At 33.4% G+C, this 144179-nt stretch overlaps 1 protein-coding gene across 3 annotated transcripts; it reads right to left on the reverse strand.

The window, feature by feature from the left end:
• Nucleotides 1-27881: 27881 nt before the first annotated feature.
• Nucleotides 27882-119881, reverse strand: PCDH17 (protocadherin 17). 3 transcript variants are annotated; one of them, XM_016146187.2, is made up of 5 exons: nt 114825-119881; nt 84897-84955; nt 84591-84760; nt 47251-47334; nt 27882-32638 (listed from the first exon to the last, which is right to left on the reverse strand). In XM_016146187.2, exons 1-5 carry the CDS (start codon nt 117399-117401, stop codon nt 31956-31958), a joined length of 3573 nt encoding a protein of 1190 aa, XP_016001673.2. In that variant the 5' UTR covers nt 117402-119881; the 3' UTR covers nt 27882-31955. The 3 variants fall into 3 exon arrangements, with proteins under 3 accessions (XP_016001673.2, XP_016001672.2, XP_016001674.2); XM_016146186.2 differs by having other exon boundaries at nt 84591-84763; XM_016146188.2 differs by lacking the exon at nt 47251-47334 and having other exon boundaries at nt 84591-84763.
• Between the last annotated feature and the right edge of the window lie 24298 nt (nt 119882-144179).

Raw genomic sequence — 144179 nt, forward strand, 5'->3', positions numbered from 1 at the left:
ATCGTATTTATTATAAACAATTTCTAGCACTTCTGCTTAAGGAAACTAATAATATGCAAAGTGTATGTTAAGTCCTCGTCACATGAATACACATACACACAGACATACTGACACACACACCACACATAAGAGTTTATATGTGTATTTTTTATGTCTAGGACAGTATGCACACCACAGCCTTTTTCTCTTGGCAATTGGGACTTTTTAACAATAAAATTGGCCATAGACTCAAACCAAAGATAGCAAGAGCTAAGTACAGCAAAATATAAAGAACAAGAATACGGTGTTCTTTCCCCTAACGTCCTTCTGTTTTTCAATAATACACTCACATGTGAATCTTCCAAAATCCTTCCCACAGAAGGCCAACCATATTTTAAACGACTGCAACTATACCCATGATTTCCTTTACGCAAGAAAGTAAACAAATTGATGACTTCACCTCCTCTATTCTCGTTGGCAATTTTATCACTTGCTGCTCACTTAGCTATAAAAAACTATATTTGAATGGCTGTCTATAGTTTAGCAGAGATTATAACACAGACCTATACAACCTACTGATCATTAATATTATAAAATATAACTACATTTCAAAAGAGCAGAATCATGTCATTATCTTCTTTCCTTTCTTTTCACTTTGGCTCTGCTCCTGAGAGGTCAGAGATCCATGTGATCAAAGAGACAAGGTCTTGCTTCTCTACTTCCTTTGTTTCTCTCTTGGGATTCTTTCCTGTACTCTACTACACCTTTGCTCTAAATATTTCTCTACTCTGTTTTCTACTTGGCCATGAATATTTAACGTCTATGTATGCAGCTTTAACATTATTTAAATCAGACAGGCTACTATATTTCCCTCATGCATGGGTATGAGTGTGTACAAGAAAAAGTGACTGACGAGTATCTCCTTAGTAAGGTTATATGGGAGATAATTCAAGAACATTTGAAGATAGTGTTTGGAAATATCTGTATTCTTTCTTCTATGTGAGGTTTTCTGTTTAACATACGGATAATATTAAGTATGAGTTTTCTATTAGCTAAATTAATAATAAAATCAAAATTAATATAAAACCAAAAAAAATGCAATGAGTGCTAATCATTGCTAAAAAATCTTAAATTTCTAATACAAATTCCAGTGGTTTTTATCACATTATAAGTCCAATATTTCCTGACTGAAAAATGACCCTATGTCATTGACCCATTACCTGTACCTAGGAGGAAGAGGCCATAAATCAAAACTTTATCTTCCACACATTCTGGAAATGTCTGTTTGCTCTTCCTACAAGTTCTCAGCCAAATTCCTAGTAAAATATTTCTATACAATTTATACCATAATTTCAATCAATCATATAAGAGGTGACAGTAGTGTTATTTCAAATAGTGATACCACTGTATGTAAAGATGAGAGTAAATATATAAAGATCAGCGTGTATTTGGATAAGTATTTCTGGTACAATTAATGGTACCGACCCCTTTTTTTAAACTAGATTTAAAAAATTCAATTCTAGATTTTTTCCCTTCCTATTCTATTACTCTATGCAGCCAATTCTCTGCACTGACCTGGGCTAGATACCCTTTGAAAACTGGGAGGGTCAAGGGGAATATTAAAGACTAGAATTTAAATAGGACTTCAGAGAAATGGCGTCCCTCTAATTAACACTGAATCTCACGCCTGCATTTCTCCTGGCCCTTTATACCAGTTTTCATTCCTTGAATGTTGATGCATTGTCTATTCTGTCACCACCATTCTGCCATATTGATTATAAGTTTCAATCCCTTTCTTTTCCACATTCCTGCTATTGACATTTCTTGCTGTGACCCACGTTAAGCTTCCTACTGCCTATATCTTCTGCCACAGGTCCCTTCTCTCCCTTACATACCCATGCCAGTCATCTGTTCTGATTCAAGATGGGCCGAAAGGAATATTTGGGAATGACTACAAAAAGCAGTGGGAACAGTACTGTGATTATCCTGCTTATAGTTGTGATGTACAGTCATAATGTTCGTTTTGCTAAGGTTTTGATTTTGTTCATGTTACAACTTCTTTACCAAATGTTATGATTGGTTAAAAGCAATAGGGAAGAAGTGAGACCATTAGGATGAATCCTATATGACAGTTTTCTGATTTCAAATTTGAATTATTTTATAAATAAATATTTAACAATAGTCACTGAAATAATACCTAGAATGTCAGTTGAGTGGTTCATTGTACATTGATGTTTTGGAACTTTATCCACTGTTTGATATAGATGAGCCTAAAACAGCCTCTAGCTAGAAATAAATTAAGTGTGAAAAATTGCATTCGTAAACTGAAAAAAAAGTGAATATTCTTTGTTCTTTATTTGTAGGGAAACACTGTTAACAATGTATACTAAAGATTTACCCTCTGCCTTAATTTTCTTTTCAACATGATCTTTTAGCCTCAGTTGTATAGGGTGGTAATTTTTACTAAGGTTATTCAACTGTTACAATGTGCAACCTGGGGGCTTGTTTTTCTTTCAACGATTTTAACAACTCTAGGCAATAGAATTACCTTTACCATCTCCTCACTAGTTTGAAACTTAAAAAAAAAAAAAGGCTTTAAGCTATAATGGTAAAATCTGGTAAAGAATTCAATGCAAAAAGCCAAATGAGTTATAATATGTGCCGAAATATAATATTCTTTGAGCCAATGTAACTCAAGCAGACTATAATAACCTGTTGGGGTTAGAAAAGTTCATGCCCAAAAACGGATGATTTCCCTAGAGCCAATCAAAATGATGGAAACATTGGTGCAAAATCACAGCTGAGCAGGTTTAGTCCTCTCTTCACTAGCTACAGATGGCACGTAATTTAGGAATGCCCATTTGGTGAAATTTACCAGTTCCTCTAGAGATCACACATATGGGTTTGCATTTAAAAAGCAATTGCACCACGAACAGCTTTTTAAACAACAGATGTAAGTATTGACAGTAAAAGGATGCCCAAAAAGCAAAGTATGTCCACACAAGAGAAAAGAGAGCTTATGCTATACTTTATAGCACTTTATGTGGCCTTTTAACTTAAAAAAAAAAAAAAAGACAAAATAATTATGAAATCAATGCATACAATGTTTGCTAATGCATAAATTAGATATGAGAGTCTGTCTTTGCACTGTTTCTTTCCGGTCTTTTACTCCTTTTTTTTCCCACCTTTATCCATTACAATCACATGCTTCAATCCCCAAAGACTACAAAAGTACCTTAAGAGGAGTTTGAGATCTGAAAGTTGATCTGAGCTCTCTGCTTTTCACAGCACTGTTTTTGTTGTTTTGTTTTGTTGTTTGTTTGTTTATGAGAAGTTTACATTGGCTCTGTGAAAATCACATCCTCATTTAAAAATCAAACGAACCTATGTAAGCGTACACCAAGGGGAATATTCCTGTTTGCAGATGTGTGCACCAGTTAGCAAAGGATGTTAGTTATAAGTTGTGAGGTTTCCAATTGCCTGTCCTTTATTGCTTCCTTTAAAGAAGGAAATTAATTGTGTGAAATTGCCTTGCTAGTAAAGTGATTCCAGATTGCAATGGCGGCATTGACCTAATCTAGCAGTAAAACAGGCAATCACATCCTCAGTGAACACTTGTAGAAATATTTGATTTCAAGAGTGTGCCGGACCTAAGTTTCCCTGGAGAAACATGCACATAATTTCTATTCTCGTATTCAAAGGTAGTTCTGTTATGGATTTCTCCTGTATGGTGCAAGCTCTCCTTGTTTTTTATTGAAGGATAAGCCTTTGTCCCTCACAATGCAATCCCATATGGAAGGAAGCTATAATTACAAGGTTAGGTTTGGACATCAGGCTTTTGACACTGATTGTTTCTTGATTGAATAAAATACGATGTTACTTTTTCTCATTCTCTGATGCAATAATGCACTGGAATACTAATAGCTATGCAAGTGATGACATTAACAGGAAGATTTCATTTTTCTGGCTGCTTATGACTAGCATCAGGTGAAAAATTGTAGGAGATTGGATTGCTTTTGTTTGAAGGTGAGAAGATGGGCAATTGGTACTATCCCAAGAAGCAATGGAAAATGAAATCGCTTGTACAAAGGGATGAACAGATTCAGATTAGCACTCAAATATTTATGACACCATTAAACGGGTGTAGTGAGGATGCAGAATATGGAATGCCCATAAAATACATATTCAAATAAGAGAACCATTGTTATCAGGCATCTTCCTCCACATTCAGCTTTATTTTTGTACTGAATATTTACAAAGAAACTACAACATTGCTCAAGCTGTATTAAATTTGCGTATTAAATTAATTCAAGTGTTTTCTTATTTCACAGAACAGACTATTTTAGATACAAATGCTTCTATATATTGCATATATAACCATAAATACAATTGATTATTATATTCCCACAGTGTGCTAACTGCTACTGTGCTATTAGATAAAGAGCTCTGATTTTCAGAAATTTATGATTTGAGAAAACAAAGAATCTAAGTAAAACTTTAGCTTTAGATGCAAAATTATCATTGTTTTCATTAGAGGTGGAATAATTTATGGGTAATTTCCTGCATACAAACATGTGCACTAAAGCTAGTTTTGAATGAAGAGGATGTCTACAGAGAGGCAGACAATCTGATGGTTCCAAGCATGCAGGAGACTCCAAAGGTAAAACACAGAAACTAATTGTGTCAGTAATTGGAGAGGAAGGATGGTGGTGAGTGCAGCTAAGGAAGAGTGGTTCCCTTGTGCTCTGCATGCTGGAAGGGGCTTTGCAGGATATTCGAAGATCTGATTTTTCCTGTACTTTGATTAGTCTGGGCGCTTTCCATTGCTTAGAGGCGGGCTGTCAAAGCACACCCTAAAGTGAATACAAATGTGTTTATACTTTAGACTTTAAAAGTGGCACTTCAGGTATAGGAAAGATATAGGTTTCAAAAGTTTCCTTTCAGGTTTAGGAAAATACTAGGAAGTAGGTGGAACGAATATTTGCTACCAAACCCCTTTTCTCTACACTGCCTTCTGCAGACCTCCCTACACAAACGATACACATACAAGCCATTTGAAAATTATTTCAAATAAAGAGAATTGTTGGGGAAAGTAAAATCATGTAGGTAGGTACTGGGGAGTGTCCCTGAGAAAAAGACTTCATTACCCACCCATCACGGAGAAGGGGCCACCATGGTCCAGGAGAGTAGAGTATAAGAGAAGGCAGGTACAGGGCAGCCTCGTGGAATCTCTCTGCTTCTTGATGGCCAACAAGGAGAACCTTCTATTCTATGTCTGAATGTAGCCTCAACTAGCAGACTATGTTCTTTCGGCTGAGATAAGGAAACCATGAGGTGTTCCAAACATCTGCACCTCCAGGTCACATCAATATCCCAGAACCCAGATGATTCCCTAGAAAGAAGTTGGGGAGCTGTGATCAAATTTATCCTGAAACAACTAGGAACACTCTCAATCAATTGAATTTATCCTGAATTGGTGACATTAGGTTTTTCATTACTAGATAAAATATTTCATTAAAAATTTTACCTTAGTTAGAGAAAAAAAATGTTAGATTTTTACACATATACTTGTTATGTAAATTAATCAATAAATAGCATCTTGGAAAATAGTCATGATTCCTGGTTAAGAATTAGTTGTGGAGATAAATTGGTGTATGTAAATCATAATGGTATAGAAGTAGATTTGTGACCTCTCCAGTCTTCACTAACCATCTGTTTTCCAAATGTTCACGTAAGTAGTGGTCTGTTTCACACACGTGGCTTCCTGGAAGTTCCTCAAAGATGCCTATATCCTGATATAAAGAACCCTTGAAGATAGAAGAGGGACAGAAAAGGATTACAGAGAGGCTAAAGCGGAATCATCTTGAGGAAAAAGGGCCCTGGCTTCTACGAAACAATGTATCATCAATACTCAGTCTGACATATGATAGATAATCAATATTGAATTATTGAGTGATGCTAAAATATGATCACTATAAATTCCAAATACAGTGAGAGTACCCCTGGGTTTTATAGATATAGGTTTATATGTTTTATTAGGCTGAGTCACTGCTTCGCTTTCTTAATGTGGCACCATTTATTGAGCTGACTGTCTGTTCGGGCATTGTACTAAGTGCTTTACACTAATTATTTAAGCTCTGACATAGGTATTACTATCTTTATTTTTCAGGCAGTGGATTTCCAGAAGTCATATAGTTAAAATTTGAACAGAAATCTGACTCAAAGGTCATATTCAACATTAGCTATACTGTTCCTTTAGAATGCTGTAAGCTTATGGTGTAGTCAGATTCTTAGATAGTATATGTACACACATATATATGCATTTCTATAGAGAGATAGATGATAGATAGATACATACATAAATAAACACATAAATTTGCTTCATTTTTATGACACAGAATACATTGATTACTTTGAAGATGAGATTATCCGGAATGAGATGTGTATTTCAATTATTACCTGAGCCATATTAATCTTGCTTTATTCAATTTGAGTACAGTGTTGACTAACACTTCAATTAGTTCCAGTTTGCTTGATTTCACACCCCATAAAAATTAATGCTGGTTATGTCTACACAGGCAAAGTGGAGATAAAGTGATAATTGCAATATCATAAGTAGCAACCCCACATTCTGTTACTGTAGAAAGGTAACCTGAGAATCCTGGCTCACATTGGCTTTCTACATACAGGACATAATATTAAAAGACAGAAAAATGTTAATTGATCATTAGAACACCTTATTTTGCATCTTACTGATCTCAGAAAAAGAAAGAATGAAGTAGAAGAGTATTTCTGACCCTACTTCACAACTAATAGTAAAGTAACATGACTCTAAATCTCAATTTCAAATGCAAAATAAATAGGTGGGGAGAAATAGAATTTGGGGAAGGCTCCCCTGACCTGTGTAACCCTGTTTCACTCCTGCTACTCCATTAAGCAACATGGCCGCTGATTCCTCCAGTTACTTTAAAGATGTCCTTCAAGGTCCTCAGGCCTCTGAGGTGGGACAACTTGGCTTTTTGATTGCAGTGCCCACACTCCCCTGTGTCTGTACCCAACATAGTAATCATTCGCCTTAGAAAGTCACAAAATGGTACCGGTCACCACAGCTCTCTAGCTTGAGTCCAGGAGGCTTGGTTGTGCAGTCCTTGAATTCCGTTACTTTATTCTCCAGTTTTGGCCATTAAAGCAGGGAATGCGATTGGAATCTGGTCCACACTCCAAAAGTTGCCATCTTATCATTTCTCCTTTCGTTTGCCTGTTAGTTTAAACTGGGTATCATAAAGCAAAACATATATTGCCTCTCTTTCAACAGAAGCGGTGATATAGTACCACGAGAATGACTACCCCATGCTCACTGGGCACATCCAATGGTGATTTTGCCTTCACTGTATGTATATCTTTGAGTGAATTATAGAAGCTCTGAACTTCAGTTTTGCTCATCGACACAATTAAAGTAATAAAAATACATAACTGTATAGGAATATTGTGAAGAATAGCTAAATAATGAAAAGCATTTATAACAGCGCCCAATATAGAGTAAGCCTTTGCTTAGCATTTGCTTTTTTATATTATGTCATAATATTAGAGAAAGAGAAGTTCCAGGGCAGAGATTATAGACAGCTGGAGGGTTGTGAGGACAAACATTTTATATTATAAAATTACTAAGCTTTCCATGCATACATATTTTTCTGTTCTTTCTATTTCCACTTTGAATGTTATAAAAGTTGATTAAAAAATACCAATTATTTCCTGGAAAGTGTTAACGCCTAACATTTATTTTTTAAAGAACTACTTTAGTGGCATAAATACACCTCCTACATATTCTTCCAAATCCCTTCAAAACTATATTTTTATGAAAAGTGAAAAATATAAGTATTTTGTTAAATAATAAACTATTTTTAATAACCAGGTTTTTTTTTTTTTTTTTATTCAACTCACTGTTTCTCTAAAATCCATTTGTAAAGCACAAATTACAGACCTTTTTGTCTTTGAAGTTCCCAAGGTTACTGGTTTCTATAAAGGAGAAATTTTCCTTATTCATTAAATAAATACAAGAAGAGCTTTCATAGCACACGAGAATCCAGGTACTAAGGGACTCTGGCTCACGGCTTGCCTGCATTGTTTCTTCGCCCTCACTTCTCCTCTATAGCTTTCGAAACTGTCTATTCTTTTTCCTTCCATGTCGAATTAAACAGTTTTTGAAACAGAGAAAATTTTAAATAATAGTGTATTAAACAGCCATTTCTCTAGGGTCAGTAGTTAACATTTAATCTGATTTCCTTAATATCAATTTACCTATCTTGAAACTTTAAAAGAGAAACTGTAGACACCTTAATGTTTAACCCTAAATACACACTAAATCCAAAACATAATGATATTGCATTTGATTATGTTCTTTCTGACCTATTTTTGACAGAACAGTCTCACTAACTTTTTTTCTTTTTAAAGCAGGATGTTGAGCTTTAAACAGACCACATCAGTTATCTTTAATAGGCCATATGCTGGACTTGTCTGAAATTTTTTTATGACTTTATTGAATCTATTCTTCTATCTCTGGAATTTTGTGTAAAGTGAATGTTAGTTCTGAGATCTTGATTAAATTCAAATAAAAAGTTTTGTTAAGAATCTATCATATGTATTCTGGGTCCTTTATATATTATATATCAGGAGGCATGTGATGTTAGGTTGTCTCACTCTTAGTTGATGCTAAGTTTAATCACTCAGTTAAGGATATGAGCACGAAAGCTCTTTTGAGAATTTTTCCCCCCTTTTCAAGTAACAAGTATCTATGGAATGACATTTTTAATTGTATTCTTTAATAATCCTTGCTTGAATAAGTTATTTCATTGTACAGGGTAAGATAATTTTATTCAATTCTATAAATTCTTTTCTATTTGCTGATAATTTTCTGTAAATAAATGTTTCGCTGATAACTGGGGGTTTACACGAATTTACTCATTTAAAAATAAAAAAGTAAGGAGTATATATTTAATTATTTTACTTTAATTACTAATTTTCAAAATTAGTGTAACAGTTAAAACTCCAATGGTGAGTATTTTTATTTTTTATTTTATATTATATTATTGATAATATGTTATATATATGTTATATTGTATTTATATTATATTTATATTTTATATGTTTTTATTTTATTATTTATATTATTTAGTTTTTGTGTGTTGGAGTTTAAGATTACATAAATTCTTATAATCGTAGTTCTAAGGTAGGTCAAATTTGTGATCTTTGTATATCTATTATGTATTCTTTCATCCTGTCTCCAGTTTTGATGACCACAGAGACAACCATGACATCAAAATGCACTTGTTGCTTTGCTTTTATGAGCTTATATGAAGCAAGTAGAGTAGAACATTGTCTGAAAAAGAAGTTGTTAACTTTTTCCTAATATGTTTTCAGTCATTTGCTCCATACTAATGGCTTTGTACTTTTAAAACGAAAATTTCCTGAATCCCTATGTCACCTCCACAATCAGCTCTCCTACATTATTTATTTGCTAAAGTTATCATCACGACCTTTCTAGTTATTGAAATGTCTATTAAATTTAGTTGTTTTCAGGTTCAAGTTCGTAAAATAGATGTTTATTGAGCCTCCATTATGTCCAAGACACACTGTTGTAGGTACTTGAGATATAACAGTAAAGAAAAGAAAACAAAACATAGGTCCTTTGCCTTTAGAAAGCATAGATTCTAGTAATGAGATTAGTCACTAAAGACAAGTGTTTTAGTAAACTGTCACTGAGAATAAGCCTCAGTGACAAGGTAAGAATGAAGCCAAGACTTTAAATAAGCAAAGGGCTTAAAGGAGTTGATGCCCAGAGGAAAGAGTCCAGTGCACCTGAAAATGGTAAGGGAGCAGAAGAGAAGTGTGTAAAACAACAGAAGTGGAGAGCAAACCCATCTTGTAAACTCTTGTAAGGTTTTTGGCTTTTTCTCTGAGTAACATGGGGAGTTATATGCAGGTTATGATTTCAAAGCATCACTTTGGGGTTGAGTTGAAAACAATCACTTAAAGGAGCAAACCTAGAATCAGGAAGACATGTTAGGAGATTATAAAGTAACTTGGGCCTGTGACAATGTGATTTGAACTAGGGTGTTTTAGTGGAGGCCAGGTGAAATGGAAGGTTTATTCATACTTTAAAACTGGTTGCCTGACAGATCGAATGAGTTTGAAAGAAAGGAGAACATTCAAGAAAGCCTCTGTGTTAGGACCCGAGCCACTGAAAAAATAGAGTTGGCATCAAATCAGATGCAGGAGGTTGCAAATGGATCCCTTTGTTTTGTTTTGTGTTGTGTCGTTTTAATTGTAGAGATCAGAGTTTGATTTCTGGATATGTCTAGTTTAAGATATCAATTGCACATTGAAAGTGAAGCTGTCGAGGAAGGAATCAGATATGTGGCACCGGAATTCAGAAGAGAAGTCTAGGTTAGAGATATAAATTCGGGAGTCATCTGTACATTGATTAACCAGTTTCAGCGTGTCCTAGAATCCGAGTAAAGAAATACATCTATAAGATAGGAGTGATCGACTTCCTGAAATGCTGCTCATGCTCATGCAAATGACCACTGTATTCAACAACCTGAAAGTCATACGTGGGTCAACAACCTTGACAAGAGAAATGACAATTCATGGGAATGAGAGAAGGAAGCAAAAGCTTGCTTGGATTGGACCTCAGAGAGAATGGGAGAAGATTTGGAGACAGTATAGACAATTCGTTTTAGGACTTTCATTGTAAATGGGAATATCAACAGCAACCGAATACAGCAGTAGCTGGTGGGAAAAATGAAAGCAAGTAAAATTGTGTGTGTGTGTGTGTGTGTGTGTGTGTGTGTGTGTGTTCATAAAAAACACATTGGTTTGCAAATTGCAATGCTCAACAGAGAGCCAATCACTGATGATTCAGAAGAGGGTGACAAAAATTGCCTGGAGTGAAGTCCTGAGAAGATGAAAATTGGTGCAGAAATGGAGGAACTGGCTTGTGTGGTGACATTGGAGCAGGCAAAGTGTGTGCGTATACATTCTATTTTCTCTTTTGATTGCTCTAATTTTCTCATTCAAGTAGGAAGCAACATCACGAGGTTGGGGGATGTGCTCTGATATCTGTAGAGGTCATTATAATTTCCCATCAGGGCAGTTGCCTCACCAATTCATTTTATGTTATTCTGTTACGCATAGGTTTCAGATGAGCAGTTTCAAAAATCTTTCATGATCATCTTTGGTTTAATGTACAAACTTAGAATGAAATATTCAAGGTCATCTAAATCTTGTACATTTTAAATATCAACCTTCCTGTTCATTCTTCCACATTCCATATTCCAATTATATGGGTATATATCCCAATACCTAAATAATCTTTAAAATACAAACCTAAAACTTTCATCTTATTACTCATTTAATTTCATGAAGGTCTAGTTCAAATGGCGCATCCTTCAAAACAGGAAGTTGTTCTTCAGGCCTTTGGGTAGAATTTATCCAGACAAAGGTAGCATATATCTGAAGGCATATATTTCAAAACTGAGCCTTGGTTAGAATTCTATGTGGATGGATATCTAAGCTTTAGCTTTTTTATCCATTAAAAAAGAGATAATGATAATAATGTATATCAAAGTATTTGTTTAAAAATGTGTTAATTGGAACAAAGTATGTGTTTCTTCACCTTCCTTATACTTCCATAGTCAGTTATTATATATTGAAGATAGCCTTATATTAGTCAGTTTTTTATTTTATACAGAATATAGCATATTTCCTTAAAGTTCAATAAATATTTTACATTTTAAAATAATTAGAATAGTAAAGGTATGTCTTAATAATCAGCACTATCATTTAAAAAAATAATATGAACATGCACTATTATAAACATTATGTCATAAACATTATCACTCTTATCTTCACAATAACCTAATAAGGTAGGCATAATCATACAAAAAAATGAGAAAATGTAACTCAGATAATTTAAATAAATTGCTCAAGTTCATCCAGTTTGCAAGAGTTTGAAGTGGATTGGCACATATTACTCTCAGATTTCAAAGCCTTAATAAATGATCTCTAATTATATCTTTTATATTTGAATTAGAGAAATCTTTTGGATGACAATAAAGGAAAATAAGTGAGCACTTTAGGACATATTATATAATGAATCTCAAATGTATTCATTCTACTTCTTTGCTTCTAGCCCGAGTGATGAGCCTAGTGAAAGAAATGTATATAGATATTCACATTCCTCAAAAAGCATTAATAATGCAAACAATATTTTTTACCTAATTCTACATAAGAAAAACAAAATTTTTAAATGTATATGGCAAAGAAAGAACAAGGCAGCATCTAAAAGTCTTTCTCGCAAATGTGATCCAGAAGCACCAAGCCAACAATAACAAAGGTTATAATTTTGATAGCATACAAATATTTGGTAGAAACCCTCACTCAGTGTAACACAATAACTAGTTTGGTATAAATATTTTTTCCTGAAATGTTCCCTTCGGGACAACCAGATCTGTTGTTCAAACACTGCCACCCACATCCATATGTATTGTCTTCCCTGCCAATGTTTTTTAGTTAGTTTTTACTTTGTTTTGTTGTTTTCTTTTGGCCACCATGTAGACCTAAACAGCCCATGTATATGTATGCGCGCGCGCGCACAGACACACACACACATCATGATATATATATATATATATATATATATATATATATATATATAGTTATATGGCATAACTTCAGAAAAAAGACTTTCAATCAAAATATAATTGGGGAATGTTTGCCATGCTCAGGGCATTTAAATTCATTACTAGTTACCAAGTTCCTTAGCAAAATAAAGTAAGACCTTGTAGAATCTAGATAATTAATACAAATAACACATTTGTAAAACATGCCAAATTATCACTTCTTTTTGAAAGAAATCACTTATTTCCTTGGAAAAATATCTCTTCTTGGAATAACTCTTTTACTCTAGTTTTAGCACATTGTTTGGCAGTTTATTAAAACCTCAAGTGGGAGTCATACAGATTAGTTTAAATACCTTATTTTGCTTTAACACTCGATTTCTGTTAAAACAGAAGAGATTGTTATACTCATTCATCATCATTTGTGAGACTGCCGTATGCCAGAAAATAGTCAACATTACTGGAGTATATAGTAATTAAGAGTAATGGTAAATTATATTTTAAGGGCTCATCGAGGTAAGAATGAGACACTTCAATGCCACTTCTTGCTTCCTTGTTAGGAACTTTGCCAAAATGGAGAAATTTAAAGATTCGTTAAGCGGTGCCTTATCTCATTGACCTTCCTTCATTTGGAAGATTATTATCATTCCACCTAAACTCCTTCACATGTTGTGGAGGTTCCCTGGATGGCACCGCTTTGCTTTTTTCAACTGAATTGTAGTTAAAGGCATAAACTGCACTTATATTCATGTAAATTCAATTGCTAAAGCTGGATCATGTATTACATTATGTTTGTTTCTATGACACGTTCTATCACGTCTCACGATGGAATGGTTACATTCTGCAGGAAATATCATAAGAGACAGGATAATAAAAATGAAAAGAATCTGGACTAAAATAACTTCAGAATAATAAAATGACTGGGATAAAAAAAAATCGTTTTTTAACCGTTTCTCTCATCTGGGACTCATATTTTCTCTGGGATATGTAGATACAGTAGTTCCCCATTATCAGCAGTTTCACTTCCGTGGTTTCAGTGACCCATGGTCAACTGCAGTCTGACCATAGTAAATGAAAAATTCCAGAAATAAACAACCAGTAAGTTTTAAATTCGGGGCCATTTCAAGTGGCATGATGAAATCCCACGCCATCCCTGCTCTGCCCTGCCCTGCCCAAGATGTAAATCACCCCTTCGTCCTGAACACCCACTAACCACTTAGTAGCCCCCTCACTTATCAGATCGGCTGTCATGGTATCACCATGTTCGCATTCCATTAATCCTCATTCTATTTAATAATATCCATTTACCTTACTTCCTTTCATCACGTAGGCATTTTACCGTCTTACGTCATCACAAGAAGAAGGGTGAGGATAGTACAATAAGGTATTTTGAGAGAGGTCGAGCACAGTCACATAACTTTTACTATAGTACAGCATCATAATTTTTCTATTTTATTATTAGTTATTATTAATCTCATAATGTGGCTAATTTAAAATATAGGAAAAAAACAGTATATATGGGGTTTGGTACTATCTGTAGTTTTAAACATCCATTGATAGTGGGTGGGGGTCTTGGAACATATTCGCCATGGGTAAGAGTGGACTGAATATTCTTAAGTATCAGAATATTTTATATGAAAACTTCAAAGTGTAGGTTTTCATTTTTTTAAATCATCATAGAAAAATTCAGTTATTAAATTCGTATCTATATATATACTATATTCATTGTAGTAGGCCAAATAGTAATGAAGAGAGATAAAATTAATATCTAAATAAAGTCTTTGTTTAAAAGACATCAGGGTATGTGTATTAATTCACGTTTACAACAGGTCAAAAGAGAGAAGTGGTAGATTTGTGTCCTCATGAGACGCAGAGTAGTTTAGCAATGCTGAACGCGAAACCACCTCCAGTCAGTTCCTCAATGGAGCATTGTGCTAGATTTGTATTCGTGTTTCAAGTGGCAATTTAGTTTCAACAAAACACAATCATTCATTACCTTAATTTACTTGTAGTTAATTAGAATTTTATTAGGTTTATATTTCTGTGCATATAATTTATAAATTTATTTTTTATTTAAGTATTATTAATATATGGAATTCATATCTAGTCTTGTATTTATTTTTATACATCATCAACTGACATACTAATACAAATAACATGTTAATATCTGAAAACTGTTAGATGTTTTCCTTTAAAGAAGAAGTGCTCCAAAGAAATATTGCAAAATCTTCCATACTTGCCAAGAAATCATTCAACGGGCTGATTTTTATGAGGCAATCAATCATCATAGTATAGAGTTTCTATTAATATAATTTTTCTAAACAAGTCACAATCTTTCAGTTATTCTGGTTTGTATATTTCTGAATTCTGTTCTTTCCACCAGTTTCTTCATCCTTCCATTCCTACACCGACTTCTGTTTTAACATAGCCAGGTAGTTACTTCCTGTGACTACTCCTATGATGAAGATGCTTGAGCTTACATACGCCTTAGACAAAAAATTAATTAAGCTTACATCTCCCAACATGATCTTCAACTGTTCTAAACCCAAACTACCATTAAACAAACTGGCCCTCAGCTCTGACAATAGTATGTTTACTATTTATATTAGTTAGTGATGTCTGGAAAATATATCCAGTAGTAGATAAATGGATGGTTTGAATGAAGATAGATAGCTATTATATGGAATTAACACATAAAATTAAACATCATACTCCTTTGTATAGAATTTAAAATAAAAATGTTATGAAAACAACATAATCGTAGAGAGCCAATAATTATTTTATTCTCCCCATAATTATTTTACCCTTTAAAGAACATTACATATGAAAATTACTTTAAAATTTTTCTTTATTTTTATATCGCTGCTTTGCTGATGTTCTTAATACGCGCACAGTCTACTTACTGAGAGATGGAGCACTGATTGTACCATCTACACTCCCAACTGATCTTCCAAAAGTAGATTCATTAAGTTTTCAAGTACTTAGCTTTAAGTTGTGAACTGCATTTCAAATGTAGTTATTATTTCTTGAGATCTCCTAACTGAAAGAGTAATGAGAATTAAACAGGCATAGTTTCCTGAGAAACTAAAATAGGATAAAGAAAAACATCAAAAGAATCTAACTTTTAATGAAAGGTAGTGTACGAACTTTGTTGTAAATGACCCTTCCATGGTCAAAGTGTTCAGTAGCGTCTATCAGTGGATGTTTAAAAGTGCCGTAACATACAAAGTCTGATATTGTCAGGTAGGGTGTGAAATTCTGATTTTACTTTGTATTACAACCTCCCCCTTTCTCCCCTGAGTATTCAGTAATGCCGAAATATTGTTTGGTTGGCAGAAATGAGAGCCTTGTAAGAATTAAAGGAGAATACCTTGGGGAATGCTGGTTTTCTTTGGTAATTTTTTTTTTTTTTTAAATCAGAACTGGCTTTACAGGCACATACACATGGAGACATTTATTTTTTAAGGTAACTTGGTCTTAAAAGAAGTCAAAAGGACTACTTACTTATTGAGTAGAAGTCTTCCTAGAAATATGTTTATCTCTTAAATTTAAATTATATTTTATATTTTCAGAAGAATATTTTTTATACTCAATGTACTTTTGAAAAATACTTGTGAAAGAACATAGTTGTATTACATTTTATATTTGGTTTAAAGAATCTTCATTTAACTACCTTTTCATTGTTATTTAAAATGAGTCACATGAATGGCTCCAATGTAAACTATTAATGTGATTTTTTTCTGGTAAGATCTTAAAAGTTCAGGTTTGTCAAAACAAAAATTTCTCATAGAAATTCTGTTCTTTCTAGATAAGACTACAAAAATATTTTACTTTCCTTTGGAAAAAAAAGAAACACAGTGGAACGGGTGTTAGGTTTTAGGATTGGCAGGGGGAATCAGAAATCAAGTTACTTTTCCTGAATTAGACACTAACTTTTGAAAAACATAACGCTAACTTTACCTATGGAAATTTAACTGAATCCTATACTGTTAATTTGTATAGGCATTCAAACTTCTTTAATTAGCTTTGAGAGAAAAGGAAAGTAAACACGTGTGTGCGTGTGTGTGCGTGTGCGTGTGTGTGTGTGTGTGTGTGCATGTGAATTTTCTCACCCTTAGCATATTTTCTATTTATTTAAAAATAATCTTATTGACCTCTAAGAAAACTTACAAAGCTTTTCCTTTGGAGCTAGTTTTTAAAATAATTCAAAATAAAGAATGATTTATTTTTGTCTTATTGAATTGTCTCTTTATTTTTACCCTCACCCCTTTTAATTCTAAGCAAGTCTTTTCAAGTTGTTCTCACACTCGCCACCTCAACCTTTTGTGACCATCTTGTAATTTCCAGGTGCTCGGTTTCATGGGCTGCCTATGCTACACAACGATGAAATCACGTATAATCAAATGTTTAATGAAATACTTTAAGTAGAACACAATTATAGATGATTTAGAACATAATCTGAGGAAAGGTCAATTCATTATTTTAAATCAGAAATAGTTACAGCGGTGATACATATTTTTCTGAAATTCCATTAAAATGATATTCTCTTCTGCCTGTTGATTTTGCTTTGAAAAGAAAAATCCATGGTTTTAACAACTATCTGAGTTACATAACAAGACTCAATTACACCAGGTGGTATTGACTGATGTATTTAATAATGGAATAAAGATGCCAACCATGACAGAATTGGTTAGTTTGATATGAGGGCAAAATGCCATTTCTTCTACAATGTTGGCTAATAAAAAAATATTGCTTACAATGTGATGAGACCTGTCAAGCAAATTTATAGTATGCAAAATTCATAAGCTTTCAAGTATTTCTTTAGAGTTTGGCAGAGCAGGCACCCTGTAGTGTGTTCTCTGTATAAGAAACAAACAGATTGAATGGAGGGCAAGCTGGCTAGTAAGTAGTCTACGTTACAATTGATTAATTAGAAATATTTCATGTTCTGTATCCATCTTTTATCTAGAATGTTCTTCTTTGGAGAGTTCTATATTTCACATTCAATTTTTATGTTCACTTGCAAGTTTCTCTGGTCCCACAATTCAAAGAGAGTCTGTTGAAGGGGAAATTAGAGCCTGTGATTCAGAATTCAGTGAGTCTAGTCCCTGCAAAAACTTGGCAGAGGATAGAATCAGTTCTTGGGATGCCAAATTTAGTGGCCCTGGGCCAGATGCTAATTCTGAATGCATGGCACACATCACTTTGTGTCTCGATTAAGCTATGTCTGTGAAGCCCATGCAAGCCCAGGAACAGATTTTATACAACACATGTATTAGCTTTCAGCACATCATAGATTTAATTCTGGCTTTAAACATGTAACAGAAATTATTTCCTTACATTACAAATTCCACCTTTTTGAAAAAAATATGTAAGAAATATTAATTGATGTTTTTGTTCATGATTTATTATTTGAATTTTAATAATATCAATATTTTGGTAATTTCTTATAAAGGCATATTCGAGAAAAAAGTAGTAATCTTGCATAACGGTAAAAATATAATAAATAGTATGAGATTATTTCCCCCTCCACTTCTTGCTTCTCTGGTGTATATTAGATAGAAACGTATTCATAAAATTAAATTAATTCATTAAGCTAATTCGAAAGCCTTAGAAAAGACTAACAAAAATCATGGAGCAAAGAAAAATAAATGTCAATGTATAAGACTGGATTTAAAAGTTTTATTTGTCAATACTTTCGCCTTATTTGAATCATACCGCTGTTCAATCACCTGCGCCCCTTACCAGAGAGTGTTTCTCTTGGTTTTCTACATTGGAAAGCTAAAGCTTTCAGTGAATGTAAGCCTGCGGAAACATGAGGTCCTTTTGGCATTGTTCTTGTATGAAGTAATTTGTAAAAAAAATATATATATATATTTTAATGTAAAAAAAATTAAGTTACTAATATAGATTTTAAAAAAGGGGAGTTGGAGCCACTGAGTGATAGAGAGGATTGATGTGCTGTCTTAATGTTCTGACCTTGAGCTGTGCCAACTTGCTTTGTTTTCAGTCCAGATTAAAAAGACTAGGATAAAGCAGATACAGCTGGCTGGGTGAGTTACATTAAAACATAATATTCTTGCAAATCTGTTGTCTGAGAGCCATATACAATAGTCTCCTATCTATACTAATAATTTTTTTAAAAAAATCAACCCATGTATGAGAAACACTGACCTTTTGTTCAGAGAAAAAAGTCCATTAGTTACATGATTGATTTTGTGCTTAATTTTTTTTCTCTCTCTACAGCATTTTATCTCCTCTCTGTGTTCCTTTTTAGTGTGTTTTATGCAATTCTGAGTATTTAGTCACCATTGGATACTTAAAAGAGAAAGGAGAGGAAAAGGCAAGGACCAAATTAGAATTTTTTTGAATTGTTGGCTCTCATTCCAGCCAATCTTCTTCTGAGTTGGAGATAATGTTGCTTTTTCTTTTTTTAATTAAAGAGGAAAAACAAGGGTTCAGTGTAAATTATATCATTATTTTACAGCACACTTGCGTTGGCCTAAGGGAAACACAAATTGAAACAGAAGAAAGTTTCGAAGCAGAGCACAAAAAAATCTTGTTTTCATTCAAAACTGGTTTGACTTTGAGTGGATCTGATCTAAATGGTGGGTGCCATGGTCATATATAACAGAGATGAGATTGGGGTGTCCTGACATCTCTTAATTTATTTATTCTACCAGTGTAATGCTAGCCACCTCCTGTTTTTATTATACCAATTTAATGCCAGCCATTTCCTGTTTTCATTAGACCATTGTGATGCTAGCCTCCTACTGTTCTCATTAGTGCAGGACTGTGTAATGGCAGCCACCTCATGTTTTCATTATAGCAGAGCTGTATGGTGCCAGCTGCCACTTGTTTAACTTTACTGAGAAGCATTTGACCATGGACTACATAGTTCTACAAGCTAGTGGCAAAACAAGGCAAAGGCGTCCAGGGCTCTGGTGAAATAGTGGTTAAGTCTTTAAGGGACTTCTTAGCTATTGAACATGAAAGGAATACAGTTGCTGGTTGACAGCTGGGAAATGACAATAAACAGAATAAATACTTGAAGAACTGTTTAGTTATTTTTGTTGTCTTGTTGTGTATTATTTTAGAATAATTTGTCTGACAAAGACCTTCAACAGGATATTGAAATTATGTATTGTGGTTATGTGTGAATAGATTTACTTTACTGAGAAGAGTCCATTTGCATAATGGATAGCATTCCTTGAGAGTTTGCCTTGTGCCCAAAATATTTCTAAGTTTTTTATGTATTATCTCATTTATTCCTTACAATTATCTTAGGAGTTAATTATTCTTATTTACATTTTAAAGGTGGAGAAACTGATGTATATAGTAGTTACATAATGCGGGGCTGGCGAATTTCCTCTGTAAAGGGTCAGGTAGTAAATATTTTTGCTCCATGGGCCATATAGTTTTGTCCTAATTACTCAGGTTTCCTGTTGTACTGGAATACAGCCACAAACAACACGTAAATGAATTAGTGTGGCTGGCTTCCAGTAAAACTTTATTTATAAAAGTTGGCTAGGCATTAGCTAGAGCCCAAAGGCTGTTGTTTGCCCGCTCCTGATATAAGGTCACACAGCGAGAGGGTAGTAGGTGAGAGTTGTGGCTTTAATTACACTGTCGTTCAGCTGTACAGCCTATGACTTAAATACCATCCTCTTCCTCTCTGTAACTTTGTAACCGGAAACACACCCAGTTTCGTTCATTTGGGAACCTTTATCGTACTCTAATTAAAATCTTCAAAGAGTTAAAAACAAGTTTGCTGAATTATGTACTTTTAAAATGTTTTTGTTTTATTATTTATATTTTCATGGTTTTGTCCCCAATGCTTATATTTATGAACCACCTAAAAATTCTTTTCAATAATAACATAAATATAAAATTGATTATGGAAAGTAAAAGAAAACTTTCCTACGGATAAAACAAATGAACTTTCAAATATATTTTAACCCACATTTTTTTTCTTTATGTAAAAATGTTATGGAATATATTTTTTTTAATCCAGCACTTTGTCACTCTCAGATTGCTGTATTATTAACTTTACTGAATAGGGTAATTGACAGATGTGTATAAGTTTGTTGAAATGATTAAAAGCTGTTGAGAATTGTAACCTGTCAGTGTTCCCTGGGAAACAAAGTCCCATCCATCTGTTAGGGGACTCTCTAAATGACTGTAATGAGTCACCTTTAAAATGGCAGCTGTCACCCTAGGATTTGAACCTTGAAGCACGAAAAAAATGCATTATATATAATGATGCACGTGCTTCAATGAAAAGGAAAAATATATCCCCGAATTTCATGCTCTTGATCACAGAAGGAGGTCAGAAAGAAATGCTTTGTTATATTAGGCTGTGATCTACGGTCTGCACTCCTGCCTGAGGCCAATAAAAGTCAGGCAAGCAGGAGTGATGTTGAAGTTTGGGAAGAAATCCTACCTCTGCATGTACTTCTCACTTGTCTTTAAGATTCCTTAAAATGAATATACCCTCACAATGAACTTAGTTTGGCTCAGCGTCACCTGCGAAAGTTACTTTTATTGAACTGCGGCAGTAAAGACAGAAAGAGAGAGAAGGTTGGAACGGAAAACCCGGGCACTAGTCGTGACAGTAGGAAGCGTCAGGGTTTTTCATATGCTCCCTGGGCTGCTGGGTTCTGTGTGGCCAAGTGAGGATTGCAAGATGAGAAGTTTCTTATATTCATTCTCTTCTTTAACTGTTTCTCTTTTCTCTCTCAGTTTTGGTGTTTTATCTAAAATAGGGCAGGTGGAGTCATAACATTTGCTGTGAAATAAAATGCAAATTCCACTATGCAAATAGACCATTAGAAAGTAAATTAGCTTGAACAGTAGTGGCATTTCAGCAATTATACTGCTTTTTTAATATAGAAAGATTCCAGCATGGCGAGAACCCAGCAAGTCTGTGTATGTGCTGGGAAGGTGACTGAGTCTCTGCCGGAAGGCCAAGCTCAAGGCCACGGCTGTGGTTTTCTCTTCCACCTCTCGAATGCTTTTCAATGTCCCTGGTCTGTTGCAACACTGTAGTGTACAATGACTATACCTTTAACACACTTAATACATATTTGGCCAAGTTATACCAATACGATCTCAAATGTAGATTGGCTATGGTAATTACTATTTATATTAATTAGCCTGTCAATGTTCAGACTTTCAACTTTGCCACTGGAGTTCCTGTCACCCTTTTAACACATTACCGTTATTATTTTTAAACCAGAGTCATTTCGAGTTCAAATTCATAAAATGTGCATTGGAACCGCCCACCTTGTATTACAGATGGGTAAAACAGAATATGTGTCAAGAGAAATAAAACTTTTAAGAAACCATTTGCACTCACCTTCCCCTCACCTCATTTAGAAAGTCAATTTGACATTTTTTGGCATTCCACATATTACTCTGAAAGAATTAAAATCAGTACTTATGGTAGGAAGAAGTCTAAGAGACCAGCAGAGACATTCATTCTACAGCATCCAGGCATATTTATGGTCACCTAGCTTCTGCTTGAATATTGCCATTCTTTGATCTGTCATTTCCCCACCATCACCACCTTTTCCATTTCTGGCCCCAACAAATCCTCAATGACATGTAGAGACCGATTCATTTCCATGTTCAAGACAGGTGACTTGAGGTTGGAGGATGAGTTGATCACGCCAATTTATCCTAAGGCAAAAGTAGACTAGATACTTGAGATAGTCCTAGAAGCAGGCTCTTTTCCATCCCCACTTTACAGCTGGGGAATTTTGTTTTAACTTCCCTTCTCAGGGAATCAGCTCTCGACTGTTTCTGGAAGAGGGAGGTAAACAGCCATCCCAAGCAACACTTTTCTCTTTCATTCCATGGAGATTCTCCCAACATACATTTTATTAGAACTGATTATAGTCTGATATACTCTCAGCTGCAAGAAGACTCTGGCCCTGACAACCTCCAGAGCAGAATATACCCATAGGAAGCTGGAGATATGTCCTCATGCTAAATAACCTAGTAGAATTTCTGGCTCTCCTCTCTGAGCTCTGGAGGAAAACACGGCAACCCATTTAGTACTCAGTGCTCATTCTTTAAGGTCAAAGTTGGTCATGCCTCTTTTCCTAACTATACTTTTCTCTCTAAGGCAGAATTTCTCAACGTGGGCATTATTGACATTTTTGACAGGCTACATCTTTTTTTATTTTAATTTATGGAGATGAAATAGGGGCTATACTGTGCATTGCAGGATGTTTGGTAGCTACTATATATGCCAGTGGCAACCCACTCCCCCACCTCTTGACAATGGAAACTGTCTCTAGATACTGTCAAACATCTCTGGGGGAAAAGTCGCCCCCCATTGGGAACCACTAATTTAAGGTTGTTATCGCTATTTTAATGTCTTAATAATCAATAATTATAAGCTCCTCAACTGACATGTATAGAACACTATGGAAGCATTAAGATAGGACATCTATACCAGCCAAGAGGATCCTGGAACAGTGAACACGGACAAAAAAAAAATAAATGTTAGGAATAGAATTATTCTGTGCAACAGAATTCACACAGCACATACCGGGAGATGTTTGGAGAATCTGGGAATGTTAAAATGCCACTTTTCCAGGGATGAAAATCAGCCATGCTCTTGATCTCCGCTTTTTTACCTCTGTTTCTCTTTGCCTCCCAAAGCTTCAAATACGATTACAGATTTCAAAGGAAGAATTATTTCTGGGAAGTTGGAAACATACACATAAATACTTTGCTGAGGGCTCGAAGCTGAGAATTGCAAGATTCAGCAGAGTTGGCATTGCCTCTAGATAGTTGGACCCGCCCCAAGAACAAGGTGCTATTAGGCAGCATCTTATAAAGAATGGCTCACCAGACAGCAGCAAGCTGTTCTAGTGTTATTTTCCTGAATTCACATTCAACTTGTCAAGCCTCTCCCAGAGCTTTCCCAGCTACCGAGCCTAATTCAGGTGTCCTCGACTCTCTTTTTCTTTGGAATAGACAGACACTCGTGTGACATCTCAGCTTACCATTCAGTGCAATTCCCAGCTGAACCTAACCCACCTTTCCAAACCTTTCTAACTATCTAATCAAAAACTATGACTTTATTTAAATGCTTTTGCATGCACTACTTCTCTTCTTCCAGAATCCATTTCTATACACTTCTGATGCCAAAATCTTGTCCCACCTTAAATGCCCAATTCAAATGCTGTCTTCTCCAAGAAGCCGTTCTGATTTCCTCCGCCACCTCTCATTTTCTCAGCTGAAAGGACTTTCCGTCTGTCTCTGTCTCTGTCTCTCCCTCCTTTACCCTCTGCTCTTTGCACTTCTCACAGTACCAAGTACAAACTTGGTACTGTATTTGCATAAATATCTTCATTTCCTAGTATATTTAAAACTCTTTAGGGATAGAAACTGTGTTTTGCTAATATCTGTGTGCTCCATTGTATTCAAAAACACAATACAGGTTTTATAAATTAATGTGAATTGAATTGGGGTGTCGTATTCTCAAGAAGGAAAGTCACCAGAGAGTTGCATTTGACCCATTCTTTTATTTCCTTTCCTCCTCTGGATTATGAAGAGAGAGTAAATTTTAGCACTTATCCAAAATGAAAGAAATGATGAAATATGTATAATAGTTGAATTTTAGAGGTGGTTGGAGAAGAAACACATTGAGAAATCATAGCACATAATCTCAGAGGTAAAGCTCTTTGCTTAAATTCAATCAAAGCCAAACACTTCACATGATAAGATATTAAAATGAGGATTTAACATATAAGAGTTAAAAATAATAGAGTAAGATGACTCATTTTCTATCACTTTCTCCCTTTCGATAAAGTACCTAGGCACTCTTGCATAAAGATCTTAACTAGGATTTTGCATTTTCACCTATTTACCACTTTGTATTCCTCTGTTATATTTTATTATGCATTTTGTCAACTTTAACACTCCATGTAGGTTATACCTAAAAAATACTCTTAGTTTTCCTGTGGTTAATAAAAACAGTTTGGACATTTTCCATCTGATGTAATTATCAAGTAAGATATCACTACCTCTATAATTGATCCATTAAAATGAAAGCATATGAAAATATATATAAATATGAACATACTTAATGGAAAAATAAATAGTTGAAAAAGATTACATACTAGTTCATATTTAAATAAAATTATGAAATAAAGATAATAGTTGCTTATAAGATAGTAGATAAATATAGAATGTTCAATTATATAAAGAGATATAGACAAAAATCTGATTTTAAAAGAGAGAGGATAAAAATAAAAGTTCAAAAATCTTATCTCAAAGTAAATTATTACATGGAAGATATGTCCTTCAACTGCAATAGTAAGGGAGAATAATATCAAAAGGTGATTTAATACTACTAAATGAGTAGTACTGAGATTTTCAGATCAGTTAAATAAATGAATATCACATTCACCTATTTGAATTTAGATTTCCAAAATATAAAAAAGCTAGTTAGTGTTAAAATGACATTAAAATTTATTTCTGCACCTCTTGAGAATAAAGTTCATTCTCTGTGAATTGTAAAAAGAGATATTGTACAATGTATTAGGGAGTTAAATTCAAGCAGAATCAGAATTTCACTTTTGATTAACTAGCCTGAAAATGACTTTGATGGCAATTTTTGATGAATTTTTCATCTGATCGTTGAAGAAGGCAATGATATAATATTTCCTCCAATGTGGATAAGGCAAGCTATAAATGTATAAAAATTTTATTCATCCCTTTGCCATAATTCTACTGTTTAAAGTTCCTCTCTCCTTAATTTTGTGATATTGACTTTTGAAATTATTTGACTCTCATGCACCTATATGTGTATATTAATTTATATGTATGAATGTAATATTTTAAAGCCTCTTCAATACTAGTAGAGTTTATGCAATTATTTTTAAGAAGTCAAATTAGTATTCTTATTAGTTTAGAATATGTGAAACTTAATGCTCTAAAGGAATTTAATAAAGTCTATATGACTGCTTCCAGGTGGGAATATAGCAAGTTCACAGGAAAAATAATGCTTCGTAATATTGTTTTAGAATATTCTGGAGAATAGAACACAAATATCGTGAAACATTTTTATAGATGGCAGTAAAAAAAAATGAGGGCAATCTTAAGAGAGACACAGTTCTTATGTCTTTTCATTTTCCTAGAAACTGCCATCTCTATTCTTTGCTTTTCAAATTATTTAATACTGTTATGAACTATTAACACAGAGATAACCTAAACTCTATGACGTGAGTGTCAATTTAAAGGGGGGGGGGGCATATTACTGGCATAATATAATTCTTCAGATGTTAAATTTAAGGTACTAGAGAGGCAAGATATTAGATTGGGTAAGATTGCAAAATTCATAACATCTGGAACAACCACAGAAACTTAACTTTATCTATTTACTTACTTACTTGCTTACTTAATTACTTATTTATTGGAACTGAACCTTTAGTTGAAGTGTGGGCTTAAGGCTTCCTAGCTTATTGCCCTTAGATAAGGATATTTACCTCTTTGAGCTTCAGAATCCTTAACTCTGTACTGTCCTGTAATTTGTGAAGGTATTCTGTGAATTGGAAATTTCTCTATAAACAGAACTTATCAGCATTAATTTTGGTTTGTGTAATTATTTTTTTAGTTGGCTGGTCTGAAGCTAAAAAACTCCTAGGGAAGCAAGCACGATTTTCACATAAGCAGTGCTGCACACCAATATTTTCAACAATATATAAGGGCAATCCACATAAAATCACAAAAAGAATGTTCTAAACTTGGTACTGTTTTATGACCTTGAACCAGTTTCATTCATTGAAGAAAATATTTACAAAGCTCTTCAATTGGTCACAAAACTGGAAACTGCAATTCTAAATATTGATCCAAACATCTAACGAGACTTAAAATTTTGTTAAGATTTTTTAAAAAGTTGCAGTGAATATTGAAGAATTCATGAAAACTCAGCAAAAGATGGAATTGGCAAAAGATCATCCAAAAACATAAACATAAATAATGAAAACCAAGTTGTACTTCTAAATATTTTGAGCAATGAAGATAGTGACTTTGGGCTAATTTAAAGGAGAGGGTTGATTGCTTTAGATTACAGTACAGACACCAACAGCAAGTAAAATTTATTTTATTTTTTCTAAATTTTTGTTAACATTTTTTGTTAAAATATGTGAAATAAGTAGTTTATGACTTATATTGGCCTATTTCTTTAGTATTTTTTTTTCATACTGCTGGACTCCTTTTATGCAATTCTGCGTGAAAGATGCATGGAATGGATGTAATTGGTTCAGTTCTTTGTACTTTAGGGTCCTTGTATAGCACCTGACACTTACGTGATGCTCAAGAAACAAAGAAGTCAACAAATATATGAACAGAAGAATGACTAGATAAGCCATTCCTTCTATCCCAATAACTCTAAAACATAAAGCTCTTCTTAAATTCAAAACAGCAATATACTTCCCTTGAAATATGTAATGCTTTCAGTAGAAAAGTAAAATTAAGAGGAAAACATCTAAATGGGGAGAATATTATATTGATTTGTAATTCAGGAGATGCCACTCACTGAGAGTGAAAAAGCAGAAATATGGATATGCAGAGTAATTGAGGAAAATGCCCATAGCTGAATCAGATTTATAAACGGTAATGTGAGCTCTAACTTACCTGTTTGTCTCTCTCAGCAGACTGTGAACCAGGCATCATTCCTTGTTTACTGTTTACTCCTAGAGCATAATAGCCCAGGGTGACCACACAATAGAAAATCAGTAGATGTTTTTCCACGAGTAGAAAGAGAGGCTTATTATTTTTAGATGCCATAGCAAATACATATTTACTTTAAAATGCCATTTATAATATATGCTTTTATAAATCATGTAAGATTATGAGAGGGTTTATAAAAATGAAATTTCTTAAGTCCTTTAGGATCTTGTGCCAAATTATCTTAAAACCAATTATAAATATTAAAAGCCACAAGTATCATTAAACTATGATGCCCTGGTCATTATTTGACTAGCCAGCTGATGTAAGCTATTTGAAAGATTGTTAACCCATTCTTCTGAGAACCTAGTGACATTTCTGTTATGTAAATTTTTAAAAATTCTTATATTACCGGCAAACAAATAACTAGCGAAAACAGTTGTGATGACACAGTTAACTTTCCAAAATAATTATGATCGGGGTCCCCGTGTAAGACGTGACTTGTGTGTTAATAAATCCAAGGGAATGCAACGCCACTATTAGTAATAGCTTTTTATTCGGAGTCCTCATTTTCCAGATAGGTCACATTAAACACAGCCATTAAACAATAGCATTGAGATAAATCCATATAATGTATGCTGCTTGTGTTGTTGTCCTTGGTGCAGCTAGGAACCTTATGGAGAGATGGAGCTGATAAATGGGAATAGCCAACCTGCAAAACACCGGGCCCAGGGAAGTCAGACTTTAGTTGGGTCTCATTCAATTATGTTTCAAACCAACACATCTTGATAGCCAAAACTCTCATTTGAATTAACGCTCTGATAAATGTTGTCTGTTGTGGAAAGAATATAATTAGACAATAACGAGTGGGCATATATTATGTCAGACCTCAGTCTACCTGTTGATCTCAGCAACTTCTCCTCCATTAGGCAACACACAGCTTTTAATCTGGTTCTAATAATGCATACTGCTCTATTACTACATGACATTTTTTTTTTTCTTTTAATGGTGTCATTTTTTAAATTGAGCAGGACCTGGATCCTTTAAAGGGAAGTCATGTTTTACAAGATATCAGCTAATATAGAAAAACAAAACAAGCCAATTTTCCAACCAGGAATTCAATTAATTTATGGAGTAGTAAGCCAACATTTGCATATTGCCTACATTAAGGATGTCAGGTTAAGAAATAATATGAAAGCATTCTTTGAAATTGTGTGATATGTCTCTTTAATGTTTACTTTGGTATAGGTTTAACTAACACTGATTCTCACTACTTTTAACTAGGATGAAAAGATCTTTTTTCATCATTAACATTGAACGAAAAGACTCTTCTGTTCCTTTTTTTTTTTTCCGTTCATCAGTAAATAATTTTTAGAACTTCGACTCTCTCATGAAATTTTCTATAAATTCTTTTTCTGTGCTGGACTTCAGTTATTTAAAGACCTAAAAGACAAAGTATTATCAAATTATTCATTTTGAATGTGTGGAATTTTGTTTGAGGGGTTAATAAATGGAGGGTGGTGAATTAAGACAAACTTTTTCACATTCTGAATTATGCTGAAACCCCTTGAAATATCACTATTTGATCATGCATCACCCCGTTAGAGCAAGTTGCTCCCCAAAGTGGTGATTTTGGCATTTCATAGACTTCCTCGGAAGTCAAGCACCAGAGGTCTGTGATAAAGGCAGTTGCCAGCCAAATGAGTAAAAACAAGATTCCCTCAACTCAATTGTAAAAGCTTAGGGTCCTGACTGCTGAAATACCACTAACTTGTAAATAAATTATCACTACTAAATACAGGTAATGGGTTAAACAGCTAACACTAGTAAATCACTGGTGATGGAGAGCCTAAAGGTAAATCCTTCACACATTGGCACAACCAATTCTTAAAACCTTATAGCGTTTTAATGTCTTCAGACACATGTAATAAATTGAACAAATGGTTACTCAAAGTTAAGAATGTTTTAAAAATAACCCCTACTCTCTTTGTTGATTTCATTTACATACTGCCTTAGATTTTACTACGTGGCTATCTGTCTACTCAGAGAGAGGCAACACTTGGTAAGACTAAATGGAAATTTGTTTTCCATCAAATTTCTGCTATCAAGCTAAATCAACCTGTAGTCTCTTGGCAAAAAAAAAAAAAAAAAAAAAAAAAAAAAGTCATATAACAGAGACAATATGTTTCAGGTACATAAATTGTCCAAAATATAGAGTCAATTAGGTTTCACGTGTACAAGATCTTTTCTCTTCTAATTTAAACATTTACGAATAATAAGAACCAAGAGTAGAGCTTTGGAAAGGCTGTAACTAGGAACCAGATACAGTTCTCGAGAGAATAAGGCTGATGGGAGTTGTCCACTCTTCCTTTCAAAGCAGTTTTGCAAACGAGGTACAGTCTACAGTCTTGACAGCATTTGACGGAAATATTTTCAGTTGAATTTGTTGAAGTTTAACATTACAAAACTTAAATCAGTTCAATGTTTGTTTTTGCTCTTGTTTTTGTGTTTAATATAAGGATTTTATGACATTTACGCTTTTTCTACACTGGCTTGGTGGCCAGAAAAGAAGGCACAGAATTCTCCACCAGTTTGCAAATAATACATTTTTCTGCTCCAGTGCACAAACAGGCTTTATTTAACTCAGCACCCCATTTTCTAAGGTATGGGCTGGAAGCTGTTTGTCATGAAGCTGTTAAAATGCCAAAAATTTTAAACGCTGAAGGAAAATGTCAATCAAGGCATTTTCCCATCTGCTGTTACTTCTGCAAGTGCTAATTTTATTTTTTCCAATTCCTGAAATTTGAGGTTTCCTAGCCTCATATGGAAGTAAGTTTGAAACTTGCTAAATGTCACAAGAAAAGGTGCAACCAAACGAAGGAATAGAGGTGTGCTGTTCTCAAGGGACACCAAGAAAAAGAGGCAAAAGAGCATTGAGAAAAAGGAAAAACATTTTGTTAAGACCCAGACCTCTTGAAAAACACTACACGATGCAAGTAACCAGTGCTGGTACCACACATGCATTAAAGCATTGTTCATGGTTTTGAAATAAATGGGAAACACACATCTTGAACCACTTAACATATTTTTGAGAACCAATCAACAGCATGATATCTACATAGGCAGAAGCTGCATGTTTTTGGGAAAACATGAAGAAGTGTCAGGTATTGGTACAGATGTAATTCTTGTGATTTAGCATGACTTTAATAAAAGCTTCTACAAGGACTTGCACATAACCATGACTGACAAATGTATTTTTCGACCTTTCAGATAGCTCCATCAACTCATTCAGACACATTTTGAACAGATTATGTACTGTAGTACTTGGTAGACTATACATGTAACGAGAGACTTTGCTCTGAGGCACTGCTTCCCACACTCCATGGGGAAAAGGAAGCAGGAAAAAACAAAACTCATAGAGTTCGACAGCTACCGAGGCAACACTTGCCATTTACAATATAAGCCCAAATATTTTTGCAACACAACTATATATTAATTTAATAAAATACACAATATAGCTCTTATACACTCAACAATTTGGCTCATATGCACTGAATCTGCAATAAATCAATAAAAATATGTCATTTGATGTAAACACATTGAATCTTCTTACATTTGCACATTTAAATGGTCATGGGATTTGTGGATGTCTAAGACATTTTCACTTTCCTGAGCTATTTTAGTGTCCACAAATGAGTAAAACATATTAATCATGTTAATTTTCTCTGAATGTTATCACTCAGTGATAAGTAGCTTTCAAAACTTTTATATGTCAAATTTAAAACATATCCATCATTATTTATATGTTTGCTGGACACTAAAATGCTAAAGAGGCATTTTAGAACTTTAAATTTTCTTCTCTTTTAACGAAGTGAATTAGTCTATGTGTGTGCAGGACAAAATGGACTATATCTTTTTACACTTAACTTTTATACGACATGAGGTGTCTTACAAATGACCGAGTTTGTTTTTATTTATTTTTTAAATTTTTTTTCGACTAATGATGTGGAATGTTCTTTGTGTTTATATGTGTGGCAGGTAACTTTATACAGAAATGTTTACCACAAATATGTGTTAATGTTTGGTGTAGCTTGGACTACTGCAAGGTCTTTTCGGGACTTTCAGTAGGAGCCTGTGATGACTGCTCGAAATCCACCACAGACCACAGAATTATGACCCTGCTTTGTATGGGGTTTCTAGGTAAACAGTTAAGTCAGCATAAATCACGGAGGACAGTCTTAGAGTGATCAGAAATACTTCAACTCCCACACCGCATACCTTCCTAACAGATTGTCAAAAGGTAACTCGCCTCCTCATCCTCCTTCATCTTCTCGCCTCTTTCTTCGCTCTCTCTTTTTCTCTTTTCTCTTTGAGCATCATTATTTCTGTCCTAATATAAGTTTGGTCGAAACAAAACCATTGTTATCTCTGAAAAAGAAACAGCAGTGAAAAGAACATACTTGTGGGCACTTCAGATGTTCACTAAAAGCCTTAAAGTAGCATTGGTCTCTCTTCATCCCTGTGTCCCGGGTTGTCACCAGGAGGGATCATATTTAAATCAACAGAAGAGACAAGAAAATGCCAATGCTTTCTTTCGTTTTTCTCCCCCCTTCACTTTCTCACAGCCACAGGGTCATTTCCCCGGCAGTCCTGCAAAAGCTTGTCGATTTCTCTCACGACCTCCTCCGCATCCACCGACTCTCGGCCGCGATCCCGGGCGGGGTGGTCCAGCTGCTCGAGAACGGCGCCCATCTCGCTGGAATCCCGGCTGGCTCGAGAATGCACATCTGCGAAGACCCTCGCCATCTGATCGGAAGCCGTGAAGGGAGGGTCTCTTGGCTGCTTACTGGGCGACAGGTACTGACTGTCATTGGGCAAGTACTGGCTGCTCGCTTCTGCCAGGGCTCCTGGTTTTGCCTCGCAACCATCCAGAGAGCCTTTTGTTGAGGTGCAAGGCTCGATGCATGCCTTGGTTGGGCTGCTTGATGCTGAGGGGACCTCTTGGAGGAGAGGGCTCAGGGCACGTTTGGCTTTTAAGTAAGGTTTAACATTGGCAATGAGAATAGTGTGCTCTCGCTTGTCTTTTCCAAATGTACAAAAAGTCTTTTTCCCAGTGGGATTCACAGTTTCATAAGTCTCAGTCTCAACATTAGCTTCGACTGTGGGTACAAAGAGATTTGTGCGGTAATCTGCGTTTTCAGCCTGATTGGCTGCAGGGAACTGTGGCATCCAACACCTGTCAGAATGACCAAGCACTCGGCATTCATCTGTGCAATTAACGCACTCTTCTGGTTCTGCAAAACAAAAGAGAAAACAGCGCATCCGATCATAAGGGTTTCCGCTACATTTCTACCAAGGCTGCCACCAGCTCTCAGTGGGCTTGCTTGACCTCTGGTCTCTTAATTAAAAAGGAAAAGAAAACAATAATTAAAACATTTCAGGATGGTTGCATAAACCTGATGGTTGAGACAATGGTTTTATTTAAGTCTATTCTCTAGGTATTAACGAATTCCCATAGCATCAGAAGAAGTGAAAAGTGGCCATTGGAGAATCATTCTCAGTAGAATGGCACATCGCTGTAAACTAATTTCCTGGGGATATCAGTTAGTCTTTGTTCTATATAACCCATCCTGGAAACAGTAAACTTCAAAAAGGATTACCAGGATTAATGTTTCAAATCAAATAACAGTGCAAAAACTGGATTGCGAAGTTCTTTAACAAGCTCTAAGCTGCTTTTTTCCCCATGTTTTATCCTCATTTTGCTTGTAATTGTTATTTTGGTGACAGTCATAAAAGGTTTCCTTTAAAAGCCTACTTTTCCTACTGAGAGTAGCAAATGGAATTTTCTATCAGAATGTGTTATGAATAGCTTGTCAAAAAGTGCACATTCTTATTTTATTAGATATAGGTATGGATCATGTAATCACTTTTCTTCACTTCAGCTTTTTGTTTTTGGTATTAGTAGGTGAAAATGAATTTAGTCAACAGAGGTAGTTCAGAATGAATGACAAATTGTGATCTCCTATTTTAAATGATAATGCTTTCTGTGAGAATTTTAACTTCTCTCTGTTGCCAGTAAGCATATAGAACATCTAAATGAAGCATTCTTTAATAATTCCTATTTTAAAGATGTTGAGCAAGAAAACATGAAAGAAAATGTCAACAGCTGCATATATCCATGACCTCAATATTTTGAACTATAACTTTGAATGATATCTTCTCAATGGTCCCTTTCATCTACAAATGGCTGTTTCCCTTAATGTCTAATGATACTTTGTAAATCAGGGACTTTTTCTTTTTCAGGAGAGGATATTTACGATTTAGTTCTATGTGATGGGAATAGAATTCCCTACACATTTAGAACTCTTGGGATTGCCATGTCATTGATACGAGAGGATCCCTACAAATTTAGAGTATCCTGTGCAAGGAAAAGGAGTTCACATGAAAAATATTTTAAAGAGCAAATTTAATAGCAGTGTAAATTTATATCATTACTTTCCAAGTCAAAAATAAAATCTGAGTTCATGTTTACAACACATAAATAATTCCCTCTCCAAACACACACACACACACACACACACACACACACACACACGCAACTTGATTTCTCTCATAAGGTTTTAGGGTAAAATAATTTCATATGAGACTGAAATTTTTTAGAAAGGAATCAAAATGATATCTTGACAAAACAAAAAATACTGTGGTATTTCATAGCATGTATCACACACCCCAGCAAAAGGTTTAAAAAGTCTTTAAGTAGCTCGCCTCTGCTTCAATTTTGTCATATTTGAAAAAATATATTTACCTGTGAGTGAATGAAATATGTTGTTTATTATATATTACAGCCAAAAATGCTTAAATGTAGTCTCAAACTGAACTATTCATCCAGATACTCAAAAACAAAAGAATATCCAGAAAAGTTAAATATCAGGTATTTATTTTCTTTAGATGTTCTGAGTGGGAATTATAAAAATTACCTATCTGCATCAGTAAGTGTTAGGAAAAAAATATGTATCGTTTCATTAAATCGATTTTATCCTTCAAAAGCGCAGTACAAAACTCTACTACCTATTTTTCTTGACAATACTTTTGTATCTTTGAGAGCCATGATTTTTAAAAAACTTCATTTACAACCCATATACTCTTCTGGAAACATACTAACATGGTTCTACATTCCAATATCGACAGGCCTTCAATTTCAGCCATTTAAATAGCCTAGCACTGAATAAATTCAATATGAATTTAAGAAGAGAGTGAAAGAGATAGAATAATGCAGATATATGAAAGTGTAAATCGACATTGAATTTGAAACCATCAACATAAAATGATTGTTTGCACTTTACTGCTGAAAATCTGCAGCTTTTTGCTTGGTTCTTTTATGCCGCATCCTAGGGAGCAAATTTTGAGTATTGATTGTGATACATTATAAGCTGTTCACCTTGCGATTAGATTGTAATTTGATGGCAGCAGTTCACAGACAGTGAAAAAAAATTGAATGGACACTTTGTACAAGAGCAGAAACTATGAGCATAAAGTGAATGATAACTGCCAGGGGTCAAATAAGAATTCGTGAGAGAGTGAAATCATTTCTGAAGTAACATAAATAAAGAGATGAATAGGCAGGTACATAAAAGAGAAGTAGGTAGTATATAATGAATGACTAGATAGACAAAAAGAAAGAAAGAAAGAAAGAAAGAAAGAAAGAAAGAAAGAAAGAAAGAAAGAAAGAAAGAAAGAAAGAAAGAAAAAAGAGGGAAGATGGAAAGCTAAGTGAAGGGAAGGGGGAAGGAGGGAAACAGAAAAAGAAGAGGAAGGGGGAATTTTTTTAAAAAAGAGCCGTATTTCTCTCATGTGTATCTTTTACTATATATATATATATATATATATTTTAAATTCCCTAAATAAACTAAATGTGTTTAATAAAGAATAATAGTGTGAAGTGTTTTCTTAAACTAGGGCTGTAAAGGTAGATAATCGAACTTCTACGCATTAGGGAAAACAAATCTCAGATTAGATATGTTGAATTACAGGCTACAGATATTAAAAAAAAAAAAAATCAAACAAATTATATAGACAGATGCTATTTGCATACATTTGATATCTGCATCAGAAAACAAATTCAGAGATCCTGGATAGAAGAAATCAAAGCAAAAGTAATTGATCCAAAGTTCCTTTTTTTCTTCTGGATGAATCTAGGATTATAAAGAAATTATTTATCTTCATTTTCATCCTTTCCTCAATATAACATGATTACCCTTTCACAGAACGCACCCTTTGCCGGAAAGAAAGCATAATCCAAATGGTATGCAGATGAGAAAAACTGAGAGATAAGCATGTTCATATTGCAAAGAGAAAACAATTCTGAGGTCCAACAGCTGGAATCTGGGAAGTTATGCCTATAGGGAAAGTTTACAGTGTCTAATTTTTAAAATGTATGGTTCCCTGAAGGATCATGTGACAATCGGATAAATTTAAATAACTTGTTTAGTATTAAGAATCATTTTCTATACTCCTATAGCCACATCTGACTATTATACAAGCTCCCAAAGGAAAGTATCTAAATACAGTCATCTTAATTAGTTCAATTTTGCATCTTAATTTCTATATTTTTTGCAAATGACACAGTCATTCAAACAACTATAGTACTCTTAGTTCAGCTGTACCATAAACCACACACACAGACACACACACACACACACAGTTCTTTATTTGTATGTGTGTCTGATATAATTGACAAAATTGAGCTTTCTCCACCATACAGTCCATATAAAATTTAAAACTCAAATGAATAGCCAATACATTCCTGAAAATTAAGTCTCAGCAATTGCCATAAAAGTACAGGTGAAACAATAAAACAAACAGGAAAGGTCTATATTCATAATATGAAGGATAACATAAACATATATAAAGTATATATAAACATATTTACATGTAGAACATTATATATGTATAACGGAAATATATACATATATATGTGTATATATATATATATAAATAAATTTTTTAAATCTATGATTGGATCAACAACTTGACTATCTCTAATTTTAGAATTTTCTATAATTCAAAGTGATTTAGACATAAAGATGTCTGAAATCTGCGTATTTATATTGGCTGACATACCTGAACACTCTCTCTCTCTTTTTTTTATAATGTAGACCAAGCAGTTTAATAACTTAATCTCAGAGATAGTAGGCAAGTAATCATTTTGTGTCAAAACATACCTTTGAAGTAATTGTCATTGTTTAAGTTAAGTCTGTGTAAGTGAAAAATAAATATTTAGGCAAAACATCAAATTATTCGACATTTAATTATTGGATTTTAGCAATTTTCTACAAAGGCTACCCTACTTACTGTTTACAGTGTAGTTTTAATATTGTAATGTCCCTGTTTCATTAGGAAAGCATAGCCATTTCAATGATGGGTAGAGGGGCCAACAATTACTATGCATAAGATTAAAACTTAAAGCCAGAATGCTATTTAAACCAGCAAGGATTAACAAAGATTAAGAGGGCCTCTGCTGAACACAGTTATTTTGGGAAAGTCAGGAAAAATCCTTGCGTGTTACAGCTCTGTGGTGTTCACTGCGAAGGAAACACGTCGAGGAACCCGTCCACATAATTTCTTACTTCGGAGTAAATCTACCTCTTTATTATAATCTATCTCACTCTCGGGCATGAATTTATCACAAATTAGAAGTTACGTTTATTTCTCCTGTATTGGAAGCATTACTATACCACCCTAAGAGAGAGAGAGTTGGCAACTTATTTGTTACCACTTAGAGAAACATTAGCAAACATAACAGGATTTCCTCCCCTTAGTTTCAGACTTGCCTGTTGCCCAGGGAGCCCACATATCTGTACTTTTGAAAACACCCATACAGTTTCTAGCATTAGAGTTTCAGATGCGCATCCGACTTAATGTTTTATAATGAGGAAATAATTTTCAGTATCTTAAAAATCTGAAAACCCAAATTCATAAGTCAGGGCATCAATGAGCATATTCTAAAGTGCTGTGGCAATGGGAGAAAGGACATTTGAGTTTTCCCTGCTTAATGACTGTTAACAAAATGGTTTTATTTCTGCTTTGTAAATAGTTTTAAATAGGGTAGTGCTCTTCTATTACCGTGGTGGTTGCTACTGTTTCTAACAGCATCTTAAAATTAGAGTTGTTTCCAAGTAGACAACTCTATAAATGGAAGTCCATTTTTTTTTATTTGCTCTCATTTTTCTTTTTTATTTCTAATTTACCTTTTTTTACCAACGTAAGCTTTCACAACACCTAATTAGCTGCCCAGAAAAGCAGAGAGCAGGCAACCATCTCTATTTATGGCTGGGGCAAGTGTTCTGGAGATTAACTCTACAGAATGTAAATGAGGCACAGAAAATCTATCAGCAAACAATGAAGAGCCCAAACCTTAGAATGGCAGTTCACATACACTACTTTTCTACTGAAAGGTTCTAATAGTGTAACCACTGTTTGCTTTTACTGTCTTTTTCTTTGTCAGCACATGCGCACAATATCACACATGCACACACACACTCCTTTATAAGCACAACAAATTATGATTTATCCAAATGTATTCTAACATATCAGAGAAAAACATCAATACTGAAATAGAATATAGTCCAACAAATCTCTAATAAATTTTTTCTTTCAGTAAATTCACATAATTCGTAGCATCCTGTGAACTGACACTTTTCTAACATAAATAGTTGTTTCTTTTTTTTTTTTTGCGATATAGATTATTATTCACTTACTACCTTTTACCATCCTATAAACCCCTTACACTTGTTATGACAGGGTGAGTCATGCCATATAAATGGCACCTTAACAATCTATATTCATTCAAATCATTTCCATTTATGATTTCTATGCCCCATTTACTAGCATATTAGTTAAAAATAAATCTGACTTCACTCTGACTAAGAGGGGTAAAAATTTCACTTTGGGTATTATTTCTAGAGACAGTGTTGGAAAGTTGTCTCAAAACTTTTTTTCCCCTGTGTCAGAATAAAAAGAAAGGAATATTTGAATATTACAATTTTGCACATGCTTTTTTCCCCTGCTCCTCCTCACATGACTGCCGGCTTTAATTTTAACACAATTTTTAATAAGCTCGGTGTATCTTTTTACGCAAGGAAAAAAAGGGAAGGGTAAAGGAAAATGTCACATCTGAGACCAATCACTTTATTTTAACTAAATGATGTTTCATTTATTACATTGTATTTCCTGTGTTTCTTGTGCACAGGGATCTGTGTTACTTTACTAATCAAGTAAGTGATACATAAACGCATAGATGGGGGATGTGTTTTCGCTTCTAATTTTTAATGTGAGAGGGATCATGTACCTTATTCCAATATGCTCATTTGCTCATTTTATGAGGATGCTTGTTCACGTGTTGGTGGTTATATAATGATGAAAGACTAAGTATAGGACCCAGAAACTTAAATTATTTCCTAATTATTGGCCATAAGGAATCAGAATATAGGACCATAGTTCACATAATAAAAATACTATGAAAGAAACATGTATTTTCAGGTGGGTGCACTGCTAATCTGGTTTCCAGATTTTACTACGGTTGTGGAACGCCATTCTATCTGCTTTTGATAGGTGGAGAGCATACTTTGAAGAGGAAATTATTATAATACTATCAAATAGCCAAACCATGCAGCTTTGGAGAGCTAATCCTCTAGCGTGCACCTGTATTGCACAATGCTTCTGAATGCATTGCCATGGCTGCATTCAGACACCAGAAACCACTGGCCTATATCAAATTCAACTGAATCCAATTGCAACTGGGCATTTGGGCACTTGGAGCATTGTCACTTACTCTTCAGAGCAGCTGCACCCCTTCAGGGATGGTGCTCAGTGTTTGGGACCCTTTGTACATGTGTACCCGAGTAAATTTTCGGCAAATATGTATTGACAACATATAGTTAATGCCCTGAGATTAAAAACAAAAACAAAATAAAAACGAAAACAAAAAAACAACCTAAATTAAATGGAAACTTATGTTAAGGAATGAAAATAAAAGTATATGAGGACATTTGAGATGACAACATTGGGAATATAAAAAGTAATGAGAATCTAAACCACACATTGGGAATCTAGGGCACAAACATACTTGTGTACCATGGCGCAATGCTCTGAGATTAATTAACATTCAACATTTAGCTGCCCGCCTCCCCCAGTCTCATACTGTAGGTACGGCCATCACCTGGAGCGGCAGCAGATGCTTGGAAGGAAAGGCCCAAATGAATGAGGCTGTCTCTTTCTTTACAGGTACCCTGAGGAGAACTGGCTCTGAAGTGCAAGACTATTTGAATGAAGCAAATTTTGTTTTGTTTCGTTTTTGAGAAAAGGACTCTCTCTGACAGAGCCTCTCAAGGAAAAACAATACAGTCCAAATGCCCCACCAGAATAAAGACGGCTCAAATTCAACAGGACATTGGATGTGTGTAGTTCCTCAGTTAGTTTAAAAAAGTTGTACTCAATAATTTACAAGATGAGAGTGAATTAAACTCCAACTTTGTGCCAAGGCATTGGAAGTGCTCAAGAAAAGGCATCTTGAACAGATCGTAGTAAAACAGGTGTTTTGTCAAGTAAAGGATCGTGGGGATGAACTTATGTCTATCCACCTCTAAAATCCTCCAGTTCTCTAAGACTACGTCTCTTCACCAAGGAGTTTGCACTTTGATTGGAAATGCGAAGCTGGGTTTGAAACCAGCAAAAGAGAAATAATTTATGATCAGTTACGTTTTTAACCATGTCACGTGAATGTCAAACAACAGAAATACTGAGAAAAGTGTAACCTGTAACCTGTAATATTGTGAAAGGCCTTGTACAGGAGGAAGTGCATGATCTGCAATTCAAAAGATGATCAGGGTTTCAACAGATGGTGGAAAGCAGGAAGAGGGCGACCCAGGTGAAGGGAATAGAAAGCGAAACAATGCACAATGCAGCAGCTCTACAAATCAAAAGGCGTATGTTACAATGCCGACAAATAAAATAATAACATAGGGGAAATTGGCTAGAATTTCAGATGATGGACAAGCTCTAAATAAAAGACCAAATTTAATGCTGCAGGCAACGAGCACTAATTTTAAGTATTTGGGCAATTTATTGCCTGTCTCAGAAGATTCTTGAAATATTTAGGTGCTTGATTGAAAAGTGTTGCTTGATTGGTGCTTGTCTATATGAACGTGCAAAACTGGGATGAGCCAGAATGCAAGCAGTATTTAAATGAGCATTATTTCTAGAAAGAGATGTCTAGAGTTTTGGCCCCAAGGAGGATGTCTCCAATAGGGAACAATAGGTCCTGGTATGATTCACTGGCATACTCATTACAATCCAATGAGACCCATTGTGCTTGGATCTCATCCCACTGCTAAACTAAAGAAAGCATTAATGTGTGTGGGTTCAACTGGTATTTTATATTAATAGCACACATTTTGCATTTTATATTTCTGCACTAGAAAAATACATCTTCTTCCAACATCTGTTTAATCTCTCTTCCCGCATTCTTTGATTCGTTATCATTAACCAACTGTAAGATTGCATATGATCATATATCTGAAAGATTAGAGCCTTCTTTCAGAAAGCCAGAAGAGAGAAGGTCTGGAAGAAAGAAACTTACAGGCATCTTGGCAAGAGATAATAAGTATTTCTACAAGGCAAGGAGAATGACCATGAATAAGGTAGATGCTGAATCTCAGAAACCTTTCAAACTCATTTCACAACTACTCAGATCAGGCTGTAATGTCAGTTTTCGATTCCAGGACCTAAACAAAGATAAACATCTTAGCTCTCTTTTGGTATGAGCTATACAATATTTAAAGCAACATAGGATCTGTCTGTTAAATACCATGTTTATATAAAAATCCAAAGTTCTGGATTTTTTATGAAGGGTACCATTTTAAATAAAATAAACAAACTCTGCCTGACATATATCTACCTGAAACATGGCGGTCAGAATATTTTCCCTTCAGAGAGTTTTTTAAACCAATGATGCTATTATTAAAATTAAAGGCTATATTTAAATAATCACCTCATTATAAATTTAAATTACAGAAAACAATGAGTATCTTGAAAAATTACACCTCAGCATCTGTAAGTTTCTCTCTTTTCACCTAGGTTTCTTCTTTTATACTTTTTCGATTCTACGGCATTATTGTCAAATGTGTCAGTTTCTCTAGTTTAAGTTAGCCGTCTTTTTATCTTATACATTATCTGGCAGCTATTATTAACATATAAATTAATTAATATACCTTAATTAAGTTTAAAGTCTTGCAAGGGTTAATGCAGCTTCAAAGAACCTGATTTATATGCAGTGAGAAACCTATGCTCCGGCATGCAATAGTTAGTAAAAGCTGTTTGGTTTACAAGGACAAATTTAAAATTCTAGCAACTTCGTTCTGTGAATTTCAGACCCAAGACTATTTAAATAGGCTACTATTCTTCACCTTTAGAGAGGATGTTTTTCTTATGCTTTCATTGCCTGCGTAAGCTACCCCCATCTCTGATAACGGCACCATTTTGATGACATGGATGAATATACCTAAAATTCAAGTCATCCTCCTAGCAAAGGGGCAATCCTGTCAGAAAGGTCAATGAAAACATGCCCGTTAAGCTAAATTCTTTGGAAGAAGCAAGTGAAATAGTTTAATTTGTGTTTTTCTCTCATGCCTGCTATCTGATTTCTATCGGGATGTACATCTATTTTCAGTTTAAATTCTGTTGTTCATCTTGTTTCTAGCACTTGTTTGTTTTCATTTATTAGAGACAAACAATCAGGTATCATTTTTAGCATCCTCAGATAAGAGTTAATTCAGGTGCAACTAATCCTCTCTTGCTTATTATTTACTAATCAATGCCTGCCAATAGGATTTGAGACTCCCAGAAGATTGATTTTTAGGAAAGTTTTAAAATATTTTTGTATTTTTAATGACGTCCTAATTTCTAAGAGCTATTAATTAAATTCACAGAACTCTAGAGCTAGATCTAAAATTTCAATTACATTACCTTAAATTAGATGGACACAGTTTCAAAAGAACAGATGAGGGCCTTGCTCAGATCAGTATTTTAAAAAACACATTTTAAAGGAAGAAGTAATACAAAAGATATTTTCTTTTAAGAGTTAAAGGAGTAAGAAAAATGTACATATATGAATATATACATGTATGTGTGTATATATATATCTAAACTATATATATATAAACTATATACATATAAATTATACCTCTCCATAAATGATTCATACAAAAATTATTTATATTACAATTAAAAAATAAACTGAAGCTAAATGTCCTCAACATTTATGCATATACACACAAATGATGATGTTAGGCAGCCATCAGATATGAGCAACAGGGAGAACAAAGAAATAGGGCCCCAGCCTAGATACTGCCCTCGAAACACTCCGATGTTAGTAGAATTCTGGGTAAGCACATGCACACTAGGCGAAGAGTTATATATCAGCCAAGTGTCAGTGCAAATGACCTCGCTTGCCAATCACCTACAAATGCCTTTGGGACCTCTCATCACAGCCCAAATGTAATGCAGGCATTGCACCTTCCTGGTCTTTTTTGGTGGCCTTTTTAAGCGGCGCCTTTGTGTCGGTTATTGTCGTACAGTGCTCAGCTTGTCACAGAGACCATGTGCCTCCTTGGGCATGCTTCGCCTTTCTAAAATATACTTTTAACAAATCTCTAAGTCTCGCTGACCCGTGATTCTTCACCGCGACAGAGAGGAAGATGCTCACTGCGAGGACAAATGCTAACTACCCTGCTGCATCGCGATTCTCTTTCTCCCTCCCCCAGCCGTTGGGGAAACACAGAATTCTGAGTGGCCCCGTGGGTAACGATAATAAATATGTACTTTCCCTCAAAATGCCTTTTGTGAAATGGGTTTTTCTGAGAGAACTATTAAAATCGATAGTGTCCCAAATGTAACTTTAGAATAAAAGACAGTTTGAACCTAAGCAATTTGTCCCTAATCTTACTAAAACTCCTTCCAACAAGCTGCTAATACTACCACTGTTATTGCTATATTACGTTAGAGACTTTTCAAATATGTAAAGAGTAGTAAAAGAAATAAGGCCATTTTAAATAAGGCCTCCCTTTTCTGGAAAATTACTTCTCTAAAACCATTATGTTATTACCTTTAGTGTGTTGTAAGTTTATTGAAAGCTGATTTTTTTTTTTTTATCCTGTATGATTGGGTCATCCCAAGAATGAAAATTTAAGCAAAATCAATACACTCAATATCCATGTTCTAGAGTAAATACACAGAAGTGTATCTCGTAATGGGTTTTACTGGCAATGGCAAGCCATTTTTCTAGTAACAGCTTTAATATTTTGTAATCGTTAAGACACACTGAAGCAATGAAGAAATTGGGAGAAGAGGTCAGGAAATTCACATACAGAAAGACAAGAGATTGGTCATCTGGACCACGCTGCCCTGTAATCAAAAAGCTATTGGAGAAGGCTACCTTCGAATCAGAGAAATATAAAAATGTGTTCATAAAGGATATGAAAGCCTATCCATACATAATGCACTATAAACATCAAAAGGTGTATACAGTGATGTTTTTAAGACTATCTTGGAGAGTACTTTCTGTAATTTAATTGATAAACATCCCCAGAGCAAAAAACAAACAATAAAACTGAAGTGCATTGCCCATAAGTAATAATAACAATGAAATAAATATAAATAGAGAACTTCTTTTACTTTCTGACTTATAAATTTAATCTAAAAGGAAATTCATATTGACATCATGGAGAAATCACTGAGACAGTTTTTGTTTTTTGTTTTTTGTTTTTTTAAATTCAGGCATGGCATATTTGAGTTTTTCCATTTAAAGATCTTAAAGATCTACATGTTCAGTTTAAGAAAGAAGTGATTGTTTGTGCTGCCAAACATTTTTTGGTAGCTTAACAATTTCCGTGGTTATTACTGAAAAAGGTTATAATCTGGTGTTCAAAGCTCTCTATACTCTGGCTTAAATAAACTCTTTAGGCAATCCTATCATCAAAGAAAAAGTAAATTTAAATTCTAACAAGTTAAATTTGTACCTTTTCTTTCACACAAAATCTCTGTAATATTTAGGAAAATTGGACCCTAAAATTCTTTTAGAATTTTGTAGGGCTTAAGTTAATTGGAGAGTGTGGAAACCGTTACTGGACACACAGCTTGGGATCACCAAATGTCTCCCCAAAGTAAAGAACAAATTAAATTTGAGAAAGTGTCACTCTAACCTTAAATTTTTAGGTGATTTATTTGAATTTTTCAGGTTCTGATGAGTGTATTTCTTGATCTAAAATTTTCTAGTATTAAAATCTAAGGTCTGTCTAGAAATGGAATAAAAGTTTACTATATGATTTAACAAATTTCTAGTCAAATATATATTTTAATGTTTTCATCAAATTGATAAAACTATATGTGATCACAAAAGAAAATTAATTATTAATGTAAATATGGTCATTTTGGTAAGTATTATTGCAAAATAAAAAAAAAACATTATTAAGTTAGAACTACTTGGAAAATAGAAACTTCTCTATCGAGTACCATTGCTTTATTATTAAAAACATATATCTGCAAATAATTGTGTATAAAATTATAACTATAAATGATGTGTTATAAGATTCAGCATTTATTTAAAAAGTATACAGTCTAACAGATGTCACTCATTAATCTACTTATTACCCGTATGCATTGTATGAACCATATATTTGAGAGATAATAGTAATTTAAGCAAATAGTTATCCTGACTATTTTATAACATACACATAATTATATTACATACAATAATTCTAGTATAATAATAAGAAATATATATACAAAAATAGAGAAAAGATTATATTCAGTAAGCTCCGATAATTGAACCATAAATTCAAGACTTTTATCATAGCACATATGTTAATGAAAAATATTCACAAGCTTCCCTAGCTTGATACTTTGAAAAAAATATGTTTGAAATGATACCTTCCAATATGTCAGATAACTATCAACAAAGACATATAACTAAAAACCAAGCATGCATATCTTTATGTGTGTACCCTTCGTACACATGATGAAAACACACATCTTATACCAGATGGAAATGAATGGAAGGTGCCTTGCCTAAGGGCAAAAATCTTCGAGAACCATTTAGTAGATATAAAAATAAAGGTCTAAACTGCCTAACAACAGCTTCTGGTTTCCTGATGTTCAGTCGCAGCTCCCAAATAGTTCTGTGTTTTAAGTTGCTAGATGGCCATGGTAACACACAAGTGTGTACATTACACAAACATGTACACATACCAGGGAGTATACATGTGCACATGAGCAGAAAATGGATGTCAGATCAAGAGAAAGAGATTTTCAAGAACAGATAAAATAATGTAAAAAAATTATATATATTCTAAAAGCTAAAATGCTTTACTGGTATAAATATCCTTGAATTTAATTTTTACAGAACTGAAAAATAACTTTTTCCCAACTGATTATAATTTAATAAATAGGAACTCACAATGATTTAAAGATAACAAGAAAGATTTTATATGGATGTGTGTATGTGCATATATGCATGTCAAACTTTCCACCTCATTCTCCAAAATGACTAACAAGTATAACTCTCATAACTCTAACATTATTTAAAGTCTTTGCTTGTATGTTCTCTTTAATTTCCATTCATTTCCATACAGAAAATAATGCAACCTCTTCTCTCTTTTTATTTCTAGCATGAGTAAAGCAACACAAATAATTCTAACAATGATTGTCAGACTGCTATAACATATATGCATATTTTTCAAGCAAAGCAACAGCCTGATATAATATTTTTCTCTACTGGCTTGTTTACCTTATGTAGAGATTACACTACTCAGAAACCAAACAAATCTCTCTAAAGCATTCAAATGACTCAAAGACTTGGACTGTATACTATTGAGACACAGAAAAATGTGTGGTGAGCTAAAATTTCACCTGAGTTAGGTAGATACTCCTTCCTGCCTTTCACTTAATCCATCTAGTTATTACAAATATCAGAGCATTTTCCCAAAGTATCTGAGTCACATCCAGAGCACACTTAGAGATTAATATATATTGGCAAAATTCATCAAGTTCAAGGGATTTTAATATTGAGCTTCGCTAGCTATTGCAATTTTTATAAATTTGGTTCTGCTTTTCCTTTGGAAATCTACATTAGGGTGATGTGTAAAAATTTTACAAAGTGATGTATAAAGAAGTCTTTAATCCATTTTCACAAAACAACACTTATTTAATATGGAGTGTAATTGCTTGTCTAAAAGGAAAGAAGAATTTGGGGATTTTGTTTCTCAGGTGAAACAGAGTTCTTTGGGCTATAACAGTGAAGCAGATTGCTTTATACCCACAACTAAACATCCAGGAAAATAATCAAATCCCTTTCCTATACCAGCCATGTACAGCTCCATTTCGTCATTTTTTTCCCTCCTAGCATTTTCTGTACTACTTCCAAAATGAAATTACTATAAGTAGTAGGTTTTTTACTAGTACATATATAAGAATTAGGTCACTTAAGTTTAGTTAACAATATTAAATAAAAGACCCACAATAAATGAATATTTAGATTCTTTTTTCAAACGCTAACACACAGCTTTTCCTGAAATATTAATAGTACCAATGCAGATACAATAGAATAAATTACTTATTAACTATACTATTTTTCTTTAATAAATAAAGCCTACAAGTTCTGCATGGCTATATACATATATCAATCTCTATACCTATAGATACAGATATAGATATCTTTAAACTTTCAAATAGACATATAGCTATAGATGTTGATATATCTAGCCATTTATGTGTGTATAGTCATATGAGTGCCATCATCTAACAAGTACAATTCAGATCACAGAGAAGAAAGCTAGCAGATGAAGAAAAGGCTCACCTGGAGGAAGCAGATCAACAGACTGAAGTCTACTTGTGATGGTGTGTAGGGTGAGGATAGCAAAGGAAAGCAAAGTCGGGAATGCTTGAAAAATAAAATATTTTTAGTTAACAAATAGAAAAACCAAGTGGGAAAAAAGGGCCAATTGAATCATGAATCCTTTATTGATTTCAATTTTTATATTAAAATTCTTTAGTTTGGTCAATCCCTAAAAGAAAAGGTCCCTGGTATTTCCCCAGACACAAATGATTTAGTCTGATTGGAAAAAAAAAAAAGTTACTTTTTTGGAGTATTTCAGTTTAGACAAGATAGAAACAGTAGAAAGTAACTATATGAATCCCTATGAATCCCTATCCCTATGTAAGAAAAATACTCTTGTGAGGATGGATTAATTTACTCTAAATAAAAACTTTTCTGCTATAGTTGGTAGATGTAAACAAGCAGAACACCAAAATTAAAGTTGCAAAATATCTATTCTTTATTATCCCTAGAGAGCAAGGCTTTAATAACAATTTTTGCTACATCTTAATGTTAGGTATACACTGTATATTGTCTAGAACTTGAAACAATTTGTTATTGAGTTCTTCATACAATCACCTAGAAACCTTCAATTTTTAAGTGTATTAGTTTTAGTAATGAGAAATACACATATTTCTGTAACAATTTCTACTTTTTTAACCCAACATAAGCCATTTATGTAGTATGAAATTAACAAAATGTTACTTTTTTGTTGTTTTTTGCTTTGCTTTTTATGAAACTCTTAGGTTGATTACAGATTGCATAATGGATCAATGTCTTAGATGTAAGAAAAAAGAACATTTTGTTTGCATTAATCTTATTGAAATGTGCAGTGAATATATAAAATCGACTGCTGTCTAAAAGTGCTATAAAATAAAAAAACCACCTGTCAGTTAGCAAAAGTAGCTTTATATTTTAAATAGTCTCACTTTCTTCTTACTAACCTTTATTCAACATCGGTTGTTAGCTCTTCTCCTGGAATATAATTCTGCAGGATTCCGATATTAAAACAGGTCAAGTAGTTAACATCAGGGAGTTCAAACTCCACCCCCCACAACACCACCATGCGCTGCGGGCCAGCAGATGTTTCTTTCATTTTTTTTTCTTTTTTCCCCTGACTTCATGTTTAATTTGTGTATGTTTCTCTCCTATTTTTAAATAATATTCCCACAACAGATGGAAAAATCTGAAAATAAGTCTGCTTTGTGTACATGTTTAAATGATGCTTCCTATTGTGATATTTAACGCAGTAAAGAGAACAGAGAACATACAGAATATTGGTTTAGGGGAAAGAAAATAATTAATTTTTAAGTCTTCTTGTTACTGTGTGCAATTTAAAATTCTGAAAAGACAATCTACTCTTTGCCAAAGATAAATGAGGAAAAGTTTATATAGTCCACAGCTTTCACTTATGATTTTATTATCAGACTCATTTGTCTTTTTTTCACTTGACATGATTCTCAAATTTTCAGTCCTAACAGAAATTTATTTTTTTCTATTCACTGACCATTTTACTACATAAAAGGTATTTTACCTTCTCTTGATAATAATCCAAACTCAATAATCAATATCTAAAATACTTCAGACCTATTCAAAACACATCATACATTTTTAAAATAGTATAACCAGAATCACATAAGGTATAGAACTCTTTTGTTCAAAAAAAACATATCTCATCCAATTTAGAGAAGAAACAGCACAGGCTAGGCCTTGGTTTGGATAATTTCTCCTCCAATGTTCATGTCAATCTGCAGCATCAGAACATGGCCTTACTTGGAAACAGGGTCTTTACAGATGTCATTACTTAAGATGAGGTCACATGGATTGGAGTGGGCTCTAGCCCCAAATCTGATGTTCAATAGGACAAGTAAACTGAGACAGAGAGATAGTCACGCAGGAAGAATGCCATGTGAAGATGGAAGTAGAGTTGGTAATGCTATGTCTAGGATTGCTGGCAATCACCAGAAGCTAACTATAGACAAGGAAGAATCCCCACTCCACACCCAACATACATAAACACACACACACACACACACACACACACACGCACACACACACACACACACAACCATCAAGGAGCATGGTCTTGCCAATACCTTGATTTCAGACATCTAGTCTCCAAAACTGGGAGGGAAGACATGTCTGTCATTTTAAGTCACCGAGTTTATGCTATATTATTATGGCAGCCTAAAACCAATACTGATTTTGGTACCCAGAAATGAGGTGCTACTGCAATAAATATCTAAAAAATGTGGAAGTGAATTTGAAATTGGGTGATGGGAATAAGCCGGAAGAGTTTTGAGATGCATGATTTAAAAAAGCCAAGACTTCCTTGAGGAGACTATTGGAAGATATGTAGATATTCAAGGTAATTCTGGTGAGATCTCAGAAAGATTGAGAGCTGTAGATAAAGCTGTCATTTTAGAGAATGCATACATGGCTACAGCATTATGAACAAAATGTAGGTAGAAGTATGAATATTAAAAGTACTTCTCATGAAGTCTCAAGTGGAAATGTTAATGGACACTGGAAGGCACTCCTTGTTATAAAGTAGCAGGAAAGTTGGCCACATTGTTGGTGTAAAGAACTTCTTAGCGATAACCTTGGGTACTTAGCTGAAAAGACTTCCAAGCAGAGACAGGTGTGGCTTGGTTTCCCTTCTTTGGTTACAGGAAAGAGACTCCTTGAGGAAGGGACTTTTAAGAAAAAAGGGAACCAGCACCACTTGATTGGGAAAAATTTCTTCCTGTCTGATAAGCATACTCTGACAAGAAACAAGGGTGTGGCCAGACAGCCATTTGCTATAGAGATTAGATATGTAATTTACAGATCTGACCAACCATCCAAAGAGGTCAGGATTAGAGATAGGGTTACACATTTCTGTGGACAATCCTCTCAGCATCCACAGAAGACAAAGTTATTGAGAATCTCACACTAGCAGAAACACTGCTGATAGACTAAAAGGGACAGAGATGGGGTACAGATAAAGGGACCAGGAAGGAAAGGTGACTGCCCCAGCAGGTCAAGTGGATTTAAAGAATAGAGCATTAAGGTACAGATAATTACTCTCAGCCTTGACAACTGATGACATGTGCCCTGCTGCATTGCCAACTTCCTCAAGACTAGTAAGCCCTTTATTCTTTCAATTTTCTCCCTTTCGGGATGAGAATATCTATTCCAAATGCTCCACCATTGCATTTTGGAAGCAGGAAACTTGTTTTCTAATTTGATAGGTATGTGGAAGTAGAGTGATATTGCACTAAGCGTAGAACATACCCATAGTTTTACTCACCCCTGAGTGAGGTACTGAAATTTGAGATTTTTTTGAATTAATATTTGATTAATTCAAATAATGGATGAGATTTGGGACTTAGGGTTCATGCTGGAAAGGATTAAGACATTTGGATGGTGTGGGAGGGGAGAGAATGGATTTTATAAATGGAGTGGACATGAATTTGGGAGTCCAGAGAGTAGACTGGGTTGAATAGCATCCCCTCAAAATTTTTGTCTACCTAGAAAATCAGAATGTGATTTATTTGGAAATAGGGTCTTTGCAGATATAATTACTTGAGATGAAATCACTCAACTTAATATTAGGTGGAGCGCTAATTCAGTGACTGATGTTCTTACAAGAGCAGAAATAAGTGAAACAGAAATAGTTACCCAAGGAGAATGCCATGTGACCACAGAGGCTGAGATGGGAGTGACGCATTTAGGACGACCAGCAACCACCGGCAGCTAGGCAGAAGCAAGAAAGGATACTTTTCCTAGAGCCGGGAGAGCATGGCCCTGCTAATACCTTGCTTTTGGACATCTAGCCTCCAGAAAAGTGAGATAATAAACTCCCGTTGTTTTAAGCCATCCAGTTAGCAGTATTTTGTTACAGCATCCCTCAGAATCTAATACAGACTGTCGAAAAAGAAACTTTAAAATATAATACCCAGATAGCATAACGTTGCTACCATGAATGGTAATGGGGCAAATTAAAAAGTAGATTTCAGAGAAATTAAAACAGGATTGATATGACTAAACCAAAACGTTGTCTTCTAGATAATGATTCATAACTAAACTAAATTTGCGTAAGACATAAGTACATGTGCCAGTAAAATTGATGCCTTGAGTATAAGATTCAACTGAAATTAGGAAAAATGTGTGTGTGTGTGTGTGTGTGTGTGTGTGTGTGTGTGTGAGAGAGAGAGAGAGAGAGAGAAAGATTGTTCCAAATCTTACCAAATAATTAGGGATAAAATATTGTCCTTAAATACCTGCAAATTAATAACTCTTTGTGCTTATTTTAAAAAAATTGTTGACTTCTTTTCACACACATATTAATTATATTTTTAGTAACTTTACTTAAAATTCCTACATATACTACTGGGTTATTGAATAAAATGTATGACTGCAAGTACATGCACGCATGTACATGAGTATCTGCTCTAGTGATATATTAGTCTTTTATAAGGAGAAAGCATATCTTAATACTTGTAAGTATGGCTTCAAATACATGCACGTTTTCAGTCAAAAACTTATTACCAATAGTGTGGATAAATGATTCAAATCCACAGATACTTATATTATCTCAAGGCATATATTAATACATTTCTCTACTTTGGGGGAGAATAAATGCATGAACATTAAAATATTCAATTTTTGTACATTTATTGGAAGACATCTGACTACATTTTATATTCAAATGAGAAAAGGATAAGGCAAAAATATATTTCCCTTATGAAATTTGACACTAAATTTCACAAAAGTATACTGCAGATTAGCAATAGTTATATTTATTATTACCAAAGGAATTTTTCTTAAGTTAATTTAGCGTACACACAGGCACATGCCCACACTCACATATATACAACACTGTATTTCTTTTGGGCTTTATGTCCCCATATTTTAATATTAAATCATTTTTTTTTCCTATAGGGCACTTGTCTCAGCCCATGAGGGAAGCTAAAACAAACTACCATAGAGTGTGTGCTTATAAACAATAGACATTTATTTCTCACTGTGCTGGAGGCTGAGAAGAAGTCCCATCAAGGCACAGTGTCTAGAGGGGATCCACTTCGTGGTTCATAGACGTCTGTCTTATCTCGGTAACCTCACACAGTGGAAGGAAGCCACTTCGATAAGGGCACTAACCCAATTCATGAGGGCTCCACTCTCGTGATGTAATCACCTTCCAAAAGGCCACTCCTCCTAATGCCATCATGTTAGAGATTATGTTTCAATATATGAATTTTAGGTGATACACAAACAGTTTACAGCATCGCTAACTTAATAAAAGAAAGTAAATGCTGTGAGAGGGGAGAAGTCAAGTAGCTCTAAAAAGAAACTGAGTCTAATTTCACAAACTGGTCTGTTGTAGATCTAAGAATGAAAAAAAAGAATATATATATATATGTGTGTGTGTATATATATACACATATATATTACTTATTGATTATTCATGTGTCCTTTGCAAGTGGAAAGCCTAAGAATCAATCCATCCAAGTTGTATAATATCTCTCAAAATCATCGAGTCTAACAGTGTAACGATTAGTATCTCACACAAATGTAAGAAAATATCTCTTATTGTTTTGTTATATCGTTCACAGTAGAATCTTTCTGCCATGTTACTTCAGTTTCTTTAAATGAAAAAATCAATGCATGCTTTATTGTAGCCTAGCAAATTACACCTGTCACTTTTATTCAAATAATGCCTTCTAAGTACCATGTGTACATCTTAGGTTTCAGTAGTTTCTTGGTAGGGATTTGAGTCACTGAGACAGGCTTTACAATAAGGAATAGCTATTCAATTAATTTTTTCATGATATTTAGTTCTCAATCATTATGCTGACCCCCAAAAATAATGCAAAGTGAGATCCTAAAAACTGATTTATATTATCAGAACTGTAATCAAAGAGAAAAAATTGTACAACACACTTTGGGTTTTATACAAAATTTCTGCTGACTACTAGACTGCTTTAATGAGCAGATTTTGTAATCTGTAATGCTTACCGAAAAGTCATGGAGACATAATAAGCCATGTAATCATCATTATCCTTGACGATGGCTACAGAGAAGAGGGAAATCATTTAATCTATATTACTTTGATGTCAAAACAAAATGGCACACTGACAGGTAGAGACTGGGTTGTGATTAAATTTTGAAGATTACAAACGTATATAACTGAATTCTCATTCATTTTAGTCTTGAAATGAGAGGACAGGTATCAAAGAATATTAAAGCATCCAACTAAGTCAGAAATAAATCTTATCTGAAAAATTTTCTTTGAATTTCCTTAACTCAACAGCAGTAAGAGTAAAAAAAAAAAGATAACTCAATATTCTTTTTATGACAGAAAGCAAACATCAGTAGTGGTCTATGCAATCAAAAATACCAAGCTTATATATATTCTACAATTACAAATGAGTTACTTCTAAAAGTTTATTCATTTACTTTGGGAATTCAAAATGTATTTTATTACATAAAAGAGTCATAGTAAAATAGATTCTTAGTTTAATTTATAAAAACCTGCTCCATTCATAGGGTGGCTGACTATCATACTACGAATACTAACTCTGGATTTAATTTGAAGTCCTACCAACAGGGAACAATAAAACAATGGAAGTGGAAGAGGAATGAAGTTAGTTCTCTTCTTTCCATACACAGAAGTGACCCTATGAAGACGTATGAAATAAGAGTTTATTTTACTCCGATCTCCTTTGCTCTCCCTCCCTTATACTCCCTCTGCTTAACACTCTTTCTCCTAACCCTCAATTTATTAGACTTCCTTTATTTTCCCAATTGTGAAATATTATTTTGGTTTATTTACAAACCCTCATAAGTACACTGTGTTCCTAAATTACCTAAAGACTTGTCCCCTCTCAAGAAAACTTCCATATATGCCAAGCTGTTCCTATCTGGTGTATGTTACGCACACAGACATGAAAGCGAGATGATTAAATTATATCCAAAGTCATGTGACTATAAACTTAGAGAAAAATAAGGACAGTTTATGAACTTTTTAATGGACTTCTAGGCCCAAGAATCCCTGTCTTTACAAAAATGAGAACATTTACAAAACTAGTGAGCTGTCTCATTTGTGAAATTTTGATAAAAGTAAACTGGTGCTATAAAAACACAATTAAGGCAGAACACATGAATGTGCCTGTGCACCTGCACACACACATACATGCAGACTTCTGCAAGGACACAGAAAGGCCAGCGTCACAGGGGAGCCTGCCAGCATCCCTTGGTGTGCATGCTTCCACTGTCCCTTCCCCGCTTTTTGAAGGCACAGTCAGCAGCAAGGGTTCAGAACGTGTCAAAGACAATGAGGAAGGGAGAGCGTTCTTCTGTGTATGTGGGTCATTTATGTCAGAACACCGCCTGTCTTAGGACATGCAGCTGCATATTATATTGCCCAGCCCTTTCAGTACCTGGAGAGCACCATGGAAGTGACGAGAGACCAGCCATAGCATTCTTTGACTTTAGCTACCTGCTCTGTTTGGGGTGTAGAAAATTTCAGTCTCTAACGCTGGATTCATACAAGTGTCAATAATGTTAGGCAGTTACAATATTGGAGAAGGGCAGAGACTGAATTTGGCAAACCACACAGCTGGATCTCAAGCCTCACTACATGTGCTGTGGGTCGAATTGCTTAACTTCTATATTCATTCATTCACTTCTTTGTGAAATGAGGATATCCTCATAGAGCCTTTGTGGGGATTAAATGAGCACCACTCAGTGAACGCTACCATTAGTTTGTAATGCAAGGGCAGGAATGGCAAGTCGAGGAAGTACAACACAATGTGGACACAAACTCAGCTTAAATAAGGAACTTCTTGCACGTGAAAGCCATTCATTTTGGGACTCTGTTTTAGGATCGTTGAGCAAAACACACAGTTATTGCTGTTGCTCTTATTTTTAATATGCTCAATGTAATATTTCTCACCCCAAACTTAAACGTATAATGAGTAACACATAATCTTTTGGGGGTGGTATTAATTTACAGTTTAGGTGAAAAGGCAATAAATATACTATTCTTTCTCTTATTTTTGTAATGAACAGAATCAGAATTCCAGAGTCATTGATGATCTATCTCTATACTTCTCTAACAGGAAAGTGTGTTCAAAATATATAAAACCAAAAATAGACAAGACACACTTCTCTGAATGTGAAATAGTTGAAAAATAATTTAAATCGTTACTTCTCTGTTAAAACAAATATTATTATGAAAGAGAAAGCAAACTTATGGGTGTTTCATAAGTATGCTTTGCTATCCTCTGCCTTTAGGAATTCTTTAGTAGAAACACCTGAGAAATATTAAGGTGCAGGAATGTGACCCGGGCCGCATGCAAATCAGAAAGAGATCAGAGGTTAGAACGCATGTCCCCATGTCTACCATACTGGCTCTTCGCCACCTCCACGTCCATAACTTATGGAACAAAAACCAGGGAGATCGAAGAGAGAAAGCAATACTGTGAGCAGGTACTTCGATAAACTACAAAAAGTGATGCTAGCTTTTGTCTTTCTTTGACTCTTTGAAAAACTAAATTTGATTTTTAACAATTTTTTTTCACCAGATATTAATATTGAAAGAGGATAACAACAAGATTTATTTTTAGTTTTGTCTTCTATTTATTATTTACACATGGTCTATTGACATTCAAAGAAATGGCGACACAAAAAGTACACCTCATTTAACTCTTAACTGAACAATGTGGGCAGAATCTTACTTTCAGGATTGCCGGGCCTGAAATTTTCTTAGAGTTTAGTTCAGGTTTCCAAGCGTTTGATTGACTGACTGTTCACATAAAGCATGGTAGTTACGCTAATAAATGTATTTTAAATTTTTCTAAAGATATTTGGGCAATATCTACATAACACTACACAAAATAAAGCAAATATTCAATCAGATATGCAGGAAAGCAGATATTCAGCTCATCTCTTAAATCAAGTATATCCACCTGAGCTTCTTTCCTTGCAATTATTATTTTACACACAAACAATCTTTGTATAGTTCGAACCTCAAAAGAGATATAATTATACATCATAATTTATATTTTAGGGATGAAAGAAAGTTTAAAGATTATGCAATAAAATGTCTCTATCTTCTAGGTAAGAAAATTGAGCTTCTGAATAGTGGTAAAACAAAAATTATTCTCCTAATCCAGACACAGTTCTTTTCTCACACTACATGTATCTATATACTTTTCTCTTCATGTTGTTTTGTTGAAGTCACCCATAATAGGATGATCACAGAATGTATTGTCCAAACAAGGGTATTTCTGAAAGTTATAGAGGCAGCTATCAACAATTATGCCTGGAAACAAGTGTAGACAGAGATTTTTGTGAGTAAACCATGACATATAATAACCTATCCCAAAAGTAAAGAAAGACCAAGTTTAGCACCTATTGATTCATTCTGAAAGTGTGTTAAAAAATAAAACAAATAAAAATTTCATTTGAGACCAATAATCTTTATAAAATATTTTTTAGAAAATAGAATAAATTTTTATCTTTCAAAATTGAAAACCAATTATATGAAGATGTTTCATCTATGTGCATAGAAAATGTGGTAAAAAAATATTTACTGCTTTTGCATTAAACAACAGCCTCTATGAACAAATATAGAAGAATGTAAGGGAATTCTATACAAAATATTAAGCTAATCAAAAGCCTTTAAACCAAATTAAGAGTTATAAAAATTCATAATAAAAAATGCTTTGTAAAAAATTAATAGAAAAAGCAGCTAGTAAAAAACAAAACAGAAAAAAAAAATAAGGATAAAAGGGTATTAGATCCAAAATGGAAAATACAAGTATGAAAAGAAACAGTGTGAATTAATCAAACAAAACTGTTGAGAGAAATATAATGTGCAAATTTAATGAAGGGATTCTGGTGGTGCTCACGAGTAATCAAAGAATGACAGATCGATAATTAAAATTAGATAGATAGCTGAGAGAATAGTTTCTTGAAAATTCAGGAAATTAATAGAAAAGAATTTTCACCTTTTTTTTTTCAATTTGGGGAAGAAAAAAACAAAAATGTAAATTATTCCTCATATATACACACACTTTAAAAATACAAATCAATGATACATAACTAAATATAGACTTTGTAATACCTCTTTTGACACATCAATGGCTTACAGGGGAATGCACACGTTATAATCATACAAGCCGAAACCATTCAGATTTACCATGACTCGTAATTATCTAGGACATTAAAAGATCCTGGGAAAAGTTAATCTAATAAATCTGCCATTATCTCTGATACTTCAGATCTGTGCCTTGAGCTAAACAGTTGTCAAAACGGAGCTCTGTGTACATATAACTGAATCAGAGTAGGGGCAAAAATAACTGTCAATGCTTTTCTGATTTTTTTCTTTTCAATTTTTGACATAAAATGGTTAGCTAGTATTTTATTCCAGTTTTCTACAAGAGGCCAAAGATCGCTTTATTTATTTATTTTTCTCATAAATACATGCTACATAGCATGAAGGTGACACCTCATTTGAGTTCTTTTAGCTCTGAAAGGTGGCTTTGGCAGTGTTCATATGCGTTCTACAAGGCGAGGTCTCCGATTATTATATTTCTAGGACCTGAATGAAAGCCGATCAGCTTCAGAATAAGAGACAATATGTTAGAATATTTTTAGAAGAGTCACATATTCAGTGTTTTCTGTAAAACAAGTAAATTCATTTTATCAGATAATGTTCAAACTTGAAATAGTGAAAAATACAATATGCTGCTATTTGGCATTTTCTGTCACATGAGCAGGAATAGTTGCCCGAGTTTTGTTATCAGCTTCCGTTTCTCAGGAAAACTTTAAAAAAGCAGTACGATCTTTATAAACCACTAAAGACCAATATTTGAACCATAATTTTATTCTGAACTATGACCCTATACATGTATACGCTCTGCAGTCTCAATTTCTCTGTAGGGTCAACAAGAGAAGGCTCTTTCCCTGAGTATCTCCCTGTAGTGGTACTTAAAATAATGATATAAGTGAAGGATCTCTCTCTCTCTCTCTAAATATATATATATATGCACTAAAACAAATGAAAACGCTGTCCTCATTCCACATGTACCCCTCTGTATATTCTTTCTATATTTATATATAGAAATAAATCGATTCGATCAATTCAGAACATTTTATAGGTCTGTGATACTGCAAAACACATCAGGTCTAAGTAGAAATCTTACTTGATAAAATCTCTGCAGCCAAATATACATTTTACTGCTTTATCAAGGTTATGGGTGTTCACAATCATTAAATTCAAACACTTCATTGCTATGACTTCATTAACCATCAAAGACACTCAAGAATGTCTGGGATACTAAGGTTTATTTTGATATATTAGAAAGAACAATACAAACCCAAAGTAGAATTATGATCTATTTGATTTCATATAACAGATATAATTTAAATTTATTTAATGTAAAGTACATCACACTTGGAGTTTGGTTCTGTTTTGTTTCTGACCTCCTCCAAGTTTCTTTGTAGCCTTAAAAAAAAAACTTTTTTTGAGCTGTAGAATGAGGATGCTAAACATACAGACTCTTTATATCATTTTATATCATTAATAGTAATCTCTGGCCTTAAAAAACACACACTCAGCATTTTGGAATGTTTGACTTTTGACTCTACATACAGAGTATATAAAGACAGTCATTCTTATCCAAGTAGTATGATTTGGTAACAGGTGGTTCATAGCTCACTTTTGGTAAAAATATGGTATAATAAAACCTAAATAGATGATAACATGGTAACGAAGAAATTCATTTTGAGTATAAGAGACAGTTGCCTTCTTCACATCATTTTCCCTATTTTGCTTATTTAGCAAGATCTCTATATTCTTTTTTTTTCCCCTATGAGTTGTAAATAGTAGATGTGACACATATTAACATAAACTAAAAGGATGGCTTAAAAATACTAATATCTTCAGGAATAAAAAAGTCATCATGCAGAAATGTGCTAAATTGCTGGTCTATAACATGGCTATTATGCAGAAAAAACATTTTACTTTAGAAATAAATAAGAACTATTTTGTATAGACACAAAGGACTAAAAAGAGAAAAAAAAAACAGCCAAATTCATGAGGTTTTCACTTAACAAAAACAAGCATATGCAGCTCAATGGAAAGAGGGGCTTTGAAAACTTAAGCAGGTACAAAAATGAATAGAGGACTGTCTCCATAAAAGATGGACCCCCTACCATAAAAAAGCAAGTGATGTCTCTGAAAAAGTAAAGTTTTAGTATAAATATATAAATAAAGGATAAAACAAACAAACAAAAAAGATACATGATTTCACTTAATGCAAGTATTTCCTAATGATTTCTTCAAGTCTACTTCAAAAATTCCAAAAATTTAAAAATTGTTTAAAACAAATCAAGCGGGCAATTATCGGTTTGTTGAGAGTGTCAATCAAGAGTAGATGTGGGAGGAATTTATGTGGATGAAAGTACTGCCAACCTTTATATTTGACTCCTTTCTTCTACTAACATAGATAAAAATTTCAGCAGTTTTACTGTCATTTAGAAGAAAAAAATGACTTTTTTCCTCATTGTGAATTTCGTTTTATAATTCTTTTCTAATATCTATTGTTAATATTCAAAAGCTGTAAGATCTTATATCTTACTTGAAAAAAAAGAATCATTAACTTCTTCTATCCAGTGTAAATGTTTTTAATCTCACTATTAATGCTTTGAAATCTGTAATATATTTTGCTGGATATAGTTTAAGATAGAGTGCAAAGAATTAATTCTAAAACATTTTTAAAAAGTCAAATTATTTTCTTCATTTTTTAGTTAATGAAAAGCTATACATCTGTTTTTTCCTTTGTTAAAATAATCTATGTGAAGTAACACTGACATTTTTTACTGATCTTTATTCTAATAGGTTTCTCTATTCATTTAATGTGATTTTCTTTCTTAAACTGTTAGGGCTAAATACAATTAGTTATATAAAATTATAAATCAACTTTTTTGAAGATTTATTAAATAAAAAAATTTGGCTGTTTAAAACTGAAGGTTTAAATAATTCTATATCATCTGAAGTTTTATTTTTGTATTTTAGAATCAATATCACACTTTTATAAAATACTGTCTGTTAAAAGTTAAACGTTACTGGTTTAGAAAATCAAAGTAATAATTAACTATAAATATAAACATCAACCATTTATTCCTATTTCTTGTTCAGAACCACTGTTATAATAATATCACCTATGTATAGAGTTATAGAGTCTACACACTTAGTTCATATATATCAACACACTTGAACTTCATCCCTAAAGAAAATTAAACTTACGCGCAAATTGTTATCAGTTTTGGATTTCAAGAGGATCCTAAAATCCAGAGTTACAGGGACAAGTGGCAAAAATAAATCAGAACCTGGGTTTCTGCTTCATTGTCTACTTCTACAGGAAACAAGTTACCTTAAGCAGACTTGAAGTGCAAGTATAATTGCTAACCCATAATTTATTTTTCAGTAATATTGGAATAATATCTAAATTACAAATATATATTTTTTAATATGTGAGGCCAGTAATGATATACAGAAAGAGTTGGGTACAAAGTAGAAATGTGGTAAATTGCAGATAAGTATTCAACATATCGGTCCATGATTCTTAAATTTGGCCCAATTTTCCTATGCAAAATTAACTTTACTTCAGGAAAGCTTAGGTTATGGAGGGAAAAAGATGAACAGCAGATTATGACTTAAAAATGAGTCAATTTTCATTGAAATAACAGAGTAAATACAATTTCTCCTGAAGACATAATTTACCTTTATAAATCATCTTTTCCCTTCCTTCCCTTCCCTTCCTATTTCCTCCTTCCTTCCTTCCTTCTTTCCTTCCTTCCTTCCTTCCTTCCTTCCTTCCTTCCTTCCTCCCACTCTCCCTCCCTCCCTTCCTTCTCTAATTTGTTTTTATTTTATCTTATATGTTTTTATATTAAAGCCCTGTTTCTGGTAGCATCTCAAAAACAAGGAGTTAATCTATAATTGCTAAATAAAAGATGATTATTAACAAACTAAACATGACTATATCTCTCCTTTTTAAGATTTACTTATTTTTTTGAGATGTAAATTATCAACATATTTGGAGCCATTGTTTTAAACCAGATATTTTACAATAGAGAAAAGATAATTTTCCCTTCTTCTCCATACACTTGATTTTAGTTTATTTCAAAAGAAAAAAAAAATAGTCAATTTCATTTCTTGCAAGCAGTGTAAAACTTTCCTTAATATTATATTCAGTTGAACAATGAGACTTTTACACACTCAATGAAAGTGTGTCCTACTTAGCAGGTACACTGAGTAGCAATCAAGTGGTTAATAAAATACAAAACACTAAAGTCTATATAGCGCAAAAGGCCAATATCTTTCTACTCCTCATCAGGGAATTATAGAAACATCCTGACCCAGCTCTGCGGACGCACAGGAGTTGCCATCCTGATTCGGAACCTTGATTAATATACTCTAGAATGATACATCTGGCAATGGCCTACATAGGATCTCTCTGAGGACAGGGGAAAAAATAGACTCTATTAAAATGGAACAATTATACCACCATATAGTGTAACTATTTTTCAGTTTTCATAAAAACAAAACAAAACGAAAGTTAAATTTTAAAAAATAATTAATGCTGACCTCAAGAGAAGAGATTTCACTTCAGGGACGTGTAAAAAAAAAAAAAAAAAAAAAAAAAAAAAAAAAAAAAAGATAAAATTTACCTTTACCTTTATATAGTTTCTTTTAGAGACTGAAACTAGTATTACGTGTTTATTCAGCAATAAATTAATTCACAAACTTCATTTTGAAGGTTAAAACTTCTAACTTCTGAATTAGCCAATGCGTCATACATTTTTCTTAATACTGTACACACAATTTTCACAGGAAAATCCCTGCATGTAAGAAGACCGAACGCAAGGATAGGCCTTTAGTCTCACCAGAATCTTTTCATATTTCTTATTGGATTTTAGCAATTGCTCTAGATAGTAAGTATGAAAGGCATTGTTGACATAATTTTATAGATAAGGTAGCTATTATGATGTAGCTGTTACACACTGTCCCTCAAACCACTGCAGAGATAACCCCTCTCTGTCAGGCATTTTAGCAACAAACACCTTTGGCTGAGAAAACATAGCATAAGCCTCATACGCAAACTGGTTTACCTAATGCTAGCTCTCACACCTTAATAACTAAATCAATATTCAACTCCTGCCACATCAAGGCAGGACTTTCACACTGCATCTGACTTAATCCAGTAAAAACATAAAGTTTGGCTACGAAATATCCAAGATGTGTTGCCATCAATTACCTAGACCTCTCTGATTTGCTATTCTTTATGTAGGTTGCCTTGAAAAAATGCTTTACTGAATGTTGCAATATGGTCTCTAAAATTTATGTAACTACAGTTTCTAAATTGGAAGTATTCTTACAAATTACTTTGACTTTAATTGGTCTCTGAAGACATAGTTTGAATTATTATAAAATAATATAGGATATGAAACTATAAAAATGGTTCTTAGATTTTCTTCTTAAATCGGGATTTATAAAAGTGTATTATTTTTCCTGATGATATGTACATCCTCCAAAGACGATAAGAAAATATAAAAAAATAACATAAAAAGCCTTATATAATTAACCCTTCTTATAAGAGATATTTCTGTGCAGCTTAATATTAAAAAATAAACCAATCGTCAATGTTGAATTATTGTGCCTCCCTCCACAATACATGAAAAATAAGATTCAAATGGTTTCAAGCAATTTGATATATTTGCCATATAGGCAATGGCAAATATATCAAATTGCTGATATATATATATCAGATCTGCCTCCACTCTGATCTACCTGCAATTCTTCTAAAAATATACTGAAACAAAAATAAAAAAATAAAATATGAAAGAACAATACAAAAAAATCAAGTAGTATTTGAGATATCATTTCATGTCCTAAGTCCCTAATATAATATGAAAAAAGAGTACCAGGTTCTTTTTTTTTGACTTTTGACTTGAAATACTACTTCGATTCATAATGAGTTATCGTACTGAGATAGAAAAAAAAAAATGACCTGCCTTTGAGTGTTCTCTTTTACTACCCTGAGAATCCTAGCTTCCTCAGTATTTGAAAATTGTGAAACTATCCTAAAGTGGAAGTACTGACAACAGGCACATCCCTTGATGCATCATAGATTTCTTTTTAGTTATTGGATAGCTAAAGAATTCTAATATCTTTATGTCTTTAATTGAGGAAATCCTTAAACCTCTTAAAATTTTGTTTATGAGAGAAATGGACATTAAAATTTTTGATTATAAAATAAGTTCTAATACATATAAAATCAAATATTGTATCATATAGAGTTTACTGCTGAGTAAGTTTACATATGTGTGCTTTTTAATTAAAATAGTGATTTTGAAAATGAGGTTTACTTTTATAAGCTGAACTGGAAAAAGTAAATGAGTCTTTTTTCCTTCTCTTTGAAATAACCAGCATGAAAAGGAAACTAAAAAAAGAAAGAAAACTAATAACCTAGAATACGTGTTGAAATACAATTTACTTTGTGGTATTCCATTCTTTTTAGATTATATTAATTCATCTAGCATTGCCTTATTTCAACGTAAATCAGATTGCTAAATATCAATCTAGTTAACCTCAAAACATATTACAATATTAAAAAAATAAAAATTGGAAGTAAACTGATACAGATATACTTAACTGTTCAAAAACAAAGAGAGCAGCTGCTTAAAGTAAGATTCAATCGATGTATAAAAATGGAAACTGCCAGTATGCTTTCTGGGAATAGATGAGAAATAAATCTTTCATTTGTTTATCTATAAAATTGCAGACAATTTATTAATAAGCATAGAACTGTTACTCAAAGCGTAATAATGCTAAATATCAATGTCTGGATTCCAGAAAATAGAGGATGAAAAAAATGATAGGAGAAAATTTTATCAGTCTGCATCATGAAACATTATCAAGTTGAAATTATCTTCCTGACTTTTATAAGCATTTTAACTTCCTCTTCTCATTGGCATTTATTAAACCATAAGTCACCTTAAATTGGTTTACTCGTATTAAAATTTAATAAGCTCTAGTATGCATTCAAAATAGAAAGACAATCTGATATGCATTCAAATATAGGTTTGTCATTAATTCAAAAATAAACTATCTTTAGTTTATATAATATTAATAGATTTATTGATTTATGTAAAGGCAAAATATGTAAAGGACAGCATATCTACGCTTTGTCAACAATTAAAATCATTCTAGATAGGCTTTTTATCTATGAATTAAATTTTGAATAAGCTTCTTTCTCATGTGTTCTTTCTCAAATAACCCATTTCCACTTCTAAATACACAAGGGAGTTGTGCAAAGCTATTTGTAAAACCATTAAACTTCTAATTCATGCATACACATACTATATCTATGAGTAAAAAAAAATAGCTTGCATTTTTTAAACTTGAAATGCAAATATTAAAAGCTTAAACATTAAAAAATAATCACAGAGGAGCCAAATAAAACATACTAATTTACTTCTTACTTTTCATCTCTCCATTGTATTTATGTTTTGGTTTTCCTGCACAATCACTGTTTATTCCATTATTTAAAAAATCCCTATATATTAGGCTGACCAAAGGTTTAGATTTGCCCTGAAAAATCTGTCTCAGAGAAAGTATTAAAAGTGTATTCACCTTTAAAAATGAACTATTTGAATAATAAATTATATGGTCATCCCACTAAAATCTGTCACTAAGTGCTATTAACATGGTTATGAATTAATGAATGGATAAAATTCATTTCAAATGGGAAAAAATATATATCTTTTCATTTAATAGAATTTTGATTAAAATAATTAAATGTTTGTTTATAATTTCTTCATATTCAATTTTGGGAAACACTTTTGACTAATGAATTGGTAAATACTCATCAAGGAATTAATCTATTTTATTTCCAATGAGCAAAAGCAGATGAAAAAGTATATCGCAGAGATTTTTCAGAAGACATAATTTTTAACTCAAATGCATGTACTTTTTAGATGCTTGCAAAATGATTCTGCCAAAATGTTGATGCTGCATTTAAAAATCACAAGAGATACCATTTTCAAAGGTTACACAGATAAACTGTCAAATGAAGGCATACAATATAGCCAGTTAGAATAATATAATTAGCGATCATGCTGTGGTTAGATTATTTTGAAAATTGTACCTGGCACGAGATAAAGTCTAAGCAATTTACACATTGTACATCAGCACACAGAAATGATACTATAAAAGATTGGTATTATGGTTCATATATTGAATCATTTTTTTCTACTCATGAGAATTTTCAGTTTTATTCAAAAAACATATTCTCTGATCTTAGTTACATACTAAATATACTATTTCACCTACTAAAAATTCATGATTTTGTTCATTTTTACCTTTTCCATTCAATTTTAGTTGCATAATTTAATAAAACAAGCTATATCCCTTCATGAATATTGTGGTAATAATTTTAGCTTTTCTAAACTGATGTATACAAAACTGAACTCCCTTACTCCATTAAATGATCTCTTTACATTCTAATTCGATAAAGATCTTTTAAACATAATCCCTTAAAGTCTTTATTACATTAAATTGATATTATAGCAATTCCTAAAACTCATTTGTAAAACAGTTTTGCCCAAATGTGCCAACAATATAATAAGAACTCAGTATGAATATGGTTAGGATGCTGCTCTAAAAATTAAAATACTCTGATACAAATGATTTCTGAAACCTAATTCAACATAGAGTATGAAAAATTAATTATATTTTCTTCTTAAGGATATTTTCTTTATGACTATTGGCCTGGCTTTGCATGTAAAAATTTTAAGTACTTTATAGCTTATTAATTTTATTTTATTTTAAATTTCTATGGGGTTTTAGTTTTTATCTAGAACCTTAAAAACGTTATATTCTTTGAAACAATAATTTTCTTCCCAGGATCACTTCTTAAGAAAATAATGAGAGATTTAGAGATTATTATAAATGGTACCTTTAACAGCACATTATCTGTAAGAGTAATCAGAATAGTTCATTGTTTCTAAAAGTGATTATAAAATATGTATTTATGTGTATTATATGTAATTTTCCCAAAATAGAAGCAAGCTTCAAAAAGAATTGCTTGATACTGAGTTTGAATATTGAGTTAAATATGATTAAAGCTTTTGAAGAAATTTAGAGATCAAGAATTTGCTCAAGATAAAAAGTAAGTGTTAAGGGAAATGCACAGATTATATATTTGAGATGAATCCAATTGTGGGATATATAGAGAGATATATATGAATTATATACACGCATACACACACACAGACATTCAAAGACAACTACTGAGGAAATATGCAAATGTGTTTACAAAGCTCTCTCTAGGCAAGTTTGATTATAGTCTATAATTCCCAGAGAGTTTGGTATTGTATGGTAAGAGAAATCTATTTAAATGATCCTTTCAATAAACAGATTACTAGCATCTTCAGCAAAATATTCAACCGCAAATTGTTCCTTTTCCATTTCTATGACTATATGGTCTTATACTATCCATCTACCACCTTCACCCTTCACCCCTCCCTTTCTGACACCTCCTTCTCTCTCAAGCTCTTCTCTGCTCCAGCCAAGCTGACATGTGCTTTTAATTCAATAAGCCAGACCGCAGGGATTACACTGATCATTCTCTCTGCTTGGAACCCTGTTCCCCAGAGAGCACCTGGCTGAACTTCCTCACTACCTTCATGGCTATCCTTACCTTCACTTGTTGACTAAAATACCATATTTTCATGAGGACCCCGGTCTATCTTTTCTGCAATGCATCTGAGTTATTGTAAATACCTAACATCAAAATGTTAAGTGAATGAAACTTATTGATCAGAAATATTTTAAAATATTAATGTATCATCATCATCCTTATCATCAGCAACAGCAGAATTGCAGAAAATTTGAAACAGCACAAGTGAATTCCTTCTCTGATGAATTCTTATTTATTGATATTACCTATGTAGAATTAATCATATTTCTATTCTGAAAAAAAACACAATTGGTAGAAATTGAGTAGAGGTTACAAAATCAGTCTTGCAATGAAAAACTGTTTCCAGTTTCCATTTATCTGTATATAAACAGCATGTTAAGATGGTAAGTCATATTAGAGATCACCTAGTTTTCATTCATAGATAAAGCATTTAAGACTTGGCATGTTAGGGCCACAGCCAAAGTCAGATATTCAAATAGTATTACTACTGAGCCAGTACTAGAACTAAGTCTACTAATTCCTGGTCTAACATTTGTTGTGATGATATGGAAAGTTTCAAGTCTTCTTCTATTTATATAATGATATGTTAAAGCAATTTCATAACACCCAGCATGTCTGTCAATACTCATGCAGCTTAAATGTCAGTAGATATTCGTGAAAAACAAAAACAAAAAAAATCCTAAATTAAAGAGAAAGATCAGTTTAGGTATAATAGTCAATAAATATGCTTTTGTCTAACCAAAATAAATAAATAATAAATAAAAATTACTTGAGTATGTGTTGATTAATATAGAAATGGAATTTTTATTATATTTGCTATATAAAACAACTTTTTCCAAAGAATTTGTGAAAGCACTATCAAACTATCCTACGAGAAAAGCCCATGACCTCTCAAGATTTCAGAGAAAATGAAGAGGCGGTAGAGGGATAATCGGATTAAGCTTTCTCAGCAGAGGGAAAATTTCCAAACATGTCTGTACCTTGTTACACCATGAATGATCTACACGAACGGTCTCTCTTTACAGAGTTGATCCCAACCAAATACTCTCGCAGGATCTCAACCATCCTGAAAATATTTGCACCTGATGGGAGAAAATAATCTATCGTAATCCAGGACTTTGCTCCCATGAGGAAGCTCCCTCCAAAGCTGCAGCCTCAGACAACAGTGACAGTGGGGTATGAGAGAACCGTTCATCACAGGAGAGCCTGTGGTAGCCATCCACTTGTGCGGACAGAAATTCCATTATTCTTTTCAGGTCTTTGTGGTCAAATGTACACATCCTTTATCTATTTGAATTACAGAATCACTTCATACTTTACTAAATCTAAATGAAAAGCACTGTACAGATCAACAACGAAGGTGGACCCTCCTCCCCAACCCAGTGAACTGCTTCACGACTATTCTTTTGATGAGATTTTAGAATTTTTTAATGAAGAATTGCTTCGTTTAATAAAAATGACCCCAAAGAGCAAGTCAAGTCTATAAAAATGCAAATTTAAATTTAATCGTGATTGTTTTTAATCTAATAGTTATTTCTAATTGAACTCTTCAAAGCACCTACAAAAACATTCTCGAAATCTCCATGGACATCAAGGGAACTTCCACACAGTGGGAATAAGTTTCAGCTGTCTCTCTCAAGTCATCACTGGTGTTTCATGGGTCACTTTCAAATTTGATAATTCTCGCTATTTACCCTTCTTTAAAAGTTTCAGAAGTAATTTATTTTCTAACTGTAAACTATGGGATGTAAAATTACTTTTAATAATCAAAAGTAGAAATGTAAATGAGAACAAAATAGAAGTTAACTATCAAATCAGATGAATTTGAGATCGTAGCAATATGCCATATTAGACTTCTATAACCACCATTAATTAATATTCCGAATATATAACAGATATTACTGGTTAACTGGTAGTCTGGCAGCTGGAAATTTTCTTATTTTACTCCTAATTTTTAGTTTTTATATTAGAGAGTATGGCTTACCATGCACTTAGGAGAAAATATTAACATTTCAAATAGAAGCACAATCATCATCACAAAAAGATTGTGAAAGGAACTACAGTGACATTCTAGGCTCGAAAATTCCAAATATGCCTTATTCACTGTTGAAGAGGTTTCAGATTAACTATAGGACATTCCTGGAGGAAATAATTAAATTTTCATTTAGTCTTGGAAATTCAAATACATCCTCCTTTACCCTAATTTAGCACCACCAGCAAGAAACTGTAGTTTCTAACATTACATGTTACTCTCCTATTCTATATCCAGTTTACTATATAAACCTCTTTTCTAAATCACCTAGACTTCTTCCCTCCAACAAGCTTCATATCCAATAAATTGCCAAATATTGTTAGTTGTTTTTACTGTGTCAAATATTTTTCCTCCATTCACACTGACCACCAGAGGAATTCTGGTCTTTATCATTTCATATGGAAGTTTACTGAGTCAGATTGGTCTCCTCGATGTCTCCTTTCCCTTTCTGCAATTTGTGTGTGCATAGAAAAACTTTCCCTAAATGGCTGCATTAGTTGTGTTATGCTCCTGCCTACACGTTTTCAATGGCTTCCTACTGATAATTAAAAATGCTCAAACTCTGAGCTTACATCTAAGATTTTATATAATTTGGTCTCCTCAAATTTTTTTTCTGCTGGTTAACAATTTTTAAAATAAAGTTTAAAAAATTTTAAATCGTTTTCGATTTACAGAAAAATCAGAAGATATTACAAAGAGTTCCATGTATCTTATAGCCAATGGGCTCTATTTTTAATATCTTACATTTACATAGTACATTTGTCATAATTAATAAAACAATATAGATGTACTTTTATTAACTAAAGTCTATGTTTTATTTGGATTTCCCTAATTTTTTACTTAAGTTCTTTCTCTGTTCAAGGATTCCATGTAGGATATCATTTCTCGATATTTTTACCTACATGAAGGAGATAAAAATTCCACCCAACAACTTCCACAGCTGCAGCAAAGGTAAATTTTTACCTCATCAATTTTTAAAGTTGACTCTCATATGATTATTGATCTTCATATGGTAGATCCAGGTGTGTTTTTCAGACCGGTAGTCTTCATTAATAAAAAGTCAAATAAAATTTTTGTAACTTTACATGGTAATGGATGGTGACTAGACTCATGATCATTTTGCAATATATACAGATATTAGATCATTATCTTGCACATTTGAAACTAATATAATGTTATATGTCAATCATAATTCAATTTTTAAAATTTCAGATTAGATGTTGTTCCAAGTCCTTTAAACAACACAAACATTGACTGGGGTAAACTAGAAGAGATAAGGACTTAGTTTTGTTTTCCGAATAATTTCATTCCTTAGTGCTTTATACAGTGTCTGGCACAAATAAATGTTAAACCATTTAAAGAAAACTACGTTTAAGAAACTAGAAAAGAATGTATACCATGTTTAAGCATCAATGATGCTTTATACATCAATATAATTATTACTAAGATTTTTTTTACCTTGTCCAATATTTTTAATAGATGTTGCACATTAAGAGCGTAAACATAATTATAAAGGGATACTTATAATGCTAAGAAAACAAACTACTTTTAGCCTCCCTCACATAAATTAGAAGCAAATTATAGATACCATACTAATTACTATCTTATATATCTAGTCACATCTTTGAAGATTTTAATAAGGATTTATATGGCAACATATTATTGATTCAATTTGAATTTGATTTGACTTTGAATTAAAGAAAAATAAAAATCTGACTTCTTTTGAAAGTAATTCATGATGCATATAATTCCCCCCAGATAGAATTAATGACTATGCCATATTATTGAAGTGAATTTGGGTAGGGAACTCATATCAGAGAAAAATTGGTTACATCTGATGAAAATAACATATCACTCAAACATTGATGATATTTACAAATGTATCCAGTATTCAAATACAGTGATAATATGTAAGTTATAAATATGCTGAAAATAATTTACATATTTACATTCATAACACTATAGTTTCAAAAACTAATTAGGTAAAATACATAACCTCTATTAAGAAAAATTATGACATATAACCTAAAAAACAGAACTCGCCCTATGGCTTAAAAAGAAAAACTACTTTTTTAAAAAATTGCTTCTTTCATTCTTCTCAACATTCAAAAATTTGTAAACAATAATTAATAAAATAGTGTCATGTGAACACAAAATAGGTTGATAATGGGTTTTGAATACTCTTGTGTTAATAAATCTATGTGAAAATGTATTATTATACATCATTTTTACATTTTGTAATTTTAAGGACAAGTCTTACTAGAAACTGTATAATTTCTGGGCACAAGTACATTTGAGAAGTTAATGATATCCTGATGAATATAGGCTAAGAGTAATTTAAAAAATAAGAGGTTTCGTCATTCAAATTTGGAAAAGAATATACATACGCACATGAACTCACATATATTTTTATACATAGATGTGTGACTATAAAGCAGAAAATAAGTTCAGTAATTAAAATATAGAAAGTCAAAGTTATATATCATTAAAAAAAATAGTGTAGATATGTTTCCTAACCTCTCGAGTTTTATGTAGCCTAGTTTTTAAAAATCTCAGGATTTCATTGAAGAGGCAGCAGAACCAAGCAATGGTATCCTCAGTAAAATGCATGTAAAGTCCATATAAAGAGCAAAAAACAAGTCTCAGTACTAGATACTGCCGCAGAGCAAGTCAAAATACTAATAATAACAAATGATACTACTACTACTAATAATTAATAATGGCAATTAATCAGATGACTATATGTGGAACTGTAGAACTCTTCATACCTCTATGCACTTAGATGTAGAGAATCAGATTCAACTCTACTTTCAGAAGTAAAATACCCCATTTTCAACTTAGAAATACTAGTATAACTGCCTTGTGAACTCTCTGTTGTACATTATTATTGAAGAGGATAAATAAGCACCAGGGACTAGAGTGAAAAAGCACAGACATGGCATCAGACAGATGATGCTACACCGCTAAGGGCATCAACAGTGGGCAAGTTACTTCGGTTCTCTGATGATCAGGTTTTCTTCTATTAAGGGAAATGACAGTCATCTCTTCTGCTCGTCATGGAACGAATTTATTTAAAAGTACTTGGTGCGGTGATTGACTTGTAGTAGATGTTCAACAAATTTTTTTTATTTAATTCTTCATTACTTCTAGCTGATCTTTTGTTATCTGATTGAATAAGTTCCTAAAGTTGTCATGTATTTTAATCTTTTAAGGATTTAATTGAGGTTTATATTTAAGGTAGCATTGACAGCTAGACCGTAAAATAAAAAAGAAAGGGAAAAATCAACTTTGATCCTTATCGACAAATATAAATGGATGGTACTTAGAATAGAGAAATCTTTCTTTTGAGTTGTGTTTTATATTCAGAATGATTTCAGTATAAACTTTTGGGCATGGCAATTAAATTAAATGATATTATGACAGACAAAAATTAGAAAGTATTAAACACACCCCTGCCTTTTCAAAACATGATGAATACAAAGTTTGGTCATTGGTCTCCTTCGGTCTATTATTAATTGATCATTTTAAAACAAAAATCTGATCAGGTAACTCCAATCAAAATAAAGTTTTTAATTGCCTATAGAACCATATTCAAACAGCTTAGTATGGTATTCAAGGTCTTTCATAATCTGACCTTAACCCATTCATTTGGGCTAATAGAATTCTCTTCATTGTAAATCTACATCTGATATTCCAATAAAAATATTTCTACTTATTTGCCATTGCTGGATTATATTTGGTCTGACTTGCCACACCTCTACATCTTTGATCATGTTATTATCCCAGCTTCAAGTACTCAGTTCACACTATATATTGTAGTCCTACTCTACTTTCAAGACCCTATTAAAAGCACATTGAATTAATGGCCTATTCATTTCTCTTACAGAATTAATTTTACTCATACATGTATTATAGTATTTAATTAATGGAATTAAAGCTACATGGATAGAGAAGTGACATCTCCAGTGACTAAACACCTTTTAGGCAGAGCATTATATATATGAATGTTGAAATAATACTTATCAAATTAATTTATTCATGAATTAATTAATGGTAATAAGATCAGCCTCTGAGTAAAAGTCCTAATATAACACCATGAGTTAAAAAAAATATATATCAGATACATTCATTTAGTGACTATATTCACTCTATTGTTTATTGCTTTCATACAGTGTTGAGTAATCCTTTTGTACATCACAAAATCATTTTGAATGTTTTAAAATTTTCTAAAGTTTTATTGCCATCCTACTCTTAAATATTTTTTTAAATGTTACCATGTAGGAGTCAAAGGTCAGATGTCTATCTAAAGAAGATTATGTAATAAACACAGTAATTAAAATTAGTCAACAAATGACTCAAGACAAAAATAAATAAATAAAACAATTTCATCTCTCAACATGAATTTTCAAAACCTCAAACAAAATAAAATCCCAGGCAGACAAATCAATTTTCATGAAATATGTATTTTGTTTTAAAAATATACCCTGTATTGGAGGCAAGGGCATATTTGTTATCAGTCTGCAAATCCTAAAAGAACTACTGAAAATGATCTTATGAACTGATTAAACATTTAAATGTTTCCAGGTTACTTTTTGGCTTCCCAAAGTAAATATTTATCCTATTAAAACTATTGCAGAGATAATAGACAGTTTTTTCTATGTTTGATCTGAAGCAAGACCCTAACTACACATTTCTATTATGATTTAATAGGAAACTGATAAAATCACTTCTTTTGGTGGTAGATAATATTGTTTTCATGACCTCTCTACTTGAGTTATCATCAGCGTAACTTATCAAGAATTTTTTAAAAAGCAAAAGTCTTAACATATAAATTAAGTTTACGCCTACAGATTCCTTATCCATAATTTTGAAATTCAAAAAATTTCAGATCTGGCAGTTACTTTGTTACTTTTTTGATGTCCAAAATGTACTTGAACTGACATTGGGGTATTTTTTTATTAATTTCTTCCATTTAGTATGAATATTCAGACTTGTCACTAAAAAATTGTCAATGTACTTGTCAACACTGCCACAAATCCCCAAAAGAGGTATTATCTAATATATGGAATATACATTATATCACTTTTCTAAAATCTAAAAAATTCTTAACTCTAGAAAACTCCTAGTTCTAAGAATAGTAGGCCTACACATCATGTCAGCTCTCAAAAATTCATGCGAGCTATGAATTTGAAAAGTACAGGAGGAATAAATTTAAGCATGCTAATATGTTTGCTTTGATATATTATAAATTCTGATTTCTTGTGTTTAACAATTATAAACATGAAATAATGTGTGTATCTGTTTTTGACAGATGTGCACCTTGCAGTAAACCATCTTGATAATTTCCTGAGCACAACTGGCTTTTCACAAATCTGAGTCATTTGCATTATGTGAAATAATGAGACTGAGGAACTTTGCCTTGTACTTTATAGAGAAGACTGGAGCCCCTTCTTAGATTTTTTTATAATCATTTTCCCTTTACTTCCACATTACTCTTTATCTCTTAGAATTTCTTTCTTTCTCCTGGCCTCAGGCTTAGTCTCAGAAAAAGAGTTTACTTTAAAGTTAGCATGCTCCAATGAATATTCTTTTATTCAGCCCTTCTAATTGGATCATTTGCCTAAGTATATTGATACTCAGTTCCTTTACATAATTAAAGCATTTTCCACCCATAATACCATCTTCCTTAGCTAATTTTTTTTCCCTTTTCTTCCTCTTATTTCATTATTTGCTAATCTTCCAGAAGTAATGAAAATTGCTATGTCCAAGTCTTTACCATACTTCCATGGCACGCACTTTTGAAATCTCTTTTCTTTTTTCATTACTTTATCGTAATGCCTTTCATAGAAATTAAGAGTGATCTGTCACTTATTCAATAGCATAGTGGTTCCTTGGGCCTCATTTTCTTGGACTTCTCTAAAGAATGCATATGCATCTTCTGGTCCGCCTTCTTCCTTTTGTCCACTCCCCTCTGGACACATCGACCTATTCATTATCCCTCAAATATATTTTATACTTTGCACATCCCATGATTATATTTATGTATTTGTTGTAAATGTTCTATCAAAGTAAAAACTGTTTATTTCTTAAGTCTGAGCTCACTCTTCATCTTTCATAAAGACTTCTTTGAATAATTGTCAGTATTCTCTCCCTGCTTCTGAAATTTTCAGGCCTTTTCATTTACATCTAAACACCACCACACTATTTTCTACATTTCATTATATGTTTGATATATATTTTATTTCTAGCACTAGCTTATAAGTTCTGTGACAATGGCCTTCCGAGTTTCAAGAGGGTTCAGGTAGGAACTTTATCCTCATTCGTGTGTAAGCTCCATATGAGCAGGAATGTTTGTTTTGCTCACTACTCAATCCTCGACAGTTGGAGAAACATCCGGCACATACTAGAAACCCAACAAATATTTGTTGAATAAATATTCAACACAGTACATAAGATAGTGTCATATGCATGATAGGTACTATACAAAAAATTACTGAATTACAGTGAAAATTTAAAACGAGTGATTCCAAGTGAAATATCCTTTCTTTCAAAATAGTGAGCTTTGGAAGTTATACATTTGTACCAGATCACATATTTGGGGACAGTCCTCAGAACTAGTTTGTGAATCATAAAATAAAACCAGCTTAGTATCATTTTGTTTTTAATAAAACCAGCATTATCCAGCCTTACTTAATGTATTAATTTAATTTGACTATCAATTATATTTGACTGGAAGTGCAATCTAAAAACTCTAGGCTTCAAATAACTCATCAAGAGAATCTTCAGATTTTGAAGCTATATAAAACATCCTGAATATATGTTCCTTGGCAAGTTGAGTGATTATTGAACTCTTCCTTTTCCCAACTTCTGGATATTGTATCCTACAGGAATCTGTCCTGGACTCCAGCTTCTTGGGTTCTTTTTTTTCTGATAATACTTCTCATTAATTCACTTTGATTTAAGTATGACTCCACCTCAACAGCTTCCAAATTTATACCTCTTGATTTCTTTAACTGCCAAACTATAATTTCCAGTCGCCTCTTCTGATACTCACCTAATCTCTTCTTTTTATTTCCTAATAGTTTTCCCCTTGGTGACCTCACCTTGTCTTCATCACTTTAGTAAACTGAACTAAGTTCACCATGTCATAATTTTAAGATTCATTGTCACACCATTTTAAACTACTCACTGTGTTCTGAAAGATCTCTCAAAGATCTGATTAACTGAAGTTTTTGTTTGTTTTTGTTTTTCCTAGTATCTTTGAGTGGTAAAGTTTTTTCAGTAAGTCGATCTCAGTATTCAAATAAACATTAGCCATTTAGAGAAAATGCAAAATGTTTCAAACATGTATGTGTTAATTTAATATATGTGGTATAAATGTACTACATAAAAACCTAAAGGCATTAAACAAGTCAAGGAATAGCCCATTAATTTGGGTATCAAATGATTATTTTCTTTAGAAATCCTTATTCCAAAATTAATTTTAAATGAATACTAAGCAATTTATCATAATCATAAAAGTATTGGCATACAATAAAAGGAGTTTTTAATCTTTCACCTTATTCCATTCCTATTACCTTTTTACTAATTTGGGCTTCATTTTGTCTTGCCTTGGGCTGTTTCCCCAGATTCCTAATTGCATCCTTCTCTCCCCAGGCCTTTGTCATAAAAATAATCTCTTTAAAATGAAACTTTGAACTATTACTTCCTAAAAACTCTAATGGCTCCCCATCAGTCAACTCATCACATGGTTTTTTGAACCCTCCCCAGTCTCAGACTTGCCAATCCTAGTCTGACATATCATTATTCACCTCTACCTAACAACTTGCCATACAACACTTCGTCACATCTCTGTTTCTGAGAGTGCCCTGTTATCCTCCCTTCTCCAACTTCGCTCTTCCAAGTGAGTTAAACATTTTCTAAAGGATCAGGTCTCCTTTTCCAGGAATTTTCTATGATTCTCAAATCTGGGCTGGGTGTTCATTTTCATGACCCCATTAATATTTGGGGTATAGCTCTCACTGTACCAACCTCATAGTTTACATGTCATATTCTCTTAATACAGTCTGAGCTCCTTGAGGACCCAAGCTGTACCTTAGCTCATGTTTTTATCCTTGGCACAGTTGTTTATTAAAAGAAAAAAAGTTATTAAATAAATGAATGTATGAAAATCTCTCCTAGAATCACTACTTAATGCACTAAGAAATTCTCAGGGATCCGCAGTTAGAATTGTAGGTATAGGGCCCTACAATTATATATATACTTGGTGACAAATAACACAGTAGTGTCAATGTATATACTTGAAATGATACATTTTACTGATCTTTAGAGCTTTTGATGAATAAATATAAAACATGTGAATATATTGTTTATTTAAAGTATATGAAATAATCAAGAATCAAGTTCCCAAGCATTGCTGCTAACATCTTCAGACTAAAAAAAATGAAATTTGATGACAAATCTGAAGCACCTGTTTGGAGACCCTAAGGTCTCAATTTTGTGTTATAGAAATGATGTGGAAGGATGGAAAGAGATTTAAACCAGAAAATTATAAACCTGGAACTAATACTACTTTTACCAACTAGAAGACTAGAGAAGTTACTTAATCTGTTTGTTGTTTTACCTACAAGATATGGAAGTTCTACTTCAAGGATTCGTCTTACTCTAATGTTTTGTAATATAGCTTTCACAAGAACAGAGTACCTACAATATTAAATGTGTTACCAAAGTAAAATAATGGAAAATTTCTGGGAGAGTTTTTGGACCTATTAACATAAGCTTCTTACAGTTATTCGTTAACAGATGAGCTGACAACCATTCTAGATGTTCGTCATTTATGGACATACTCAAAGTTTCATAAAAATTGACATAAATTAGTATAGAATTTGATATAGATATAGTCATAAAAAATGCATAAAAAGTAGAATCCTCTGGTTATGTGGGAGTATTTGAGAGAGATGATAATGTGAAGGCTGTAAAAGGTGTCTCTGCCTCAAGAAAGAGGCAAAATGAGCTTGAAGATTTGGGGAAATACTGTCCCAACATTTCTTAATTGGAATGTTTTAGCAAATGTCATTGCCATGCTTGCTAAAAGTAAAAGAATCTCAAAATCACATCGAGTCTATAGTAAATCACGCAACACTTGTTAAGGAGGCTTTACGATGAGTGACAAATGTGAGGGTGATAAAATCTCTATTTTCATGATACCAGCTGCTGGCTTCGAGAAGCAGATGTTTGCACATGAGAAAAAGAGATAGCATTGAAACTTTTAAAGTTAGGTGAACTATAGGACAGTTGCAAAGTTTGGTAAGCAAAATTAAACTGAAGCTGTTCACAGTTTGGGGACCATTTTTATCCAGTAAAATATAAAGTCAGATGAATTCTGAGACTCCTGAGAGACAGCACAGGCAGGTGGGGAAATGATATCGAGGTGCTCTTAGATAAATGCAGTCTAATAAAAATGTACAGGGCTTGAATATAATACACACTTTGGGCAAATAATACAATTTATTAAATGCCACGTATGCTAGTCATAAGCAGCAGTGCCTTTACAAATTTATAAGTGATTTCTTTCAGGCATTAAATATTCAACAGTTCCTTCCTGCCCCCATATATGGGCAGTGATTTTCCATTTCCTTCCTAAGATAAATGTATTATTGATAAATTTATAGGAGCATTTCTTTTTAAAATTATTTTCAGAGCTTGCCAGAAGTCTGCTGAGAGGACGGGCATTGTCATCGCCTTCGGGTTCCTGCTTATGTGGAGGTGGATTTGCTGTTGCCTGTTACGGGAAGGTCTGGGAAAAGACGCTGCTTGATTGGAAAGCTCAGAACTGCAGTAACCATAATGCAGAATAGAAAGCAGAGCAAAAGCTTGAGAATATAAAAGTACTATCCTAGTACTTTTCTATTCAGGGTCAGTTCCAGGGGAAGTTGCAAAGTAGGTCAAGTTTGTATTCAGTGTCTTAATCCTCTGTCTCCATAACTTCCTCCCCTAATCCTGAATGTATGGTTGGTTCTCCCCTCACTCTGTTTGACAAGATCCTCAACTGCTATTCTCTCCTTTCCCTACTACTGCTCTTTTAAACAGCTACTTCACGGTAAAGAATAGGTTGCGGGAATTCGTCACTGTTTTCTTTCCAGACATAATTAGAAATATGGTGAAACTGCACTCATTATGCAGCGAACTAGAGAGGGAGATTTAACGGAGTGGAGTTGAGAGCCCTGCCAGACTCTGAAATCATATAACAGATACTGCAATCCTTTCGGATAGCCTACTCCTGCTTTGAATATAGAGCCTACAAGCGAAATGCAAGCACTGACTTAAAGAAAAAAGGAACAACAAAAAAATATCCATTAGCTTTAGTTTATATGGTTTTCTAGAATTTCTTCTGGCAAGATGAAAGGCAACCCTTAAGAATGTAATTTAGTTTAAAAACTGAAATTTATTGGGGCAAACCTGGCTTATTAGGAATTTTATTCTCAACTTTTTATTGATTTTAGGTTTATTAGGTTTTAATCAGGGATTCTATTGTGAAATGTTTTGAACCCAAAATGTAATTTAAGAAGTCGAATTTTCTAGCAGTAGAGAGAGAACAGGGGAGGCAAAGAATTGAATAGAAAAAAAAAAGGAGAAATTATAAGGCAATTAAATAAAATGAGGAATAAAAGGAATTAGACTACAGTAACTCCTGAGTATCTGTAAAGTTCTGGAATTCAGTCACAGGGGAAGGGACTGGCTACTCAAATGGGGAGGTTCAATTCCAAATGGCGACACTTTCACTACAATCCTGGGCGTGGGTTGTCAACATTCACAATGTACAATGCTATTCTACTAACTTAAGGCCACAAGAACTTGGTTTCAGTCAATTATAAAGATAACAGAAGACTATTATCCTTGGGAAACTGAGAACTGTCAGTTGGTATCAGTAAGGAGCTCAGAGAAATCACGTCAGCATTTATAAAAACTGCACATTTATTATTTGGGAATCGATAGAAACTACTAAATTTTGGGGAAAGTTTATTAAATCTTTTTAAAAGAAGAAACAGTTATTGCTAACAATCAAAATAATTTACAGGGCTTTTAATGGATAGAAATTCAAAGATGTAGTACTTCCTTAAAGAAGTCAAAGTTCGAATAATATTCTGAGGCATAAGAAGTTACCTTAAAATGCTTTGTAAGTTGTATTCTTTATAAAACTGTATGTGACTCTTCTTTACAGAAATAACATAAGTATTTTTATTAGTTCTCTATAAATCTTTTTTTCTTATTTCAAAATATAAAAACAGCAAAATAAGATCAAATGTGTTTTGGTGAATTTTCTGTGTCATTTTCTGAGAAATAATGCTTATTAGGAAAATGTACATTTACCTTTCTAACTAGATAATGTCCTATCATGGTACCATACAAATTCCAAAATACTTGAATTGTTTTTATCTATCGTCTACTTATCTATCTACCGACCTAAAATGATACTTGATGAAGGGAATATGGAGATAATCTAATTTTTTAAAAAAGACAGAGTAAAAAATGCAAGCAAATAGAAAGAAAATAAGTTCATTATTTGAGATTTTTCCTTTTTTTTTTTTCCAATCACAGTAAAAGAAACTAAAATAACTTCTTTCTATTAGAGGGTTTATTAACATAAAATCCTTAAAGCTATCTTCAAGGGTAACATAATCACACTTTTCACTAACTACTGAACCCTTTCAAATATTTTTTGCTAAAATAATGGGCAACAAATACTTGTGCTGCATATTTAGGATGATTAAACTAATGTTAGCAAAAAACACACAAGTATCGGGAACCAAACCGATGGGGAAGATCTAACTGCACAAAAGGAGGACAAAAGGTAACATTTGAGCTAATAAAAATAAAATCTCAAAAGACCTATGTCATTGGAAAAAGAAAATCAGTATTAGCATAAAAAATTTCATTGAAATATTAAGATTCATTCTGGAATTGATTTTAATTTCTAAGTTAAAGAAATATTTCAATCTAGAAATGGAATATTATGTTTCTTAATTGAGATCATTTAAATAGGAACAGAAACCAACTAAACTAATACAAAGAAGGTAAAATATAGTATGCTACTATTCTTAATTGAAATCTGTTAAGACATTACTACCAATTTTTAGTAAGAGAAACAGACTGATAAACAGGTTTCTTTTTGTTTAGCTTAGTTTTTCTCCTAAGAGGAAATCTACTTTTGGTTCTTAGGAGATTTTTAAAGGTATTAAAGATTAGGATTTAACATTTGAAATCTGACATGAGACAATTGTTTGACTACAGCTGTCATCATCTTCCATCTGTAAAGAAAATTATTCTTTCTAGATGTGCATTGAATTAATTGGCATTGCCTCTCACGATGCTTTTCAAATAAATTAACAAAGTACATTGACCAAGACAATGGCTGATTGCTTCTTCAAACATTTTAACATTATTTCTGAGTGAATCATTTATTATGTGAATGGTATACAGCATTGGTTAAGAGAGCAGGGTCTGAAGGCATGTTATTTTATTTCTACTGTGGACTTCACTACTTATGACTGCAGAACATTGAGAAAGTTTCTTAATAGCTATTAAATGTGAGAGTAACAGTACTTACCTATTCATAAATGCGATGAAAACTAAACAGGATAATAAGTTTTAAGTACTGAATAATTCATTCACTGCATATGAACTATTTTAACGTTCTCCCCCAAGGTTCTCATACTTGAACTCAGGTTTTAAATTACTTTTCTATGTTTATTTGATATATGGTCAGAGCAGTAAATTAGAATATCTATTTGAGGAAATTCTCCCATTTGGAGACAAAGATGTATAGAAAACACATAAGTTTTAGCCATATCTTGACCTAGGATAAAATTTCAACATGCTATGCATGTTAAGAAATTTTTCCTAACCTGTTTTAATATATGTACAATAAAAATAACTATTTTAGAGTTTACAGGTTAAATAAGCTAACGTTAAAATGAAGCTGGCGCAGTTTATGGTATGTAGTAAGAATGCAGTAAATGCTAGCTCCTTCTCTGAATCTAGATACAAAACCAGATAGATAAAAACACAGATAGAAGAAAGATAGATATAGCTAGAGGATAGATGATGATAGATAGATGGATAGATAGTAAATAGGTGATAGATGATAGGTAGGTAGGTAGGTAGGTAGGTAGGTAGGTAGGTAGATAGATAATAGATCAGTTGATAGATAAAAGAAGATATAGATAATGCAAAGAGATGTATGAGAAGTAGAGATAGATAAGATAGATGAGGGATATAGGTAAATAAGAGATGAGAGATGGAGATGGAGATGGAGAGAGAGAGAGAGAAATAGAAACAGAGAGAAATTTATCTCTACTTGTTACATATAGTTTCTTAAAGGCAGGCTCCAATTCGAATTTATTTTTGACATTCCCAAAGAACCTAACTTTCCTTATATATTGAAAGCATTTGATAAATATTTATTAAATAAGTGCATCAATGAATCCAATCAATCAATAAAATATTATTTTAGCTAATCCTTTAAATTCACATTTTAAAGTAGAAGTCAGTCTCTCTTCCACATAATTCATAGGTTAGCAAAGTGTGGCTTTCAGATTCATAACTTTTCCAAGTTTATTAATAAAAATATGTGGCTACTGCTTGTTTTACCAGAGACATTTCTATTGGCATTCTCACTCTTATATTAGCAACATTTAAGGTCTAATATTAATTGAAATATATGTCAAATATGTGTTTTTTCAAGAATAGACACATTCCTAAGATACTACTTTTTGATATCAAACATTTTTTAAAAACACCTTTTCAGGATAAATTATATTCTTAAACATAAACGAAACCACTTTCTTTTTCTAGAGGGGTCTCTTCCATTCCCATCAAATACATTGTTCAGTTAAATGATGAAAAGGAATTATAGTGTTAATGTGAGTAGCAGTGTATTGGTTTTTGTTTTTGATTAACAAAGTTTCTCATAAAAATGGCAATAAATACAAACTCTTTACTTACTCTGCAGCTTTACAATAGTAGCCAATAAATTATCTGTTAATCACCTTATTATACAGATAGATGGGTCTATCTTAAGCTATGCATTCACACAGAAAGATTCAACAACCCATTATTTAAAATGTGTCTGAAAGATTCATATATTATAATATTGCATAGTCATAACCCACAAGCCCATGTAAGTCACTTTAAGTAAACATTAAAATTTGCAAGATCTGTAAATATTAGATAAATATTTAAATAGTTTTTGCTTAAAAATTTAAAAACCGATATTGCATTGGTAAAAGTCAGGGAAAAAAGTTATCTATCACTTGTTATTTATAAAAGAAGGCTTTTGGGAAGGCCAACCTTAAAATAAATCCAGCTAATTCTATTCAGTGCAGAAATATTTATATGTATATATATTTATTTATTTTTGTATTAAACATATGTTGGTATATGTATGTTTGTATTAAAATTTCAACATGATTTAAAAAGTTAGTAGACATTATATCTGCTAAGGTATGTGTGAAAGGACAGACTGCACTACAAGCGAAAATTTACTTTCTATAAATCATCAGTTAATAAATGACTTAGTAGCTATGTGCACTTAGTAAAAATATAGTTTATTAAAAAAACTGACATAATAAGTATTAAATATATTTAAATACTGTTAATATTTTGAAAGCTAACGTATTAACTAGTATACATCTCTAATTCCGAAATCCAATTCTCATAATAGTTTTTTTCATTTTTTTATAATTAGACACACAAAAACTACTCATAGTTTCTAAATCTTACACATAAAAGTAGTTTAATTCTCTTTGAGTGAATCATTAGCAAATATTCCACTGTGTTTGAAACAACAAAAACATCAAAATTAATTAAAAGGCATATAAGTGAATAAATTAAAAATAGACTTTTAGAAAAATATACATATTTATTAAGGAGTATCTCTTTTTTATCCCTACCTGGGTAAACAAATTAATGATTGTTTGATATCTATGAAGATTTAAGTAAACTAAAACAAAAAGAGTGGAAACTCTTGTTTGGCTGTTACTTGACTATTTAAAAACTACTTAAAATCTAAAATTCACACTAAAAATAAACCACCACTAAGAACTATAAAATTCCAACCATGTTTTCATTTCACCTGAAAGTGTTGAATTTACAATTTTAATCCTGTAAGTTAGTATATAAAAATGTGCACACCTAGTTAATATATGCCATATTATTTTTCCTTGTTAATAAAATGCAAAATAGGAACAGTTAGGACACATTCATGAAGATAAAAACAAATCTAATGACTCTGCTCAATTTCTCATTTTAAGAAGATTAAAGACTAATATCCACAGCCTTCCTTTTTCCGTTGTTACTGAGGTAATGAACAGTTGTTTTTTGTCTGGGGCAAACTTGGGATTTGCTGGTTCTTTTGATACATTACCAGTGGTCCATTCCACTGTGAGAAATTGCAACTCTAGTACTAATAGGTTTATAATTAATGATTGCTTAAGCTGTATACGTGGTAAGCATTGGAAGGCTTCACTCACCTTGTTCAAGTGGTTGGCTTTTAGTTGAAGTAGTTTTCATCTTGAGTGCCTCCCTAACAGACATGTCACAGCAGGAGCCTTTGTTAGTGTCTTGGTCACTGTCAGCCTGATCACTGTCCCCGTGCCCACTGTCTCTCAGGCTGGCTCTTTCTGGGTCTTTAAACGTGGAGCTACTGAAATACATATAAAGAAAAAAAAGAGAAAGTGTTGTCTCTACGAGTTTGAATCTGAAGTGTAGTCTCTTGCAAAGCAATTTTGACACGAATGCAAATGGGGAAGCTGAGAAAGTTATTTAATAGGCCTTACCTTTGAACAAACTGCTGCCTGCTGCCCATGTAATTGGGCTCTGCGGGAAAATTGTCTGTCTGTGAAAGAGAAGGAAAAAAATACGTATAGTTGTACACTGGACAAATCTCCTGCAGAGCAACAAGATTTCCTAGTGGAAAAATGATTAATAATTCAAAAATTCCCTTAATCTTCAGATTTGTACATTTTAATTAAATTGGAAATTGCTGACATGTAATTATGTACTCAGAACAATTAAATGATTCCGGTCCACAAATTACCTGTTAAAGTAAACAATGAGCCTGTCATAAGTGGCATTCTCTGTTAGAACCAGGATGGATAGCACTGTGTTGTTTCATTATTTAGATATTAAGATTGAATGGTTGTGGGAGGAGTGGAAAAATGACCTAATTTCTTTATATTAAAGCTGTGAATTATTTAATAATACTCATTTTTAAACATAATTACATCATCTGCTGGGATGCTATGCCTTCCTTGATGTGATATCATTTTAAAGTCATCCACTCCTCAATTAATAGATGAGAGGACCTTGCCTTCAAATTTCACCAATAACAAATACGAGGATGGTACATATGGTTGAACTCATCTTTATAATCCATTCCCATCTATATCCCTACTATGGAAATTGTTCTCAAACAGGACAATTGAAAGGGACACTACTTTCTGGTTATTCAAAACAAAGTAAAAGAAAAAGAAATGAAATGTTACTTTAAACATGGAGAGTAAAGACACATAAACCAGGCTTGTTTTTGTGGCTGTTTTTACTGCTTCCAAACTGACGTGGCGGTCTGCCAAAAAGAACTGAATTCTCCTTGTATCATGGAACAGAGTCTTTTGGGAGAAAGAGACTGGATCTTTCATAGATCTCGCTATACTGTACATTCATACACGTTACTTCTTCTTGCAGCTGACTCGGTGACAAAGGTTCTCCTGTTTTCTGCATCACTTCATATTACACCATTGTGCTCTGAAGCAGCTATGGGCTCCTACAAGATCATCCAGCATGCAAGGATCAGTGACACAGGATCATGCAATTCAGGAAGCAGAGGGCCCAAGGTAAGGCTTAATGCAGTGCAATATGTGTTTTCCTTATAAATAAGACTAATTTAAACTAACGGTACTTTTTTCCTTCCCGTGTAATAATTTAAAGTATTTGGCTTTTTGAACTATTACGAGGGGAGAAAACATGTTAGGAGTAACAACTTAAAATACTAAGTTTCACTGTCAGAAGTTTGAGAACAGAAAACACCCTTACAAATTTCTTAATTTGTAATCATTTTTTTGTTGTTTTTCAAATGAATTTATCGAAATAAATGTGAAGAAGGTAAACAAGAAAGATTCATTTTTCATTCCTACTCTGATTTAATTGGTAGTTAGTAGCAGACATTTTTGAGTAACATGTTTTACTAGTTTCTAGGTTCTGTAAGACACCTTATTTTTCATTTTCCAAATGACAAACTATCATTTTTTAAAGAATAACTTTATCATTAAAAAATAATAGTGGAGACCAACACCGAGGCAAAAAAGTTTGCAAAAGAATTTTTCTCATTTTTAAAATTATAATTACTTAGAAATTCCACACTTTAATAAAATCTTGTTCGTCTTCGGAATTGGTCAAACACATGTATCCAACCCTTTATTGCTGTCAATCAAAACCTAAGTATGAGTATCTTAGAACACTGCAGTAAAATACAATCTTGAGTATTAGGAAAAGTAATGTGAAAGAGGAAACCTAGTTAGAAAATATAAGTGTTCTTAAAAGTAATCTTGTGATTTTAATGGCTTAAGTAGGTGGAGCCTCGTGGGAAGTGGATCCCTGTTCAGTGTGACACGGAGAAACAGGAAACTTGTCTTTCCCTGTTCTGATAGGGGTGGTATCTAAAAATGTTTGCATATTATTAAAGTTCTGAGAAGTTCTAATAAAATGAGAGAATTTAAAAATAAAATATTTTTTCTCATTGAGTAAAGAGCTGTTTTTAAATTGTGTGTGTGTGTGTGTGTATCAGTGTTTGATGAACATTGGGATATGATATTACTACCAAGTATCATTTTGATGAAAATAGAAAAACAAGAAGTTAGGAAAAAAAGAAATTTTGAAGGGAAAGAGAGAGAATAAAAATAACAGCAGTGAGAAAGGCAAGGAAAAAGTAGAGAGAGGGGAGGAAGAGAGAAACAAAAAGATACATGAAGGAGGAATAAGGTTGGAGGGAATTAACAAAAAACAAAAAAATAAAATAATTGTTTCATTATTATAGAATTTCATAAAGTATAATTTTTAAAGTGTGCATCTTAATTAGGGGCAAGGTATCATATATTTACTAATAATGCTTGCATTCATCCATTAAAATAGGTAGGAATATGAGAGATTGTGTGTCTGTTTATAATTACCATGATGAAAAGCCATTTGGCTTTAACAAACATATAACTAATTCACTATCAAAACCACAGTGGCTTTAATATAGAAAATAACATTTTCATTATCCAGGCTCCAAGGGTGTCAGAAAACTCATTTAAAATAATCTGAATATAAAATAACAGTATTTGCATAGAAAAATGAAAAATAGAGAAAAATGGCCATGTGTATCACAACATCATTTAATTTAGACGTATTTTCCAACACCGTACTCTAAAAATTGAGTTCTAGTTAATACATTTATAAATCTTAACTTTTAAGTCTATGAAGAAAGTAAAATTTGAGGTCAGCTACTTGTAGCTTTTCACGTCTCAGCAGAGTAATTAAATGTGAATATTTATAACTCCAGAAAACTTTATCCTTTTTCATACAAACTAATCACTAGAATATTTTCCTCTCAAATTCAACTTGAACATAGTGAGTTTTAACAATTATTTTTAAAATATATAATTTACTATAAAAGTGTGTACCCTGAATTGGTGGGTAGTTACAGAAAAAATCTGAAGTAGACATTATAGATATCTTTTTCATCTATTTCAAAGTCAGAAATAAAAGAGAAAAGTGTTGAAGTTATTGTCAGTGATTATTTGCTCATAACAGAGCAGATCAGCACTTATAAAACTCAGCGTACCCTTCTATTTTGATTTTTTTGTTTCTTGTTATTTTGTGTGATGATAATAATGAAAATTTAGATAGCCTCTTTTTTTGTACAGAAAATAAAAGAAATAAATGTTATCCAGAAACCCCACAAAGTAGATATGAATGGTTTCTTTGATTATTTGTCTTTATGCATTTCCCTAATAGCATTCAGCAAATTGTAGTCTATGTATAAATTACACTCAAAAGTCCGAATTCTGATCAGTAGTAAATAGTAGACCATTCCTAGGATATGTCTTCTTCTATAACTTGTTCATCCTTTTAGAACTACAAAAAAAAAAAAAAAACAAAAACTAATGATTATAAAAATGACTGTCCCTGGGAAAGACTAAAAGAAAGAGCCTACTAAAACTGAATCACATTGGCTGAAATTAGGAAAGCTTTTTATTTCTGGAAGTAGATTAATTAGATATGGCTACTTACATGTGCCTAAAGAAGTTGAACTGAAAATGGACAGTAAAAGGCGGCAAATAGATCTTTTAAACTATTAAAATAGTAAAAATAGAAATTTTAAAGATATAACAAGCATTTGAGAAATTTGACATCTATTAATGATAAAATTGTCAGCAAAATAGAAATAGAAAGAAACTTCCTCAACTGTATAAACGACATCTACCGAAATAAAAAAGTATAACTAATATAATACTTACTGGTGAAAGACTGGAAATTTTCAACACTGTACTAATCATTGTACCAAAAGTCCTAATAAGTTCACTAAAGCAAGAAAAATGAATAAAGTACATACACATTGGAATGGAAGGAAAACAATTTACAATGTTATTTTATTCATAGATATTATTTAAAGAAGAAAATAAGAAGGAATCAAAACAAATAAAACTTTTTAAAACTAATAAGTTTAGCAAAGTTGCCATATTCAAGGTCTGACACAAAAATCAGTTACATTTCTGTATTCTATTAATAAACTTTTGGACATGGAAATGTCAAAAGCAATACATTTATGATAGCGCCCTAAAAATCAAACTTAGCAAATAAATATTTTTAAAAACATAAGTATAGAACTGGCATGCTGAACGTTTCAACAACAAAAGAAACAAATCAAAGAAAACCTACACAAATAGAGAAGATATATTGTGTTTATGGACTGTATGTCTCAACAGGATAAAGATGTCATTGCTCCTCAAATAATCTATACCTGTAACATAGTTCTATTCATATACCCAGCACAATTATCTGTAGACATCAACAAGATATCTACAAAATTTGTATGGAAAAACAAAGGAGCTATAATAGCCAAAACAATTTTTAAAAAGAAGAATAAAATGGAAAGAGATGGACTACCCTATCTTAAGAGTTATTAGAAGCAACAGTAAGACAGAGTAGTATCATTGGTGGAAAAGACACATTGATCAATGGAACAGACAACACTATCCAGAAGTAGAACACGCATATATGGCCACCTGATTTCTGACAGAGTTGCAAAAGACAGTTTAATAAATAATTCAAAAGACCTATATCACCCACTTTATGAAAAGGCAATAAATAAATAAACAAACAAATAAGCAAGCAAACAAACAAATAAAATTCAAAATAGATCATAGATCTAAATGTAAAGCGTAAAACTATTAAAACTTTGAAAGAAAACCTAGCAGAAAATCTCTGTGACCTGATATTAGGTAGAGTTCATAGACATGAAACTGAAAGCATGATTTGTAGGGGAGGAAAAGACTGTACTTAACCCAATGATTTGGTATTTACTTTAAAGAAATGAAACAATGCTCATGTAAAGATTTACACATGAATATTTATAGAAACTCTCTTTGCCAAAACTGGAATCAGCCTAGATACCTTTTAACAGGTGAACAGATAGGTCATAGTACAAATATAAAATGGAAAACTAGTTAGCAATAAAAATAATAAATCATTGATGAAATGACTTGGATGAATTTCAAAAGCATTATGTCAGGTGAAAAAAGCCAGTCTCAAAAAATTGCACACTGTGTGATTCACTTATTAGATTTCTAAGAAAAAAGAAAAAAAATACTATTATGAGAAAAAAAAGCTCAGTGGTTGCCAGGTGTTAATGTGACTACGGCATGAAATACAGCGCGAGGAAGCTTTTTTGGGTTATGCAACTATTTAGTTTTCTGATTGTGATGGTGGTTTCATAGAACTATACGTGAGTAAAAATACATATAACTCTACACTCAAAAAAAGGTTCATTTTACTGAATGGTAATAAAAGATAATTCTAAAAATATATCTAAGGTGATCATCTGCATTTCACATATGCTGAGGATCCATCTGTCTCATAGAGAATTCTAAAAATTACAAGCTCTTTCATTAAAGATTCTCAATAAACAGTGTTTCTGAACTTTCTCTTTTAAAATTATACTTAGCCAACTTTTAAAACATATGTAGAAATCCTATATTCATCTGGACAGACTATAAATGGATTCAAGATATAAAGATCTATTTAGCCACACTAGCAAACCCAAGCAACAGCTACAAGACAGGCACCTCAAATATGAATTATTTAGCTCAATTTTCATTTCTTTCAAGGGTTTTCTTTGCACGCAGGTCCATTTACTCAGCCATAAAATAATACTTTATTTAAGTAAAGTTTTCATACTGCATTTATTGCAAAGGAGTAGCTTTTCCTTTCACTGCAGGAAGCAAATATGACTATATCATGAAGAGCTGGGAACAATCCAAAGAAACAGTGAGTTTTCAAATTTAGAAAATACTTCATAAAATTGATTGTGCATTTGGAAGTAATTTAATAGTATATATTTGTAAAGCCTCAAAAGACATTTAATGTGAAATGATTAACATCTAAGATGTACCTAATTATATGCAAAATTTTGTCAGAACGATTTTACAACTTTGAGGTAAACTTAGAATAATACTATCTAAAAATGTGTGGTTTTATGTTTTATATGAGATAATATAGGAAAAATTCTTTCTTACATTATACAATTCTTGTTATAACTTTTTAATTTTTTAGAAATCTTAATACAGCAAGGTAATGATCATGAAATCATAACAGGATGACAGCCTGGTAAATTTTAAAATAATACTTGGATTTCTAGAAAATGAGACAACTGTGGGATGAGACAAATAAAACCCTTATCATTTTGAGTATTGTTTCTAATGGATTTCTATGAAAAAAAATATCAGAATACTAGTCTCCAAATGTATGTCTACAAAAGGAAGAAAGAATAATGTAAGCATTAGGAAACTTGATTCTATGGTTAGTTTTCACCATCATAGGTACTATTTAAATAAATTTTTCTAGAATTCAATCTGTTATCAGTGCAATCTCTATGTGATAAATATAGACACAATACCTTGGTACTAATTCGTTAGTATTATATTTCCCATTACAGTGTCAAAGGACAGTCAAGAAATTTTCCAAGGAGAGAACAATTTTGACAAACCAAACAGCTCTGGCATTTCCAGAAGCACTGGTGTAAAAACATAGGAGGCAGTGGTTTATAAACTGCTGGCATTCTTGATACCCTTTTGCCTTTCTATGTCAGTTTCTTCACCAAAGAGATCACCTTTGGGACAGAGGCCCAATGAGTAGATTCATCCCACAATGTACATTGAGCTCAGATAATAAGTAATATTTAAAAACCCAGCATTCAACAGTATAAAATTAAGTTTCTGAGATACAATCAGGAATTACAAGGCATACAATCAACCATGAAAATCTAACCCTTATCTAGAAGAAAAATCAGTTGATAAAAACAGACCCAGGAATGAAAAAGATAATGAAAATAACTAATAAGGATCTAGAAAATCTATTAGAAATATTAAAAATATAACCAGAAGTGTAACCAGGAGAACAAATGCCTCCTTAAATTTTGAGCCCTAAGTACTTCCCTTGTGTCATCTTAACCTTGGGACTGAAGGAGAGAAATAGATTATATATATATATATATATATATATATATATATATATATAATCATATATATATGTATATGTATATATAACTCAAATGGAATTTTGAAAACTACAATGTTTGAAATTTAAAAAACAACACCGAATAAGGTTGACAGCAGACTAGACATTTGGGAACAAAAGATGTAGCATTTTGCATCAAGTTCTAGAAATATTTGCCTTGATAATGACATATAATATTAAATCTTTTTAATCTGTTTATTTGTATAAGCTTTCTATATTATTTGTCTCAACACTGTGTTTGTAAATTTGCAATATACTATAAAGACAGGTACATCAAATACAAGAAAGATCTCTCAAAAGCTGTAATGCAAATGTGAAGAAAGTTTTAATTCTGGAAGTCTTTGATCTAGAATAGAATTATTGAAGAAAAAAGGAAAGAGTCTTTGACTCTTTGAAGTCATCATTAAATGAGCAACTTACTCTCACAACTAATTTTGGGGTTGGATGTGCAGTCATGATTTTAAATCATGCCATTTAACTTCAGTTACACTTAGATGATCAGTGTTTCCCTAATCCTGGGGTACAGGGATGTGGAATCTTGGAAATTCCTTTGAATTAGGTTGATCGCATATATTGGTGCCATTGGGTTGAAAATGAAATAAAACGAGTGGAACTTTTCTTTTAATTCAGTCACAGCTTTTTACATTGATAATAAGCATTCTCTTTACAGCAGACTAAACACGAGGGAGTGTTAAGAGGTGAATAATTCACGTTAAGCCTTTTCATACCGACATTGCTTCTGATAGCTTTGCCTTTGACAGAATATATGGAGTGGTTCTTTCTACATTGCTGAAGTAGGCAACGGTATTTTAAGCCACCACTTATAAAGTTATCTGACAGTTCCTATGGCTCTGGAATTTTTAAAGTGCATGAGGTATGACAATAACTGTATTTATCAGTGATTTTCAAAATAATACTTTTTATACAAGTATAGTGTGGTCGACATTTGTATTTTGTTACTAAAAGCATAATGAAAGCATGAGAAATTCTTACCACATTTAGCAATGACTAGCATTACTTTAAACTTAAAATGGGAGGACAAGAACAGCTACATCTTCAGGCAAAAGTTTTAAGTCTACTCTCAAGTAGGATGACTTAAATGATTTTTAAAAGTGATGTGGCTGTACATTAAAACTTCTTTGCAATGTTAACTCTTTTATAAATGACACTGATAACTTTAATAATAATTTCTGAGCCAGAATTTAATTATGTAATTTATGGATCTTGAAGAAAATCATTTTTGACAAGAAAGAAGAAAATTGAGATAAAAGGTAAGTGCTATTTGTCATCTATAAAAGCACAAAAAAATAGAGAATGGTGCATATTTTCTATATATTTGCTGAAGCTTGGAGCCCAGAGGCCACCAAGATGACACTGAATGCTAAATATGCTTTCTCATTGGCAATGGCATAGTGTTATTTATTAAGCCTTCCTTTCCCCTCCCTTACCAACCCCCCCCCCCCCAAAAAAAAATCTGTAAAGATTTAAATGAGTTGATGTTGTGAGATAAATGTCCAAAATTACTTTCTGGTTCCTAATTTCAACTTCTCTGATTAATCCATTCTCTTCAATGAGGTCAGCTTCTCCATCTGAACACTATCCAATGACTAATCTCTTTTTCTTCCAGGGGTGGTAGTGATTGAGGGGGAGTTTAGAGGTTTTTTTCTTTTCTCCTTCTCCTTCTCCTTCTCCTTCTCCTTTTCTTCTTCTTCTTCTTCTTCTTTTTTTTTTTTTTTTTTTTTTTTTTTTTTTTTTTTTTGCTATCTCTCTACCAAACATTTTGTCTTAGGAGACTCTCTCCCAATCGTGCTCTTTTCCCATCTTTATTAAGAATAATACTAAAGACTTTTTCCACTGAAGAAAATATCTAAAACTGGATTCCTTGCAATTGTGCCTCTAAAGATAAAAACTAAAAGATGATATGTAGCCAATGAAAATTCATGACGAGTCTGAACTTCTAGAATTCTCGACATATGAAGAGAAAGAAAGAAAATGAAGAGAGACCCATTGATGACACATTATCTTACTTATTATTACTATGAATGCTGAGTCTTCTGCAAGATAAATTTTTTAAAAATATATTTTATTAATTTTAAGAAACTTGCTAGTAAGCAAAATTTTTACAAATTAAATTATTTAGATCCAAACCATTTTTCAGTCTAATTCATTTAGTTAATAGACAAGCTATAGACATGCTTTGAAACTATATTGCACTGAATCTAAATGCATGTAAACAGTGTTATTATAAACATTCTGTTCTAGGAGACTTGGAGGCTGCTGTCCTATATTAGGACCTACAAAACAGTATTATTTATATTTATTATTCATTCTTCTCGATTGCCCTAGGAGACACAGTAGTGTTACTGTCCACATTTTCTTTTAAACAGACACACTACAGCTAACAGACTTTCATAGAGTTGCCCATCATATGCCCACTTCATTATAAAACAATAGCCCTTGCCAGAGACTGTCAGACCAGTCAGTTGCCGTAGTGCCTCTCTGAGAAATAGAGAAAAACAATGACCCATCCCAATGTTTTCAGAAATGAGTTAATGAGAAATTAATGTAACTTGCCTTGAAACATTTTTAAAACTTACTGTTACATACTAAGCAAAAATAGTACTGCCATCACCTCAATAATAAGACGGCTCTTTGAAAAAATCTGCTCTTTTACCTTCCTATACTTTCACGTTAAATGATTTTAATATCCTGAGCATTATATATATATATGCTGAACACTATATATATATATATATATCTAATAACCAGATTTTTCCTTAGACTGATAACATACTTTCACGTTAAATGATTTTAATATGCTGAACATTATATATATATGCTGAACATTATGTGTATATATATATATATATATATATCCAATAACCAGATTTTTTCCTTAGACTGATAACATAAAAAGGTAATAATGTTTATTTATTATCAAATATTCTAATGCACACAGTGGACTTAACTGTATGATTACTTACCATTATTATAGTCTTATAAATTGTCAAAATAGGCTTCTGAACACTTACCTTTTAAAGTACAGAAGAAATTTAAAGCATTACATTTAGTCAATCATTATGTAAAATTCTCAAATAACTAAAAGGTGAATGAAACTGTATGTTTATCATCCATTTCATATTTATTTTTTCATAATACACTAAAATTAAAAACTATGAATCTGATGATTTGGAAATACAATTCATCGGTCTTGTTTCTCAAAATATTAAATTCTTAATTAGAAGATAAAGTTAATTATTTACTTAATATATTACATTTTACAGATAAAAAAATGATCAATGAGGTCAGTTTCTCATCTGATTTTGCATCAGCCTTTCAAGTCATTACTTGTGTAATCAGTGCATTCCAATTTTTAATAGGAGAAAAAAATAGAAGGAATTCAAGCTGAAATTGAGTGGTACAACACCTTTATAACTTTTTTCTTCCTCTAACACTTGATAGGCATAGAGAATTTTCAACTCTTCATAATTATAAGCAACAATTCAGCCTAACAGCTAAACACCAATATATTTTATGATAATAGTAAATAGGGGGAATTTTGAAGTCTCCAACTTTTTGCATAGGTTTCAAAGATAATTCACTCACTCTTCTCAAAAAAAAAAAAGGTAAAACTTTAAGTTTCAAAAATAATTGACCCATTGGATTTGAATGTCTGGCTTGAAAACAGAGTAATTTGAAAGTACAATCTTAAAAATTTAGGAGATAATATGCAAGGAATTTGGAAGACTTGTCCACAGAAATGACTAGTACAAAGGAAAAAAAATTAAGGAAAAAATAATTATTAATCAAATTTATGAGTATTAAATTACTAGAATATTTATCATTTTATCTCTGAAATACAAGATTAGATTTGACACTTAAAATGTATGATTCAATGGAAATAGTCTATTTTAGATTGGGGTTCATACCTGAAAGTAAAATAAAGCTGTGCCTTTACTAATGTCGACATATTTTTCATTAAACATTAGCGCAAAATGAAATAAAATATCTCTCTACACATTATCAGACTGTCACTTAATTCAAGCATACCAGTTCTTTCTTTGCTTGAAGACTTTAATTCTAAGAATTTTTCTTCTGTAGTGAAAGAAGCAATCTAATCTAGACAATCACTTCATGGGACAATAGGCCCATATTCTTCCATTTCTAGTTTTGACATAACAATCATTTTGACATTGTTAGAAACTGTTTATAATCTACATTGTGCAGTTTCTTTTTCACAAACACAATGAAAAACAAATTAAGAAATATTTTTCACATTTAGTAATGCCTTACAAAAGTGGTTGGAAAACTCTGGTCCATGGCCCACTATCTGTTTTTGAAAATAAAGTTTTATTGGAACTCAGCCATGTACTTTTATTTATATGCTATCAAAAACTGCTTTCATGGTTCGGTGGCAAAGTTGACTAGTTGTGACAGAGACCGTATGGTCCACAAACCCTAATATATTTACTGTCTGGCCTTTTCTAAAAAAAAGTACAAGCTCCTGGCTTAGAAAGACTAAGTCTCGGTTCTTAACCATATAATTAAAATTTTTACTCTAATCACTCCTGTAGATAAAATACTAATGAAGCATTTTAATATATGCACTATGCTTAATTAGGTCATCATTTAGAGAAAAAAAAAACACAAGTCATTTTCATCTTCTGTAAGACACAGACTTCATTTTAAAAGTGTCTGATTAAAAAACTGTTCCTATATTTTTTTTAAGTGGATTTCAGTGTTAGGCGATTTGTAGCAAGTTTATATTCAATTCCAAACTACTGAAAACTGTGGAAACAGTACCATCATGGGAACACCTGAAAACAAACTACACTTATATGCATGCAGCTTCCTGAAGTGCATTACGAGTTCCTCTAAAGTGTACTTAAAGTAAAAGTAAGTAAACTGTTCTTTCCCAGAGACAAGAACTCTTAAGTTCTTGGTTCTTTGTCTTTTGAGCATCTTTACATATGTTGCAGGGGGAACTTGTTACTGTATTTTAATTTTTCCAAAGCTATTATTTCCTTTCTACGTCAGCAGAGGCCATCATGATTATTTCTATTCTGTGGATGGAAAAGCTGAGGCCTGCGAAATTCATGAAAGGCTGGCTGGAGGTCCCAATATGAGTAAGTAACATGAGCAGGCTTCTTTTGACTCAAAATTTTGCACTTTTATAAACAAACAAACAAAAAACCTGCAAGTACTATGTGATTCATCTTGCTTTTGTGAGTATTGTGCTTTTCTTTCTGTTCTATTCTATTTATCATTGTCTGATGTATTTTACAGATTTATTATTTCCATTCTAATAATGCTTGTTAATCAATCCTCCTAAATACTTATAATACTAGGTCACACCCCCTTCAATGGTTTTTTCCTTATGTTCAGTTCTGAATTAGATTAAACACAAACAAAAGCAATGATGTCTACAGGACAATTTTGACTAGAATAAAAGAATCAAATCTAATCTTATTATCAAATCTGAAAATCTTGGGCTGCTTCTGGAGTCTACAAAATTTGGAAATATTTTCATTAAAAGAACCACGCTATAAAACCTCTTAAAACTAATGCTCGTTTTCCAATAGAAAGAATCTATCACAATGCGTTCAGAGTTTTTGATGCTTAAGATGTGCAGGCCTTAAAGAATGCTCTTCCAAATTGACCGGAAGTCTAGGAACTCATTGCAGTACTTCATAGCAGCAATTATTCATGCTGTGAGATGTCCTGTACTCAGTAGACACCACAATAGAAATGCATGTCAAACGTGATATCCCAACTGGTGCAGGATCAAAAACCCTAAATTCAGATGACATTACTTCTCTATTCCTACCTAGCTAGCTGCATATATTTGGGTAACTTTTCTGTGCTACAACTTTCTCACATGAAGAGAAGTGTTAATGAAGTCAAACATTATCATATGTCTCTAACTTTCTAGTATTCATCTTCCTACAATAGTTCTTTTGTGGAAATTTCTCTTCAGTTTCTACCTGGTTTGAGCTTTTCTTCCTACAAGGTCTCCCTGCCTAAAAAGCACATTTCTTAAGGAAGATTTAATAATATCTGTCCACTTCAGGGTTTACTTTAGTAGTTTAGAAGTTCAAAATATCTGGAAACTAAATTATGCAAGATAGTCTATCAAAAAATTGTCACGCTTTTAAATGTCTATTTAATATTAAAACAAAAATGACCAATCTTAATTTAGAGAAGTCGAAATGAAAAATTGCAATAAATTAAATTAGCATTCTGATAAAATTGCTTTTTTATCACAGTAAATACTCTGGAATAGACTTATACTTTATACAATTGCTAACCTTTAGGCCAACTGAAATATTTTTACAGACAATCTATCTGCATATCTGTACCCTAAAGTTTAACTGCTCCGGAATATTTTACATAATTTGCTGTGAGGAACAATAATTTTAATATTTATTCAGCATTTAGTATTCATCGTATTCTTTTTATGAATAATTGTTTCATCTTTAATCTTAATGAGAGTCCTATGAGTAGCAAATATTACAAAAACAAAACCAAAAAAACAAAAACAAAAACAAAAAGTTAAGCAACTTGATCTGGACTGAAGAGATATTTTTTAAAAAACTGAGAACCTTTAGAATAGAATCTCAGTGTAAAAAATTCTGTCAATTAGAGATTAACTGATTAAATGAATTATAATACATCTATTAATTGGCCCAGAATTCCACCACTATTAAGACAGAAAACTACAGAATTAACATGGAACGATGTCTATGGTATATTTATATAATTTTAAGCAAAATGTAGCTTTATATATTATGTTTAGTATATATCTTTTCTTGTAAAAAATCTAAGTGTGCATGAGTGTGCATAGACAGACACATGTACATAAGAAGATGGGAAGATATACAGGTTCAAACCTTTATTTAAAACTCTTGTACCCAGACATGCTTTATAATCCCTAACTCTTTCATATTTGGGAATCACGTTTTGTATATGTCATATATTACTCATCCCAGAAGGGACTGGCACATTTTAAAATTAAACATATTAGTATTTCTTCAGTAAAAAAATGTTAATAGTAAGTGGAATAAGTCAAGATTTAAAATAGCCTTGAATCAATTCAGGTCTGAATTTTTTTGATTTTGTAATTAGAGATGTGATGGTAGATTTAATCAAAAGGTTGGCAATAGCTACCTCTGACTACTAAATTATAAGCAATCATAACTTCCTAAATGCAATTTTCTCTATTTTCAGTCCACTATTATGTAATGAGTTATTACTATGTACCAGGCACTATTTCAGGTATGTTATTTTTTTAGTAGAATTTTTGTAATAAGTAAGAATTCCTCTTTAAATTAGAGAAAAAAATATAACCATTTAATTTATAAAAGAAAGAAAAAACTGGAAGACATATATTTGAAAAACAATTGAAAGTATTTTAATGCAGATACTTGGATTTTTGCATATCAGAGTTCTGTAATAGTTGTTGTTTTTCCCAAGAGTGAATTCTCTTCTTCTAAAGAAACTATTGACTTGCTAAAAATCAAACAGGAAAGGAGTAACTGGTCCTGCAGTAAAATGTAGCCAATTCATCCCTGGAGGCTGACTACAAAATCCCAGTTCAATGAAATCCAAAAGGCACTAGGCTAGCAGTGCCTGCATTTCAACTACACAGGTCCAGAGGCACAGTCTCAGTGGGATAACTTCATTTTGGAATAATCGCCATGGAACAAAAATAATCAAGGGTTTAAAAATCTCATATATTTACATCTCATTTATCCTTACAAATCTCTTCTTTATAAATTACCTAATTCTATATATTTCTAAAAAAATATTATGTCTCCTTATTGTATCATTAGATATATTTTTGAATAAATATAGAACAGAAAGTAGAAAATTTCCCCCCAAAGAAAATGAAAAAGCAGAAGAATTGTTCTCTTCAATGATAGTCTGCTTTCTCTTTCCTTCTTTCAAAACAGGGAATCAGGCTGTCACATGTAGTTGGAAAAATACGTTTTTCTTCTCTTTGAAGAAGTATGAGTTTATTCGAGTGGTGTCAGGTAGTTTATAAAAGCTACACAGTTAATATAAAAAAGACGAAATATGAAACTCTTCCCTAAGTCTAATTTGATTTGAGGTTCCTGATACCCTTTTTCTTGAGAGGACAGAACATCACAAATGTGAAATGGTGCACCTAGAAACATAGCACATAAATAGCTCAATCTGAAAGCATAACAATAAGCTCTCCGTCTATTATTGCAGAACCAATAAATAAGCATAATGAAAGTCATGACACATTATTACATTATTCTGTATTGCTTCTATTCATTAAAAAAAAAGAGATGAGTGCATATAAAATAATTTCACATGTCAAATGACAGTAAGCCTTGCAAACGAGACGATGCTGAAAGAAATACTTGTAAAGGGCAGATTCATGGTCTTATGTGACATTTCAAGATAATGATAGAAGTACAAAGAATCTGAGAAATAAGTACTTCCTACCAAAATAGCAGTAGGTTAGTATCCAAAACATTTACTTCATTCACCTGAGCTATGTGTGATCTAATATTATCAAATCAAAATCAATAATGATAATAAAAAAAAAAACACACACACACACTCACATTAAAATGCTTCAGGAAAAAAACTTTCCTGTCAATTAGCCCTTAGATGGAGTCTACTTTTTCAATTTCCCTATTGATTTAATTTACTAGCTTATATTAACCACACTGGCTTGTAAATAAGAAAGCTCTGAATCCTATTAATGGAGATACCCTGCCAAAATAATCAGCTTCATACTTAACAAGTTTCCAAGTATTTGGAAAAGCTGTGAAATAGGATTATAAGGTTAAGCTGTGTACATCTGGCTCGTCACTACATAAATATTTCAGAAATTTGATCTCATGGGCTGAAGAAACACCTGTCTAATCATGACTCTTTTCCAAGTTACATGAACTTCAGTGAGCAGAGTAATACACAAATGCTGGCAAGAAATCATGATCAATTTACATAATGTACTTCTTGTGTTAGGTATATAATTTTATCGTACATCTCCTTTCTGAGTGAAGATATATGAAATATTTTAGGAAGATTTTAGGAAGATACTTATGTTGGCGAAAGGGGTTGGAAGCTGCCAAAATTTTTGAAATTCAAGATAACCACCTGAAATGATAAATATTACTTTTTTCTTATATCATGGCATGCAATTTTAGTGTAATTGGATGCTTCAAGTATAAACGTAGTATAATATGGACCAGAGAATAAGTAATAAGAGGCAGTAGTTCATGCATAAAAAAACAGTAAAAGTTTAGTAGTCCTTCTAGTTAATCAAAACCTTAATGAAGTTGAACATTAGTTACTTTAACCAGATCCAGGATCAAATAACTACACAGACTCTGTCAAATATACAACAGACCATTAAGCTTGATTTTATTTTTGCAAATTTGTTCAAAAGGTAATTGGGTTAAAAAATGTACTGAATATGACTATTATCAAATTAACTTCGAATGTCCAACTTGAAAAACTTGATTCTGAAACTGTGGTCCAAAATGGCAGCTAAAGGTCAATGACTCAAATTTCCAATTATATTTCCTGGGAGCAGATGGATGCAATGAAATCTAATGATTGAATTTTAAATGCTTTCATGCACCTTTTATCTGTTTCCCAACATGTTGATCCTACCTTAATGCTCTAACAAGATAATAGGTTTATTACAATTAACCAACTGAAGTGATATCTCCATTTTCCAATTATTTATATCATATTACCTGGGGATATTGAATCAGAGCTCCTTCCTTCTCCCACACCTAGCACCTTTCCATCACCATCCTACATTTTCCCCAAACAAGACCCAAACTAAACTATCATTAAACAACAGATGTATCCTTGGAGATTTGATATTCTATTTAAACAATGAATAAAATAAAGCTCAAGTTCACTGAGGCTCAATAGGAAATTTCAAAGGAAACAATTTTAAGGAATTTATTGACTAAGCATATAAATTTCCTCTCCTTATGTTATGAACTGATACGTTAGTCAATTTCTCTGATCTGCATAGGCGTAAACATATAAAGAAGGTTTATCAAGAGGTAAAAAAATTAAAGAGTTTATTTTCAGGAGTGGCAGATGGAGGATTTTATCTCTACTATATCTCAATAGAGCACACTCTTGCCTGAAGAACAAAGAGTGCATCATATGGAGGGTTTATTTTAATGCTTTCTTGTAAAAGGAAATCAACATTTTACCTCTTCAAATATGTAAAGACTAGATTAAAGAAAATTCAAAGAGCTTTTATTTTAACTAATAAAAAAAGTTTCTTGTCTATCAAATGCATTTTAATAATGCTAAACAATGATATTCAACCCAACCCATCTCAAATCTAACACACTTCTCTAACACCTCCACTATACAATATCGATTCTATGAATCTCAGATCCAAGAGTACATGTAGTTAAATATTAATCTGGTGGTAAATATCATCATGATCTCATCAACATATATATATAATTAAAAAAAATATTTACCTTAGATGTAAATATACAAGGTTCTTAAGGTATCCCTGTAAAAATGTATTTTCTGAATAGATATCACAGAAAAGAGACCAGATGGCAAGGATAAGAAGAAAGAATTAGAATAATTCTTTAAGTATAAGACTATAATTCCTTTCCTTTTGCTTTACTCAAATGATGCTTTTTGATGCTTTTCAAATATTTCAGAAAATTCTAAAACAAATGATACATGTTTTTGATTATGTGGTTTTGTGTGAAGACTGACATAAATGAGTTAAAACTGGTATATTTGCAAAACATCAACATTTTTACCCACATTGTTTGGAAGTCACATTTTCAGTAGATCTCTAAGCTGTATTCTTTAAAAGAAAGCATGTATGATAGTTATGAAAAAGCACATTCAGAAATATGCATGTAATACAGACAGATAATAAAATATTACGGGCTATCTGCTCCCCTTAAGTAGGCCTCTTGCAGTAACAGGAAATCCAGACCTCACCTGGAATTCCACCTGGAGAGGTCAGGGTGAATGTACAGATAAACTTGAACTATAATGTTTAGATAATTGTGGATATAAATGTCTTCATTGAGAAGTCATTATTTGTGGGCTAATTTTGTAAAATACTTAACACTATTAGTTTAATGTTTCAAAAAGTCTCTTGTTTTTGAATGTTAATTGACAACAAACTGTAAACTTCTTAAATTTACATTTCTATGCTCCTTACTATTATATTTTCCTTCATTTTATATTGCAGCTACTCTGGCAAGTGGAGATAATTAATTTTTAATACAGGTTGAAAACTCATTCTGCTTAGTCTTTATTCTATCAAACACCGTTATGTTTGATATAGATTTGCAATTAAAATTTTAAATTAAGATACATAATAATGAAGACCTAAGATAGCTTAAGAGTAGTAAACTATTTTAATTAAGAGTTTTTAAAATTATTTTATTTTTATTGAATTAATGTTTATGAATTGAACAACTGTATGGATCATGGATATATTTTAAATAACAGTACGGAAATGGGCAACATTCTGTTTATATGAATGCTTAGCTCATGTTTTCAGAATATGTGCCTTATAATTGTATATCACCTACACAAGAGAGATTCTAAAATTTCTAGAAGAATTTTGTAAGTTGGGTTATGATTATCACATACATATGATAATTGCTCATGGTGATTTTCTTTTCCCATTTTCAAATGGCAAATGGTCGGTACCAAAGTAATTAAATCATAAAATTAATGTCAATAAATATAAGTAAATGTAATCCCAAAATTACTATTTATGGTTTATCTATAATATCATTAAGAAAATCATATAGAAAATAAGTGTTTACATTTTATGGAAAGCTTCCAAAAATGTCAGTATCTTAAACTTAATTAAATATATAAAGAAGACCATATTAGTTTCTTAATAATTTACTAGAGCTATGTGATCCTTAAAGCCTTAACAAATAGTCATAACCTTTGAATTGCATAGTTTCAATACTTTAGAAACCATATCAAGGAATAGGACAAAAGATAAAAGATATCCCCTTTCTAATATGATTTTCTCTTACAATACTGTATATATCATTCTGTTTTTACACATATACACATATACATATGTATATTGATGAAACAAATTCTGTGAAAGTTGATGCTTATAAGTATGAACTTGATGGTAATTTTTTCCATGAACTTGTAATATAATCAATAGAACTGTATAGGAATTTTTATTGTAGTTATTATAAGGTAACAACTATAAATAAAAGTTATCCAAATATGTCATCTTTAAATAATTTACCAGCATGTCATCATTTCAGAATTTTTACATAAAAGATATTCTAGACTTTGGCCTTAGTAATTTGTAAGTTTGAATCCCAGCTCTGGCTGGTATTTGACCAAGGATTATAGAAAATGACAAAGAATTCATATTTTTTAAGAGTCTATTCTGTATTAGAAACCATGCTGGTTCTCTCAACTACAGTGAGCCACAAGATGAATGTGATACCTGTCTTCAGGTGTTCTGCTATCTAAACTGCTTTGTGACAAATTAACATTACTAGTAATGAGTTCCAGCACTGATCCAGAGGTTTAAAACTGTTTGGACTTAATAACATTCATCATTTTGTATGTAGATCAGTTGGGTCTTTATTAAGGATAGAAAGTATACACTACACCCCAAAGAAAGAATGAATGAAAATTGGTACATATTAAGTTAACTGCTCAACATCCAGTCTCAGTATCTCTATTATGGCTCTTTAAAATTCTTATACATTAAGTAGCTTTAGGATGAAGCATACGGTAGAAATACTTCTATTGATTTCTGCCAATTAGATATTATTTTACAGTTCAGAAGACTGTACTTTTCTTTTTTCCTGCCTAGCTAAGTCCTGTTTTCACAACACTACCAAATGGTCTTACTTCCGTTTACTCCAAACTTAACCAGGTAACAGAAGAGCATGATGGAAAATATTATCTACTCCTTTGCTAAGACTTCATGTGTCAACTTTTTGCCTAAGGCAAAATTTAATAGCTGACTTGTGGATCTTTATTTCTAGAGATTTACTATGGAAACACTGACATAACCTTTAACCAGAGCAAATAGAGCCTCTCTAATAAGCAGGCGACACCAAATCCAAAAATGCACGAGGAATAGAAAGATCCTGGCAGGAATTAATCTGCCATTTTCACACATCTGCCCAAGGGAGGTATTGTAATTGCAAAAATTTACCCTAAGACTGCTGAGACTCATAGTAATTATGTTTCTTTCTTCTTTTTTTTTTTTAATAGAAATAGCCACAGGTGGTAACAAATTGGGTTTAGAGATGGGGAACTGGGCACACATTCTAACCCAAATTACTTTGTAATTGTCTTGAAAAAAAAAAACTGTGGAAAGTCTATTGCTCAAAATCCAAGTTAAAAAAAAAAAAGAGTCGTTAAATGTATTCCTTGTCTTTTAGTTTCTCTCCAATTAGGCATATCGCTTCATTCGCTGGCATTGGCACATCTGATATTAGGGCAACACTGTAGAATAGGCTTTTGCCAATAACCCTAACAAATTCCTATGAGTGTGATTTGTTTAATAGTATAATTCTCTTATTTCCTGCTTTATTATTATCTAGGGATAAATAGTAGCTTTCCTAGAAGGTCAGTATCTAGAAATTTAGCTAATGATTACTACTATCTGCACATCTGCCAGCATGTGTGTGTATGTATGTATGTATGTGTGTGTGTGTGTGTATAAAATATATAAAATAGAGGATTATTGAGACCGTATTTATATATACAGTCTCAATAATCCTCTATTTTATATATTTTATATATTTATATATAAATATATTAAATATATAATTTATATTTATATATTTTATATATTTATATATATAAATACAGTCTCAATAATCCTCTATTTTAATCTACAGTTAAGCTCATGTATCAACACCAATATATTTTCACTGTTTTATTTTTTTCTTAATTACAAATGTATTCCTGGTATATCATGCCAAGTAAGAGTCAATGCGTATCGCTGAACATTTTTTTCCGCTCAAGATTTTCTGATTTGCTCAAACAAGATTAAAATAAGAGATTAGGTGTTGGTTTAAAACAAACAAACAAAAAATAAACAATTCGTTACTATAACCCGAGGTCATAGAAGCTTAAAATAATGATAAAAATAAAGCAATCAAGTATCTGGCCTTGTAACTATGTGAAGACAAGTGTGTATCTAATCTTTAATTCTATCTTAATGATAATGATAATAAAGATATATGACTGATTTCTCTTTTATTTTGCATGACTTATAGCTCCCCTTATTCACATTCTTAATTCAATAAATTAATTGGGAATAAACCATCTCAACATAAATGAAAAAATCAAAAAGCAAAACAGACAGCAAGAATTTTAAGCACCTTAAAAGATACAGATTAGAATTCAACAATATTTAGACAATATTTTAGTTTTTTTCTGACAAAACTATAAAATCAAAATTATTTTTAAGATTTTCAGAAAGTTTTTATGACAATATTTATATAAAGATTTATCATTAAGGAATTACTAAATTTGGGCTTGAAAATATTCCTTTTTGTAGCTAATTTCTTTTTATTCTCAAAATACTAAATAACATTTTTTTCTAGTAACATTTGCTAAGATTTTAAGCATATTATATCTCAAACATTCTAATTTTTTACTGTCATCTCATCTACTGAATTGGGGACATCTGTAAAAGCACATATAGGCTACTTTACACTGAAGTTAGATAATCCTTCTCATGGTAATCATAGGTAAATTGTTTTTATAAATATCAGTTCTGCATATGCTATTGCTCTGCTGAAATAGCAAAAGAATCTATCACCTATTTAGACATAAAGTAATCTCAGTATACTCTGATAAAATGTGCCATGTAGAAAACAAAATGAACAGCTTTCAGCAAAGGTATTTATAATGGGGTCTGTGAATTAAAAAGAGAGATTATATCTTATGGATGAAAACTATAGTTTCAAGTTTTAAAATTAATATATGTGTTTGTTATTAGTGCAATTAAATACAAATTTTATAATTTATCTCAGACATCGATAGTCTAAAATTAGGTTATAAAATTAAGAAAGTTATTTGGACCCCTGGGACCATTTCTGCCTACAATAAAATACCTTTGAATTTCTGCTTTGTAAAAGTAAGTTTTTGGAATTTAGGACTTGTCCGTGTATTTTCACTTGTGTTTTATTGAACTGGAGGACACTAGTATAACTATAATCCAATCATTACTTAGCAACGATTGTTACGGATTCAGGTAGAAGTACTGTAAAGTGGCATACCAATTGATGACTTATGCTTAAATTACATTTTTCAAAATTTCCTCTAAAAGAGCTGAACAAAATAAATCTAAAGCACCATAGTTGTTGGAAATAAATTATTTAGTCACATTGTAAGTCAAATCTATTATTTAAAAATACACATACTATTAAAAATTGTAGTAGAAACTTTCTGAATATAAAGTCATCATCCACACTATATATCAATATAATGTACAAAAATGCACCCAGTGTATCTTAAAAACAGTATGTATCTATAAAACAATTATGAATGTATAGCTTTGAAAACTTGAAAAAGATTTAATGCTACTGCTTTCAAATTTCACAAAGGCTGCTTTTAGCTGATAAAGAGAGTAAACAAAAAATTGTCCTTTAAATAGTCCCTTTAATGGTGTTCCACTAATTAAAAATCATTCAAAAACATAACAGGTTTAAAAAATAATAAATGTTGCTCAGACAGGGTATATTCCAGAATTGAATAGAAGTTTACAAGATTACATTTATCTTTATCTTGACCATTTTTCATCCAACATAAATATCGATAATGACTATATTATTGAATTGAAACATAAAATAACACATCTTTAAATATTTCAAAATGACTGAAATAAAATTCATTTCTAATACCATTAAATTATTTTAATATATTCCATTTCTCCAATCAAACCAAAGTCTATTTATGTAGATTAGTAACATCTACATAACCTGTATTTATTCTTTGATCACAAAGCTTGTTAACTTAAATGGTCTTTTATTGTTATGATTCGTTTTCTCATAATTATGCTGTTTAACTGCCTTAGTTTTTGAAAAAAATATATGCAAACGTGCCAATCATATTCAGCACAGTTATGCTAGATGCTCAATGAACTGTAAATGCTATTTCACTACAGTACAACTGCCTGGAATAGATCCAGGGCAAGGCTTACAAATACCAGTAATCAGAATGTCACTAGGACCAGAACAGACAAATAGAAGTGTGTCACATGTATATCAATAGATTCTCTCAAACACTGTCTGAAACCAATTTTACAGTCTATCACTGGAACAACTTGGTGCATACAAGTGAAAGATGCCACCCACATAGCCACAATTTGTATCTGTATATCATTTTTTCTTTTCTTTTCTTTTCTTTTCTTTTCTTTTCTTTTCTTTTCTTTTCTTTTCTTTTCTTTTCTTTTCTTTTCTTTTCTTCTTCTTATTATTTTATTTACTTATTTATTTATTTTTTGCTTTACCTTTAAAATATAGCAAAGAAGCACTAGCAAGCTTCTGCTTAGTCACAGCAGGGAACATTGATGTCATTAAGGACTTCTTTATTATAGATAATTTATTTCAGGAGACCAAAGGATAGCAATATATCACTGTCAAAGCCAGTGGTGAAAGCTATGACTAACTATAAAATACTGTGTGCCATTGAAGGAAATTCTTGTCAACGTCTCCTTTAGTAAAATAGGTTGACAATAGATTAGTGTAGGTCAGATGAACTTTAAAAGTGTTTTGTAGGTAGGTGGCAGAAGTCACACTATCTTCAAATGGATAGGTAAAATGAACTTTATGCTATTCTCTAACAAATATACAGTTACTGGTTGAAGGAATTCAGTACTAAAAAAACAAACAAACAAACAAAAAAAAACAACCTTCCCTTATGGCTTTACTAAAATATGACTTTAAGATAATGCCCTGTGGGATTTATTAAATAGAAGTATCACTGAGGGGAATACATTCTGGAGCAATGACTAATATCATAATTAGCAGGTGCATTTGTAAGAATTTACCCACTATTGAGTGTATTGCAAGACTTCTCAGCATAAGGGAGTTAAGTTTTACTTCCTAACTGGCATGAGTCCAGTTCTAGTTGGCTTCATCTTCCTCCTGTTGTTTCATCATCAGACTCATGGCATATATTCTCACAATGCTTCCAGACATTCTACTATTGTCTGAAAGAATCAGAAATCTGGATATGATTTTTTTTTCTCTTAATCTGCCTAAACTCCACTGAAGGCCAGTGGAACGTTCTAGAATGACTGGCTCTACTCTAAGAAACTTCAAACCATTTGAATCTTTAAGACAGTAAAATCAACAACGTATTTGCAAAAAAAAAAAAAAGGTTTGAGTTCATCCTTAAAGCAAATTACCTTTGAATTAATAAAGTATAAAAATGGGCTAATATCTGTGGTTATGTATTTAGATACATTTTACTGAAAATAAGAAGCCATATATACATGCATTCACATACTTTGATTTTGTCAAAAAGTTTCATTGTTCACATTTTCATAATTATAAGAAAAGCAAACCTGCACTGCAGTAAATGCATATAAACCTTCGTTATTCTTAAAAAACATTTTCTTAATTTATACTTTTTATTTTATATATATATATTTATATTGCATAATATTACCTAAGCAACACTAATAGTGAAAAATTGGAAAGCTGACAATGGTAGTGATAAAATAAAATTCAAATATATTTTTAAACAGTATTATATTTTTACCTGGAGATTCTTAAGGATTTTTCTTTTTAAATATGTATGTTTCTTAGTCCTTTAATAGAAATGATTTTTGAAATAGTTTTAAGAATAATTAATTTTTATCTCACATATAAACCTGTATTTGTGCACTGTAAAAGATAAATGATATATATTATAACACCAACTTTGCAGAGAAAATTTTCTGGAAAATATGATTTGGGGGTTTTTTGGACATGGCTTGATCGATATAGTCACAGGCAATAGGAAATGTTTAAAACATGTAAAATTTTTCCTTGACTAAAAAATATGTTCAAGCAGTTGAGATATAAATTGTAGGGCCTACGTTTTTATGATCCGATATTTTTCATATTATACAAAGCCTAAAATAATATGAAGGTGCCAAGAATAAAATTCCAAAATTCTCCATGTAGACTTATATAGGATAATATTTATTGAAATTATAAAACTCACTCATAGAATGCATGTAAAATTATAGAATTCATGCATAGAATTCAAGTAAAATTAAAAATTACTTTACTCTTACATTTATGAAGGACTGATAGATTAACCTATTGTCAAGAATCTCTAATATTACAGAAGTAGAAATGTAAGGATAAGTATTATCTAATTGGTATTTCAAAAATGTTATTGAAAACTAAAAACTAGTAGATAGAGAAGTTATTATCTTATGAGTGCCTATTTCAACTAATATTAAAAATAAAATTCTCAGATTTCTAGTTCATATAGTTTTAAAAAATTATACTTATATGTTTTCATTTATTGTACAATTGAGAAATACACACAGATTTATGTTGGAGCTGAGATTTTTATGGGCACATATGACACTAATAATAGCATATTAAGAATGATAATAATTTGGATTTTAAACTCTACTAAAAACAAAGTCAAAATATCTTAGTGGCTAATTATATTTTTAATTGGGCTTACTTGCACTTTGTATTATTTTCAATATATGATAAAACAGAAAAAAGTTTTAAGATTATGTACTCATGCTAATTTAAAGTAGAAATCAATCCTTCTGTCTTTTAAGAATCTTTATTTTAAAACAAGTGTACAGGATACTCCTGGAGGCATGCACTAAGAAAGGAAAATTCACTTTCTGCCCAGCCAACTACAGCCCTATATATAGAGATGTATATAAAGTTTATGAAAATGCTTACATGTAACTAATCAAACTATGTTGTCTTGGAATAACATTGAAGAAAAATATCTTCAAAGTTATAAATAAAGAAAAATATGTTTACACATTTTGTTACTGAAGTCATAACATAATCTTGGGAACTATCCTATTGTCAAGAATCTCTTATATTACAGAAGTAGAAATAAAGGCAAACAACGAATAATATTCCCAGTAAAGATACACTTTTCCTTTTACCTTTTCATTCTAAAATAGTGAGTTTATTGTCTATACTACAATAATTTAGTCCTTTATGTCTCAATTTCATTTTTATATGTTTATCATGTGTTTAGTTCCCTTTCATTGAAAGACCATGCACATTTATTAAAAGGATTTTCTCTTTTATCGTAAAGAATCTAAAGTCAACTCTAATGTGAATCTCTTAAAATTGAAGTGTAAAACACAGTATTCCTTTTAAATTTTTATTTTAGTAGATCTTATTCAGCTGGCTCAATATATTTTCTTCTATGAAAGCATATTAAAATGACTTGTAGTAGTGCTATCAAAAAATCCGAAAACACAGATGTTCAAACAAACTGGAATTTCTCCCACTACTGACAAGTCCCCAGCCTCCTTCCCACTTCTCAGCAAAGCCTCCTGAAAACACCTGTTGAGAAGTTACCCTGAGACTTAAATAATTCTTGATAAGCCATGAGGAGCGGTTACTTATGACAATTAGTAATGATCTCTACCTGATTTTAGATTCTCATATTAACATTTGAAATAATTCACATGGAAATTGTTCCTATGAAAAGTGCTTTTATAAATCTGTATAACAATCTATTTGCGTCACCTACCACAAAATCTGTGCTCCTGTTTTTCAAAATAAGTTTTATAGCTTCAAAATGACTAAAGTATTTCATTATAACAACATTATATTATGAGTCACACTACTGAGGATATTTTAACTCCTAGTCTATTGTTTAAACACTTCATAGACCGATTTTATTTCAGCTAAGGAACTTTAAATAAAATCTCTTGAAAACTTGAAATAAAATCTCTTCACACAAACCAGTCTTTCCCTACCAGCTTACATGATGGTTCTGCATCCAAATTCAATACAAATACCCTTATGTCCAAAAGAATGCAGATCTTAATCCTAAAATTTTAGGAGGTCCTAAGACTTACACAAAATCTTTTGATATTTAAACAAATCTTAATTTGAGTTGTAACATTAGATTTATAAATTCTGTAGTTTCTAAGGTTCATATCACCATTCTTTACCAGTGTTATTTCAAACCATTGTGAAACTCTTTTCATTCCATCAATAGAAATACACTGCACACCTTCTAAACAGCAGAAAAGATGCTGGAAAAGAAAGATAAACCAGATCTAGTAGCTACTAGTCCAAGTGCACTCTGATGGATTAAAATTCTTCAGAAGTACACATGAGATTAACAGTGTTTCCCCAGCAGGCTGTGTTAAATACGCCCACCAATAAATGCACTTGAAACAAGATTATGGGAAATCTAAGCATGTTAATTTAAGCATGTCAGTTGAGCAAAGTGTTTGTAGCACACAAGCTTAAAAAGAAAGAAAAAAGAAAGGTCACTTAGTCAATGTTCTCCATAATAGGTATTGAGAAAAACCTGATATATTTCAAAGAAAATTAACATATGAGGAATTTACAAAGCATCCTGTATAAGATTGTAAAAACTCAGTAGAAAAAAAAGGAGGACCTATTTTAACAGTTTATATTGAGGATATTTCCAGGGCAGGAGCAATATGGAAAATTGAGCCACTTTGGAAAAAATTTCAAGAACTTAATTTGTTTTTCTGTGTCTTTATGGTATAGAATAAGATTCTAGGGGAAAAAAAAAGATTGGGAAAGAAGTCTGTCCTTTGTTTTCTGTTTAAAAATTCTGTGTGTGTGTGTGTGTGTGTGTGTGTATGTGTGTGTGTGTGTGTGTGTGTGTGTGAGAGAGAGAGAGAGAGAGAGAGAGAGAGAGAGAGAGAGATTTGCTTTAGCTCAAATTTTACTGCTAATGAGAGGAATTATTATCATTATTATCACCATCAGCATCACCATCATCACCATCATACATCTGTCAAGCAATGACTAGCTTTAAGAACAGCATGGCGTAGATACAGTATGGGCACACCTGTCCCTCAAATCCTTCTAGATACTTCCATCCAGGACTGTTCCTCAGTAATCTGAGCAAGAAATCAGGCGTACTGAGAATTCTACTGCATCAACTTCATTTCTACTAGGACCCTAAATAAGAATTCAACTGATAGTAATCGAAGTAGATTATATATTCTATATCTTTGTAATTGTCAGTGAGATATTACATATATATATATATTTATAAAGTAACAACAAAAGATCTATAAATGTATACTCTAACAGATCTCCTTCTAAAAAAGATTATCCCAAATACCAGTTTTACACAGTCACAGAAAGACTTTCGCAGAAACCACAATTGTTTTAAGGGAGGAACTTCCTATTCAGTTTTATATGGCCTTCAGGAAAAAATCATGATTACTAGTATATAGTAAACACTGTAAAAAGTGGGATTTAATACTACTACAATTGATATGTTAGTATCCAGTCAAGTACAAAAGTCTGTTTTACAAGGACATTATAAGAAAATATGTTTTTCTAAGTTTTAGTGTTTGTTACACTTATCTCAGAAAAGATAAGATTATGACATTTTACGACTCCATTTTAATAATAAAAACATTACTGTGTCAAGTGTTAGTAAAAGGTATTTGCTTTTCAAAGCATAAAATAATGAACAAATTATTTTCATTTACCCCGAGCTAATCTTCATCTCAAGTGTCACTTTTAGTTAAACTCAATTTTGAATTTCAAGTTCTATTCACCCAAAGTAATTTGTAGCAACATGCATTCGTAAGAAGCAAGAATTAAATTTTTCTGTGACACAACTCAATAGTGGATAAAAAAAAAAAGAAGAAAGAAAAAGAAAAACTAGGCAGTGACTAGACACAGCACAAGTCATCTGCTGTTGTTAGAATCTATGTGCATACTGGGTCAGTTAAGTTTTTTCACATATTAACTCGGGATGATGCTAGCTAATATATATTAAACATCACTTAGGTGTACTGAAAATACAGAGTATACAAACTAAATGCATCTTGGAATTCTTTTTTGGCACAAGTGTCTTTAGTGCAACTTTGTCTCCTGTTTTCCACAATCCCAAATGCATGTGTGACCCTCTGATGAACTTTGTTCATTCCTCAATGACTCCAAGAAATAGAACGGAAAAACCACAGGACAAAATAAATTTAAGCTTTTCACAGAGTTATGTATCATCATCCAGAGTCTACATTTATTCAAACTTTTGAAAGATCTTCAGAGCATAAGTCACATTTTCAAAGCTTAAGCTGCACTTAATGAATTATGCTGCAGTTTTAGCTAAACAATAAATGAGTTCTGTGTCCTTTAAAATACTTTTTAAATATAAAACTGACTTTTTTTGGGGGGGGGGGTAAAAACTTAGTTCAAATTCATTTAGGCTCTGGAATTCTAACCGGTTGCTATGTTGTACTTCCAGGAGTTAACTTCTCAATATTTGGATACACATTTCTTTCATTTGGCATCAAATTTCTAATAGAATTAAAGATTTTTAAAGTGAATTAAGTAAAACAAGTTTTTGTTTTTTTCTCTACTCTGGGGATCCTTTGTTATGGAAAGAAATGTGACCAACAAATAAAAATAAAGTAAAAATAAACTAATAATACTGAACACTTAACATTTTAAACCTATAAAAATAAACTTTAAAAATGCAACAAAAGCAAGACATTTACATCTTGAAGATTTTAGACTATTTACATGGGAGGGGTTATGTGCAGAATAAGTTGTATACACAGTGGCAAAGGAGAAACCATTTTCATTAAAAAAAAAAAGAAAAAAAAATCCCCTCTCACTGCTGCTGGCAATGTGGCTTGTCCTGTACCAAAGGTTTCAGGACACCTCCAAAAGCAGCAATAAAGTGAAGTCCCAGTTAGGTTAAAAGTCTCCTACCTGAATTATGGACATCCGAGTGGCAGGGGTCTCGCTCGCATTAGTCCCTTGTCCGGTGAAGCTGGTGTGGCAGCCCGCGTGGCCCTGAGGAACAGTCAGGTTGTTGGAGGCCGGTTTGAGATACATCACCTCCGACCGGGGCGAGCTGAGGGGCAGGCGGGTCTGGTAGTCAAAGTACATGGGGGAGGTGGCCAGGGAGGGGCTGCTCACCACGTTCATGACGTTCATGGCGTTCCTCTCCTCCACCTCGCTCTGCACCAGCATGATATCATTTTTGTTGATCTTCTTCTTCTTGCCCTTGCCCCCGCCCAGCTGCGGGTGGCTGTACTCGGCGATGCGGCAGTTGTAAGTGCGGATCTCCTTGTTCTCGCGCTTGCACTTGACCGCGATGGTGATCATGGCTGCTAGGAGAATGATGGAGATGGTGCTCAGGGTCACGATGAGCGGCAGCGACATGTCCCAGTGGTGCTGCTCGCCGTTCACCCGGGGCACCCCCTCGGGCAAGGAGCCGCTCACCGAGCGGATGATGAGCTTGGCCACCGCGGACAGGGTGGGCTTGCCGTGGTCAGTCACCTTCACTACCAGCTCCACCACCGGTGTCACGTCCTCCCAGAAGGGGTGCAGCGTGCGGATCTCGCCGCTGGACGGGTCGATTTCAAACAGGTGGTCGTCATTACCATCTACGATCTCGTAGGTGAGGCGCCCGCTCTCGCCGAAGTCGCTGTCAAGGGCGCGCACGGTGCTCACCAGGTAGCCCAGGCCCGCGTTGCGCGGCACCTGCAGCTCGGCGGTGTCGTTCTGCAGCGTGGGCAGCACGATCACCGGCGCGTTGTCATTCACGTCTAGCACTGTCACCCTCACAGTGGCGTTGCTCTCCAAGTGCGCGGGCGCCCCCGAGTCCTTAGCAAGCACCTTGAACTCAAAAGCCTTGGTCTGCTCGTAGTTAAAGGAGCGCAGGGCGTAGATGGCTCCGTTGGTGGGGTTCACAGACACATAGGTGTAGATGGACACGTCGCCGATGTGCGAGGGCAGGATGGAGTAGGACACTGTGCCGTTCTGGCCGAGGTCGGGGTCCTGGGCGAGCACCGAGCCCAAGTACTCTCCTGGGATGTTGTTCTCGTGCACCTGCAGCACGTAGAGTCCCTTGGTGAAACGAGGCGGGTTGTCGTTCTCGTCCAGGATCTTGACAGCGAAAGACTTGGTGGAGTTGAGTGGAGGCGAGCCCCCGTCCCGCGCCACGATTGTCACATTGTACTCGTCCTGTGTCTCCCGGTCCAGCGGGCGGTCAGTCACCACCGTGTAGAAGTTGTCGTAGTTCTCCTCAAGCTTGAAGGGCACAGAACCGCCCGACCCGCCCAGGCCGCCGCCGCCTGCCGTGCCCCCTCCGCCCAGGACCCGGCACTGCAGCTGCCCATTCTTGCCCGAGTCGCGGTCAGTGACCCGCACCAAAGCGATGACGGTGCCTGGCGGGGCGGCCTCGCTCAGCGCCCCCTGGCGCACGGAGACGAAACCGATGGACGGCGCGTTGTCGTTGCGGTCGATGAGCTTGACAGTGACCTTGCAGTGGGCCGGGATGGGGTTGGGACCCAGGTCTCGGGCCTGCACGTCGATCTCCAGCATCCCATTCTCCTCATAGTCCAGGTTGCCCTTGACACGGATCAGGCCGGTCTTGGGGTCGATGGAGAACAGCTCCCGCACGCGGTCGGGCACATAGCTGCTGAAGGAGTAGAGCACTTCGCCATTTGGACCCTCGTCGGCGTCGGTGGCGTTCAGATCAATGACCACGGTGCCCAGTGGGGCGTTTTCGGGTAGTTCTACCAGGTAGGAGGGCTCCTCGAAGACCGGGCTGTTGTCGTTGGAGTCAATCACCTTCACGTTGATCTGCACGGTGGCGGAGCGCGGCGGCTCTCCGCCATCCAGGGCGGTCAGCACGAGCGTGTGGTGGTTCTGCTGCTCGCGGTCCAGCGCCTTCTGGATAACCAGCTCTGGGAACTTGGTGCCGTCGCCGCGGGACTTGACGTCCAGCGCGAAGAGGCCGTGGTCGTCGCGCGTGAGCAGATAGGTGCGGAGCCCGTTCTCGCCGGCGTCGGGGTCATGTGCACTGGTGAGGGGGAAGCGGGTGCCGGGGGCCGCGTTTTCGGAGATGTCCATCTCGATCTGGTCCGAGGGGAAGGAGGGCGCATTGTCGTTGATGTCCTGGATCTCCACCTTGATCATGCAGATCTCCTTGTCGTTGGCGAACACCTCGAGGGACAGCTGGCACTTGGCATTGTGGCGACACAGGGATTCGCGGTCGATACGCTGCTTGGTGTAGAGGAGCCCGCTGTCGACGTCCACGTCCAGCAGGTGCGGCGCGGAGTTCTCCAGCACCCGGTAGCTACCCGACTTGCCGCGCCCGCCGCCGCCGCCGCCGCCGCCGCGCTCTGCGGGCGGAAGCCCTGGCTGCAGTCGAGCATCCTTGCCGATATTGCCGATCACCGTGCCGGCCCCTTGCTCCTCCGGCACCGAGTAGTTGAGGTTTTTGAGCGTCAGGGCAGGAGCCCATAGCAGGAAACAGCAACAGATGGAAAGGTACATCCCAGACCGGTGGGGTGGGGGCAGGAGCAGGCGGACTGGAGGGGCGAGCGGATGGGTGCGCGCCAGCCTGGAGCCCCGGCGCAGCGTGCGCGCGCGACGCCAGCCGCAAGTCTGTGGGTCCTTCCTTCCCTCCGCTCCCCGGCTGCGGCACCCGGCGGTCTGTCCTTATTCCGCTCAAGTTGCCGAACCTGTTGATCTACAGCATCCGCACTGGGCGAGAAGCAGCGGCGCAGCAGAGCCGCAGGGGCACGGAGCAAGGCGGCGGCTCCCAGCAGCTGGGGGGAGAGCCCGGGGCTTTGTCTCCGCCACCCGAACTCTGGGCGACTCAAACTTGAGCGATGGTGCCGGCGATAAGAAGTCAATCGAGTCTGGGAGGGATGATAATGAGCTAAGAATCCGTAGGTTTTCCTCGCTCCCACTAGGGCGCTGCGAATCCACTCCCGCCCGTAGCCGCCGAAATACTCTTCACATGGGGTGGGGGAGGGAGCGGGGAGGTGTGTCTCCAGGCAGATCGGAAAGTGAAATCCTTACTTGTTTCTCGTCTCCTGGGGAAGAGGAGCAAAGATGAGAGTCAGATATATTTTGAAGCTTCCCCTGAGCCCCGTGAAATGTCTGCTCGCTTCGCGGGCTGGTCGGTTTTCAGGCGGTGTTTTGCTGCATTTGGAGATCTAATCTTGCATTGCTGGCTGAGGCAGCGGCGGCAGCGGACTGCATCTCCCAGCCAAGCGTATTTCTCCCTCTCTCTCTCTCTCTCTCTCTTTCTCTCTCTCTCTCCTTTCCGAGCAGCCAGAGGGAGGGGAGGAAATGCAGCGCAAAGAACTAGTGTCCGGATTTGTAGTTTCCACCCTCCACCAAGCTCCTCCCTCTCTTCCTCGGGAAAGGCTCTCCCCGAAGTCAAAAAAAGCCACAGCCTGATCAGCGTTTGCGGTTGGAGTCTATTGGGAAGGGGCGGGGGGGATGGATTAACGTATCTCCGCTTCTGTCCAGAGAACACGCACGTTTTTTTTTTCTTTTTTCTTTCCCCCCCTTACACCAAGCCAGTAGCAACCGCTACCATCCCATTCTCATCCCCCGAGCAAGGACTTCTCTCCATGCAGTTTAATTCCAGTTTGCTTCGCTTCCCAGGCGAAAGGAAATCAACAGGCAACTCATGGCTCGGCGTGCAGAGCTGAAGGGGGAGGGGGCGGCGGACCGCGGGAGGGGGCGCCGCCTCCCAGCCCTGGCGCACTCGCTCTCCCTGTCTCTCGCTGGAAGGGAAACAGTCTGCATTCACAGGGCTGAGCTGTCAAGTGCCTCTCTTTTCTTTCTATTCAGCATCTCCTTCCAGCGGCCCTGCCTCCCAGTCCTCTTCATCTAGGAAGGAAAAATTGGCGAGGAATAAAAGTGGAGAATATTTGAAGAGAATAAAGTGCGGGTTTTTTTTTTTCCTTCAATTTTTTGTTGTTGTTATTTGTTTTTTGATCTTTCTGAGTAGGAGTGGGCTGGATGAAAGCAGCACATCAAGGTTTGGCGTGATGCATTCTGCAGTCTCGCTTCTCGCAGTCTCGAGGGCGGGCGGGGGCTGAGGAGCTGCGGCCGCGACGGTCCAGCCAGGGGCTCCCGAGCCCCGGGGGGCCACCTCTGAGGGGACGGTGGGCGCAGCTCTGTCTACACACCGTTTCGGCTCTGTCGAGGCGCCTGGACACACGGGGATGACACATCCAGAAATGCAGGTGTTCCCGAGCTGCCGGGTGAGTCAGAGGCAGCGCGACGAGTCGTACGCGCTCTCGCCTCACGGTCCTCCCTTCCCGGGCGTTAGTCGCGGCTTCTCCCTAACGCTTTCTCTGACTCACTCTCCGGAGGGAAGAGCCAGATCTCATGTTTTGGAGGAAAAAAAGAAAAAGCGAGAGAAAGGGAGGGAGGGAAGGAGGACGGCGAAGGCGAATCCACCAGCACTTTTACTCTACCTCTTTCTGCGGGAGTCCGAGGCTCGGGAAAGCAAGGCGTCTGCTCTGCTAGGTGGATTTATATTTATTTATTAGGAGGAAAAAAAAAAAAGCCTGTTCTTTTGATTAGGCGTGAGGAACCCCCAAATCTTTCAGAGTCTTGAGGGAAAAAAAAAAAAAAAAAAAGCAGGATTCCAGTGAGCGTTCGCAGCTTAGCGCCACATCACAGTCCACGATTTTCCTCGCCACGTTCCCTGTTCCCAGAGTCTAGCGCCGGGGTGCGCCGTCAATCGTGCGGTCCGTTGTGGAGGGTTTTGTTTTTTTTTTCCCCCCTCGTTTCTGTCACGGGTGGTCTCTTTCAATCTGGTGCCAATCAGATCAGCTCCCCGCCTGCGAAAGACGTGCGGGTTTCAAAGCAAATAGATCCATCTCCGCGAGCAAAGCGTCGAAGGAGATGAAAGGCGAAAATTCAACAGTTGGAGTCGCGTCTCCCCGGCCGCCCTCCGCCGCTGCCGCATCCGCGGGGCTCGCAGTCCCCGCTCTCCCCTCAGCGTCTCTTGCTGACTGACTCTATTCACCTCACGCCGCCGCTTAAACATTGATACTGATTCCCTGCCAGCCAATCCGCGTGAGGAGCCGGGCCCCGCCTCCTCCGCCCGCGCCCAATGGCAGGCGGAGAAGAGCCTGGTGGGGGCGGAGCCAGGAGCCCCAGCGCTTCAGAGTCATTGATTAGATCAGTTGGATGGGAGACCTGCGGGGCTGGCAGTCGTGGCGGCTCCCGGGGCCTTGCTGCGGGGTCTCCCGAGTCTTACACTACTGGGAGAAGCTCCCGCACAGTCTCTCTTTTGAAAGGAGGGAATTAAATGAAAAAAAAAAAAGTTTGACGGCGATTTAATTTTTTTTTTGTCCGATATACACAGGAACCAGAATCGCAGCTTGCTTGCAGAATAAGGTAGCTGCTGTCTTCCTGATGGATTCCTGATGGGTTTCTGTACACACACACACACACACACACACACACGCACACACGCACACACGCACGCATGCACGCACCATACACACTCTCATACCAGGGAAGACGCAAATCGCTGGCTTCGCGTGGACCCGCCAGAACGAGGTGCAGAGTAGTGCGTGCGTGCGTGTGTGTGTGTGTGTGTGTGTGTGTATGCGCGCGGGCGCGCCGTCGCGCACGCGTGTGTGCCTGGGGGGTGTGATGTGTATTTCAGCAAGTGTGTGTGAATGCACTGGCGCTCGCGCGCCCGCTTCTGCCCACGCTGGTGCAAACACACCCCGAGCAACAGCAATCAATATGTAACTTTCTCTATCCTCGGAGAAAAATCAGCTGTCCCCAGGCGCCCGTGCAAGGAAAGTCGCTTGATTATGAAAGTGTTTCAGAAGAAAAGTAGAAACCGAATGAAAAGCTCTGTCTCCCCAGAGGAAAAGCACCTCTCCTTTAAGGTTAAAGGCTCGCCGTCAATTCAAGCTTTTGTAGCTTGTTAAAACTCGAATCTGGGTAAATAATATTTAGGGCTCTACCCTTTCAGTCTTTTCATTCACCTGCATGTCATATTCAAGGTAAAGGGGACATCCACACACCCAAGTGCCATAGATTTGGTGTTTTGTTCACCTAGAGCTTGTTATTCAAGTTCCATGCGGCAATTTGAATTTTATCTCCTTAAACCAAGTAAGTGTTGATAACCAGGTTTGCCAAAGCTCTTTTGCATAGAGGCTAAACCATGAAAGTGAAGGCAGATCAGTAGGACATCTGTTAAGATTTATGTTTTGTAAATAACACCACCACCATCACTACTTCCCCCCCCCACACACACACAGGCGGGGAGGGGGCAGGAGAGAGGAGGGGGTGGGGAGGAGAGAGAGAGGGAGAGAGAGAGAGAGAGAGAGAAACTTCTGTCAATTCCTTTCTGTCAATTCCTTTACTTCTCCAACATTGGTTACTTATCTCAGAGATTCTTTTTTTCTAAACTGTTATCACAAACATCCACACGTGAGGACTGGTTTCTTGTGATTTAGCCTTTCGAGGAAAGAGTTAAGAAAAAAATAATTGAAGTATTGAAATAGAAAAGGTGAGTGTTTTGATTGCTAGAATATTGATCGCAATTCATAAATACTAAAGTTAAGTTGCCATTTATAAATTGTGAATGACTAACGTACAAGTCTGTAACATGAATCATTCAGGATTCAAAGAAAATCAAATCTAGACCAATTACAAGAACGTTCTGATGATTATTTTTGGGATAACTGCTTAAAATTCAGGTTAAAAAAAAAAGAGTTTTTATTTCCCAGTGGATTCAACGACGTAACCAATAGTCTGAATTTGCAGTCAGATCTGATCCAAAATTCACCATTCTTTTAAGACTCTATCTTGAACAGTTGATGAATTCAAAGAGTTGCTCTTTACAGCCAGACCTTCAAAACCTAAAATGGCTTTGTATATTCTCTAAAATATGGTTTGTCATGCACATCTCTCTACTAAACAAGGGAGTTAGAGCTTCATAGAAATCTGAGCTGTTTTGCTCTATGGGTGCTTGACCATGTTGCCTAGTACCTCTGTCCCAAAGTGTGTACCTTGGCAAGTGAAGTTTTGAGGCTTTTAAAGCAGCAGCTAACTTAAAGAAAGAGTAGTGATTACACACTCAATTATTAATCATTACTCTTTTAATAGGAGAAACGTATGGGTTTTTTTGCTTTGCATACTAACTCAAGGGAAGTCAGAAAATCTCCTTACTTGAGGTTTATGATAAGGCAAAAACAAGAGAATGAAAAAATTCCAAGATAAAGTAGCATGGTTTATTGATTAGCCTTAATTAGATGTGCTCTTATGCAAATGAGGGGAGAAACACAGTATCTGAGACCAGTGGTAGGAAATACATCCGCATAGATATCAATTTGTTCACCACCCCGCCAGAGTGATTATGTCACACCTCCCCCTAGTGTATAAAGAGAGAACTACCACGGTTATGGTGAATACCACCGGGTGTCTGCCAAAGGGAGCGAAATAGAACTATATTGGAAGGCTCATATTTTATGTACTTTGTATTATTGTTCCGTTGTTAAAGACTAATACATACCCCAAATAATTAATTTTTATTTTATGTCTCACTCTTATTTTATTTTCAAAGGAAATGTAATCAAATGATACTTCTAATTGTTTGGCTTCTCTTTAAACAGATACGATTTTTAAAACTATAATCACTCCTATTTTTTAACCATCTCATAAATTCTGTCTTTTTCCCTCAAATATGTTTTTCTGTTTAAAATATAGTTATTGTAAGGTTTCTTTTAGACTATGTTTAAAATATTGAGTTCAATTATTTAAAAAAGAGATGCTATAAATATGGCAAAACAGTTCAAAAATCCTATTGGTTTTTGCACTGTAGTAGGCTGTGGACATGTGAGATCTAGTTAAGGGATATAGAAGAACGTAGTTTTATGCTTAACTGACGATACCTACAATTTCCAATTTCTCAAAAAGAGACTGATTTATAATCATGATTTATAATTATAAATGATAGTACGATAGTCTTAACCTTAAACCAAAATTGTATTCTTCCTTTTTATATATATATACTGAACATCCAAAGATTTTGTGTGAATTAATCAAAATATATAATTACGCACACTCATTGAGAATATGTACTTGGAAAGACATATACATATAATGTTACTTAATAAGATTATGCTTGTCTAGATGAGTTTAAAACAAGTTTTTATATTGTAATAGTTTTAAGCAAGAAAATATTGCTGTCTATTTTTATAGACAGATAAAGACTGATTAATATCACTACATTAAATCAATAATTAAATTATTATTATCAAGAAACAATCTTAAAGATGCTTTTTAATGAAATTTTGTTATTGAAGCTATTTAGTCTCCGGGAGACTCTAAAATTCACATTTACTAGTTGTAGTCATCGTTCTGAGCATTTATGCATGCAACCATAATGGCAGCAGTTATAATATTTTTCAAAAATTTGTCCTGCTTGCTATATTCTTGAGTTCAGTAAAATAGTGTTCTTAAGAGTAATTTTTGATGCTCTTTTCAACACAGCCACTATTTATGTAAATAACAAATTCTTTTTCCACTATTACTCCATCATTTTTACCAATATCTTACTATCTTGTTTCATATATTTTTATTTGTTAACAGAAAATTTTCAAAGATAAATTTAATAACTAAACTGTTTTAGATATAATAAGTATCAAAACTTTTCATATCTTATTTAAATCCTCAGGTGAATGATAGTATTTCATTCACAGCTAGTTCTCTCAGTTTTCATTGTCTTTTAGAGAAATTTGTAGCTCCTCTCTAACACATGGCTACCGGCCATTTGGAGACATTTAATCGAAACTCTCCCTTTTAACAAATGACAAATTCACATTACTAATAGGACAATCACTAAAGCATATCTTTATCCCTTGTGATAAACATGAGTTAAAATGATGCTATCCAAATTAACTCTAATTTTAATGGTTCAGGGGAAATATTTTATAATTTTAAAAGTTTTTGATAAAATTTCTCCTACATAACAATAAAATAAGAAAAAGTGCAAAATATCTCCAATGTAAACAGTAGTTTAATTGAGTATTTTTTCTAATTTTTACTAAAATTATTAAATATTGCTCTTAGAAAAATATTTGTCAAGAAATGATATATTTTAATTTTCTTCTATATTTATGTATATGCTATTTACAATATGATAATATATACATATATATGTCTCCTCCCACGAATAAGAAGTGTATACCCTATGAACAGTAAAAAATAAAAGTTACAAGATTACAAAAATTTTCAAGTTCTACTAATTTGAAGTTCACACAATACATGAACTAAATTTCCAACTGGCGTTTATGTATTTTACATATATTTCTAAGACTGTAAGTCAGAAGGAAATACTCCTACATTAGTTGTCAATGATCAGTTTTTGAACAGTGACATGTATTTCAGGATATTTATTTTAAAGTTTTGAGATTTAAATTTAAAAGTTAATTTAAGATGTGTGTATTTAAGTCTTACAATTGAAGGTTATTTGATGTGGTTTAAATAAATTGTGTGTGTGTGTGTGTGTGTGTGTGTGTGTGTGTGTGTGTGTGTATAGATCGGTGGGGAGTACTTGAGAGACCATATAGAAACAAATTGTCAGAGAAAAAATAAATCTGTTTCATTACACCTAGTGTATTAGCATATATTAAAAAGAGGAGTTGGACTTCATTGTGAAAAATGTAAGTATGAGAAAAATTATCTTGAGTTTTATAAATTCCAAATGGCGTATTTTTGCCATCTTCTGACTTAGCCAGAAATAAAAGGGTTCAATTAATTTTGAAACCTCAACTCTCCTGCCCCATAAGAAGTTACGTGCTAGCTCCCCCTTGTGGTCACGTTGACAATACAGACAGACATTCAGGCATTTGTTTTGGAAATTTCCTTCCTTGACAGGTTTGTTCAATCTTGCATCCTACTGTTTAAAGCAAATAAAAAGTTTATGAATGAAATAGTTAATTTATAGATGTGACTGCTGGAGCATTAAAATAAAGTGGCTGAATCTGGAAACCAAAATAATAAGTAGTTCATGTCTGGTGCAGCAACCCCATGATTTCTTGGAGTAAGAATGTTAGGACAATTCTGAAGCTGAGAAACCAGCCCTTGGAGGGAACCTGGGAAATGTGATTCAGTAGGTGGCACTCTTTCCTCAGAGTCAGTTTTGCTATGTTGACCTGAAATGATGTTTCAAAAAGATATGTCACCGGAGGCCCTGCCTTTCAGGTGAGACAGAACCCAAAAGCTTATAATCGCATGTGGTTATGACGGGTCACACATTTCTTTCCATTATTCTGAGGTATTTAAACATCCTGATATCCAACTATCACATAGAGATCAATGAGAAGAATATACAGGAAGTACATTGAGCTCTTCAGAAAGCAAATAAGTGCTCTACAAATCCTCTGCATTTTAATTATCAGCATAATCATTAACCCTCCCAAGTCTCAGCGACAAGGTCTTACTTGGATAATTATGTTCTACTTATGTAAATTCCTCTTTTCAGTGAGCTAGGCATATTATTTCCTCTTATCTTTTAAAAATTCAGAGCAGTTCAATTGAACGCCAGGCTCTGTTAAACAGCTATTGTCTGTCACCCTGGAAATAGCATACTTTTGTTTTAAGTAAAGCCACTTTGTTTAGTTTTTTCCCTCCTGTATAAATCTAAACAAGTACCCATCCAATAAGATTATTTCTGTTCTTACTCAAGTGATCTTTTTGAAATCATGTTAAATGTTAAATAAGAGAAATCACTGGAATGAATTATCTTTAAAATTACCATGCCCACATTGATCTCTGGAGCTACTAAAACCTAATTTCTAAACACAGGTTCTTAGAGGGTGTCCACAGTTTTCTGAGTCAGTGTCAACTGTTTCCAGAAAAAATGAGAGCAGAATATACAGAAAAAAAAAAAAGGCCAAAGTTATTTACAAATCGCCAATTCTAAAATAGGAATATGATGATTCATAACATTTTAATTAAACATTGAAGAACTTTGAAGAAATTCTAGTAGTAACTGAGTGATATCTTTATTTCTCACCAAAAGTAGTTATTGTAGTAGGTTTAATATGTGATAACCACAAATATAACATTAAACAAAAAGAATTTAGATGTTTGAATATTTAAATATTGGTCAATTTATTTTAGAAAAATCACAGGTTAAATTCTAAAACATATTGGCTATAATAATTAGATGAGTTGGCATAATCTATTTTTTCCTTCTAAATAATTTGATTGGGGCACAGCAATCAGAGAAAAGCATGAAAATTAATATTTATTGTACTGTTCATCATTTATTCTAATATAAATTACAAATATTCTGAAGGTATAAGGAACAGTGTTAATTAAACTCTTGTGACAAGGATCTTTTCAAGAATCTGCTGAATGCTACAAAACCCCTTTCCAATAAATTTGATGGTAATCTACACATTCATTTTGTACAAATATTTTCATGAACACTTGTAGGAATTGTACACACTTGACTAGCATACTCATTGTATACAAACACTGAAGTAAATCTGTTTTGGAAAATTATCTAAAATCAGCTTTACTCTGATAATATTAAATTTAAAGAGAGGTGAGATGATTTTCTGTGATGCACTGCACTATATGGAATGTTTCAATAACTGAAAAATCCGTGTTTTTTTTTTTTTTAATACAAAGCTTTCTGTACTTTGATCAGAAGCTGAATTTGCAGTTGGCTTAATTGATTATAACTATTATGATACAAGTGAATCTCACAACTAGCAGGGAAGTAAAAGATTGCCTAGGGAGCAGACTTTTCACTTTACTATTCAGGTTTAGCAGCAATAAGCCCATTGAGATATAAAGATCTTGCTCATTCTCACTGGTGAAAGATGGACATATAATTCTGTCTAGTTAGAGGAAAAGGGCATGGCTGATGTGAACAGTCAAGAGCAGTCACAGAAGGGCATAAAAATGGTGAGGATTTAAAAGTTTATTTTATGGCTCAGCCATTTCAACAAGAATAAGTTAACAATAGTCTAATAGCCTTAACTAGACTCTTGAGTCTCGGACCCTTTCAAGAATCTGCTGAATGTTTTGGAACTTATTTCTAATACATTTGCATATAAAAATACACATTAAAAATATTACATCATTTTAAAGGGAACATTTATGAAGAAACGACTCATGGTTCCCTTGTGCTCTGGGGCCTCTAGATTAGAAGAATCTTGAGCACTATGGGGTAGCAGCGTGTATCATTCCAAGTAGTTTAGGTTAAGAATGAAAACATTTAATTAAAAACAAACAAAAACAAAAAACAAAAAAACAGAGTACTTGGTTTTAAATGCATGCATACATTAAAAGGAAGAGATATTTACGATTAATTAAACTTTAAAATCTTGTCTTAGTTTCAAAGTGAATTGGTGACATATAACTTACGCCTCCCTTGTCTCAATTCTTGCTAAATTGTCTTTGAGAATATCATCGGAAAAGTAAAGAAAAATGTGCATCATGTGGAAAGAGCAACAATGACATATTTGAATAACTATAGGTGTTTTATTGATACAGTTGAAACGGGACCAGATTGAAGGAAACTTTTCAAGTCCTAACCCCCCCCGGAGCCACTTCCTTGGGAATAAGAGAAAGAGACCTGAAAAAATACAAATATCACATACCCTAGATAGAAGAAGCCCAAAAAGCGGGTTTGTGGGGAGAGAGTGGTTGCATGTTTTGTCTTATCTGTAGTTCTGGGAAGTGCACTCGATGACTGAGCCTTTACTTTTGTCTGGATCTGGTTAAACTCTGCACGGTATCTCAGAGAGACTGTCTTTAGCCTCAAATAATCTCACTCTGTGAAGATGGACAGGCTAAATGTATTATTCTGAAAAACGGGTCCTACAGATGAGTTCAGGACCACATTGAGGAATCAAGGCTTATACGCTCCCATGAAGCAGAATAAATGTAGAAACAGAAATAAATCTTTCTAAAATTCTAGTTCATATGTACACAAAATATTTTTTAGAGATAGCGAATCCAAGAAACTTAAGAGGTAGTCATGAAAGGGAAATAATATAAAATATAAAAAGTCAGACTGAAATGTAAAACACTAGGTACAGTCAATAGCAGGGAGAATATTGCAGAAAGCTTAGAAAAATACATGCAAAAATTTCAGCTATTTTCCTGTACGTCAGAGGAAAGGGGCCAATGAAGAGATAAAATCAGAGAAAAATGAACACGATGCGAGGTTCAGGATATCCATGAAGGGGACACGATAATACATAACAAATAACAGATATTACACAAGAGACAACAAAATAGAATGGGGAGAATGAGAAAAACCCGTAACCATAAAAATACAAAGAAGAAACATTCTGGGAGTGAAAAAAAGTCCAGGTTTGTTAATTAAAATAGCTTATTGATTACTGGGAGAAATGTAACAAGCAACACAGAAATAGTTCCTTGATCCTTAAATTTCAAGGATGATGAAAAAAATATTGTTAAGTGTTAATGCCAAGTGACGCTCCCCAGTGCTGCTTTGGGTGGGCTGTATGCGCCCTGTGGACAGAGAGAACAGGATGAGCATCAGCCTGCTTCATTTGTTCAAGTCCCAAACCCAGGGGTCTGAATAAGAGTGGGCTTCTACCGTTTTCAGGTCAAGCGACATTTTCAGGGAGCAAGCTGACAAAAAGAGCAGCAGACAGCATGGAAGCCCAATTGTTTCACTCGTAAGCAATCACTACAGCTAAGCCATAGAAGAAACCATCATTCTGCAGGACCCTAGAAACTCTTTAGCATTTGGACTCCATTTGTTTTTATAAATAATATGTATTTTTCCCTTCATGATTTTATTTATTGCACAAAATCATTCTCTACTCCTCCCTGGCATCAGGAGCGGTGAGTCAGTCTTTAATAAAACCTTGACTCCATATAGTCAAATTTCTGTAATCTTGGTTCTTTCTACTCCTGCATCAGAATCAGTGCGTAATTTCCACAGCTCTGCCTGTTTCTTCTCCCTATTTTGTTTCTCCCGCTATAAGATTAGCTGAACAATATTATGTTTTCCTGACTTTACTGAAGCAATTCTTTTTATTTCTAGTAACTCATGTTGGTTCATGTTGGTGCACTTCTTTTCTCCTATAAAATGAATTCTTCTTCTAAATTTCTTATCCTAATAACACTATATATTTAATATAGAACTTCTAGCTTCTATAAATCAAGAAAAATAGAATAATCTCTCAAGAGAAAAAGAATCTATAAGTGGTATTAAAAAATCTACAAAAGCAGAATTCATTCATTCATCCCTTTAGCAAATGAGAGATACATTTTAGATTCTGGAATTATACTAGTGAGCAAGGCAGACAAGGAAGCTCCTTTGTCCATGATCCAAGATTGTTGGCCAAATTCAGTTCTCTGTTTCTGTAGGAATGAGGTCCCCATTTCCTTTCTGGTTGTCAACCAGGAGATTTTCTCAGCTCCTTAAGGCTGTTCTCATTCCTTGTCAAGTTGTCTTCTCCATCTTCCAACAAGCCAAGCTGGCTTCTTCTCAAACTTTGAATCTCTCTTACTTCCTCTTTGGCTATATCTGTCTTGCCTCTATGTGGAGAAAATTTTCTTTTAAGGGATCATTTTATTAGACTCGGTCCAATCAGACAACTCAGACAATCCCCCTAAACTAAAGCCTGTAACCTTATTTACACCTGCAAAGTCCCCTTTTCCATGAACCATAACATATTTTCAGATTCCAGGGGTTAGGATGCGGACATCCTTGCAGAGAGCATGCTGCCTACCACAAAGGGATTGGACAAATATGTTATAGAACAGCTATATGTTAGCATTCTATTCAAATGTTAATGTAAGAAAGTAAGTAAAATGGGAAAAAATCACTCAAAGATTTACATTAAACAGTATTTAATAAGAGCAGAGTATAAAGTATTAGAACTTTCTTAAAACTTGTGTATACACATTTATACATAAAAATTGAGGGGAGATAAGCGTCAAGCATTTATAAGGCTATACAACATAAGCACTAATAACTGAGTGATAGGGTGGTGGACTTCTTCCTAATATCTTCAATTTTATAATTTTTCTGTTGGGAACACATAATACTTTATGTTAAAGAAAACATATAAATAACATAATAGCACCATTTCTCCTCACTAATACCTTAATTTCAGTCACTTTACTATATGTCATGTATGCAATATCAATTTTCATATTTGCTTTTGTTCATCTTCCCATCAAGGAAGTCTTTCTTTCTTCAATCAAGATCACTCAGTTTTCTAAAACACAAGAAACAATTGATTGCTTATGACAACACTCTCTTGTTTTCAATTGTTACATGTTCATTGTAAACAATATATCACCCAAGTGAAACAGCAGCATCCTCGATGTAGTCATGACTAACATTCTTTTTTTTTTTTTTTTAATTTTATTGCACTTTTGGGAAACTAGTCAATGATAAAGAGAAAAATTACTTTATAGGTAAATGAAATAAGAACCCATTAACTTAGTATGCTGTAATGTAACTTTTCAAAGAGAAAGGATTTATTAGTACTTCTGATTTTTATTTATGTGATTTAACCCTTTAAGTAAGGCATACTAAATTGTGACGTTTTATTATTATTATATACATAAAGATCAATATCTGATAGGTTTTTATTTTTAGTAAATTAATTAGAATAACGTTATATTAATTAAATGTTTTTCTTATAAAAGTGTAAATTAATTCATTGAAACCTATGGTTGTCTCCATTCTGTCCAACTGAATACATTTATCATACATCCTTTAAAATATTGATGACACAAGAACTCAATAAACTTGATTGGTTTATATGAGCTTGGTAAGCATTTTCAACAAAATTTTTAATAAATAAATTTAACAAAGAATTCAAAAACATTATCATAGTATGTAATAAAATACATAGGATCACTGGCAGTCTTAATTGGGCCTAAAAGTTTCTGACAGTCTTGGATGGGTGGGGGGGGCAGGGGTGAGTTGTTCAGGATAGAATGTGTCATTAATGATGCTGAAAATGTTATTGGAAGATCTTGCTTTAATCTGGTACAGTAGGCAAATTAGTTAAGTTTCCAATGACTAAATTTTATTATCTCAGAAGTGGTAATAAAATATCAAATGTTCTCTCCCAAATTTGTGATGACCAGATGATATTTGAGAAGGATTTTTCTATCTCTAAAAAACAATTGCATTAGTCTATTTGTAGCTAAATTGCAACAAAAATAGATACAGTGGACATTTAAGAATTATAAATCTATTTTTAAAAATACAGTGATTATATTTATTTGTAATTACTATCTCTTGAACATCCTACATGCCATTTGCTTCCAAATGTTCCAAATGTTTAAAAGTATACTTTCTATTTTGATATTTTATTTGATTATATATTATAAATATAAACATTTCACATATTTAAAATTCATTTACTTTCGATGTATATGTCTATCTGCAAATAGCTAACTAGGTCATGTTTTTGCTTTTCTTTACTTTTTCCTTTGCTCCTGAATGTGTGGCAGCATAAACACAACTGTAAAGAGCACAGATAAGCTCTCAAAATGTTATGTGGCATTTTACCCAAACATCTGTCAAGTAAAAGGTTAGAATTTTCACTTCCGGAAGAAAAACATATACCAATTAGCAGCAATATTCTACTGCCTATTACATCATTTGGGGGGGAACCAACATGCTTGTTGAATATATATAGGGCATTTCCACAAGGGGCTTTCTCTGCTGAGTGTCTACAAGATGATTCAAAAGAAAACATGCATATTATTTAGATAGTTATTTGATACATATCCATTTAGCTTTAAGATGTAATCTGACTATATACTAACACATTATCAAAAATATCAGTTAAATTAATTAATAGTAATCTTACATATTTCAAAACATTAGTGGTTGCTGCCGTTTTGAATTTGTAGAGAATTTGTATGAGAAGTTCTATACTGAATAATAATATCATAATAATATTTTTAGATGTCACTAAAATTCTTATAGATATCTAGTGTTGGAAAATGCTAAATAGTAAAGTTTGCAGCATTTTAAGAGGTTTTAATTATTGTAGATTAGTTTCAAAATATAACTTAATTAAAATATAATTTAAATTTGTGTGCTTGATATGAAATAATATTGAGTACAAAATAATATTAATATAACATTTTGAAAATGTGGTTCAGTCATAGCATTTATAAAAGCAGTAGTACCTTTCCACGTAGGTAGGGTATGAATGTATGTGATTAGAATACTATCACACTTTTATATAATTTATTTTTCTCCTAGTAATAAATCAAGCACATTCTTCCATACAAGATCATTATGCTTTTGAATAAATATTTAAGATTTCATGACATACACATGTAATGATATATATAGATAATTCAATCTTAATAGGTATATAGATTGATTCTGAAGTTTTATTTTTAAAGTGTTGAAATTGACACAATTATTAGCTTACTTTTATGTGTGTGTAGAAATTTTTTTCATATAAGATTAATTTATGAGAAATTAGTTAACTATACCAAAAGAAATGCGTATTTTAATAACAAACAGCTATAGTTTACTACAAAGTTAGGGGAACTAAATTCTTCATAAATGTCAATGTCATAAAAGACAAAGAAAGCTTTGGAAATATTTCAGATGAGAAGAGGCTAAAATGACATAGCAGTTAATTGTAATACTAGGATCACTCCTAGACAGAATTCTGTTCTGAATATTAAAACTGTTATAAAAGTTATTATTGGATAAAGTGACAAAATTAGAATACACATAGTTGATTAGACAAAAAAAAAATCAATGTTACATTTTCGATGCCAGTAACTGTACTGGGATTATATAAGATAATAGTCTCATTTTGAGGAAATAAACATTAAAATATTTAGGAACAAATGGTTGATTTATTATCATCAAACGATAAATATTAAGACTCCTGAAAAGGGACAAATAGACATTGTGTGCTACCCATTGGTATGAAATTAAAAAATTAACCAAAAATGAGAGGCTGTGGTATTCAGAATAATGGCCTCCCTAAAAATGTCCATATCCTAATCTCCAGAATTTGTTGATATGTTTAGTTACGTGGCAAAGGAGAATGAAGTTTACAGATGGATTTAAGATTGCTAATCAGATGGCCTTGAGATGGACAGGTTATCCTGGATTATTTCAGTGGTACCAATGTAATCCTAAGGGTACTTATAAATGGAAAAGAGAGTCAGGAGGGAGAGAACCAGAGAGATGGTAGTATGAGAAGATATAGCCCGATGTTGGTTACTTCAAAGATGAAAGAATGTGACCAAAAGCCAAGAAATGTGAGTGGTTCTAGCTCAAAGAAGAAAGGAAACAGATTCTCTTTTAAAGCCTCTAGGAAGAAATACAATTAGGATGGCACCTTGACTATAACCCAGTTATACCCACTTGGTTCAAATATTTTTTCATTGCCAAACTGATAAATGAAAAATTATAATTTAATTATTAAAAATTTACAATTTTACATATAAAAGCATACATTTCTAGAAATCAACTATATGCTTGATTTTTAGGAAGCTTATTTTAAAATAGGTTGGTTGTTTAATTTAACTTAAATATATGTATAACTTCACTTATTTACTCTTTATAGCCAAGATGGAACATTTTTTCCCCAATAGAAAATTTGGAGTTAAGTTGCAATTTTCTGGGTCTAATGCTCTAAATTTTTTTTTATATTTAACTAGAACTTGTATTCTATCTTGCAGGTTATAAAACACTTTATACATAATTTAATTATGCAATACCCTTCTGAAATAGGTTTTTCAGAAATGACCATTTTCATTTTTCAAAGAGGAATCCAAGGATCACAGAGATCAAATAACTTTCCCAAGGTCACACAGCTATTGTTATATGTCAGGGATAGAACTGTGTTCAGGCAGTATGATTCAGTTAGTATAACCAAATGATTTATGATCTTTATTTTAAATCTATTTTTTTCTTTCATATGTATTAATAAAATGAAACTAGAAATTCTTGAGGAGGCAACTGAACTTTGTGTTTCAGAGTTACAAAGTCAGATTTTCTCAGTTGAAATCCTACTTTCACTATTTACTTGCTGTGTTACTGTAGGCTATTTTCTTATTCTGTCTCTTTCTGTGTGTTTTTTTATGTAGTTAATGACCTAAAGATGTACAAGCCTTGATCCAAATTTTGACAAGCAATAAGTGTCCAAGACATGCTTTTATTGTTACTATTATTATGATTCAAAATGAAAGTAAATGGCATTGATCTATTGAAATAAATCAAATAAACATTACTGGAAAAAATAGCGTGTGATGATATTTCGGTGTTAAATCAGCTATTAAATGTAAATGTCCTAGCCTAGGACCTGTAATAATAAATTCAAGTTTTCATTATCATCATCATCACCATCATCATCATCATCTTTTTCTTCTTCTTCATCATCATTATTATCATCTTGACATGGCCTAAAGCAATGTGTCAAATTAATACAAAGGAAAAATTGACACACAGAGTGCTATTTAGATCCCTTCTCTGCTTTCTATTCTCCAAGACAGAAAAAAAAAACCCTCAATTATTTTTATAATTTATGCTAATTTTATTATTTGAATGATGTTTTTACAATTAAGCACAGAAATGTATTTATTTCTTTTACTACAGTGGGTTTATATCTGAGGCTCAAGCAAATGCCAGATGTTTGACCTAATTAGGCGAGTTACCTAAATATTTCTATACATCCATTTCCTCAAGTATAAAATGGAGACAATAGAAATACCTACTTCCGGGTATGGGGCATTATGAAGATTAAATGAATCCATGACAAGTGATTATAACACATGATCCAGGTCAGTACTGGTGTCATAGAAATCAAAATTGGAAGAAACAATATTTTTAAAATCTTGATATTTAAGATATATTAATATTTAAGAAGGATCCAATGGAATCCAAAGAGAACAATAGAAAAATTGGCAAATTATTATCATATTGTGGCCCACCAGAAAATGTTCATTTTAAGTAAAGAGTGAAACAGATCATTTGACCACGAGGGCTTTAACATTCTCCTCAGCTTGACTATACTTCAGACTGGCTTCTTCTTGACTCTAGGCCCTTGACCTTTTTCCTTAGAGAATTTATTTTAGAAAACTTAGAATTGTAAATTATTTCCTTGCTCCTTTGAGTTGTAAATCTTCTAAAACCAAAGAATATCTTCCTCAAGGACTTGGGAGCCAAATTTTTGAAATGTAATCATTTCTTTATAGGGCCCCCATTTCCCAGTTTCTGTGGCACCTAACTTTGATAAGTGACTATAACAAATATAGATAATTACATTGACCAAAGCTCCCCAATAATGTCCTCCAGTACTTTTGCACTAGCTCACTCCAGCATTTAAAAACTCTCTTGCCTTTTGTTTCAGTGGAGTTAAGTTCAATATCTCTCCCTTATTGCAATTAACTTTAATAGAGTATTCATTGCCTATTAACTAATCTGGTGGACTTTTTTTTTATGCATCTTATCACAGAAATAGTCTCCGGAATTAGAGAACTTATCTTATTATTGTATATAAAAGAATTGTAGTAGTTTCCAAAGAAGAAAATCATCAAAATTCAATAAGATTTTATATTTATATTTATATTTAGGTAAATAGTTATCAATTTTGACATCATATGCTAAGTACTTGACAGGATTGATTTTGGAATTATTTTATGATGTCTTTTAACTTGTATTATTGTTTCAATTATTCTTATCAAGTTAATTCCATTTTTTACTGAAGTGTGAAACCCACAAATTTTAGCAGACTGCTTTACTCATATGTCATACATACAAATGACTTGATGCTGTGGTTTAAGATGTGTTATGATAATTAATGAAGGACTTAATTCTATTTAAACATGAAGCCTGAAGAAGGCACTTTTATTCCTTTAGTCATTAACTCGACCTTAGAATTAAAGATAGTTTATAAAATACCAAATTGTCATAAGCAAACATCTCACTAAAATTTTAGTTACGTTTTATATAGTTTTAATATAATGAAAAGATATTTACATATTCTTCTACTTTACACATTCCATGGGATAAATATACAAAATAAATTTATATTTAAATTGTAAATGGTGAATGCTTTGGTTGGTAGGTTCAATAAAATGGTATGCATTAAATGTCATACATAGAGCAGTAGTAGGAATAGAATAAATGCCTTTGCTCTTCCTCTTCCTTGTTTTCCTTAAATCGTTCATTAATTTAGAACAGCAGAAATGATTAGAATGGTACAAGTTAGGTTAGACTAGTACATAAGATTGGCATAAAGTCAGTTGGATATGGATAAACGCAATGAGAATGTGGGCTAAATGATAACAATAAAACACTCATATTAAAAATCAATTTGTAAGCCAATAATATTAATCTTGAATGAGGACTGTATTATCGAATTGCATATGGCTTAGTTTCTTGCCATCAAAATGAAGAGAAAATATGGCAATAAGTAACTCCCAGAATATGACAACAAGTTTTTGTCATTGTGTTCATTTAACACTATGCCTCTTTTTTTAATGACCTAATTAAAATAACACATTATCTATGTTCAAACTTAAGAGAACTATAATTAAATGTAACACGATGATCTCAAAATAAGTGCAATTTGAAAAATATACAGAAGAAAACTGAATTAACAATGTGATTTCAATGTCTTAGACTATGAGAGGTATAAAAAAAGATGTAAGAAATTTTTAAAAATCACTTAGATTTTGAGACATTTTTAAATATTAGAACAAAATATGCCATAATAATTTGACACAAAATTACATTTTTATCACAACCTTTTTATTGATTTTATAAGAATAAGGTTACTTACTTTAATTTCAAATTCAAAAATTACAGTTGTTCCTAAATAGCTTTATAAACATATTTTTAATACAGCATAGGTAAATTTACTTTACTATTTTTTAGCTGGCATATTATTTAATGAAAAATGAGGCTTCCAATTATGCTGGCAAAAAGAGGAAAAGAATCAATATGAAAATATGACTTAAGAATGATTTTTAACTTTTAAGGAAATCAAAATCATTTTGTATAATTTGAAGGTGTCATTTTAGAGAGACAATAGACTAGGTCCTCAATTACATTCCCTTTTCAGACAACAGTTTGCAATCAGGAGAATGTATGATGAGGTTTAATCAAAGATTAGAACTTTTTAATTAAATAGGGCCTTTTGTGACTAGTCATTTGACATTAATTACTGTTTTAGTTGGATTCTTTTTGATTTGTAAAGGGCCCTGAGCACTGCAAAAATTATATCGCATCACAGAAATTGTTGATAATTAAAGCAAAAGCTTGTCTTCATCAGCCCATCACACACCTTAAAAAGGAACATCATTTTAAATGTTAAATGACTGCCTTAGATAAACAGACTAGAAGCTTTTAGGGAAAAATAACAGATGGGATGTCAAGCCAGTTGCTTTGGATGGGCAGTTTGAAAGTTGTTAATTGTAATGATTTATAAGCTGTTTTAAAATGTTCAGCCACACTTAGGTGCTAACTAATAGTAAGATGTATATGTGCAGTTCAAAGTCTCACCACCCCTGTGGGGATCATAAACCTGACTCACACCACTGCTGTGAATGGGGATCATCAATCAGCCTTAATGGTAAGACAGAAACTGACCTAAAAGTTCAAATAATATTTTTATTTGTGAACCCATGGAGAATAAAATGAAAGGTGAAAGTATTTTTGTAAGATGATAACTCTAAATCCAGGTAGAAAACCCATAGTAAGAACCACCATTTAACTCTATGTAATTAAGAGCATATATGTGAAAATAAAAGGATTTAAATATCAGTGAGCTAATTTGTTTCACAAGAATCTGAGGGGGATAAAAAGTAAGCACTAGTATATGCAAAGATAATTGTAAAAAAATAATACTGTGTGGTGTTTATGTGATAACTACAGTGATTTGATTTGTACAGACATAGATGCCAAATTGTTTTTCCAGTAGGGAAAAAAAAGAATCACATATTTCTGAGCTGGCTGCCTTGTGATGGAGGGCATTCACTTTTAGTACAATTTGCCTTAGGTTAGGGTTATGGTCTGTGGACAGAGTAAAACTAATTGGCCTGAAAACCAATGTCACCCATGCCCTTAGCTTCATTAGCAGCATGCACTAACCAACTGAGTTAAATAGACGTGGTAGTACTAAAAATACATAGCTGTATGAACAAAGAATGCACAGTACTGAGAATAAAACATGTGATTAAATTTGCCTTTATTAAACCGTATGTAAAATCTAGTCAGCTAAAATGAATTCAATATCATTGTACTTAAGTATCTTAAAGATAATAATCTCTCACAATGGTAAAAACTACTTAAATAATGTGAATAATCAAGTCCACTTCAATCTCCATTAAGATAAAAATTATAAATATAAATTTATAAGGGGAGATAATATATGTTGCCCATAGATGTAGCTTTATTTAAACTTTCTATTAGCTAACATTTCAAGCTTGTATTTTGGGATGTTTTCATGTCCAATGGAGACTTCATGTGAAAGCATCTATAAGTGGGCACATTAATTGCTGATTATGGTGAGTAGCTTGAGGGCGATGAAGAGATATTTTTGACCTGGCAGCCCTCTTCCCCAGCATTGGGATAAAACAAACTGACACCACAGCAAAGGACAGTTATGGTGCCAAATTTTCAAAAATAAGTAGGAAAATGAGTTATATTATGGTGATATGCCCAAAATATATTAGAACCAATCTTGAATCTTAAGTTTCCTAGTAAGCTATACAATTGAAAAAATTCAGAAATAAGAAACTAGACAGAACCTTACAATTAAGGATGATAGCTATCATTTATTTATTGTTAGCTTTTTACCAGTTCACATGCACCTTGTCATTTGATTCTCTCAATAACATTTGATGTACGATTATCACCATTTTACAAATAAAATATTCAAAGAGAAAAAGTTTCCAAGATGTCATACTTGGTTAGTAATGGCTTAGTTAATATTTAAATCATGGTCATGTTTGGAAAGCAAACCTAAAATTTAAAAAATAAGATTAGAAAAAGATTAGCTTTAAATGCTCCATTTGGTATTTTAATAAGTGGATTCTATTTCTTTTAAATGTTGAGCTACTCAGAAGACAAAGAAAACTAGAAAGAAAAAATGTTGAGCAAGAAGAGGAAATGTGGGATTAAAAGATGTATGGGAAGTGTAATTTTACATTAAAATCCCACAAGTACAGTCCAGGGATTCCTCTCTGGAGTGTTTATTTATATATTTAATCATTGCCCATCACACCCAACCTTTGCCTCAGTACTTTCCGGCCACACTTGACCCTTGGGCTCCACTTTGGCTTTTGGTCTGGTACCACAATCAAGGATGCACTGTTTCAAATCTCTTTCTTCCCCTCTCACTCACATAAAGAAAAAACCTTCTGAGAAAAAAGCAGCCTCCACAGCTCAGTTTGGTCGAATATGGACTCCATGTGAAAGGGATTCTATGACCTTGGGTCCTGCTGTCCATTCTGCACTCTACACTCCTCCTCCAGCTATTACAAGGTCCCTTTATAACCACTTATGCAAATCCCCCTTGTTTTTTTAAAAAAAAACAAAAGACAAAAAAACAAAGCTTTTAAATTAATATCTTTTCAGGTCAAGTCCCCTTCAATAACTATTTTCAGAAAGTTTGTGCTCCTCTCTGTGCAAGAAATAGTTTGTCATCTCCTCAAGGGCCTTTTGGCCTCTACGATAAAAAACTAGGAAACGAGACAAACTTTCAACAAAAATGCCTATGCGATATGTCATTCTCTGACTCCCGTTGTCTATAGATAATCTACAGTTTGATAGTTAGTCTTGGGGTAAGGACCTTCTCATTTCTGTTCTATGTAAAGGGAATGATGCCAGAGCTGTTCCCTGACAGAAACAATCTTGAATATGGCATTAATCACACCAAGGTTGGAACCTAAGAAAAATTCCTCATACTGCTGTCATTCTTTACTACTACCCTCTCTGTTTTCTAATCACACCAGGAGAATGCTGATGACCTCGAACTTTTTCTTTCATTACTCCTCAACAAATAAAGCTAAAAAATAAGAGCAATAGAAATTGATATATATATATATATATATTCTCAAATCTGATTTTATACTCCTAAGGAGACATTGATGTTTTAAGTTTATGATTAAAGTGAATTCTATTCCTAGTATCCATTGAAAAACAGACTCACACCGAATCCAAGCATGAGATTTAGCACATCAAACATGAAAAAATTAAAATTAAAATTTATAGGTTGCACTGCATTTTAAAGAAGAAAGATGCTGAAATTTTTTATTTAATGTTTTTTAAACTCAGAAGTATAGTTCATTAAGGACAAATAAATATAAAATCAATGAGTATCATAAGAAGCATGTTTACTATTGAAATCATTAAATTATCTTCCCCTTAGAAACATTTTTTTGGGAAGACTATAAAATTAAAACTGTATTTAGTATTCTTTGCATTGCTTATTTTCCCACAGAAAGCTTATCCGTTAAAATGATGAATTTTAACCTTTTCCATTTCTCCCAGAGAACAATTTAATTCATATTTTTCAGGCTTCTTGGAACTGGTTCACCATACTGATGAAGAAATTATTGTTTTTATAATATTTACTAAGGCCCAGTTCCTGAACCTTCCTCAAGGACATTTCATTTGCTTTTAATGTGTAAATCTCTGAGAATCATTTTAGGAGGGGGAAAAAATAGGCAACAATGTAATAATATATACAGCTAATTGTGTGGCTTAGTGAATTCAAATCGGCATGATATATATTATTTTAAACGTAATGCATGTGTGCACAGAAAATAGAAAGATCACAGCATCTAGGAATAGTAAGATCAAGAACGGAAATATTAACAAATTAAAAATATTCTGTTTAAATATTATTTTCCTCCGAGTTCCAGTTTTTATCTTCACAAATTGACTGTTCTCAAAAGTACTCATAAAACTTAACAATATGACATTTTAGGGTTCTGTGAGTTCACAAAAGTACAGGATTATGTTATAGACCAAAATATGCTATTTCCAGAAAAAATTAAATCATAATGTTTTGAACATTAATTATCTGAAAATGTACACAATAAGCTATAATTTAATAAAAACCAACTGACTCTCTTTACAATGACAGACATTGGAACACATTGCTCGGAAGATGTTGATTCATCTGATGGAACGAACCACTACTCAGATGCCTGTCTCAGAATAGTTACTTAAAAACGGGTAAACGTGGAACCATGGTAGCCGGAGTTGGTCCACGTGACTTTTTCTAGTCTCTTCCAACCTAAAGAGGTTGTAATTGAGAATTAAGGAGAGGGAAACTATTTTCGAAATCTTTGCCCCATGATCCTTCTGTTGTATAATTTAATAATTTCTAATATGCATTTTAGTGTTACAGAACCATGCTACATATACTATTTTTTTTCTTCGAAATCATGTTTATAACCTTGCTATAGTAATAACGGACTAATTGGTGTTTATCGCTTTATTTATAAATAGTTTGCTGATAGACATTTTCAACCTTTAAAATGAGTTCAGAAATTTTAAATATTCCAACTTATTGTCCACTATGATGATGCTCTTTCCCATTTTCCTTTGCTGATTTTTCCTCTTTGCAAAGTAGTGTGAGCATAGAGATACGAACTCAGTTAAAATCTGGGTCTGCCACTTACCAGTTATGGAATCTTGGAGAAGTTATTTAACATCTCTGTGTCTTGGATTCCTCATTTGTAAAATGTGGATATTAATATTAATGATAATGGAAATAGAAATTCTTGTTACCCGATTGATAAAGAAGGAAGTTAAATCTCGCACAATTTATATAGTTTAGCTGAAATCAAATAACTGGCGTACAATGATAAATTTCTGATCAATAACCAGTAAGTAGCAAAGCCAGGAATTGAAAACAGAATGAACAATTTTTTCTTTTTGTTATTAGTGAAATAAACTTATTAATTTACAAAAGAGTATAATTTTTCAATGAACTCTCCTCTTTAATGCACTATAAACATTAACTTTCCAAGGGATTGGTTTATATTTAAGTAACATTTAATTTTTATTCAAACGCACTTGTCTCAGATCTTTAAGAACAAGCCACTCACATCAAAATCAATTTGAAAATCCAGTGGCCTTTAAGAAGTGGATGGTGGACAAATGCAATGGTTAGTTACAGTAGGTAAAGCTTTCCTCCTTCACCCAGCATGCTTTGACATAGTTCTTCCTGAATTTGACTTCATGCAATGAGCAAGTACAGGTGCAACTTGAAATCTGTTATGTGACCAAAATTTTAAATCCTGCAGAAGTAACAGAACTTCAAGGTTTGAACACCTTAATGATCTCTGAATAACTGTACATTTAATTTTGCCACTACTTTATTGTGAATAGGAGTAAGAGTAGGGTTCTAAGTTTCCTTCCTTTCTTACCAAAGTCCACTCCCAGGTAGTGGTGATGGAGTGGTATAGCCAAGGATGCTGTCATTCAATCAGGTCCCAAACTCACTCTCCCAGTAGATACCCATGGAGGTTTCTGGAAAGTAATTGGCAAGTATATAATTTATATAATTTATTGTTTTGTTCTCTTTTTTCTTTTTTTGGAGAATTTGTGAGGAGTTGATAAACAACCATATTACATTACTAGTTAGCGTGGAAGCCTTACCAGAATATTGCACGTTCATTCAGTCACTTCAGAATTGTGGACCTTGCATTAGGGTTGGCATTACAAAAAAGATTTTTCTTTACACATACACTCCTCTTAGAGGACTGTAGTCATAGAATTGAGGAAGAATTGTACACTTGGCCCACCTTCCCCAGGTTTTGCTTCTCAGATAGAATTTTGCTTTTCTAGGGGCAATGATGATAAGGAATCAGATAGTAAAACAAAGCAGTGATCAGGTCACACTTACTGTGCCTAAGCATTTCTGACTCTGAACTGGTTGCCATTCCTTAAACGTTCTTATATTTTTTTGAAATATTTTTCTTTTAATTAAAAGGCCTTAACATCTCATCTCTACCTGTCGGAATCATATCAATCTTTTACATTTATAGCCCATAATGTGATCCTTTGAAATCCTTGAAGGCCCACTTAAAAACCTCACATCTATGTACATCCTCTCTCGATTCCCTACAACTGGATGTGATTCCTCTTTTCTTAGAATATTATGGCAGTTTAAACAAAACACGTTTTATTTTGTCCTGCATTATCATTTCTGTTTAGTTGCTGAATCACTCTTCTCCACATGGAAATTACAAAGCCCTAGAGGGCAAAATGGTTTTCTCATCCCTGTGTATCCACAGTGTCTTGCACAATGTTTTGCAAGTAGCATCCCTCAGTGAAAACTGAAATAATTATTCTGCTCATCGCTGATAGTGCCTATAACAGTGTTATGTTCTCTCTGATAGAATACTTAGTTAAATATCTGAAAATTTAGAAACATGGCTCTTAGCATACAAAAAATACAAGAGAAGGGCTATGCACTTACCGACTCTCAAACTGACTTTAACTAGTCCAGATACCAGGTCTGAGCATCACTTAGTACAGCCGAGTTAACAGCAGACTGATGCAGACATATTTAACCATTATTGTGTGTAAGATTTAAGCCTATAAATTAAGAAAGAGAAAGTATGCAAACCTTATTATTTATAAATTGTCATAAACAGGTGACATCAAATAAATATACTCAGGAAACATCAATTTATTTACATAAATATTTTATTTGTACATATTTGTATATAAATCTAAGATACATAAACAAATTATATATGCAGTTATCATTAAAAGCCATTTTTTAAAATCATGGCTTAAATAACCCTTATTTTGCAAATGGGTCGTCCTAGTATATTACTTTATTGTCCTAAAATTGTTGCTTAATTGTAGGGGACTTCATTTAAGCTCTTAAAAAATGACATGGTAATCATTAGCATAATTTGCATGAATAACAAATAACAATGATGATACTGCAGTTCTTTTAATGAAATAATTTGTTATTTAAGCTGTCTAAGCGTTATGCATGACAGCTACCCTATCAACAGAGAAGGTAATTCAGTGCACATGAAAGAACAGTTTAAATATTAAGCAATCAATCAATCATTCTCTCATCCTAGTTAATGAATAAGAACACTATTACTTCAGTTGTTTCTTCTGCCCAGAAGGGAAGAACATAATAATCAAATTGGGATTTTATAGAAAACGAGGTGTTAACAATATATTTCATAGTCATATAAGCTTATCATAGGTTAGGATTACTTGGAAATAATTTTAAATAGATCGATGGAAATTCAAACTTAGAAAAATTATTTTAGCTTCAGTCA

The sequence above is a fragment of the Rousettus aegyptiacus genome, unplaced genomic scaffold (assembly GCF_014176215.1).
Source record: "Rousettus aegyptiacus isolate mRouAeg1 unplaced genomic scaffold, mRouAeg1.p scaffold_m13_p_11, whole genome shotgun sequence".
NCBI lineage: Eukaryota > Metazoa > Chordata > Mammalia > Chiroptera > Pteropodidae > Rousettus > Rousettus aegyptiacus.

What these genes read in the sequence shown, in the direction of transcription:
- PCDH17 (XM_016146186.2), bottom strand. Translation starts at nt 117,401, where the DNA reads ATGTACCTTTCCATCTGTTGCTGTTTCCTGCTATGGGCTCCTGCCCTG. An exon ending in AAGCCAACCACTTGAACAAG is followed by an intron (nt 47,335 to 84,590) that starts GTGAGTGAAGCC and finishes TTATTTTTCAAG; the next exon opens with CATTCCCGACTTTGCTTTCC. An exon ending in TGTTGATCTGCTTCCTCCAG is followed by an intron (nt 32,639 to 47,250) that starts GTGAGCCTTTTC and finishes TTTGTTTTGCAG; the next exon opens with AACCAGAAGAGTGCGTTAAT.